The sequence below is a fragment of the Mercenaria mercenaria genome, chromosome 12 (assembly GCF_021730395.1).
Source record: "Mercenaria mercenaria strain notata chromosome 12, MADL_Memer_1, whole genome shotgun sequence".
Classification (NCBI taxonomy): Eukaryota; Metazoa; Mollusca; class Bivalvia; order Venerida; family Veneridae; genus Mercenaria; species Mercenaria mercenaria.
Genome location: NC_069372.1, coordinates 46,733,823 through 46,873,017, shown reverse-complemented (window position 1 = coordinate 46,873,017; position 139,195 = coordinate 46,733,823). Strand labels below are relative to the sequence as shown.

Below are 139,195 nucleotides of genomic sequence, written 5' to 3'. Positions count from 1 at the left end.
TATCTTCATGAAACTTGGTCAGAATGTTAATCATGATGATCTCAAAGTCCAGTTTGAATCTTGGTAATATAGGGTCAAAAACTAGGTCACCAGGTCAAATCAAAGGAAAAGCTAGTTAACACTCTAGAGGCCACCTGTATGACCATATCTTAATGAAACTTGGTCAGAATGTTAATCTTGATGATCTATAGGTCAAGCTCAAATCTGGGTCAGATGGAGTGAAAAACTAGGTCACCAGGTCAAATCAAAGGAAAAGCTTTTTAACACTCTGGAGGCCACATTTAAGACTGTATCTTCATGAAACTTAATCAGAATGTTAATCTTGATGATCTTTAGGTCAAGTTTGAATCTGGGTCATGTGGGGTCAAAAACTAGGTCACCGGGTCAAATCAAAGAAAAAGTTAGTTAACACTTCAGAGGCCACATTTATGACCATATCTTAATGAAACTATCTTGATGATCTTTAGGTGAATAGGTCAGGTGAGCGATACAGGGCCTTCATGGCCCTCTTGTTTGTCTGTAGATTACCATAAAAATATTTGTACATATTAAGTACTGGGTGAAATACTGTGAAATTGTTAAATTTCATGGGCATGAAATTTTGTGATTTTGGTTGAAATTGCTATTTGATAGGGATATGCATAAATAGATTTCAACATTAGAACATAAATTGAATGGAAATTTGACTTGGTCATTGGGATTGAATTTCATTGATTGAATAACCCAAGTCTATGAAAATTAGTCCCACTCAAACATGAATGATTTCACAGTAATTTAGAAAATAACTATGTATTTGTTTATTGTAGGAAAAGACTCAATCTCCCAAATCAAGATGATTGTTGGAATTATTGGGACACCAGACGATGATTTACTAAAACTGTGTCATTCACCGATCATCAAAACCTTCTTTCAAGGTTTGCAGGCTTGTTTTAGAAATTTTATGAATTTTTAAAAAAAAAATGATACTTCTTCCTCAGTCCTGTGAAACCACCTGCTTTGTGCTGTCACCAGCCTTAGATCATACTGTTAAATAATTTCTTTGTTGAGCCCGTAAGGGAGCGAAGACATAGTGGTCCAAGTGGCTGTTCGGTGTATGTGCGTGTGTGCGTGCGTGTGTCAGTGCCTCAGTTCATCTGTCCGGATTTCTTTGTCCGGATCTTAAGTTTGTCATTGTTTGTGGGATTTTAAAATAACTTTGCACAATTGTTAACCACCATGAGAGGGTGTGTTGCGCGCAACACCCATGTCAATATGTTAAAGGTCAAGGTCACACTTGGAGTTTAAATGTCAAATATGGCTAAATTTGACCTTGTCCAGACAATAACTTCCTCATTGAATATGGGATTATAAAATAACCTGGCACAGTTGTTTACCACCATGAGATGGTGTGTCGCGTGCAAACCGGGGTCAATATCTTAAAGGTCAAGGTCACACTTGGAGTTTAAAGGTCAAATATGGCTATAATTGACCTTGTCTGGACAATTACTTTGTCATTGATTGTGGGATTTTAAAATAACTTGGCACAATTGTTTACCACCATGAGACGGTGTGTTGAGCACAAAACCCTTGTCAATATCTTAAAGGTTAAGGTCACGGTCGGAGTTTAAAGGTCAAATATGGGTATAATTGACCTTGTCCAGACAATAACTTCGTCATTGAATGTGGGATTATAAAATAACCTGGCACAATTGTTTTATTTGGCACAAATGTTTGTCTCAGGGAGACAGAGTTTCGTGTGCAACTTCCAGTCTTTTTGACTGCTGGCGGGCTCGACATGTTGCCCTTGGGCAACTATAGTTTATGATCAGGCAGCCACAAAAGTAATTACGTTTTGGTGGGTTTTTCACGTGTTACTTCCAGTAAGACTCACAGCTTGGTTTGAGACATACAAAACGTTGAATTCTTGCCGATGTTTGAGCCATCTAGCTGGATTGTGGTCGTTATATTCAGGTGCGCACCCTTGTCTGGTAAAGTTCAAGAAGTGGTACCCAATATGGCTTTTTACTTGTTGATTGAACATGAATCCCACCAGAAATGTTGTCATCAGCTAAATTCAATTCATTAAGCTGCCTTTGTTCTGATAAAAATTCTTTATTCTCTTCATTTCATATTTTTTTCAACATTTTGTAGAAATGGGCCATAAAGACCCAGTACCATGGGCAAAGATGTACCCCAAGGCCAGCAAGAAAGCTATAAACTTTCTAAATAGGATGCTTGTACTGAACCCCAAGAATAGGATCACCGTAGGACAAGCCTTAGTTCACCCGTACTTAAACAAATACCATGATCCAGATGATGAGCCTATCTGTATTCCCACATTCAACTTTGATTTTGAAAATGAGGTAAGAGTTGTTTGTTAATGTGTAACTTACATCCTGCTTTGTGCTTGCCAACAACTTACTTCCTGGGTCATGTTTTCCAAAGCCATTTCTTCCAATGTGTCATATTTTGCTTTGAATATTGTAGGCTTTTGTTATGTCAATACGCAATCTGACTAAAGTACATATCCTATTACGCTACGCATAGGATCTGAGAACGACCTATTCATGGCCTCGTTCTGACGACCCTTTCGCTAGCCAATCAGAGCCTAGCTTACAACATTTTGCAAATCTACCTGTAGCCTTGACTTTTAATATTTACAATTCTTATGTCGTATTGTGTCAGATGACCGGTTAGCTCAGTCGGTAGGCCACTTGCTTTGTAAGCGAGAGGTCCCGGGTTCGAACCCTGAAATAACTGCATATTTTTCTTACTCTTTGGCATTCGAACAAGTCGTCTGATTGGTTAAAATAAAAATAGCAATACTGGAAATCCAAAATATACAGAAGACGTATGTGAATGGGTCGTTCTCAGATCTTCGTTTAGAAGATCAAGTACTTCAGTCAGATTGGTCAATACGTTTCTAAAAAAAAAGTGACAGAAGGCAGAGGGATAAAGTTTTGATATTATCCATCTGTCTGTCTTTCCATCCCTCCGTCTGAAACCATATCTATAAACTGGTGTGGAGTATTCATTTAAAACATGGTAGAAATGTTAACTGCTTTATTTTACATTCATGACTTCGCTTCAAGTATTGCATAAGATACAGTACTGAGTGCTTAGACAGCCCTGCCTGGCAGCGTACAGCTAACCTTTTTTTACCAGATAATATTGCGATATTGGTTATATAGAATAATAGACTAGGTAATATATAATGCTTAAATTTTTATCCATCTATTTTTATATTATTATTCTTTCATAATTTTATATCTAAGAACTGTGATTACCTAAGTCTTACTTGTTCTATGACATGTCTGTCAATGTCATACCATATACATGTAGTACACAAGGAACATAATGGAAACAAGAGAATTGAGCCGTGCCATGAGAAAACCAACATAGTGGGTTTGCGACCAGCATGGATCCAGACCAGCCTGCGCATCCGCGAAGTCTGGTCAGGATCCATGCTGTTTGCTTTTAAAGCCTATTGGAATTAGAGAAACTGCTAGCGAACAGCATGGATCCTGACCAGACTGCGCGGGTGCACAGGCTGGTCTGGATCCATGCTGGTCGCAAACCCACTATGTTGGTTTTCTCATGGTGGGGCTCAGATAATTTATATATTTTTTTTGTGTCATTCTTTGTGTTATAATATATATGACATGGCTTTATTTAACATGTATACTTGTTCATTGTTATCTGTGTGTTGTTATTTATATTGCCTTATACATTATACACAGAAATAGATTGATCTGTCTATATAAATTACATTTTAAATTTGTTTTTTAAATTAAACTACCTGCCCACTTAGTGACAAGGGGGCCCCTTTTGTGATCCCCCTTCGTCCGTCGCCCGTGCGTGCGTGCGGCCCGCAACAATTTCTTGTCTGCCGATAGTGGTTTCTTTCATGATTTTATTTTAACCAAACTTGCACACAATTTGGTATCACCTTTAAGACCCTGGGTTCCCTTTTTTGAACGGGGAAATTTCCCTTTAAAGGGTTCCAGAGTTATGGCCCCTAAAAGGCCAAAATTTACTTTTTTGCCCTTTGCCCTCCCACACAACTTGTATAAACTTTTAAGCCCTTTGGGTTTCCCTTTTCTTAAACTGGCTAGATTCCGTTATAGGTTCCAATTTTAGGGCCCCCTAAAAGGGGCCCCAGAATTACTTTTTTTGACCTTGCCCTGCACAAAAAGCACTTCATTAATGTTTTTATTTTTAACCAAACTTGAAAAAAAACACAACTTGTGTTCCCAAATAAGATCTCATTTCCTTTTGTTAAAAAGGGCCCAAAATCCCATAAGGGGGTACCAGAGTTATGGCCCCTAAAAAGGGCCAAAAATACATTTTGACCTTGTCTGCACAAAGAAAACTTCTTTTTTGATTTAAATTTTAACCAAAAAACTTGCACAAAAACTTGTTTTTTCAAAGATCGGGTTTTCCTTTCTTGAAGGGCCCAAAATTCCCCATCATGGGTTCCGGGTTTTTGGGGCCCCTTATAGGCCCAAAATTGGTTTTTTTTGGGTTTTTGCAGCCATATAGAGACTTCATTTAGGGTTTTTTTTGATCCCAAATTTCCCAAAAATTTTTCAACAACAATAAATTTTGGGGTTTCCCAGACAAATCAAACCCAAATTTTGGTGGGTTTCCCCGGTTTTTTTTTATATCTGATTACCCCCTGATTTTTTGTCAAAATGGATTTATATCAGAAAGGAATTTATAGGACTTGTTTAAAAATTTCTTTTTTGTCATTATTTGGACTGACCCAAATTAGGGTAGTTTAACTTTGGACTATTTTATGTAAAATTCCCTTTCCCCTTTATTTAAAATTTAAAAAAAGGGTATATCTCCGAAACTAATGAAGATATGAATCGGAAATTTAAATTTATGTCAACCATTTATTTGGCGGGACCCTTTCTTTGTAAAATTTTTTTTAATTACTTCCCTTTTACTTATTTTAAAAATAGCTTATTTTTAGTAATTTTTTTATTTTGGGCCTGGGGAAAAAAACCAGACCATTTTTTCTATGGTACAACAGGGATGTTTCCCCCAAAATTTTTTGGTGTATTTTGACAAAATCTTACCTTTAAGAATTTTTTTTTCTTTTGGTTTTTAAATTTCTTCCTTTTTTGCCTTTTGTCCTTTGGCTTAGATTTTTTTTTTTGGGGACCTTCTTGTCCTCAAGTGCAGTGAAAAAACGGGTGAGCGAAAAGGGGCCATCAGGGCCCCTCTTGTTCCTTTTTCTGTTCACTAAAAGTCATATCTCAGACACAGTTATAGGATTTCAATAACCCTTTATCATAATGTTAATTGTAATCGGGAAATGTTGCCATGCTAGATTCAGTGAAATAGCTTTAGGAACACAGTGAGTTAGCCCCTTTTATTTCTGTTTTGGGCTTACGTATGGGGCATTTGCAAATATATGTCATTTTAAGGGCCCTTTTTTGGCTATGGGAAATTTTTTTACCATCCCTTAATATATATTTTTTAGCTTTTTTGCAGACTGATGCACATATGCTTTTTTGGTCACTAGGGTAAAGATGCTGACTTCAGATCACTTGCCCCTCATCGATGTGGGTTCAAGCCTCACTCGGGGCATTGAATTCTTCTTGTGGGGAAGCCTTCCAGCTGGCTTCCCGTAAGGTCGGTGGTTCTCCCTAGGGCCCGCCATGATAAAATTAATGACAGGGGGGCCCCCGGGGGGGTTTTCCCCTCCACCAGCAAAAGCGGGAAAAAGTGCCATTTACCTTAATTGTGTCAGTGCTTTTTTAAAACCCAACAAAAAAAAAAAAAAGGTCAAGGTCACTGTTATTTAAAAATAGAAAATTTTTTTCTGCTGAAAAAACACCAGTTAAGGAGTAAATTGCATCCAATTTTGGGATTTTAGGAAGCTTGCAGGGAGGCATAAGGGGGTTTTTTTTTTGGGTTGCTTGGGCCCAAGGCCCAAAACATCTTTAAAGAAAAAATGGGGAAAAAGCGGTTTTCTTAAGAAATTTCAGTTAGGAATTGGGTAAGCAACCAAACCGGGGAAATTTGATGTTTTAATAGAAAACAAATTTTTTTATACATTTTAAAAAGGGTTTAATTACTAAAAAAAAAAAAAAAAGGGTTTTTGGGGTAAATTTATTTTAAAATTGGGAGCTTTCAAAAAGACAAATTAAAATTCCCTTTAAATTGCTTTTTTTGAGGCAGAGAATCTTCTTAAAACCCTTTATCGGGTTTTGGCGGGGATCCCAAAGTTCTCTAAATTTTGTTTTTTTTCATAGAAATACAAAACCTTTAAAAAACCCACATAAAACTCAACCTCTGTTTTTTGGGTTTTTCCCGGGACTTAAAGGTCCCCCTTTTAAAGGGGAAGCCATTCTTTAAAGGAAATTTGGGAATACATGAGCCAAGAACTCCAAAAATTCAGTTTTAATGCTTGTCTTAGCCCAGTCCCAAAATCGGATACCCAAGAAAACTGATTCTAAAACCCCAAAGTCTAAAGAAAAAGGGGAAGTGAACTGCAACCAAAAAATCATCGGGGGAAACTTACTTTTGAAAACCCAACCCGAAGTTGTAGTAACTAGTCGGGGTGAAAGTTGAAAGCCCGAAAAACCCTAAAAGAAATTGTTTTTTTCAAAAAAAATGATGATAAAATTTTTAAAGAACCCCTAAGTGCCAAAAATTCCAGAATCCCGGGCCCCATGTCAAAATTTAAAAAATCTAAACAAAGTGGAACCCACCGACTTTGAAAGTTAAGTCAAAATCAACAGAGGGCCGGGCAACCTTGTCTGCAACAGTGTCAAAAAGAGGTGAAGTTTTTAAAGGAAAATTTTAAAGACCCGGTCCCGGCCAAAAGATGAAAAAAAACAAAAAATTTATCGGGGAAGACCAAAGAATCTCTTTTAAAGCTGCCTTTTGAATGCAATTTTTAAAAAAAAAAAAGGGAAAAAATTTTTTTTTTTTTCATACCTTTTTTGACTTGAGGCTACTTTTTTTTTGCTATTGAAAAAGGTTTAACCCTTGACTAGAAAAATTTTTTTGTCACCCTTTTGTAACTTTCTTGTCAGAGAAGAAATGCTTGTAAGCGGGTTTCTAAAAAAACTAAAAAACCCAAAAATATTTTTCAAACTTTTTTAAAACATTTTAAAGCTTTAAACATTTTTACCACTTTTGGGTTTGGGCTTAGATTTGGGCAAAATGATCCCCCTTTTCCCCACATAAAAATTTTTGGTAAAATTTTTTTGCATAAATTATTTTTCTCAAAAAACAATGTACTACAGGTTTTAAAACGGCAAAATGTTTGTATTTTTAAATTACTTTTCCTAAACCGGGATTCCAAACCTTTGATTTAAAAAATTTACAAAATTATACATTTTTTCAACTTAAAAAATTTTTTGTTGGTAAGCTATAATTTTAGTTTTATATGCAGGGTCTCAGATAGGAAAGGCATGCTGAAATTTTGACAGCATTTGGGTTTTTATGTTCAACATTGAAAAAATACATAGGAAAAGGATTCTGGGCCCCGGGCGTGTTTTAAAATTTCCTAAAACTTAACTTTGTTCCTCATTGGGACCAGAAAAATTTTTTGCAATTACCAGAAATCTAAGCAATTAAACAAAATGCACTATATAGGGTTTTTTTTTGCGACCTGGCAATGATTAAAGGGGGGGGTGGTTTTTCAAATTTTCCTAGTTCGAGCTTTAACCAAGTTTGCCCAAAGTTGAAAGCCTAGGATGGGGCAAGTTTTTGCCAAAGAGTATAACCAAATTTCAGGTAAAAAATTTTGTCTCCGGCTAAACAGTTGTATTTTTCCATTTGCAAAAATGTTAAGTTTTTATGCCCTCGGCATCTACTGATGCTGGAGGCATATAGTGATTGACCTGTCCGTTCATCCGTCCGAGCACAGGTTTGGGTCCCCTTAGGTGGTGGGGGGTGGGGCTAGGAAAACAGAAATCCTTTGTATCTTTTCTGTAACCCTTAATTTTTTTGGCCCTTTAAAGGGGGTAAATTCTGTTTTTTTCTTACCTCAAAAAACCCTGTTTCGGGTTAAAAACATGAATTTTCATCCCGGAAAAAATTTAATTGATTTCTCATTTTGGATAAAGGGAATTTTCTTTAAATTATGTGCCTTTCTTAGTTTCAGTTGAAGATTTTTTTTTTGTCACCTACGAAAAGAAAAATGTGAATATGAAAGAATATAATAGTCAATTCTTTTATATTGTAAAAATTAATTGTTTAATATCAAAGAAAAAAAATTTTTTTGGTTTGCCCAAAAAAGCTACCATTTTGGGAAAGTAATTTTTGAATGGGTTTGAAAAATTTTTAACATACAAAGAATTTAAAATTTGTTTGTTGAGATTTTTTTTGTAGGGAAATTAACCCGGGGGTTTAGGAAAAAAAAAGTCCCCTTTGAAATTTAAAAAAATTTTACAAAAATTGGGTAATACTGCTGGGAAAAAAAAGGCGTTTAAAAATTTAAAATTTTAAAGTTTTCATTTTTTTTTATCAAAATTAATTTTTAAAAAATTTTTACTTTAACCTTTAAAAAGAAAATATTTAAAGTAAAAAAACATTTCGTTTGTGGTTATCACTGTTAACGGCTGTACTTCCTATAAAAATCAAAAACCCCCCAAAACCCCCGAGGCTTTTAAAGGGAAAACTTTAAAAAAAAAAGGGGTTGAAAGGGAAAACGGGTTTATTGAAAAAAAAAGTTACCTGTGTTTTTAAACCCTTTTTTTGGAAAAAATGAAACTTTTGCCAGGGCGGATGTTTTCCTGTGGTTTTTTGAGGAATTTTTTAGAATTTTGGGGAAGGGTGGGGTAGGGGAAATTCATCATGAAATACAGTTCCTAAAAAAGGCCTTCTGGGAAAGCCCTTTTAATTTTTTTTTAAATTTGTGCTTTGTTGCAATTTGGGTATGGGTTTTTAAAACTAAACTATAAAAATTATTTTCTCAAATTTTGTCAAAGGGGAATACTTAAAGTGCCAGTGGAAGGTTAAAATTAAAGTTTAATTTTGTTGGGGGGGAATTTGTTTTAAAAAAAACAATTTTTTTTTTTACTCAAATATGCACCTTCCCTTTTGAAAAATTGGAAAAAATACCTTTTAGATTTAATTTTAAAAAAGAAGTGAACTAGATTTTATTTAGTGGTTTAAAGTAGAAAAGGGAAAATTTCAAATAAATTTTTTTGTTACGTTGTTTAATTTAAATTTTAGCCTTTTCATGAGAAAAAACCCAAAATATGGGTTTTTCCACCGCCTGGGGCCAGACCACCTGCCTCTTTCGGGAGTCTGGTTTAGGACCATGCTGTTTTTCTTTCCAAACCTTTGCAATTAAAAAAAGAACCGTTTGTGAACATTTTGGATTCTGGGCCGAAGCGCGGAAAAGCGGGAGGCTGGTCCGGTTTAATTTCTGGTCCAAACCCCCCCTATGTTGGTTTTTTCCCTGGCCCTGGCTCCTTTTGGTTTTGGGCCCTTAGTTCCTTGTTTGGGAAGTTTCAAAATTTTTTGTAAAAGTAAAATTTGGTTTTTAAAAAAAATTTTCTTCAGAAAAAAGGGAAAAAACATTAAACTTGGTACATACCTACTTTAGGGCCCAAAAAACAAAAAAAAAGCATGAAAACCCACTCCGAAAAATCCCAAAATGGCCGAAAAAAACCAAAATGGCCCCCAAAAAATTTTTTTAAAATTTTTTTAAAAAAACGGGAATATTATATATAAAATTTTTTTTTGGGCACTTAAAGTCATCAGTATAATAACTAAAACCCCCCTGCCTGAATTTAAAAACCAAAAAATTTTTTATTTAAACCAAAAACCGGGTTTTTTCCAAAAAAAAATGAAAAAAAATTTCTCCCTTTTATAAATTGCCCAATTTAAACGGAAAAAAAAGGCCCTTAAAGCATTTTTATGAATCAAAATTTTTAATAAAAGGTAAATGGGGGATATCAAGAATGTTTTTAAAAAGGAAAAAAGGCCTGTTTCCCAACTTTTTCAACAATTTGGGAAATTAATTTTTAATAAAACATTTGAAATTTGGGAAAATGGAAACCCCTCAGGAAACCCACTAAATTTTTTCGAAAAAATCGGGATAGAGTATCGAAAAAAAAAATTATAAAAAGGGAAAAAATTTTGGGGCTTTTGGGTAGATTAATTGAAGAAGGGGTTCGAATTATCCGAGGGTTTTTGGGGCAAACGAAAGTTTTTGCTGTAAAGGTATTAGTGAATAATGCATGTGTTTCACTTTTTCATTAGGGTTTTTGTGGGCTTAGAATTTGTAAGTATTGCTGATTCATTTTTAATTTTATTTACACTAAGAAAAACTAATGACAAATTTAAAAAAAACTATTTAAATTTTTTAATTAGTTTGTGTGATTTGAACCATGTGAACATCCCTTTTCCTGTCAGATCATCGATTTTTTTTGGAAAAAGTCTTTTCCGGTTGAAAAAAACGTAAACAAATTTTTCATTTTCATGTCCCTGTAAAAATTCGGGTTTTTTTCAAATTTTGGGGGGGGAGACATTTGGGGCCATAACAATGGTTTTTTTAGTTTAATGGTGTAAGCATATAATGTACAGTCCCCTAATGCCCTGATCAATCCCCACAAAAAAAAAAACCAAGGGAAAATCTTTCGGGTTCCCGAAAATTTTTTCGGTGGGGCGGGATCAAACTCGAAAAAAAGTCATTCTAAAATTCATACTGCGCGCTTTTTTAACCCTCCTTGCAGGTTCTCAGGTTCAGTAAATTGCACCTCTCGCTTACCATGCTTTTTAAACCCAAAGCTTTCAAATTTTTCATTTATTCCCGCTACTTTTAAATCAACGCCCGGGACCTCTTTTTTTTTTTTATTTCCTTTTGCAAGTTATATTGACAAAAAATTTTTGTCCGCATCCCACAACCTACAACCATAAATTACAAAAACGGCCGGGCCCCCCACCCCACCCAAAAAAAAAAGCTCCCCAATTTTTAAAAAAAAAAGCATCTTTATAAGAGACTGGGGGGGGAATAAGAAAAAACGGGGTGAAGGGTTTCAGGGCCAAAAAGCCACTACAACGGGCCAAATGCTGCGGGGTCCATTTATTTTTGGGGGCAATTCCCCGATGATGTTTGATACCATTGCTGACTGAAAAGAAGTGTTGGGGGAAATTTGGGTCCAGTTTTCTACTTTTTAATTTTCAGAATTAACCCCATGGGAGATCCTCTGCAACGTGACAAGATGTGTTAAGAACTGAAAAAAAAGGGATTTAAAAAACCTTATGCGGTTTTACTTTCAATGGGACATGCCGTAGCATTCTTTGCACACAACGTTGGGTAAATTTGGGCAAGAACTCCCCTTTACGTAGCAAGAACCAATGAAAAACCCTTGACAGGCAGTGAGCACCCCTGCAGCCTTTCCCCTCCGCACCCATTTTGGGGTATGTCCTACTAGGTTTTTGGGAATCATTAATTTCATCCTTTCCCGCTTCCTGGTTTTGACCGCGTTTTTCACTTTTCAATTGTTTTTAACATGTCCAAAATTCGAAACCCCCGTTCTCACACTCATGGGGACCATAATTTTTAATTACTTGGGTTTTTTATCGGAGTCTACTGTTTTCTTCTACATTTTACAAGTTCTTAAATGCGTCCTGCAAATTTTACGAAGGGAAAGTGGCTTAGGGGTAACGGGGGAAAATTTAAAAGCAAAAATCTATCATTTTTACAAGGAAAAAAAAGTGCTTTAAATTTTGTTTCTGGGGCATTTTAAATGAAATTTTAAATTTAAAAAAATTGAGTACTTGAGGATTTTTTTAATAACCAGGTTTCATTCGAAACACAATTTTTTTACCAATTTAAAAATTTTGTTTTAAGACGACAAAAATTAAACTATTTACCTTTTTTACTTTCCCGTTAAGCATCTTTAAGTAAAATAACACGTCTTGTCAAACAAAATAACCCCGTACAGCTTGGTTTCGGTGAATTAAGCTTTTTTTAAAAGCATTTTTTTCCCTCATCCCCACAAAAAAATTGTTCGATTTATTTTGGGGGGGGAAAAAGGAGGCTTTTGATACTCTTTTTTACAGCAAAAAAAGGGCAAGTAGCTTTTAAAAACCCCCGTTCACAATAAATTAGGGTTAATGGCATTTTCCCGCATCGTTTTGCTAACCTCTTGAAATACTAAAAAAGGGCGCCCAAATTTGGGGCCATATGGGGGTCGGGTTTTCTATCACTTTCCTAAAATTTCCCAGTCAAGATAAATAAGGCGGGGCCAAAGATCTTTGATATTTGGGAAACCCTTTTCCCAAAAGTTTTTTTTCTCGAGTAAAAGAGTTCCCCGTACCAATAGGGTCCTCCCAAATGTATTTGCAACCTCGTAAATCTGTCGAGGAAGAAGTAATTTTTTCAAACGGGCTGAAATTTCTCTGCACTGCCTTTTGCAAATTTTTTAAAATTGTTTGACAATCCCCGTGCTTTTGTGTACGACAAGATATCTTAAAAAGTACCTTTTTTCAGTTTCAGCTCACTGTTTAGGTAATATATTTAAAAAATTTACAATGTTGTCCCCCTGGGAAAACAACTTTTATATTTTCAGGGCCCTTTCCTTTTTGTTACACAATTTGAAAATTTTTTACGCAGACATTTTTGAATGCGGGTGCTAAAAAGGAACTTGGGGTTTTTTTTTTTATTTTTACTAGCCCGTCGCTAAAAAACATTCTTGCATTTCGAAGTCCCCCAAACCCGAAAAAGGGGGGGTTGCCCTAATTGGTGTCCCCCAAAAAACTTCAATTTTATAGGGGCAACAATTAATTTTACCTTCACATTCTTTCCCTATTACTTACCAAATTTTAAAACAAGGTTTCCCTAAAAAAGTCCCCTTTTGAATTTGCAATTTTGAAATTTTTGAAGAAACCGCCATTTTTTTAAAAGATTGGGCCGACATACAGACGGACAAAAGATGTACAAAGAAAAAGGGGGGGGGAAAATAAAAAGCAAGTTTTTTCAATTTGTCCCTTTCTATTTAAAAAACCCCAAGAAACAATTCTCCTTTTTTTGAAGAAATGCCCGGATGACACTTTGTGCATATTCGTCACTATTTTTGCCATAGCAACAACATTTGTTGCCATTGGAAAAAAAATTTTAAAGCTTTTGGGATTCTCCCGCATTGGGCCCTCTACCATTACCTTGTACATGAAAAATTCTGCTGTAGTTTTTTAAGTTATTGCAGTATCCCCCCTGCTTTGGTGACGTATTGACATTGGGATAAGGGGGAAACCCAAAAGGGCCCCCTTTTGGTAAATACGGGTTTAAAGGGAAAAAAAAACACAATGTTTCAATATGCTGGGTGTGGAGGGGAATTTTAAGTGAAATAATATAAAATTTTCATAAATTTTAAAAAAAAATTTTCTTAAAATAGGAAAAATACACAATGATAAAATTTTAAAATAAATTTTAAAGGGTTAAATTTTTGCCGTTTTCCCCTGGAAACAGAAAAGGGAAATAACACATTTGAAATTTTTATTTTTTCCCTTTGATGCAAATTTTGGGTTATTTTATTTTTAAACATTTTATTTATTGGGTTTTTGGGGGGGGAAAGTAAAATTTTTAAAGACCTTTTCATTAGGGAAACTTCGAAGGTAAATTTTTTTGATTTTTGGGCGGGGCCCTTTTGGGAAAAAGGCCCCATTTCGACCCCTCTTTTACAAATATCAAAAGGGGGCCCTTTACAAAAGTTTTTAATGCTTTTAAAAAATAGCTGTGCCAAATTTTTTTGGGGCTTTTCCAAATTTTTTGAAGTATTTTGGAATTTTTTGTTACGAAATTTATCGAAATAATTTTAAATTTTCAGAAAAGGGGAGACATACAGTTAAAGTTTTATTGAAAAAAAATTTAAAGGAATTTTAGAGTCCACTTAAAATATTTTGATAAGAGATTCTTTAAAACTTCATAGGTTTTTTTGCCCCGGGCTTAAAAAACGAAAATATATGGGGAGCTATCCCACTCACCCCAGAGTCGGCGTTGGGATCTTTCTGCGTCCCCCCCTTGGTTTAAAATTTTTTTTTCACCTTCTCTTTTTTTGCCCCCCCCCCCCCCCCCCATTTTGTGGGGGGGGCCCTATAGCTTTGGGCTTTTCCGTGCGTCTGTCCCTTTTGCCGAAGTTCAGATGCGCCTTGCTCGAAAAAAATATTTGTTTTTAAATTGATGAAACCCTTTCATAGTCTTTTTCAGGACATGAACTTGCGCACCCCCTATTTTTCGTGGCTTTGCCCCCTATTTTCAGAGTTTTGGCCCCTAAATAGTCAAAAATGCACATTTTTTACCTTGTGACCCGCCTAGCCCAAAAAGTTTTGATATAGATTTATGAAACCCTTCTTAGTCTTAAAACATGAAGAACTTGCCCACCCCTATTTTTCAAAATTACTCTGGCCCCCCATTTTTAGAGTTTTTGGCCCCCCAAATAGTCCCAAAAAAGCACATTTTCACCTTGTGACATGCCTACTCAAAAAGTATTTGATATAGATTAATAAAACCTTTAAAGATCTTTTAAACATGAAAATGAACTTGGGGCAAACCCCCTAGTTTTTTTTTGGGGCAGCTCCCTATTTTCGAGTTATGGCCCCCGAAATAGTTCCCAAAATGAAAATTTTTCCCCTTGTGACAGGGCCCAGCCCAAAAAAAAATTTGATATAGATTTTTTTAAACCTGCTTTATCTAATCATGATTGAAAATTGCGTTTCCTTTCCCTTTTTTGTTTGAACATTTAAAGAAAAGTCCCCAGCTATTCTAACCCCCCTGGCGCGGCGTCCCCACCTGGTTAAATTTTTTCATGCAAAATAATTTCAGCCATCAATTTAAAAGGGTTTTACTTTTAAAAATTTTTTATCCTTTTTTTTTGGTCAAATTTTCCAACCCCCTCTGGTCAAGTCCTAAAACTCTACAAATTTTTTTGAGCAAATTATGCCCCCTTTTTTGGGCCCTTTGAAAATTTTGGTTAAAGTTTTAAAATGCAAGTTACTATCTCCAAAAAATAATGAAAATATTTATTTGAAATTTTACATTGTCTTCGGGGTTATAAAACTAGTTTAGCAGCAAGTCCCATAACTCTGACCTTCATTTTGGCCAAATTATGCCCCCTTTTGGACTTAGAAAATTCTGGTTAAAGTTTTGCGTGCAAGTACATACAGCAATTACTAAAAGGCATATAGATTTGAAACTTTTTTATTCTTTTTCTAGATCAATTACCAACCTCACTGGGTCAAGTCCCATAACTCTGACATGTATTTTGGGAAAATTATGCCCCCTTTTAGACTTAGAAAATTTTGGTTAAAGTTTTACATGCAAGTTACTATCTCTAAAACTAATGCAGATATTGATTTGAAACTTCACATGTGTCTTTGTGGTTATAAAACTAGTTGATAGCAGCAAGTCCCATAACTCTGACCTTCATTTTGGCCAAATTATGCCCCCTTTTGGACTTAGCAAATTCTGGTTAAAGTTTTGCGTGCAAGTACATACAGCTATTACTAAAAGGCATATAGATTTGAAACTTATTTTTTTCTTTTTCTAGATCAATTACTAACCTCACTGGATCAAGTCCCATAACTCTTACATGTATTTTGAGCAAATTTTTCCCCTTTTTGGACTTAGAAAATCCTGGTTAAAGTTTTGCGTGCAAGTACATATAGCAATCATTTAAAGGCATATAGATTTGAAACTTTTTTATTCTTTTTCTAGATCAATTACCAACCTCACTGGGTCAAGTCCCATAACTCTGGCATGTATTTTGGGCAAATTATGCCCCCTTTTGGACTTTGAAAATTCTGGTTAAAGTTTTACATGCGAGTTTCTATCTCCAAAACTAATGCAGATATTGAATTAAAACTTCACATGTGCCTTCAGGGTTATAAAACTAGTTGATAGCAGCAAGTCCCATAACTGGTATGCATTTTGGTCAAATTATGCCCCCTTTTGAACTTAAAACTCTTTTAATATTTAACCTTTTTGGGTAATAAAACTCTTTTAATATTTAACCTTTTTGGGTAATATTTTCCTGCTTCTGGGACAATATTTCGAATAGTCGAGCTTGGCTGTCTTACGGACAGCTCTTGTTCATTTGGGTCCTCCCCCTATTATTAGAGTTATGGCCCCTGAAATAGTCAAAAATGTACATTTTCACCTTGTGATGCACCTAGCTCAAAATGTATTTAATATAAATGCAAAACTTGCATAAGTCTTAATCATGATATAAACTTGCACACCTCTAATTTTTTGGCTGGCTCCACCCCCTATTTTTAAAGTTATTGTCCCTGAAATAGTAAAAAAATGCACTTTTTCACCTAATTATGTGCCTAGCTCAAAATGTATTAGATGTAAATTCAGGAAACCTTGCTGGAGTCTTTAACGTGATGTGACCTTGCACACTGAGCATTCTTCTTGAGAATCTTAGGTCTTATTTCAGAGTTATGGCCCTTGAAATAGCCAAAATAGTGGATTTTTTGTTTGTGATGCTCATAGCTCAAAAAGTATAGGGCCTAGAATAATGAATCCTTTTTATAAAATGTTTGTTGAGGCTATACGCCATTAAGACTGCAAACATTTGAATTATTGCCCCTTATTTGTGACAAATGTACCATTGGGGGGCACACCCTGTGTCCTACAGACACATTCTAGTTTCTCCTTATCTCTGTAATTACTTGATGAATTTGCTTTAAACTTAAAACAGTTATTCCTCATCATCACCCACATCACAGTGTACGAAATTCAGATTTGAATCCAATAGCCCGTTCGGGCTACCAGAATAAAAAATCTCCAAGCCCGACACCAATTTCACTAGCCCGAACTTTTAACACCTTAAAATACATAATTTTTGCACCATATAACATTTTGTTTTACAGACATCTCTATGCATGTTTGAAGTAATAAAAAAGACATACAGAGATTACAGTACATGTTTGTCATGTTTTTGAAACATTTTAACTTGAAATACTCCAGTCCAGATCAGCATCGTCAGAGTCCAAAAGCATCGGACATGACACTCCTTGCCAAAACGAAATCTAAACTGTTATGCCCGATTTTTTAGGATCCGCACTCGCCAATTACTGCAACTCGGACTGTTGACAATTTGTAAGATGTAATACTGAGTGCTGAATACACATTTACACACACGCTGATAGCATAATTTAAGCTCCGCCTACTGCAGGTACTTGTGAGATTTTCGCGGGAAGTGTGAAAGCTAATCAAATTATCCGTTACGCTAGGGGTGTTTGTATTCAGCCAATTAGCGCTGCTGTTACGTCTTTGACACTGTGTTTGATTGTCAACACGTAAGAGTGCAAAAACCAATAATTCCATAAGCGTTTCTCACTCTGGAAAATCACGATGCAGTACTCGTTTAATTAGCATGTTTTTTTTTAAACAAATGAGGAAAATTCGGTAGCCCAGTCGGGCTTGTACCTGTGGAAAATCGGTAGCCCGAGCTGAAATTTGGTAGCCACGGGCTGTCGGACTACCGTGAATTTCGAACACTGACATCATATGGCACAAGGGCCATAACTAACACCAATATTTCATGAATTATCCCCCGATTAATTTTACTTAGAATTTTAGGTTAAAGTTTTGATGCACTTTCACTCTATCTCAGTTATTCCTAAAAGAATTTGATTTAAACTGAAAGTATTGTTCCACGTTAACTCCCACATCATATGACACAAGGCCCATAACTCTGGTAAAAAATATTTAATGAATATAGCCCCTCTTTTACGCTACATATGGTTTTCATATCACTGAAGATGCTCTAAAGAAAAATGAGGTTTTATATGAAATAAAAAAAAGAAGGAACTGAATTAATGTAAGGTAACCATGAGCAAAATTAGAATGTGGCAAGCAGATGGTGGTGATTTGAAAAAAAAGGCAAGATGACAGACAAACGAGATACATAAATATCTGCAAAGATGATTCAAACATCGTATTTTACACTGTTTTACTCTGGATTTTCAGTGAAACATATTGCTTCAGTAATTTTCTTTTACCGAGGTACATCCAATAAGTTTGGACGGTACAGTACTTTAAATGTTTGCAGTGTTCATTTGGTAAACCAGTGTTAAATGTGGTAAACCTATGACTACAAAAAGAGATTAAACTGTGAAAGTAACTACCAATTTCCCAAACTTTTCAACTTTCTGTGGTAAATACTAATAAAATATATAATTCGACTAATTTATAATATTTCATATTTTTCAATATCAAATATCAACATGACTCAGTCTGTCACTTAAATGTCTGGATCTTGTACAACTTGAGATATTTTGACTCAAACAAGTATATAAAATACATAAAACATTATGAAATGTCATTTTAATTGTCTGGATCTTGTACAAGTTGAGAAATTTTGACACAAACAAGTTTAAAACATACATAAAACATTTTCAACATAATATAGTGAATAAAGCAAAGAATGAACACAACTGGCCGGTTATACAGTCAAATATTTGCGAAAGACTCCCACACCACTCCACATCCCAAGTAGAGGCCACTACTATAAAACCTGCTTATAAAGGCCACTATTTCCTCAACCCATTTACTGGTACTGTCAATTTACCTGTGATGAGTAACCAACTGTCAACAAAGACCACTTTTACTTCATTTCCTAGTTGTGGTCTGTACAGATGGGTTTGACCGTAGTTAAGGTGTCCAGCCCTCAATGATACTGGTACTGGCAATCTCGGTACTTAGAGAAGTGCATAGAAATTTTAAGAGAATGTAAAACTCATAAACAGATGCATGAACCTAGCTAGCATCATGCAGTTCAAGACATGGTGTGTAAATAAAAACTTTTTTTAGTACTTGTTACTGCTCACTTGCATTGTTTACAAAAACTGAAAGAAAACAAAACAAAACATGCCCTTGCAAAAAATGTCTGGACCCTAATTATAGAGCTGACAAACAAAATTTAACACTAGATGCTAGACCATCAAATTATACACTAAAGTGAATGAGGTAATAGAACACTAAATATCTTATAAAACTAACCAAAAGAAACAGACATCTTCAAGCACTGAAAGAATTTTGGCACTATTCATGTTCCGTACACACAGCTTTTACACTTGTTCCAACATGTCTGCTTTTCTTAACTGATAAATGCTTCCTTCTTTCCTGATACTTTCTTTTTTTCAGAGGATTCTTATTTCTTTCATTCTTTCCCAATAAAACCTTCTTTGTATCCATGAACATAATGAAACAAATTCATGCCTGTTCTTAAAAATATTTTGACATCTGCTACATTTTCCAAAATACAAAGGTCATTATGTCCCTTGAATTCGCATCTCAGTGAACTGCTTCAGGATGTTTTTTCATGACCCGAATTTGAGCCCTGTTTCCCTGTAACAAAAAAGGTACTATGAAATTATCAATATTTGTACAAAACTACTATGAATAACTTTGAAATCCGGCTAACAGTTTCTGACAAGAAGATTTTCAAAGTTTTTCCAGAGTTCTACATGGAATTAAATTCTTTGAGCAAATTTGAAAGGCCACCGAAGGATCATTCCTGTGAAGTTTGGTGTAAATCTGCCCAGTGGTTCTGAAGAAGATTTTTTTTACAAATTGTTGACACATGACGCACATTGAGCAGTCACAAAAGCTCACCTCGAGCCTTTGGCTCAGGTGAGCTAAGAAGGTGGAAAAAAACAGCAAACGGAATATCATTTGCAATCAGAAATCTAACCAGAGTAATTAGCATTGTGGTCCAACCTTCTTACTACTGAACCATTGACTCCATTATGTTCCAACATGATCTACTTAGGAACAATTATATAATAAATAAGTACCAGTATGTACTGGTACTCAAAAGACAGTATTTAATCTCAGAAAAAGTTTCTTATCCTTGGCCTTGCCAGCATTTGAGTCCCAAGTCAAAGTGCCTAATTTTCTTGTCCGATGACAAAAAAGGGCAGAAGTTATAAAACTGAGTTATTGTCTCAAAATTCTATAAAATTTAAAGTATGAGAACAGAATCAACAAATCTGACATTGGAGATTTGAGACGGGTCTCCAAACTCAGTTTCAAAACCTTGAATCCAAAGGTTTCATCTTAACCATGGTTCATACAGAATATCAGAGACAAAATTCAAGTACTTTTCAAGGACTTTTTACAATTTTTCAAGCATTATTTTTTTTCAAAACCACGACCTAATCTGAACAACTTTTATTATGTAATACAAAAATAAAACAACCATCACTTGTCACACCTTTGAAAATGACGTAATTCGATTATTAGATTGATGTGATTCACTATTTTGCTGAGGTTTATCGCTTTTCTTGTGATATTTTAGCGCACTCCTACTATAATCAGGTCTAGGAAAGTGGAGTATTTACAGATTATCTGTAAATTTACAGATAATCTATAAATTTACAGATTTTTCAATCTGTAAATTTACAGATTGTGTGTATGAAAACTGATGAAATTACATTTATCCTCAAAACCGCAGCTTGGAATTAATTGGTTTATTTACAGCATGCATAAATTAAGGTCATTTGTGGGTTTCAGCCATTTTTGTTGACTTTGAGTTTTTGGCATTTTAAGAAAAATCAAAGTCAACAGAAATGACTGAAAGTTACAACTGACCTTTATTTATACATACCATAAGTAAATCAATTAATTTCAAGCTGCGATTTTGTGTCTAAATATAATTTGAGCAGTTTTCAAACACTTGATCTGTAAATTTACAGATTGAAAAATCTGTAAATTTATAGATTATCTGTAAATTTACAGATAATCTGTAAATACTCCACTTTCCTAGACCTGATAATGATACCTCAAAATTTTGTCACACGACGTGCAAATACACTTCGTTCTGTCTGCTCTGTAGAGCTTCAGCCACTGTTTATATTCGTCTTTTGTCTCCCGCTTACTTGAGTAAACATATTTATTTTTCTTACTCATTTTAAATCACTGGAAACACTCGCAAATAGCTAAAAATTGCGAGTTATTATCCCCCGTACTTTTTTAAACGGAAACGGAAACATGCAAACGGTGATATAGTAGAAATAGCACTCTGTAAATATCGATAAAGTGTGGCCGTAGACCACTATAATAGCATACGAGTGACACGATCCTGCAATTTCACGAATTTATTTTCATTTTCTCCGATTTATTTTAAGCCTTAAATTCTTTTTGCAAAGCAAAGTTACGGGAAGAATATTTTCAAGGAGTGAAAGGTCAAATTCAAGGAGTTTTTGTCAAAATTCAAGTACTTTTCCAGGTTTTTTAGGGTTTTTGTCATTTTCAAGGAGTTTTCAAGGACTACCATCGAATTCAAGGACTTTTCAAGGCCTGTGCGAACCCTGTTAACCCTTAGCCTGCTGGCGGCGATTGGTTTTGCCTTTGCGACCAGTGCAGGCCAAGATCAGCCTGCACATCCGTGCAGTCTGATCATGGTCTGCACTGTTTGCTATTCAGTCAGTAAATTTTTAGTAAACACCCCTTCAAATGATAAATGGTACTGCCCATATTGGAAGATGGACCAGTCCATTATAGAAATTTAGCATGGTAAGGGTTAATTAATTACCTCTCCTCTAACTTTAGCTTCCAGATCCAAACTTTCTGCTGTTTCCATGATACAATCTATCTCTCCTACACTGAACTGGAAACTTGGCATTGGTATCTCCATCAGATCTTCATCTTCCCTGAATGCTCTGAAAATATAGCCAATAATAAACACGTTTTCTGTGTTATACAGTAAACTGAGCTGAAAAAGTGGTCCAGTGGTTACTTTGTCTGACAAGGAAACCTGGGAAAGTGAAACTGATCCCCGCAGGCTCCTCTGACTGAAATTATTAAACTGGGATTACAGTCCTGTGGATGGGTGCTAAGCACCTGGCATGCTAAAGAACCAAGGATGCTTCTGGTACTGGAATATCTTTTGTATACTGCATTATGCACAAACTAAAAAGAACTAACAGTCTTCAGGAGGAGTCACATATACCTGCTTCAGGTGTTGACTATACAAATCTTACATACTCGATACAATTAATTTTGGAGACCAGTATAATTATTTTTAAATTGGACAAATATCCCTGTTTCTCATATTCTCAGGGTTTCTCATATTCTCACTTTTTGCCTTGAAGTTGCCAAATGATCCAATTGTATTTTGTATACAAATCTGACACACTGGAAATTTCAAGTGATTTGAACGCAAATATATGAAAATACTGGCATTTTACTGAATTTTTAAAAAATCCTTTTTTTCCCCGTCAAAAATCCTTTTTTTTCTGGCTGGGTAAGCAAAATTGCAATAAATTATTCATTATGCTATCAATTATCATATTTCTTAATGCCTTTACTACAGGATATATCTCTTTATTGCACCATGGTTATTTAAATGTTTTAAATTCTACAAGTTGTTTGTGCTGAAGAGTCAAATCTAAATCTATGGGAAAATGAGAAACTCTTGGTCAATTTCTGAAGTTGTGGGTGGTATCAAATACTGCATCAAAACAATTAATACAGATAATTTCCGTAACTTCTCATGGCTTCATCTGAAAGACAAGTGAATTTTCTACAAAATTACACCAAAATACTGTTTATGAAATGGTTATTCTGTTATTGGAAATAAAACAACCCCTTAAGCCCCTGAGAATATGAGAAAACAGCATAATTTAGGAGAAAATGTTTTCTGGAGAATTTAAGCCCTGGCAGCACTGTTTTTTTGTTTTAACAAAACAGAAAAATTTAACCACTTTAAGAAAGTTATTCACCAGTTTCTGGCAAGAAGACTTAAATTTCTATTATATACAAATAGGTAAAAGTGGCCATATTTTTGATGAATCTGAGAACTTTAAACAATCTTGGTAGAAAGTCACCAAATGATCAGTATTGTGAAGTAATTTTAAATTGAGCCAGCAGTTTCTAACAAAAAGATCTTGAAAATGTCTCCTATATTCAAACAGACATTTTGGTCAAGTATATTTTACCATGAACCATTAACTTCTAAAACCTTTGACTTTGTATACCATTCTACCTTCAATGACTGAAAAAAACTTTCTTTAACAGTCAGACAAATTACATGTCTATATCAACACAAGCTCAACATACAGTAATTTAAGCAACACATCATTTAAGCATAGGGGTGTCTTAAGAACTTACTGCAGTTTTTCCATTACAAGTTGTCTGAATTCTGGTGTAACATCTATCGACCTTGACCTGGCTTTTTCAATTTTTGTATCCTCTGCTTCCTTTTCTGAAAAACATAATTTATGCACTTACAATTAACTGACAGATGTACACAACATGATGGTACATGTATATTGGTGATACAGCCAATGTTTGGTTCACAAAATCTGTAATAAGTTTTTTTCACAAAGTACTTATTTATTTTGGGAGAGGAACCGGTAAGTTAAACATCATTTGTTAAAATCACAGGAAGCATTCATCAAATACACTTTCCATGATAAGCATACTCTAGGTAATTGCACATATCTTATGTAATGTATATAAACATTCTGTTATTCATCAACCTTGCTGTGCTATTTCACAAGTGAATGTATGGAAAGACAACTGTATCAAAGATACTGCCTTCATACAAGGGGCTCTCTATCTGAATCACATGAGCAGACCATGGCAAAACACATTCAAATACTATGTTTTTATTTTTGTTGGGTTTCATGACTCAATGACTGACGGTCATATGGGGACTTTTCAGATTTTTGTGGTGGAAGAAGACTGCAAGTGCCCTGAGCAGAGCATTATTAAGGCACAGGCTGGCATCTAGGTAGAACCATCAACCTTCTGCAAGCCAAATGGCTGGCTTTGCCACATGACAGAATTTTACACCCCAAGGTTTCTAACACATACCCTACATTCAAATACAATTGTTGCAACCAAATGATTTACAAATTCAATCATACAGTTACAGCTAAAATTAAAATCAAATGAACTAGTAGATATACCTTTTGCTGTTTGTCCACGAGGATTTGCAAACATTTTCTTACACATGTCTTTCTCCATTATTCTACATTTAGCCATGTTCCTGAAAAAAATGGAATGGGTTTTAAAGCTTTCAGGAGAGATAGTTATCTTTACAAAGTGGAGGTTGTATATAGTTATATTCAACCGAGTTTTAAAGAGGCCAATGCTATCCCGTTGCGAGCCCCTTCTATTTTCTATGTTTAGTAGAGTGAGTCATTTCCCCTTCAAGAGCCTCTTTGGGTAGCATAACGAAGCCTGCTCCTTATTTGGGCTTATCAGCATTACATTGAGCCTCGTTCCGATAAGCGGGGAATATTTCTTTGTTTCAAGGGCTGCTTTTGCCTCGTTCTAAAATACACACCCCAGCATCTTTTTTTGTGCGCTGGATCTCGAACCGAACGGACCTTATCTTTGCTACATGCTCTTTATCAAAACAAAATTTTAGACAATTGAAAATGACCAAAACCAAGGGAGCTGGTGCAAAAGTAATTTCTGGGATTTTATGGCTGCCTATATCAATGAAATTAAATCCAAACAAATAGAATTGCAAATAAAACTTAAAATCTACAAATTCATGTCTCCATGAAACGGCAATAATATTGTGACTAAAGCCAATATATTTATCACATAAAAACCCCCCAAAAACACCAAACAGTAAATACACTGTCACATCTCAGGAGAGAGCACTGTTGGGAAGTCTGAAATATTCTTGCTGAAACGGAAAGGATATTTACTAATAAGAGTTTTGTTCCAAAGGAAAAAAATATATCACCTAGATAACTGCTATTTAGAAAGGTTATTAGGCGCGCCATTACATTCAATTTCACCAAATAAGAATTTGCATAGAAATAATAGTGCTATCCATCCTTAGGCACTGGAGACTGATACATTAAGTTCCTCTCCATTCAAATTTCGTTGTGTCCAATACAGCCATTTAAATAGGCTGCTTCATGATTTGATGGAAGATTTTGGGTCAAACTGCAGCAATTGTTCTTTAATTGTATTAAATTCTGTTAAACAACTAAAAGTTAGCCAATTTACCCACAGTTGATGAAAAACATGAAACAAAAGTAGTTAATCGTGGGTATCCAATCAATGGTGGCTTCTGTGAATTCATTAATATTCATGGGTGTCTAATTTTCGTGGATTTTGCAGTTGTGTAAATGAACAAGATGCTGCGTTCAATAAACGCTTGATGCCCCCAGTGGCATCCTTGTCGATACAAAGCAACCTATGTCCAAGGTCAAACTGAGGTCAGGTGATTTCTGAAGATGAGGAATGGTCACAGGTTACATCTGCATTATTATCAAGTCATTCTAGTAAGGGGTATTGATGCTAGACGAAACGGTCCCATTTGGTTAACCAAGAGATGGCCCATATAAAGCAACCTAAGTCCAAAATGAGGTCAAGGTCAAACTGAGGTTACGTGATGTCTGAAGATGAGGAATGGTCACAGGTTACATCTGCATTAGTATCAAGTCATTCTAGTAAGGGGTACTAATGCTAGACGAAACGTTCACATTTGGTTAACCTCGTACGGACAGACGAACGAATGGATGGACAGGACAATCACTATATGCCTCCCGAATCAGTAGATGCTGGGGGGCATAAAAAGTAAAATTCTCATTATATTCACCTTCTAAAGTTGAAATCCATGAATTCATATTTACACCAAATATAAAATTCTGACCAAAACAATGGTATTTCATTCCCCAAAATTTTAAATGATTTCACAGTAAACAGTGATGATAGAAAATAGAATATATAATCATTAGTAGTCTTACTCCTCCACTTTGATTAGTTCTGCATTGACATCTCGATCCTTTGGTTTCTTTCTTTGGGCTCTTTTCAAAAAGTCTTTTGCTCTTTCAAACTCACCCTGCTGATGTAAAGCCTAAAAATGAAAGCATAATAATGCAAATTTTGTATATTTTTTGTACGCATAACAATTGTTCTTTCACGTTTGTGATACAACTTTTATTAAACATTTTCTAAAAAATTTGTTTATCTGGCAAGTTAGATCCTCTGGCATTGTGCAAGTTCTCCATTAGAATGCGACTAAAGACTGCATCTAAAGAGTTCCATCTTTTAGATCCGATGTATGCAGGGAAGTTGTCAGAACTATGGTTATGTCAACTGAACCCCTTTGCAGAATGGCAATACTGCTGAAAAAACATCATTAAAACCCAAACTGAGCTGCGCCATGAGAAAATCAACATAGTGTGGTCAGGATCCATGCTTTCGCTAATGGTTTCGTTAAATAGTCTTTGAAAGCGAACAGCATGGATCCTGACCTGACTGCGCGGGTTTTCCCATGGCACGGCTCAATTAAAGAAACAAATAAATTTTGATAATATACAGTACCTAACTCAAAAGTTCTTTAGGGATCATTTCCTAGCTCTGGTCATTACAATTGTGAATAATCCTCATACTAATTAAAGCAATACGAGACTCGAGGAATTATTATAAATGAAATAAATTACTATACTGTAAAATCATTAATATTCATGGGGGATTAATTTTCTTAGATGAAGTGTTTGGGTCAGTCTCAAAATTAAGTCCCAATACACAAACAAAATAACTTTTTACTTTATTTTCAAAATCTGAATTCCAAGTATTCAAATCCCCCTTCTGGACAAAACCGCCAAACTTCATCCCCATGAAATTAAATGACGTCACAATACATGGGTTTATCCTGTGAAGCCTCTCCAGGGTAACACTACCGAAAGGAATGGTTTATTGTACAGAGGCTTTTATTCTGTACTAGTTTATTTACAAAGAAACTAAAGCCCCTTGTTCTTAAATTTAAAATCTAACAAGAGCTGTCTCCGTAGGATGACACATGCCCCCGATGGCACTTTGAATGAATAGTTATGGCCGATGTTAGAGTTTAGGACCTTTGACCTACGGACCTGGGTCTTGCGCGCGACACATCGTCTTACTGTGTCACACATTCATGCATAGTTATTTTAAAATCCATGCATGAATGACAAAGATATGGACCGGACATGCCCATCAATGCACTATCATGAAAAATGATCTTTAACGTCTCAGTGTGACCTTGACCTTTGAGCTACGGACCTGGGTCTTGTGTGTGACACGTCGTCTTATTGTGGTACACATTCATGCCAAGTTATTTGAAAATCCATCCATCGATGACAAAGATATGGACCGGACACACCCATCAATGCACTATCCTTTAACGTCTAAGTGTGACCTTGACCTTTGAGCTACGGACCTGGGTCTTGCGCACTGCACGTCGTCTTACTGTGGTACACATTCATGCCAAGTTATTTGAAAATCCATCCATCGATGACAAAGATATGGACCGGACACGCCCATCAATGCACTATCCTTTAACGTCTAAGTGTGACCTTGACCTTTGAGCTACGGACCTGGGTCTTGCGCACTGCACGTCGTCTTACTGTGGTACACATTCATGCCAAGTTATTTGAAAATCCATCCATCGATGACAAAGATATGGACCGGACACGAAAATTGCGGACAGACCGACAGACAGACAGACGGTTCAAAAACTATATGCCTCCCTTCGGGGGCATAAAAATGCTAAAATGTTTGCTCTGTTATTGTTAAATTAGCACAGACAGTACTGCAAAATTTGAACCCTACAGATATGCTATAAAGAAAGTTGTGGTAATTTGAATATTTCTCATTCTTGCCCAAGTTACAGACATTAAACTTTATTGAACAGGAAATATATCTGCCCCTGCAAAGGAGTACTTGTTTCTCAGAGGTTCACAAGGGTTATGCTGATAAGCTAACATAAAATTCCGTGTTCATAGAAAATTCCATGTTAAGCTTATGGAAAATTCCAAATACAAAAGACCCTCAACAAGTAGTGATATGTTTTGAATACAGTTACCTTTCCCTGAAGATAAAGTGCTTTAGCATTTTCCTTGTCGATATCAAGGCATTTTCTAGTGTAACTTATAGCCCTGCCAGAGTGACTCTGTTTGACACAGCATAACGCCATATTGAGATACACACGGACAAGTAACTCTTGCTGTTCTTTCTCCTCTGCTTCGTCCTTTATATGTCGATTTTCAAGTAATGAACATGCCTGAAGAAGAAATTTACAGTTCTAACATGCCTAGATTTTTCTTCAGAAGGAGGTCAAGCATTGTACATTTTACAATAAACAATGACTGACATGTGGACCACTGAGAGAACAATATGTCAAACAGCTGCAGGGCACCCGCATCATTGATGCATTGATGCATTGATGCTCAGAATAAATTTTATCACTGTATTTCAAAAGTTTGTCAGAATGAAAATAAACAATGTCTTCTTGTGGTTTATCACCTGATTTACCACAGTTCATCATTCAGGTGCTTGCATATTTTATAAGTAAACAAAAAATGCCGATATAGGTTTGGGTATTACAAGTTGTAATTGTGGTTTCATACTGTGATGCATCATATTTCCTTGCCAGGTACTGCAATATTTTTTAGATCTAAATCTACAGAACTATATCCTACTTTAAAGTGATGCTTTATAGCAGTGCTGAAAAATGCTATATACTACAAAGTAGACAAGTCATATATTATCTACTGCAGCAAGTTGAAAAGTTTTAGAAATGTGTCTACTAATTGCAAAACAATGGGAAATGTACCTCAGTATTACAAACTGGTCATAGGTATCTAGTTCATATGCAAATTTGTTTGGTTTGTACATTGCACTGCATTTCAGTGCAAATGTGAAGATAAACAAGAGCTGTCTCCATAGGATGACACATGCCCCCGATGGCACTTTGAATGAATAGTTATGGCCAATGTTAGAGTTTAGGACCTTTGACCTACGGAGCTGGGTCTTGCGCGCGACACGTCGTCTTACTGTGTTACACATTCATGCATAGTTATTTTAAAATCCATGCATGAATGACAAAGATATGGACCGGACACGCCCATCAATGCACTATCATGAAAAATGACCTTTAACGTCTAAGTGTGACCTTGACCTTTGAGCTACGGACCTGGGTCTTGTGCATGACACGTCGTCTTACTGTGGTACACATTCATGCCAAGTTATTTGAAAATCCATCCATGGATGACAAAGATATGGACCGGACACGCCCATCAATGCACTATCCTTTAACGTCTAAGTGTGACCTTGACCTTTGAGCTACGGACCTGGGTCTTGCGCGCGACACGTCGTCTTACTGTGGTACACATTCATGCCAAGTTATTTGAAAATCCATCCATGGATGACAAAGATATGGACCGGACACGCCCATCAATGCACTATCCTTTAAAGTCTAAGTGTGACCTTGACCTTTGAGCTACGGACCTGGGTCTTGCGCGCGACACGTCGTCTTACTGTGGTACACATTCATGCCAAGTTATTTGAAAATCCATCCATCGATGACAAAGATATGGACCGGACACGCCCATCAATGCACTATCCTTTAATGTCTAAGTGTGACCTTGACCTTTGAGCTACGGACCTGGGTCTTGCGCGCGACACGTCGTCTTACTGTGGTACACATTCAAGCCAAGTTATTTGAAAATCCATCCATCGATGACAAAGATATGGACCGGACACGAAAATTGCGGACAGACTGACAGACCGACCGACGGACGGACAGACGGTTCAAAAACTATATGCCTTCCTTCGGGGGCATAAAAATTGACTAAAACTAAAGAAAAAAAAAGAGATTTTTTATCAGTCTTACCAAATATAATATTGATAATACCTGCTGCACATACTGATAGTTCAGATACACATTCATATTACACTATTTTGTAGGTTTAATGGCCCATTGTTACCCTCAACTTCACTACTGGTTTATACACCCTTTGATCCTGTGTCAATTGACATGATTGTCAAATAAAATACTTCCACATATCTTCATACTGGCCAACAAGATGTTATGCTGATAAATATTGTGACCAAAACAAAATCAGTCAATGAAGAATAAGAACTGTTTAAGTTAGAGAGTGGAAACTGTAAATTTTTGCAATTTTGAGTAATTCAAGAGCCAAAACTCCACAGCCACTGGGACAATCACTCAGCCTCTGGTTATCAATCTTGGTTGAGACATAATGACCATACACACTGTGACCAAGTTTGGTGAACACTGGATTAAAACTGCTCAAGGTAGAGAGCTGACAACCTTATTGGACCCCAATCCCTGCCTCAAGTGTTTCCATAAAACATCCCTTTCATGGGTATATAAACACAGAAGCAGTAAAATGAAGACTTTACAAAACTTTGCTGTTCTCAAATCATGTGTTTATTATCACATGTTCTAATAAAATGCATGTCTGTTTTCTAATTTTGATGTATTGCCCTCAATTATAGAATTCTGCCAATGAAATGAAGGGATCCATAATGACAGTTGGCAACTTCTGTTTGATTGCATATTTTCTGTATGTGATTTACCAGCTGAAAGCAAAGAATGCCAAAAGTCCATACAATAATGTGTAAACGCACGGGTCTACAAACTTAATTGCACAATTTTCTGGCATTAACAATTTATTATCATATTTGATATTAAGGGTAACATGGTGTAATAGCCATATTTCATATCTTGTAACTGGATGATAATATTTAAATGAAATTTGGTCACATTAAAGACATTCAAAATTAAAAACTTTTCACCGAGAGATTTTTCAAATTTCATCATTTTTTTGGGATATAATTGGTATTGAAGTTAACATTGATGTCTATGAGAAATATATAATTTCTTTGATAATGAGAATCTGAACTTGAGCTTCGAGAAAATTAAAGCTTACACTATCAAGTTGTATGTACGCTTTTGGTGACATTGAGGCCTATTACACCATGTTATCCTTAAGAAAATATTTGTGCCAGTTTTATCAAATTACGCATCGGTTGCCTTAAATTGGCAGCATGACTTGTTTTTCTGTATACCAAACTCAAGCTCTTTTCTATGCCTTCTTGATAAATCGCACCATGACCTCAAGTTTATCAAAAATGCACAACAACTTTGCACACTATTCTGGCAAGTTTTTATCTACTTCTGTCTTGTTACCTTGGCTTGAAAATGCAGCTTTCAGACTTGTCAGTAAGAATTGCTGATTTCATGGTTAAATTATGAAATGCGAATTTCTGAACCTAAACAACACTGCAAAACCTTAGGTTATGAACTCCACCATTAACAATCATACCTTTTTATATTTTGGAAATGCCTGTCTAATTCTGTCTTCCTGGAAGAGATGTTTTGCCTCCTTTGTGATAGAATGGTAAAGTTTCTTTATATCTGAGAATGCCACATTCCGCTTCTCTTCCTACAAATAAAAAAATATTGTTGAAAAACATGTCTTCAAATCTTAAATTAAAGGCTTAAATGATTCAGCAGACTGTCTTACAACAAGCAAATTCAGTGAATTTATATCGCTAAATATTAAAGTTTATTTTGTGAATAAGGGGATTATATTTTGAAAGTTATTTCTTTTCCCAATATACCGGTACACAAATTATTATTTGTATTAAATTTCATGAAAATCTCTGAATGGGTTTCATTGTTTTGTGGGAATTCATGAGTTCTGAAACAATAAAAGGGCAATAACTCTGAAGTTACTGAAGAGATCCTGATGAAAGATACGCATGCTTATAGTATTAAATCTATATTTCTTTTAAAGGTCCAATACTAAGGAAAGTGAACACTTTAATTTCTTTTAAAAAGCACAGAAACTATTTCATTTTATTGGAAAATGAAAGTTGGTATGTAGAAATTCGAAATAAATCGCAGTATATTAACAATTATTTTTCTATGAAGTATGAAGAAAGTTAAAAAACCTGGGGGGTCATTCTGTAGATTCATTGAAATTTCAAAATAATACACATACATTTCTTTGAGTTCCAAAGACCTTCGGTAAATTTTGACCTGCCAATCTTCATTAATTAGTGTCCTGCAGAAGTCTATGCACTGGCTATGAAAACAATTGCCAACTCACTTTCCCTTAGTAATGGACCTTTAAATGTCAGGAAGATCCATCGATGAATTACTTTATTCTTTTGGTGATTTATAACTGTAAAATAATTTAAAGGGCATTAACTCTAGTTAATTAAGTGATCCTGTATGTACCACCTCCCTGTAGTGATCAACATTTGTGTACAGTATCATGAAGATCCATCAATAGGTTACTCAGTTACATTCAAAACTGTCATTTTTTCTTTATCAAATCAAGGGAAAGAGCTTCTGCTTTTACCCGGTCAACGAGCTAATACTACGGTTGAACAAAGGTCATGTGCTAATCAATCATTATGTAAGGTTTGGTGATTCTAAAATACTGAGCGACAGTTTGCCGCAGTTGAATTTTCATTTTTTTCTCACAAAATCAAGGGGGAAAACTCTGCATTTACTGTCAAGGGAGATAATATAATACGTGAGCAAAGGTCATTTGCTAATTAATACTTATGTAAGGTTTGGTGATTCTAGCCGAAATAAGTTTTGAATGATAAACATTTCATTTTTTTTACTAAATCAAGGGGAACAACTCTGTTTTTACTAAATCGAGGCAGATAATACATGTACATCATGTAAGCAAAGCCTAAAAGGTTATGTGCTAATCAGTCATTATGCGAGGTTTGATTCTAATTTATAGCTTTTTGAAATACAATCATTTTCATTTTTTACCAAATAAAGGGGGAATACTCTGTTTTTACTGGGTCAAGGGGGATAACACAATATGTGAGCAAGGTTCATGTGCTTATTTTAAAATTACTGTGTGAGGTTTGGTGATTTTACCTGGAACACTTTTTAATTATAAGCATTTTCAACTTATTTTCTCAAAGAAATAAAGGGGATAAACTCTGCTTTTGCTAGTTCAAGGGAGATAATACTATATGTGAGCAGAGGCCATGCGTTAATTTATAATTATGTGAGGTTTGATGATTCTAGCTTAAATACTTCTTGAATTATAAGCATCTTTAATTTCAGACGGATGGACAGACACACGCACAGACGGACCAACAATGCCAAAACAATATTATTCCACCTTTGATTGGGAATAACAATGTTCTTGGTGTGTACTTAGGACCCAGATAGTAGTTTTCTAAGCCCAATCCTTTTTTCTAAAGCAGAATGACTATAAAGAATACAACACAGTCAACCTGTATTAAGCAGCCAGTCAAAGGGAACAAAACAACCTGGCTGTTTTAGCAGGTTACAGCTTAAGACAAGTTGAAATTAGAACAAAAAGTTTGGGAAGTAAAAGTCAGCTTACTGACTGCTGAAGGTGAGTGGCTGCTAAATGCAGGTGCTCCCTATGGTAGGTCTAACTTTATTATTAACATTTCTATGCTGCAAACAAAATTTTAACTAATGCATAAAAGAAATATAATCTACATACCTCAGCCACAGCAAAGTAGTCATATTAGCCTGCCTGTTCTACAAAGTGGAGAACCTACATACCTCAGCCACAGAAAAGTAGTCATATTAGTAAACCTTATTTACCTACCTCAGCCTGTTCTACAAAGTGGAGAACCTACATACCTCAGCCACAGAAAATTAGTCATATTAGCCTGCCTGTTCTACAAAGTGGAGAATTTACATACCTCAGTCACAGAAAAGTAGTCATCTAGGCCTGCCTGTTCTACAAAGTGGAGAACCTACATATCTAAGCCACATAAAAGTAGTCATACTAGCCTGCCTATTCTACAAACTGGATTATTTACCTACCTCAGTCATAGAAAAGTAGTCATCTAGGCCTGCCTGTTCTACAAAGTGGAGGAGCTCTATTTCAAACAGAACTGAAAAGAAAAAGAAGAAAGCTGGCTCGAACATAGGTATCTTTTTGCAGCCAAAATGAAATGTTAACTTCAGAATTTTTGCGTGTGTTATGTATTTCCTGATTACATTAACTGATTGTTATTGATATGAGGTTAGGTAAAAGTTCTTTGACCTGTTTGCATCAGGCAAAGCAGCTATGCAATTACAAATGTATTGATTACATCCATTTTGCAGGAGCAAAAAGTTAATTATGAGATCTTAATTTCAAGAGGGAAGTTTCAAGTTCGAATATGTGTTGAAAATTGGACAAAATGTTTAAAATGTGGCAGAAAATAATAAAAAAATTGGATTTGATAATTAAATAAGAGCTGTCACTATTAGTGACAAATGCCCCCAAAGCATTTATGCCTAGTAACTTTAAAATCTCTTCATCGATGGCAGAGTTATGGACTGGACAAGAAACAGACCATATTAACCTTTAACCTCTAAGTGTGACCTTGACCTTTGAGCTAAGGCTCTGGATCTTGCGCCTCTTTATGGGGAACATTTACGCCACGTAATTTTTAAATCCCTTGATGAATGGCAGAGTTACGAACCGGACACGAAACAGACCCTGTTAACCTTGGACCTCTAACTGTGACCTGGACCTTAAACCTAGAGGTCTTTGTCTTGCCCATGACACGTCATCTCATTATGGTGAACATTTATGCCAAGTTATTTCAAAATCCCTGGATGGCAGATTTACAGCCCGGACAAAAATTTACAGGGACGCACAGTGTGATTTTAATATGCTCACCTTTGGGGGCATAAAAATAAATTTATTCTTTTATTTTGTTGGGTTTAACGTCACATCGACACAATTATAGGACATATGGCGACTTTCCAGCTTTGATGTTTGAAAATATTTTAAGGCAAACATAGTCTGCGAACAAAACAATGTTGTCTCTGTCATCAACATTTCGCATGCACAAAAACTGAGTAAGTAATTATAATGATATTAATGACTATACACTGGAGGAATATTTTCTTCCTAAATCACAGTTTACATAAAAATACTAGTACACATATTACATGTAATACTAATTTTCTGCCAATTGTGTAATTCGAGAAAAAGCTTATCTTAACGAGTAAAGGAAATTCATTTTGAGTACCTGTCGCATTTGGTGGAATTCTAGGTGGAACACCCATGGAGAGATAAGCATACTCTGGTTTGACTAGAAATCTTGACACTTCTCCTTTCCTCATGGTTGACACGGCAACATCCTGACCATCGATCACCTCTCCATTTCCAAGGCGAAATCGGAGTTCTCTCCCCTGTAACCTGCAATTAAATATACAGAAATGAACAGACACTGCAAAAATCATTAATACTTACACGGGACTAATGCCTGTGGATTTCGTAGTTAACTCATCCGAAAAATGAAATCCTAATGAACAAGTAAAATGTCTATTCATTTTATTTTCTAATGTCAAATTCCATGATTTTAGTATCCCCATATAATTAAATGACATACAGCAGGACCCAGCTGTTCAAAACTTTAAACTAATCGCTGGTTAAATTTGTTTCAAAATACATGTATTAGTCTTGATGATTAGCACTGGTCTAATGTTTTGGTTTCTCTGTAAAGACATTATTTTTAGTGTTAAAAACTCATATATTTGTTTTTTCTTCTAAAATATCGAAAGACATCTTAAAAGTTAACTGATCGTGCTTAATCAACTGTTAAAATTTCGAACAACTGGGTCCATATCTGAAAGTAAGCACTGACAAATCAGCATGTACACTGTAGTAGAACCAATGCAGCAAGCTCTCTTGGTAGAACACAAGTACTATAAATTGAGGGGTGGCAAGTTCGTGCCTCAGGTGCAGCATACATTCACAGAAGCCATGTGTACCTGTAGTCATTAGTCCTCCCAATTGATTAGTGTAGGGAAGTTATCAGTTACTTCTGTAAGAACAGTCAGTACTCGTACAGACTCGTACAGAATCCAGGAACACTTGTTCAAACTAAAGCTGCGTTGTCTCCCACAATACCTAATCACTGAATAGTTATGTATCTGAGTCAACCATACACCAATGACTTAGACTGCGGACACTGGAATCAACCATGCACCAATGACTTTGAGTGTGGATACTGGCAGAGCCATTTCCTGTAATTCAAGGGCCACAATTCCGAAGTGCATGGACTGATTTGGCTAGTTATCGAATCTGGCCGAGGACTTATTGGCAAACACATTTTGTTCAAGTTTGGTGAAGATCAATTTTGGTGAAGATCGGATGAGAACTGTTTGACTTAGAGCGAGGACAAGATCTGTGACAGATGGACGGAAGGACATTGGTGTGGGAGACATAATAATTGATCAGATCTTATCATCTAATACATAAGTTAAATACAATAAAAATATTGAGGGGTGAATGCGAAAGAAGTGTAAGTGGTTCTTTCTCTGAATGCACTTAGACCTTTTTATTTGAGGTTGTCATACCTGCATGGTAAGAATTGAAGTATTAGTTTTATCAATGATTTGTGATGTGCAAATGCTTGCTTTAACTCTTGCTTTTCCATTAATTCATTAATTAATATACCTTGTTGAATCAAATGGCTCATCAGCATACTCCAAGTAACCATTGAAATGAATTCTGACAAGTGACCCTGGAGGTACAACAGGACCTGAACCATGTTTCAACAACTGTTTCAATATGCCACCATCTTTGTCTGGGCAAATGTCTTCCATCTTACGGGCAAGACGTTCAAATGGCGTACTATCATCATCATCATCTTCTTCTTCGGAATCTTCCTCAGGATGGTAGAGGTTTTTACAAACTTCCTCTCCATCAAAATATGTATTCCCTGTTGGTTCTTCTAAAAATGTAAAAAAAAGCAAATTTTCTCTTTTCACCTTTTAGGGAGAAAATCATAATAGGGATAATACAGTTTTTCTTATTAACATCATTCTGCAGAAGCCTGCGGGTTTGCTGGTGACTGCGACCGAAGACTAAATGTATTGGTTTCAAAGGAGATGACTTTACAATTACTGTACAATTCTTAAGAACAATTCTATTTTAAAAGAAATGGTCAACATGTTTCAAATATCCATTACTGGGATGCACAAATTAACACAACACTAATAAAAGCATGTATTCAAGGTTTTTAAATGATCATTTTTATTATTATATATTTGCATATCACTTAGAAATCTGGTAAACTTTACAAAGTTATTTTGAGTCTGACCCATTTCCAATGTGTAGACCTGATTCAAGATATAAATGAATTCTGTGAGGTATCAAATAAAAACATATCTATGATACCTCCCAAAATTGTTCCTAACTAGAATGTGTCTGTAGGACACAGTGTGTGCCCCCAAAGGTACATTTGTCACCAATACTGGGCAATAATTCAACTGTTTGCTGTTTTAAGGTGGTATAGCCTCAACAAACATTTTATATAAAGGATTCATTATTCTATGCCATATACTTTTTGAGCTATGAGCATCACAAACAAACAACTAGAAATGTGTCCATGGGACACAGATGCCCCCACTACATGACATTAGTCAGGGGCCAGAACTCCTACAATACTGAATGAATCCTGATGCGAAACCCCAGGTGCACAACTACACATGCTGACCAACATTCCTGTAAACTTTGGTGATTCTAGGTCAAATACTTTTGGGGCTATGCACGATACATTAAAATGACCAATTTTTTACTAAGTCAGGGGCCATAACTCCTACATGACTGGATGAATCCGGACGCGAAACCCCAGGTGCACAACTACACATGCTGACCAACATGCCTGTAAAGTTTTGTGACTCTAGGTCATATACTTTTGGAGCTAGGCACGACACAACATTAAAATGACCAATTTTTACAAAGTCAGGGGCCATAACTTCTACATGACTGCATGAATCCGGACGTGAAACCCCAGGTGCACAACTACACATGCAGACCAACATTCCTGTAAACTTTGGTGATTCTAGGTCAAATACTTTTGGAGCTATGCGCGACACAACATTAAAATAACCAATTTTTTACTAAGTCAGGGGCCATAACTCCTACATGTCTGGATGAATCCGGACGCGAAACCCCAGGTGCACAACTACACATGCTGACCAACATGCCTGTAAAGTTTTGTGACTCTAGGTCATATACTTTTGGAGCTAGGCACGACACAACATTAAAATGACCAATTTTTACAAAGTCAGGGGCCATAACTTCTACATGACTGAATGAATCTGGACGCGAAACCCCAGGTGCACAACTACACATGCTGACCAACATTCCTGTAAAGTTTTGTGACTCTACGTCAAATACTTTCAGAGCTACGTGCGACACAACATTTTCGGAAGGACGGACGGACGGAAGGACGGACGGACAAGAGCAAATCTATATGCCCCCCCCAAAAGTGGGGGCATAAAAATCCATTATTTTGGCTATTTCAAGGGTAGTTACTCTGTAATTAGCACTAAAATCTGAAGAAGAATGCCAAGAGTGCAAGGTCACAACATGATAAAGAGTCATGAATTTACATCAAATACTTCTCGAGCTAGGCACGTCATTAGGTTAAAATGTGCATTTTTGACTATTCCAGGTTCCATGACTTTGAAAATATGGGATGGAGCTAGACGAAAAATAAATGGTGCACAAGTTTACATCATGATAAAGACTCATGCAAGTTCTCATCAATTTATATCAAATGCTTTCTCAGCTTGGCGCTTCACAAGGTGAAAAGGTGCGTTTTTGACAAAATAGGTGTGCAAGTTCATATCATGATTAAGACTCATGCAAGGTTTCATCCATTTGTATCAAATACTTTTTGAGCTAGGCAGGTCACAGGGTGAAAATGTGCATTTTTGATTATTTCAGGGGCCATAACTCTGGAAATAGGGGGCGGAGCCAGACGAAAAATAGATGGTGTGCAAGTTCATATCATGATAAAGATGCACGCAAGGTTTCATCGATTTATATGAAATACTAGTTGAGCTACGCACGTCACAAACTTTTTCGGACGGACAAAAAAGACCAAATCTACATGCCCCCTCCACTGTGTGGCCAGGGGGCAAAATAATGAACAATCACGTAAATTACATGCAATTCAATACACACACTGTTATTAACCTTTTTCCTAATGCCCAATTTGAAGGAGAATAAACAGCGGTGCAAGAATACGACAGCAGCATCTCTAAGATAAATGAATGCGCTAAATAAGGATAAATTTGTCTGCTTTTTGTAAGGATTTTTATTATACTTTTTATAGTCATTTATTAGTTATTTTTTCTTATAGGTCTTAATGTAATTTTAACCTCATCTTTCTTCCTTAATTCTCCCAGTATTTAAATGTTTATGCTACACTACTAAGTATTGAAAAAAAACTTTGAAAAAATAATACAAACTTTCCAAGTCATTTTCCTCCTGAATTTCAAAGCAGACACCTTCACTCTCTGGCTGACGCAGCACATTTAGGTCTATGCCATCTTTTAAAGTGACTGTTGGATTCTCTTCATCGTTCTGAAAAACAACAACAACTTCAACTAGAACTGTCAGGAGTGACTTATACCCCCACCATATGGTCTTGTCACAGAAGAATGGCAACCATCAACCATAAGAATTTTTAAAAATACCTAGAATAATATAAAAAGTAAAAAAAAAAACTTAATACTTAAAACAAAATTTTACTTGTCTTTGGAGTACTTCATCCTGGGCTTCCTCGGCACATATAAGTAATACTAGTATATGTGCCCTGGATGAGGGATGAGGTAAACATAAAACTCTCTAACATAAGAGATACACTAAAAATGAATATAAACAAGAGCTGTCACTAATGGTGACAAATGCCCCCGCAACACCTTGACCTTTGACCTGGTGACCCAAAAGTCAGTAGGGGTGGTGTACTCAATAAGTAGTATAAAATACTAAATGTAAAGTTTGAAGGTCAGTTAACGTTGGCCCCTGTGACCTTGACCTTTGACCTGGTGACCCAAAAGTCAGTATGAGTGGTGTACTCAATAAGTACTATTAGCATGTGAAGTTTGAAGGTCCTGGGTGCAGTGGTTCATGAGTAAAGTGCCTTCATGCAAAAAGTTAACCTTGGCCCCTGTGACCTTGACCTTTGACCTGGTGACCCAAAAGTCAGTAGGGGTGGTGTACTCAATAAGTATTATCAGCATGTGAAGTTTGAAGGTCCTGGGTGCAGTGGTTCGCGAGTAAAGAGCCTTCATGCAAAAAGTTAACGTTGGCCCTGTGACCTTGACCTTTGACCTGGTGACCCCAAAATCAGTAGGGGTCGTGTATTCAATAAGTACTATCAGCATGTGAAGTTTGAAGGTCCTGGGTGCAGTGGTTTGCGAGTAAAGTGCCTTCATGCAAAAAGTTAATGTTGGCCCCTGTGACCTTGACCTATGACCTGGTGAACCCAATGTCAGTAGGGGTGGTGTACTCAATAAGTGCCATCAGCATGTGAAATTTGAAGGTCCTGGGTGCAGTGGTTCGCGAGTAAAGTGCCTTCATGCAAAAAGTTAACGTTGGCCCCTGTGACCTTGACCTTTGACCTGGTGACCCCAAAGTCAGTAGGGGTGGTGTACACAATACATGTAAGTACTATCAGCATGTGAAGTTTGAAGGTCCTGGGTGCAGTGGTTCGTGAGTAAAGCGCCTTCATGCAAAAAGTTAACGTTGGCCCCTGTGACCTTGACCTTTGACCTGGTGACCCCAAAGTCAGTAGGGGTGGTGTATACAATACATGTAAGTACTATCAGCATGTGAAGTTTGAAGGTCCTGGGTGCAGTGGTTTGCGAGTAAAGTGCCTTCATGCAAAAAGTTAATGTTGGCCCCTGTGACCTTGACCTTTGACCTGGTGAACCCAATGTCAGTAGGGGTGGTGTACTCAATAAGTGCTATCAGCATGTGAAATTTGAAGGTCCTGGGTGCAGTGGTTCGCGAGTAAAGTGCCTTCATGCAAAAAGTTAACGTTGGCCCCTGTGACCTTGACCTTTGACCTGGTGACCCCAAAGTCAGTAGGGGTGGTGTACACAATACATGTAAGTACTATCAGCATGTGAAGTTTGAAGGTCCTGGGTGCAGTGGTTCGCGAGTAAAGTGCCTTCATGCAAAAAGTTAACGTTGGCCCCTGTGACCTTGACCTTTGACCTGGTGACCCCAAAGTCAGTAGGGGTGGTGTATACAATACATGTAAGTACTATCAGCATGTGAAGTTTGAACGTCCTGGGTGCAGTGGTTTGCGAGTAAAGTGCCTTCATGCAAAAAGTTAACGTTGTGACTAATGAACGAACGAACGGACGGAAGTTGAAAACTAATATGCCTCCCTTCTGTTACCACAGATAGATGTTTTTACTTTTTACATAAGACTAATAATAAAGAATGTGTCTGTAGGACACAGGGTGTGCCCCCCCCCACCCCCCACACTGGTACATTTGTCACAAATAAGGGGCAATAATTCAAATGTTTGCAGTCTTAATGGGGTATAGCCTCAACAAACATTTTATGAAAAGGATTCATTATTCTAGGCCTTATACTTTTTAAGCTATGAGCATCAAAACAAAAAATCCATTATTTTGGCTATTTCAAGGGCCATAACTAAGATTCTCAAGAAGAATGCCAAGTGTGCAAGGTCACATGACGATAAAGAGTCCAGCAAGGTTTCCTGAATTTACATCTAATACTTTTTGAGCTAGGCACATAATTAGGTGAAAAAGTGCATTTTTTACTATTTCAGGGGCCATAACTTTAAAAATAGGGGGTGAAGCCAGCCAAAAAATGAGAGGTGTGCAAGTGTATATCATGAGAAAGACTTATGCAAGTTTTCAACCATTTATATTAAATACTTTTTGAGCTAGGTGCGTCACAAGGTGAAAATGTGCATTCTTTACTATTTCAGGGGCCATGACTCTAAAAATTGGGGGCGGACCCAAATAAAAAAATGGAGGTGCGCAAGTTCATATCATGATTAAGACTCATGCAAGGTTTCATGAATCTATATAAAATACTTTTTGAGCTAGGCATGTCACAAGGTGAAAATGTGCATTTTTGACTATTTCAGGGGCCATAACGCTGAAAATAGGGGGCGGAGCCAGATGAAAAATAGGAGGTGCGCAAGTTCATATCATGATTAAGACTCGTGCAAGGTTTCATGAATCTATATCAAATACTTTTTGAGCTAGGTGTGTCACAAGGTGAAAATGTGCATTTTTGACTATTTCAGGGGCCATAACTCTGAAAATAGGGGGCGGAGCCACACGAAAAATAGGAGGTGCGCAAGTTCATATCATGATAAAGACTCATGCAAGATTTCATCAATTTATATCAAATACTTTTTGAGCTAGGCGTGTCATGAACTTCGGACGGACGGACAAGACCAAATCTATATGCCCCCACCACTCATAGCGGGGTGGAGGGGGGGGGGGGGGGGGGGGGGGGGGGGGGGGGCACAAAAATAGAAAAATACCTAAAATATTGAAAATCTAAAAATAGAATTTCCAAAAATACACTAATTCATGGAATTTAAGGGGAAGTAATAGCCTAGGAATCCAGTCTGACAATTTCTAACTTTTTTCTACCTGCAAATTGACAGCCTGGGGAAACCTGTTTTCCGACCGCAGCGCCACAATATGTGGGTGTCTGATAAAGAACGATAACTTCTAAAAGCAATAATCCATGGCTAAAAATAGAAACGGAATTCTCACGGAAAAGACAGATCGGAATGGTATACTTCCAAAGGTTTCCGAACCTTTCTGGCCCATAGATAAATACCAGTTTTTACCTCCCATAGCTTTTCCAGCAAGTTGTAATAACTTTTAGATATGTCAGTAAACTTAAGTTTGCGTCATAGACATCAAGATGTTAAATGCAGACCTAGTGACCATGAAAATTGCTGAATTTTCGACAGAGTTGCCTCGTTTTCGTTTCAAACAAGCGCAAATATGACCACATGTTAATTAGGCTAATTATAAAAAATTGATAATCAGTAGTGACATGGAAACTCCTTCAGATTTCCCCAGGCGTTGATAATATCAGAAGCTCGATGAATGCCAATTAACACTAATATTTTAGAACATATTATGTCGGATCTTTAATGCATAGATATGATGTACTGTAAACCTAGAAATGTTCGCGGATACTATATTTCGCGTTTTCCAAAACATGAACATTTTTGCGGATACAAATCTTTGCGGAATCATATCAATCGCGAATCCCGCGAATATGAAGTCGCAAGTGAACATATTTAGTATTATAAGGTAAGTATCACTGCATAGTTGCATTTATAGTATTCTCGAAAACATTCAGTTTTATTGTATCCTTCAATTATAAATGCACCCTAATCCTTTTCATCCATATCAACGGTTATTCACACCTCCAATTATTGACAGTCAGTAAATTGCTGTTATTACACTGTCATTTGTTTGTCATTTAAATAGGCGATTAATCCACACTTTATAGAAACAGACACAATATTTTACTTACAAATAATATATTGGCTGCCGACTGCAAATTGCATGTTTATGTCGTTCGATAGATGCATATTGTTTTTGTTTTATCCCCTGTTTGTCTTACGGATCGATATTGAAAATGCTGTTGCTTCATAAATAAGTAAATTGTAAATCAATTGAAATAATGTGGATTTATGCACTCATGTTATACAATTACGGTGCTAGAATATGAATGATTAATATCCAGGTATGTGTAAGCACAAAACCATTTTATAGCGATCTATATAAGCTGAAGCTAGAATATTTCGCGTTTTTGTTAGAACAGAGTTTTTCGCGGCTATTTAATTTCACAGAAATATACTACCCGCGAAAGGCGCTAATTTAAAAAGCGCAAAAACAATTCTAGGTTTACAGTATTATTTCTTCTGACAAAGCACAAATATTATCAACGGCTTCCCAGGCTAGGGAAGTAACTCAGTACAAAAGTTAAAAAAAAAAGAGGTTACTTCCCTTTAGCTCTAAGTCAATAAGAATGATATATAGTGAAAATGCATCAAAATTAGTCTTAAATTCTAAGTAAAAGGGGCATAGTTCAGGCAGAATCCTTACTGAACCTCTAGCCACTGCCTACAAGGAAGTGTCTAGCCGTATGATAACTGGACACCTCAGTAGCTTGCATACTAGCTGTCCTATTACTGGATGCCTAGTTTGTCAACTTGGGGTTCTCTAGGTGTCAGATAACCAAGTTTATTTATAAATTATGTATTTTCTATGAAACTATTGTACTATTTTTCATTAAAAGCCTTCCAATGTCATTGTTGCTGTTGCGCTGAGACAAAGTTTGATGAATAGAAGTTTCAAAAAAAAAAAAAAAAAACTCAGGGTCACATGCTGGATAATATTCCTACATGATTTCATGACTCTTTAAGTGAAATAGCTTTTAGGATATGGCCTAGAGCAAAATCAAATGTGACATTTTGTCAAAAAAAAATGTTGATCTGTTCAAACTGAGCTTCTGTTCAGTTTGTGCAGTTTACTTTGTACTTTCAAAAATGTAAGGGTTTTGATAGATACGTCTGTTACTTTTGGAAAGAACTTGTGATAAAGTGTTAGAAAATCAATGAAAATATCACACATATCAGTTTTACTTACATTCTAACATTTACTCCTGTGAAAATAAATACAAACATACAGTCCTATTTCGAGTCGTAACTATTTCTTGATAATATGACACAGTTTTAGTATGATTTTGAAAAACTTAAAGAAAATATCAAAATCCAGCTAAGTATCACCTTAAAATTGGGCATAATAGCAACCAAAAGTTTTGTTTTGTTTTGAAAACTTGGTAATTTTAAATAGGGACTGAAAAGTTTTATTAGGCTAAGCCTTTACATCTATGCTACATGCTCGCAGAATTGCTTCTCTGACATAGGTCTATTAACTATAGCAGTGATTTATTATAGATAACCATTATGATTGGGGCAAACCCCCTAATTACATAAGTCATTGCGGTCATTCTTTTCCAAATAGTGTTAAACCATGATGAGTTTCAACAGTTTAACCCTTAGCCTGCTTAATTTCTATAATGGACTGGTCCATCATTCAATCTGGGCAATACCATTTATTATTCGAAGGGGTGTTTACTGAAAATTTACTGACTGAATAGCGAACAGTGCAGACCATGATCAGACTGCACGGATGTGCAGGCTGATCATGGTCTGCACTGGTCGCAAAGGCAGAATTACTGCCGCCAGCAGGCAAAGGGTTAAGTACCTAAATACTTATATATAGGTCTATATTTGATGTGTTTTGGGGTGATTCTATAGGTCATGCTTTCATTTCTAGTATTTCATGAAAATAATACCCCCCCAAAAACTGCTTTTTAAGTCCAATGGTAATGAAAAATACACATTTTTGTCCAAACCATATATAAAGCAATATGACACAATATAGATTCAAACATGCTAGAAATATGTTATTGCAACAATGGAAGTTAAACAGCTTAAAATGAAAGGAGAGTTTACCATTATAGTTGGAACAAATGCATATTTTGCTAATTTTTTATCACAAGTCAATATTCACCTTACATTATATCAAATTTTACTGTCTAAATGATATAAAAGAATGGTTGCACAATGTATGGTCCACTTTTTTGTCTGAAAATAAAATTTTAACATGAAAATATTTCATCTAGTTGCCTGCCTGAATTTATAGGCATCATTATAACTTTTGTGCAAGTCCCTGTCTGTAGAAGTAAAATAATTGATAGAATATGCTTGAATGTATCAAACAGAAGCAACAGTAGCTTTAATTAAATTCAAGCAGACATTCTGTGGGCTAAACGATCATGACCGTTATGGTTGGGACAAGAACCATTATGGTTGCGACATTTGTTTGAGATCACCTCAAGACCATAATTCACCAAACAGCTATGCTCTGGTGAATTACAAAATGACTACCAACATCATAGGGAAATGATCCTGGTCAAGAGTACATTTTATGCATCTCTGTTCGGCATAAAAACGCTTATAGGACAAGTAAGGCATGCCACCGTTATGGTTTGGAAAAAATGTTAGGATGTTAAAAATACACATGGCAACATAACATGCAAAGAGCAAGGTAACTGATAAAATTACTATTCAAAATCAATGTTTGCACTATTTGAAAACCACTTTTGTTGAGTCTTAAACACCTTTGTTTTAAAAAGATGCCCTTTAAGACCAAAAATGGCATCTTTTGTATTTTTGGCTTCATTTCACCTAGACTGCAGTAAAACGGGGACTAAAACAAGAGCTGTCAGTGGACAGCGGCTCGACTATTCTCAGTGCTTGATAGTATAATATAAGCAATGAGTAAAACTTTAACATTACAATAAGCATATTTCTAAGTCGAAAAGGGGCCATAATTCAGTCAAAATGCTTGATACAGTTGCCTCCTCCTTTTTACAGACTGGGGTCATGATGGTAAATAAGTATGCAAAATATGAAAGCAATATCTCAATGGACTTTGAAAATATTTGGGGTGGTACGCAAACTTGAACATTTATTCTAAGTCGAAAAGGGGCCATAATTCAGTCAAAATGCTTGATAGAGTTGCCTCCTCCATTTTACAGACTGGGGTCATGATAGTCAACAAGTATGCAAAATATGAAAGCAATATCTCAATGGACTTTGAAAATATTTGGGGTGGTACGCAAACTTGAACATTTATTCTAAGTCGAGAAGGGGCCATAATTCAGTCAAAATGCTTGATAGAGTTGCCTCCTCCATTTTACAGACTGGGGTCATGATGGTAAACAAGCATGCAAAATATGAAAGCAATATCTCAATGGACTTTGAAAATATTTGGGGTGGTACGCAAACATTTTGTGTGATGCTAACGCTCACGCTCACACTCACGCCGACGCCGGGGCGAGTAGGATAGCTCCCCTATTCTTCGAATAGTCGAGCTAATAAAACTGTTTGGAATAGCTGATTGTGGTTTTCATTTACCTTCCAGAGAATGAGTACATTTTCAGCTGTTACCTTTTATTTTCAGTAAAAATGTTGTTAAAATATAGACAAGAGGGCCCTGAAGGCCCTGTATCGCTCATCTGACGTAATTCTTACCCCTGATAAGTTAGAATCTAAGTTGGCCTTGATTTCATAGTGACAAACATTTTCAGTGTTCATTCCAGAAATTTTTTAAGTGGGAGTCAAAGGGCCCCATGGCGGCAAAAAGTTGGGGACATCTGAAAAAAAACAGGGGCCATGAAAGAAAAACTTGATTTACTTGAAATGAAAGGCTGTATATTTAACACTTTTCTTACATGGAGTTCAAAGTATTACGTTCACTGTTCTTAAAACGTAATTGCAAGTCATAATATTTTTATCGTTATTGAAACCTAACCACGGAAAGTCCGACAGCCATTTACTACGAAATGAATGTTTGTCGCCTGATTCTGGCTTAGTGGTTATGCTTTTGAGCAATCTAGCGGTCTCGGACATGGCATCTTTCCTTGGAAATTTGTTCTCCGTCGTCTGCTGTTTTTGGACCTTTAGAGAAAAACATAGAATTGTATTTCTTTTTTCTTCGAATTGCAACTGTGTTTTTGTCCGCCATTGCATAGCAACATTGAAAGCTGTCTGTTGTTAGGTGACCGGAGACTTGCTACTATTCTAACACCAACCAATGCGTTACATCATTGGAAGAGTCGTATTTGATTCACAACTTCTGGAAGTTGGCGCATATGGCTATTCGTAAACGGATTGAATATTTTGTTTTCTGAAAAAGTGTGCGCATAATGGGCGCTATAGGGAAAACATTTATGCGCCAATATGGTAAAATACGCGCCAATGCGCAGCCTAAAATGAACACTGCATTTTAAAAAAGTTTTATGAAGATTAAGTAGAAAATGTTGACCCCACATGACCCAGATTCCAAACTGACCTAAAGATCATCAAGATTAACTTTCTGACCAAGTTTCAAAGATAGTCATAAATGTGACCTCCAGAGTGTTAACAAGATTTTCCTTTTATTTGACCTGGTAATCTAGTTTTTGACCCCACATGACCAAGATTCAAACTTGAGCTAGAGGTCAAGACAAACATTCTGATCAATTCTCATGAGTTTCAAGGTTAAAAATAAGGTCTCTAGAGTGTTAACAAGTGACCTGATGACCTAGTTTTTGACCCCACCTGACCAAGATTGGAACTTGACCTAAAAATCCTCAAGATTAACATTCTGACCAAGTTTCATTAAGATATGGTCATAAATGTGGCCTCTAGAGTGTTAACTAGCTTTTCCTTTGATTTGACCTGTTGACCTTGTTTTTGACCCAACATGACCAAGATAAGAACTTGACCTAAAGATCATCAAGATTAACATTCTGACCAAGTGTCATGAAGATACAGTCATAAATGTGGCCTCTTGAGTGTTAACTAGCTTTTCCTTTGATTTGACCTGGTGACCTTGATTTTGACCCCACATGACCCAGATTTGAACTTGACTTAAAGATCTTCAAGACTAACATTCTGACCAAGTTTCATAGAGATACGATCATAAATGTGGCCTCTAGAGTGTTAACAAGCTTTTCCTTTGATTTGACCTGGTGACCTAGTTTTTGATCCCACTTGAACCAGATTTATTCTTGATCTAAAGATCATCAAGATTAACATTCTGACCAAGTTTCATTAAGATATGGTCATAAATGTGGCCTCTAGAGTGTTAACTAGCTTTTCCTTTGATTTAACCTGGTGACCTAGTTTTTGACCCAACATGATCCATATTTAAACTTGGCTTAAAGATCATCAAGATTAACATTTTGACCAAGTTTCATGAAGATTGGGTCATAAATGTGGCCTCTCTAGTGTTAACTAGCTTTTCCTTAGATTTGACCTGGTGACCTAGTTTTTGACCCAACATGACCCATATTTGAACCTGGCTTAAAGATCTTCAAGATTAACATTCTGACCAAGTTTAATAAAGATATGGTCATAAATGTGGCTTCTAGAGTGTTAACTAGCTTTTCCTTTGATTTGACCTGGTGACCTAGTTTTTGACCCCATATGACCTAGATTTGTACTTGCCCTAAAGACCATCAAGATTAACATTCTGACCAAGTTCAATAGAGATACTGTCATAAATGTGGCCTCTAGAATGTTAACTAGCTTTTCCTTTGATTTGACCTGGTGACCTAGTTTTTGACCCCACATGACCCAACCTGACCTAAAGATCATCAAAATTAACATTCTGACCAAGTGTCATGAAGATACAGTCATAAATGTAGCCCCTAGAGTGTTAACAAGCTTTTCCTTTGATCTGACCTGGTGGCCTAGTTTTTTACCCCAGATGACCCAATATCAAATGCATCCAAGATTTTATTGAGGGTAACATTTTGACAAAGTTTCATTAAGACTGGGCCAAAATTGTGACCTCTAGAGTGTTAACAGTCAAATTGTTGATGATGGAAGACGAATGTCGGACACAGCGTTCACAAAAGCTCACCTTGTGCACTTCATGCTCAGGTGAGCTTAAAACTAAAGTTAAGTATTAAAACAAAAATTCATGTCACACTTATTTAAAAATGACCATTTTTTGGCTAATTTCTGAACTTGGTGGGACCATAAATTTTGAATGGAAATTTGGAAGAGATTCAAAGTAATACGGTTTGAACATAAAAAGCATGTTAATTTATAATTATCTATTTAAGTTTGTCTTTTGGAAATGTGAGAGTGGTGGCTTCAAAAAAATAACCACTTTTTTGGTCTAGGCCCCATATGTGACCGTCGGTTCGGCAGCTCCAGGTGGTTGCGGGGAAATTATGCTCAAGTGGTAACTGACCACCGAAGACCGATCAGTCAACAGATATTTTGGAGTGGGGTCATTGCCCCTGTATGGTTGCACAAATGATAAACTCCATGTTTCAGTTCAGTAATTAATTCTTTTATTTTGTGATGGACACCAATGTGTAGTTTATGTAATGTATTCCAAGATTCTAGTATAGTCCAGTATTCCAAATGTTATCAAAGTTCTATGTTCAAAATAAGTTAAAGATAAACACATCCAAGACAAGCACCGAAATTGTATTCTATACTGTCAATTTAGTTTAGCGATGTTGCTTGTTCGAAATTACAAAGAAGACTGATTTTTAGTTGGAAAACAAATTATATGTTTCCAAGGACAATCTCCAGGGTAACCATATTAGCCAATAAAAATTTAAAAGTAATTTTATATTTAAACCAATGAAAATTATTGTAACAAAAAGGTGAAATCATTTACTTAAGAATTTAGAAGTTTACTTAAGAACATGCCTGGGCTTCACACTTAATCAGCCAAGGAAGCCAAGGTGTTTGTTAACAAAAGCACCTAATGCAAAGTGCTAAAAGCAAAATCTGTTTTATAATCAAAAGTGTTTAGAAAGTGATAAAGTAAAAATTTCTGACATGTTTAAGCAGGAAAATAATAAGTTAAGTAACACATGTCCAAGCAAATAATGTTACAAAATAGAAAAATCAATTTTGAATAATTTTTACTTAAATTCACAAGATTTGAAATTAAAATAATAAAATTTTAATTTATCATTAAAATTTTATGAAAGAATTTGGCTGATTTTATAGCCTGGTTACACATTACCCCTTCTTGAAAAAAAATGATTGTCCTCAATCATAAAACTTACAACATAACAAATGTAACAATAACAAATAGCATGTTATATGCTGTAACAAATTTGCATACAAATATGAATAAAGACAATAATAAACATACAATTCATTTATACAGTGGCAACACACACACGTATCTTCAGGATTTACACAGCGACTGGCCAGTCTTAATTTGCACATTCATTCATCTGTATGTATATTATTTTTATATAAAGTGTTTGTTTTTCTTTGTTTTTTTTTTGTTTTTTAGATTACATGCATTAATATCATAAAATAGAGCTCTTTAATTGAAGGTAAGTATGGTATGCACATGAAGGAAAACAAGTTAACTTCAAATTTTCTATAAAATGACTTGTATCATGGTGATAACTAGTGATATATTATAGAAAATGTTGCAATTGTCAAAAGGACAACAGTAAAATGCAAAAATATTGAAGTTAAAAAGTAAAACAACAATAATGTTTATTGTAGCCTCCATATACACAGAATTGTCTATAGATAGTGGCTTTATCGCAAATATGGCATAAAACTTGACACTGAATAGCCATGTGATTTTGGAATCACTAAAGTAACATTGTAACATTAATTCAGTTACGTTGTATGATTGCTTTTGCAACTTGTCTAGTTGTGGATAGATTCTAAGTATAATATAAAACATTAATAATAATCTACCACTGAAGTATGGTTATCTGCTCATTGGCAGTCATATATAATGTTTCAATTTTGTGTAGTATGCACATTGGCATTATAATGTTGGTTTTGTAACTTCATGTTGTGGACTGATGCAAGTATGTCATGGAACAGTAATTGTTCAGCCACAGTTAGTATAGATGAGTGAATCTTTTAGTTCACTATGTAATATCTTATAAATTCATGACTGCATAATTATACAATTTCAGTATTGAACATTTTGATTTGTGAGAGACAGCAAGTATGACATAAAACTTAAAGTTGTCTTCACAATAAGTATAGTGTAATTACATTTTGTTATTTTTGCTTCAAATAACATAATTATAATAGTTTGAAATATTTGTAGTGTATTGGCAGTGAGTGACTTCCAGTATCCATTTGTAACATAATTTTGGTCCTCCTGCACTAACTGAAGATGAAGATTCAAGTATTGTTCACTGTTCTTCAGCTTTATATATTTTCACTTGTGTTCATTGACACTTTAATATTTGGAAGCCCATGGTATAGTGTTCTTTGTCCATATTAATAATATCTATCTTGGTAAAGTGAAATTAGAACATTTAGTGGGACATTGCCTCATGCACATTGAAACAGTTGCACTTCATTTTAACTGCAGAGAAACCTATTTATTCTATCAGAACAGCATTGCTCATTTACCTTTTGGTAGATGGTAAAATTAGACATTGTAAAAATTTAAATTTATTAAGATGTTTACATATCTTGGAGAAAATATCATTAACTTTTCTAAAAAACATCTGCCCTTATCATAAAATAGTACTGTTATTGTCAAAAATTAGACGTAGTTTACTTTGTGTTGGAAACAACTATCAAACTATACCTTGACAGTAGAGTACAGTTCAACTTGCAAAAATATACATTATTTACTATGCATAAAACCTGAATTATTATTTAGAACCTTTGTTTGATTTGAAAATTTTACCAGGCTGCTTGATCTTGGCTGCCATTCTAAACAAAAACTGTCTAACACACTTGATGGGGGCTTGAGAAAATGGAAGCCATACTGGCTCACGAGAGTCAGAGAGATAGACCTTGAAGTATGTTGAATCAAGGGATCTGATTCATCATTCGTCATGACAGCTCTGATCATTTTGGCTTCGGCTGTTTTTCCATCATCCAACAAAGCTGTTTTGCTCTGCCACAATTCATGGTCTGTTTCTTGTAGGCCGTCAAACAGTGAGTTTAGATATGGCTGAAGTAATTCTTTTCGTTCTGATATTCTGAAAGGTACACCTCTACGAGCAAGCTGATTGTTGCCATAGATAGAATAGATTTCTTGGTTGGATAAGTCATAGGTTTCACAGTATCCTACAACAGTGTTCTTTACAGGTTTAATAAGGTGTATTGGAGTGGGCAGTCTGTCAAAGAATCTGTGTTGCTTCAACAGAGGACGTTTTCGTTTCTTTCCACTCATAGTTTTGTTGATGTGGTACTCTCTAATGTAGACATCAGGGATGGAAGATGCATATTCCCAGGTGCTGGGTTTGTTTGGAGCCTTCCATTTGATTCTGTAGTAGAGAGTATCCTTGCTGCGTTTTGATGTAATGATTTTTTCTATGTCCTCTGCTGAAAATTTGTGTGTTGGTGTTTGTGCTGTTGTGGATGTTTGTGCTGTTTGTGGTGTTGTAGTAGTTGCATGTTTGATGTTGTTTGCTGAGGATCTTCTTGTGTATGACTGGAATCATGAGGTTGCGATAGTGTTTCCTGTTGTTGTGACTGTTGCTGTGTTTGTGCAAGTTGTTGCTGATTGTGATTAGTGTCGTTTGTGACTTGACTGTTTGATGATTTTGACCGTTTGACCTTTGCTTTTGATTTAGGATTTGCTGGTCGTTTACCTTTGTCCTGTGCATTAGATGTGTTGGTGTCTGTGTGTGTGTGATCATCAGTAGGTAGTTCTTCAGCATTCAAAGGTTCTTCCAGATGTTCATACCCTTCAGGTGGATTTGTTGGCCTGGACTCAGGGTCATGGTAGGACTTGAGGCGAGTGGCGTTAACAAGCACTTTGACTTCCTTGTTATCACTACAGCGCCTCAGCTTGTATGTATTGTGTGGACCATTAAACACAATGTAATATGGTCCAACCCATTTCTTATGCAATGTAGGGGCCATACCTGGAGGAACCTTTGTGCAAAATAACCATACTCTGTCAGCTGGCCTGTATTTGGGTTCTTGAGACCTTTTGTCATATTGTTCCTTATACTTGTCCTGTGCAAGTTTAATGTTTTCTGCAGCTATTTTCCTGGCAATGTCAAGGTTATGCAGAATCTGGGAAAGATGAGTCTTGAAAGAAGCAGAAAGAGTAGTTTTGGGAGTGAGGGCTGTGTCTATAGGCAGACGCATCTCACGGCCAAAAAGTAAGAAGAAAGGAGAATGTTGAGTTGACTGGGTAGCAGGAGTCATGCGATATGCCATCATAATCGAAGGAAGAAGTTCTGGCCAATCATCCTGCTGTCCCTTACAGTAAAGGCGAAGAGACTGAAGGATTACACTGTTCATTCGCTCCACAGATCCATTAAGTAATGGTCTGTAAGAACTTGTGTAGAACCGTGTAATTTGGAAAAGTTCACAGAGTGCCTTGACAAGCTGCGAAAGGAACTGCTGACCTCTGTCAGACACAAGGACATTAGGGGCTCCATAGCGGCATATGACCTCTTTGAAGAGAATGGCTGCCACTTCAGTAGCCTCTTGTGTGCGAAGTGGAAAAGCTTCGCACCATTTAGAGTAGCTATCCACTACAAGAAGTACATATTTGTATTTGTCCTTTGTTGTTGGAAGGCCTCCTAAAATGTCAATGTGCCATCTATGAAAAAGGTCAACAAACAGGCATAGGTTGAAGGGGTGGTGGTTTGCCATGTATGTCCCTCTTCACCTGCTGACATTGGTTACATGACTGTATATATTTTTGGCAGTCAGTGAACATGGTGGGCCAATAATATTTTTGTCTGAGTGCAGCATATGTGCGCTCAAACCCCTGGTGCATGCCACCGGCTAGACTGTCGTGATATGATTTCAAAACATCATCACGCAGAATAGATGGGACACACACCTGTGTAATGAGTTTCTGGTCCATAGGAACGCCTTTTGTCCTAGGTGTATATAAGTGTAGTAAAACACCATGTTCAGAAAGTTCATACTGTTCTGCCTCAGCTACTACCTGTTTTGCTTTCTTAGGTTCGTCTGGGAGTTCCTGTTTTAATTTATAATTGAAAATGTTTCTGTAAAATTCATCATCCCTTTGTAGAAATATCAGGTCCATGTTTTGTGTAATAGGGTCTTCCATTTTCTGTTGTGTTTGGGAGTCTTCTTTGTTTGGTGCTGTCTCAGTGCAGGCAGTGGCTGGAGCTACAGATGGAGTGGGAACATTGTCGTGACTGTAAACAAGTGTCACAGCTGCCAGTTCTCTAGACTTGGTGTCTGAGACCGTACAGACCAGTTCACTTGGGTCACTTTGTTCCTTGCCACTTTTCTCATTCGCTTCATGGTAGAGGCGACGCGAGAGTCCATCTGCATTTCCATTAGCACTAGAAGCCTTGTGAACGATCTCGAAGTTGTAGCCCTGAAGTGTCAGAGCCCATCTACCGAGACGTCCTTGGCAGTTCTTAATGTGCTTCAACCACTTCACAGAAACGTTATCTGTGTACACTGTAAAGAAGTTGTTGGCAAGGTAGGGTCTGAAATGTTTCACAGCTTCTACCAGTGCCAACCCCTCCTTATCTGTGATGTGCCATCTTAACTCATGGCCATGTAGTGTTCTTCCGCCGTATGAAATAGGATGTTCAAGACCATTATCATCCAATTGTGACAATACGTAACCAATGGAATGATCAGAACTGTCTGTTGCTAGAATAAATGGTCTATCAAATCTAGGGAAGGCTAGAATAGGCGGAGAAGAAAGAGCTTTCTTTAAAGTCTTAAATGCATTTTCACATTCAGGTGTCCATTTGAATTTAGAGTCCTTTTTAAGAAGTGCTGATAGGGGATTTGCAATTTTGGCATAAGATTTAATGAATTTCCTGTAGTATGAAGTCATACCGAGAAAAGATTTGACTTGTTTCACATTTTTGGGAGGTGGATACTCATCAATGGCTTTTGTTTTATCTGGGTTGACTTTGATACCATGTTTTGAGATGATATGCCCAAGATATTCAATCTCATGGGTTGCAAATTTGCATTTTGCTGGCTGAAGAGTGAGATTTGCTGAGCTGAGATTAGAAAAGACTTGAGATAAGTGATCGAGGTGTTCTTCAAAGTTGTGAGAAAAGACAAGAATGTCGTCGATGTAAACAAGAGCAATTTTTCCCGTTAAGATGTTTCAGAACTTTGCACATTAGATTTTGAAAGGTGATAGGAGAGTTCATTAAGCCAAAAGGTAAACGAGTCCAAGTGTAAACAGATTGATGAGTGACAAAAGCGGCCTTGTGAGCAGTTTCTGGATCAAGTGGTACTTGCCAAAAACCACTCTTAAGGTCAAGAACAGAGAAAATTTCAGCCTTAGCATCAGCAATGGTATCAAAGACGTCAGATATATGGGAATTGGAAAAGACAATGGTTCCGTGGTCTTATTCAAATCGCGGTAATCTATAGTAAAGCGATATTCGCCATTCTTTTTCTTAACAAGCACCACAGGGCTATTCCATGGCGAATCAGACTCTTCAATGAAACCATGGTCAAGCATTTCTTTGACCTGCCGCTCAGTTTCACGGCGCATATCAGGACTTTGTCTGTAGGGAGCTTTCTTAATGGGCTTAGCATTTCCGGTTTCAATTCTGTGGGAGAATAGATTTGTGAGACCTAATTCAGAGAAGTCCTTTGCAAAAGACTTTCTGTTTTTACCAATGAATATTAAGAGTCTTCTCTTCTGGTCAGAGGTGAGATCAGAGTCATTAAGGCTGATTCCAAGATCTTCTGCAATTTCAATATAGTGCTCATCAGTTAGTGTGTCGGTATGAATAGAATTAACAGATGCAGGAGCTTCAGAATTTTCAGAAGTAGGAAGATCAGTAACTTGCGTGACATTAGCACAGTTAATTTCAGAAAGAACAGAAACTCTAGCATTAGATTTTAAAAAGACGGGAAGAGCAGTTGGATTCATGAGACGGTACTGTATTTTTCCATCCACAACTGTAGAAAGACATTTGCCTCCTGCCAGTTCATCTTTTATTAGATTCTTTGGCGGCTCACACAGCACAGTCTCACCATCCTTAAATTTGTTAGTTTTTAAGGGAAGGATAAATTCTGAGTGTGAAGGTATGACATGTGACGTAAGTGTTTTACCAAAATCAGTTTTAGCAAGATCTGGTGAAATTAAAGAGATAGTGATTTGGTTAGTGTTTTCCTTGTTAATTGTTATAAAGTTAGATTGGAAATTCAGCTGGAATCCTTCTTTCTTCATAAAATCTCTTCCAAGAATGACTGGTTCATGGAGTGTTGAGAAGACATGGAAAGTGTGTTGAAAAGGGAAACCATCAATAAGGAAAGAAAGAGTGATGGTTCCTAGCACTGAATGGATCTCACCACATACACCATAAATATGAGCAATTTGGGCAGGGTCATACTGAGGGTCTTTAGAAAATTTCTTAACAATGTGCTCACTTATACAAGAAATACCAGCACCAGAATCAAAGAGTGTTTGGTACTGTTTTGAATCAATTTGAATATACGCCCTACAGTTTTGATCTAGAGAAGAAACTAAAGAAATAGTGGGTTTGACCTCACAATCATTGGTAATGTTAGCACAGGTTTGTTTAGAGCACTGCCAAGGAGCCTTATAAGAAGCCATTTTATCTAGAGCACTTAAAGTCTAAATACTAATACAATGGAAAAAATATATATCTTTACAAAAATTTACTTAGTCTAGTGAAATAAGTTATAATTGTTGAACTAGTTGAAATAATGGTAAGTGAAAATACTCAACTTTAGGTTAAGTTTGCTTTAAACATTTAAGTTTAATTGTAAAACTTGTAATCAAGTTCGAAACTGTACAAAATATAGAATTTTTCCAGCACTTGCAAAAATGTGTACTCAAAGTAGAGATTATTAAATAAATTTTACTGAAAATTTGTGAATATAGCTTGGAAACAACAATTTAATGAAAAACTTTGATTAAATGTGTTCAAATTTTCTACTATCTACCATGAAAATACAACAAAAGTAGATGAAATTGTGCAAAAGCTGTTCTGAATAGAATAAAGTAACAAATCAATTGGTTAACAACAACTGTTTCAAATACACGAGAAACAATATAGCACTAAATGTTGAAATTTCACTTACCAAAATATAGCACTTTAAGAATTTTCAATTGTCTTGATGTTTATCACATCATATCTGTTGTTTTCTGGCTTCTTCTGGTCTTCTTCTGGATGACGGCTCTTCTCTTCAAGTAACAGCTCAAATGCGGTCAGTCCCTGACTTCAGTAGGTTCCTAATTTTAGGTTATGGTGGTTTGTTTTTAGTGTTTATGAAATATCTGCTTTAATTAGCTCTGATCCCTCAATTACATTAACAATTCTAGGATTGTCTGTTGCAGTTTATTTTATTAGCATTTTGATCCCCGAGTTTACTTTCAGCACTTTTTGTTTTCTTCTGATTTTGACATTCAAGTCCACAATAGCACTTTCACAAGTTGTTGTAATTCTTCTTCAAAGTTTAGTCCATTTCTCATATGTAATGATCGTACTTCGGATTCTCTCACCACAAATCTGTGACCGTCGGTTCGGCAGCTCCAAATAGTTGTGGGGGGAAATTATGCTCAAGTGGTAACTGACCACCGAAGACCGATCAGTCAACAGATATTTTGGAGTGGGGTCATTGCCCCTGTATGGTTGCACAAATGATAAACTCCATGTTTCAGTTCAGTAATTAATTCTTTTATTTTGTGATGGACACCAATGTGTAGTTTATGTAATGTATTCCAAGATTCTAGTATAGTCCAGTATTCCAAATGTTATCAAAGTTCTATGTTCAAAATAAGTTAAAGATAAACACATCCAAGACAAGCACCGAAATTGTATTCTATACTGTCAATTTAGTTTAGCGATGTTGCTTGTTCGAAATTACAAAGAAGACTGATTTTTAGTTGGAAAACAAATTATATGTTTCCAAGGACAATCCCAGGGTAACCATATTAGCCAATAAAAATTTAAAAGTAATTTTATATTTAAACCAATGAAAATTATTGTAACAAAAAGGTGAAATCATTTACTTAAGAATTTAGAAGTTTACTTAAGAACATGCCTGGGCTTCACACTTAATCAGCCAAGGAAGCCAAGGTGTTTGTTAACAAAAGCACCTAATGCAAAGTGCTAAAAGCAAAATCTGTTTTATAATCAAAAGTGTTTAGAAAGTGATAAAGTAAAAATTTCTGACATGTTTAAGCAGGAAAATAATAAGTTAAGTAACACATGTCCAAGCAAATAATGTTACAAAATAGAAAAATCAATTTTGAATAATTTTTACTTAAATTCACAAGATTTGAAATTAAAATAATAAAATTTTAATTTATCATTAAAATTTTATGAAAGAATTTGGCTGATTTTATAGCCTGGTTACACATACGTGCAATACAAACTTTTATGCACTTTATGTGTATTTTTCACCAAGTCAAGAATCATAACTCCAGTCTGGTTGAGTGATAGTCCTAAATATAAGACCTGACATAACTCATATCACTTTATAAGTGCATTTTAATTGATATTTTACATTTTTTACTTTCTATGTTATGTCAGTCGAAAAAGGCTTTGATAGTAAAAATGTAAAATGTCAGAATATTGACTGTTGAACGTCAAATGACAACTTTTTCACGTCTAATTATTTGGACTAGTTGAGTGAAATCCCAAACAACACAAGGTGCGCAACTTCACATGCTATATTACAATCCTCTGTTTTAGGAAGTGGCTATTCCTACGGTCTCGTAAGAATAGCCTCACAGGCTATTCCTATGGCTCTCCTGTAAGAATAGTGAAATAGCCCGCAGGTGGCTATTCCTATGGCTCTAAAGACAGTTTTGTATGTCCATCTTGAATTGCATTGTACTGAATTAATTCAAATGGTATATTTTCGGACAAATTGCTTCCTTTTCAGTATCACATGGAGAGAACAGGAAGGGATTTCGAATAATGGAAAAGGCTAATTTATGTCTATGTGTAATATTGTTGTCATCAAAATGATATATATGTATAGATATATTTAGCAACAAATCAATGAATTCAATGAATGTAATGATAATAGTGTGAGTAATAAATATGTCATTATTTTAAGTTTACATCATGTTTTGAATATCATTTGGATAGAGTTGAAAACTGTTATTCAACTATAACGAATTTCAAACACTTTCTGTAACTAATACACTCTATGTGATGACAACCATATTGCCCATTAGACATAAATTAGCCTTTTCCTATATTCGAACTCACTTCCTCTGGATGTGATACTGAAAAGTAAACAATTTGTTGGAAAATATACCAGTTGAATTAATACAGCACAATGCATTACAAGATGGACTTACAAAACTGTCTTTAGAGCCGTAGGAATAGCCACCTGCAGGCTATTTCACTATTCTTACGGGACAGCCGTAGGAATAGCCTGTCAGGCTGTTCTTAAGGGACCGTAGGAATAGCCACTTCCAATGTTTTATGACTCTAAGTCAAATGTTTTTGAGATACTTACGACACAAACTTGTATCCCATTTATGCATATTTTTGACAATTAAGGGCCATAATTCTGGTCTGACTGAAAGAAACCCAGAACTAAATCCAAGGTCAGGGCTTCCAGTAGGATTCAATTTCATGGAGTCAGGACTGCCTAACATTCAGATTTTGGAGTCCCTCTTAAATGTTCTTGGAGTCCGACGTAGTATCACTTTGTTCAATGACCTTCAATATCATCATCATCATTACTATCATCGTCATATCTATTTGGTTCACAACAATGTGTAAAGTAATAGAATTTAGAGAAAAGGACCACTAGACTGATTAGAAAATATTTTATTTTACAAAAAAAAATATTTTCTTGTTTCATTACACATATAGCATCAGTCAGCATTTTTATTAAAATCAACAGACTTACTGTTGTTCAGCTACATAATGAAAATCCACTTTAAAAAATCTCAAGTACATTTTACTTGGAGTAGAATTATGTCAAATTAAGTCATTCACCTGGCAATACCCAACCAGTTAACCTCCATCCTACATCAAAGAAAATTTTGCTGACGTTCAGCTGCCATGTGCTTGGTTTGTTTCAAGCTATTCATCAAAATGTGTCAGAGATATCAGTTCTTAATAGAAAACAAATTGAATGGGTTTTTTTTTGTTTTTGTTTTTTTTCTCTAAAAAATACAGTGAAAGTAGGATTTATCATTTACGAAAATCCAAAGTAAGTAGCAAATTTATTACCAATCGGAAAAAAATGTTTTAATTTAAACTGGATGTGAAATGTCATTTGCTAGAAGAATATAATTACTTGCTGAGGTTTTTTTGGTGCTGAAATTATCGATAAATTTTCCACGATTAGTTACTTTGTCTTCCGACTTCGGAGCTTGTTTCATCAACTTAATCCGAGCCAAATGCACGTAATGTTTTATTGTCGGCAATTAGCGCCTTCTAAACATGTCAACTGATCTGGATTTATAACGGTTTACATTTACAGAGGGTCTGTATCAAACACGATGCTTCAGTGATTTTTTTTGCCCTTTTGGGAAAAGGTCCGGTACCGGATAAATTGGGAAAAATAGCGGGGTTTTTACCCAGATTGGGAATTTTTATAGTTAATTAATAACATCATTTAGAATGCTTCTTCCTTTAATTCCATGTAAATATCATCAAACAAACTGTTTGAATGGTTAAATCATGGTGAATGTCAATGTAACTAAGTTTTCCTTCAGCAATCATCAAAATGTAAACTTAATTTGGTCATTTGGGAAATTTTTGGATGATAATTGGGAAAAAAGATTGCATTTTTCAATTGGGAAAAGGTCCTTTTAGGGGTACTTTATAAAGAAGGAAAAAAAATCCCTGCTGCTTTCACACTAGTCTCACACTTCAAACAATGCCGGCAGTTTTTACGAGGCTGTCAATCAAGAGTTAAACCGCTTTGATTAGTTACGGGGCAGAGCTAATCACATCATTCGAGTGAAGTTACGTCATAGTATATTGATTTTGTCGTCCTTTGAAAATATTGGAAGTCCTTTGTACGCCTCTGACATTGTGTATTGGCGTATGGATCATATTTTTTGGCGTATTTTACGCCGGGATGCCGCTTATCGGAAGCCCTGCAAGGTGCACAACTTCACATGCTGAACAATATTCCCATGATGATTCATTACCTTAGGCTGATATGTGCCACACAACTTTTATGCCTTTATATGCATATTTTTGACTTAGTCAAGGACCATAACTCTGCCAAGGCTGAGTGATATCTCTAGCAAACCCCAGGTGCAAAACTTCACATGCTGAATAATATTCATGTAATGTTCAATAATACTGGGTCAAGTATTTTTTAGATACATGCATCACAAACTTTGGCCCTTTTCATGCATATTTTGACCAAGTCAAGGGCTATAACTCTGGTCTGGCTGTATGAGATCTAAATTAATTAAGATTCCTGGTGCACAACTACATACACTGAACAACAATCCTGTGACGTTTGATGACTTGGTCCTATACTTTTTGAGATATGAATGACACAATTTCAGAAAGACAAACAGATCAAACCCCTAGCCACTTCCTTTAAGAAAGCAGAATGTAGAATTTGCCATGTTAAAGAGTGACACAAGCTATTTAAATGGGCTGTGTTTTATAAGAGCTCTGGTGAGTACTAAATATCTCACATTAAGACAGTGCACAATATCTATTCAAAGACTGTGTTTGTTAGTTTCTTTTTCGCTGTGATTCGGATATGAATTATCCGAATACAATGCCACGAAAAATCATGATTTGTTTATTCCAGCGCTCTGGTCAATATCATAAGACAGGAATGTCCCAGGTTATTTTTTCTTGATAATTCTTGCCTCTGGCGCTTCGATTCGCATAAAATGTTTCCTAAATTTTTACAAAAATACAATAAAATTACCAGAAATGTTTTCTCCATCGCGGCTTCTGTTTATAAATCATCGACGAATATATTTCTAACTGCGTTGTCATCTTCACAGGGACATCCCTATTCTGCGGCCGTGCGGCCAAATTTGCGGCCATTTCTGCGGCCAACTGCGGCGCTTTTTATTATGTTTATTGCAGTCATTGATGATAAGATCTTTACCCCCTAATGTTTTATACTGATAATAATCAGTGATAAGCGTAAAAGAATTGTTCTATCATTGAGGTAGAAAATCAGTAATCTCTTTATACAATATTTTAATTTGACAACTTCAATAAAATTTGTTCTTTTAATTAAGATTAGTGAATGAATAATCATTGTACTTGTTAGCTATATTTGTCTTAATTAAGCTTTTTGGAGAAAACTCATAAACGGTACTTTTTTCATATAACAGTTGGTGGATAAAAGTATCATTGACAAGTACGTCGGATTACGTTGGAGTAGTCAGTAAATGATATAAAATATCAATGATTAGGCATCAAGCGGATGGAGAAATCAGGGTGCGACACCTTATGTACCAGACACTTTATGTACCACTTTGACACTTAGTGTACCACCTATATATTATATAGTAATTGTATCTCATTGTGTAAGCACTGTCAATATGTGATAATTACCTGTGAAAACAACTTTGATTTAATTAGCTTAAGTCCATAGAATGTTGTTAACATTTCTATGTGCATTTAATTTTACCTTATTAATTATGACAATTAACATGTAATTTTAGTAAAAAAGCATTTAAAGTAACATAAAATATAACATTTTCATCAGATCAAAACAAAAATGATCATCCAATATATATCATATATGTGGTACACAAGGTGTCCAAAGTGGTACATAAAGTGCTGGTACATAAAGTGTGTGGTACATAAAAATGACACATTCGAAATATAGAATAACAGCGAAAATTTTGCGCTGCGGCCAACCGAAGCGTCTATACCTAACTTTAGTGCTTAGTGCAGAAAGATGAGAAACTTTATACCTCACTTAAAGTTTAAGTTTTACATTTGAGTTGAGACCTTACTTAAGGTTTACTTTTAGATTTGAGGCAAAAAAGGCCTAGTTGCACGCCTGATATCACTATTACAATGATCTTAATATGTTCTATAATTCTATAGCATGCATTTGTTGCAAGAACGGTATCTTGTAATAATTTACATGTACTCAGATGAATCTAGATTGATGCGTGCCTTTTTACCGACTTTTGATCAATACCTTAGGTAAGTTTTAGACCCGACCGTCTCTAAGGAGCTAGAATATTCAATTATATTGTACTTTTTCTCGGAAATCCTTAGTTTAATAATCATCATAAATAACCAATGGAATATATATGCGTTTAAAATACAACTGCATGATTTATTTAGAAAACGTACCCGGGCCAAATACGAAACTCCCCCACAACTCTAAAATGGGGCATAACTTTTTAGATGATGTATGTTACATTCTACCAATTCAATTCCTTTTTTATTTCATATTAATAACAAAACATTCAGACCTCATTTTCAGCACTTTAGAGCATTTCAATGATATGAAAACCATATATGGTCATTTAGTATAACATGTCTTCTTATCAAAAATAGAAAAATATTGATATGTTATGTTGAATGTAAGAAAAATAATCTGTTCTGAGAAACATCACCCTCTAAAAATGCCCCCATGAAAACAGCCGTTCAGCAGTTACGCGTAGGTAGACATTTTTCGCAAAGAATAAAACTTATTCCAAGAAATTTACAATGAAAATGGTCTAGATCAATTCTCAATACTATAAGCAATAAACATAAGCCAAAAATTTAACTGTCACCTCCTCATGTCACTCATTATACCAGATTTCATCCATAGCATGGAACTACATTTTGGACTACTTCACATGTAACACTGAGTAGTCACTTCCGGTTTGGTGTAATCCGTCCTTAAAGAAACATTTTTCATACTCAAAATGTGTTATTTTCACTTAAATTGTACCAGTAACCTAAATGCATGAAAAAAATACCAGTTTCAGTTTGATACAATCAATTTTCAAGGTTTTATGGCTTTTTCAGTAACGTATGCTAGCGCGCCAAATTTCCTGGAAAAAAGCTGTCGCGACATCATTTTTGACCACTTTTCCTTGCTTGAACTTATTTTTGCCATATTTTATCACGTTTTACCAATGAAAATGGTCTAGATCTATTCTCAATACTATAAGCAATAAACATAAGCCAAAAATTTAACTGTCACCTCCTCATGTCACTCATTATACCAGATTTCATCCATAGCATGGAACTACATTTTGGACTACTTCACATGTAACACTGAGTAGTCACTTCCGGTTTGGTGTAATCCGTCCTTAAAGAAACATTTTTCATACTCAAAATGTGTTATTTTCACTTAAATTGTACCAGTAACCTAAATGCATGAAAAAAATACCAGTTTCAGTTTGATACAATCAATTTTCAAGGTTTTATGGCTTTTTCAGTAACGTATGCTAGCGCGCCAAATTTCCTGGAAAAAAGCTGTCGCGACATCATTTTTGACCACTTTTCCTTGCTTGAGCTTTTTTTTTGCCATATTTGATCACGTTTTACCATAAACTGCTCTCAAATCACACACTGTTACTGTAAAATATACCCAAACTCACCCCTGACACCTAAAACATACCAATATTTAGTCAATAAATATGCATTTTTTGAAAAAAAATACACCCAAAACAGTGATTTTGAAATATTTTTAGTTTTTCTTCTTTTTCTCTGCTAAATTGCACTGAAATTGTCATCTTCTATCATAATCTGGCCAAACTAGCCTATTTACAGCCACATCTAAACAAGTTTAAATTTTTACCCCTGCACAACTTATAGGTTACATTCTACCAATTCAATTCCTTATTTATTTCATATTAATAACAAAACATTCAGACCTCATTTTCAGCACTTTAGAGCATTTCAATGATATGAAAACCATATATGGTCATTTAGTATAACATGTCTTCTTATCAAAAATAGAAAAATATTGACATGTTATGTTGAATATAAGAAAAATAATCTGTTCTGAGAAACATCACCCTCTAAAAATGCCCCCATGAAAACAGCCGTTTAGCAGTTACGCGTAGGTAGACATTTTTCGCAAAGAACAAAACTTATTCCAAGAAATTTACAATGAAAATGGTCTAGATCAATTCTCAATACTATAAGCAATAAACATATGCCAAAAATTTAACTGTCACCTCCTCATGTCACTCATTATACCAGATTTCATCCATAGCATGGAACTACATTTTGGACTACTTCACATGTAACACTGAGTAGTCACTTCCGGTTTGGTGTAATCCGTCCTGTAACATGTTCATTCAATTGTCAGATCAACACACTGAACGATATTTGTCGGGTTTAACGTCACACATGCTCGTGGTAAACTAGTTCATGATAGAGGAAGACTCCAGATGCCCCTCAGTCCTAGCATTATTTCAGGGTCGGGTGATTAAACCTGGATAGAGCCGCCGATCTTCCACAAGCAAGAACGATAGCTTCTTCACTTTGATAACATTTTATGCTTTTTCCATATGGAAATACTAGTTATAAGACGTGAATGCAAATGGCAAATGCAAATGATTGCAAATGGCGGAGAAAATGCAAGGCTTTTTTAAATGCATCGGTTTAAAAATTACATACAAAAGGAAAAGAAAGGTAATTCATGAAGTACAGTTTTCATAGTTATGTTCCATGTTAGATATGATACTGATTACTTGTAACAGGAAGGTCTAATACGTATCAGTTGTTCCAGCTTATAATGACAAGAAATAACTACTTTTAATTACAACCATATTCCTCAAGTTGTAAAAGAGATGATGTGAATGTGCATCGACATTTCAATCTGAAATTCTGGCATAATTCATGGAAATTGATTTCTGATATCACGCAATAAAGTATTGACGGTCAAACGAAGTGTATAATATTCTATGACTTTGTTCTAATCACTTTTCAGACTAGCCATTGTTAAAATATCACCTAATTTATGTACTTGTTTTGTTATCACATAACTTTATACCTGTATATGAAAAGAAAACAGAAAAGAAAATATGTGGAACTGCGACTCACAACTGAAATTTACATCTTGTCAAAACGGTTTATACAACAATACAGGCACTAGAGCGCTAAAAAGAATTAAAGATACATTAACCACTGAATGAATTACAGTCCAGTACATGAAAAAATAACTTGACCGTTTGCCATAATGTAAGGGCCTGTACTTTGTGTTACGAAAGATTTATCAGCTCAGTGTGATTTACATAGAGGATATTACATAAGTGTCTTTTCATACTGAATCTGTTAACAAAGCGGAATAAAAGTATAAAATGCGAATCTCTGTTGAGCATTTTATCTGTTTTATTCGACGAGTGTAATAAATTCAATGTGGAAAGGCAAAAAATATTATTATTATTATCATCATCATCATTATTATCATCTTCTATTATTACCAGATTTATATAGCGCTCTTTTCATGATTAACACGTTCAAATGCGCTTTACATTCATAGCAAACGCAGCCACACAGGGCGCCAAATTCATCCTCTACAAGTACAGACAAAGAGCGATCTGACTAGAGGTACAGAGTGAGATAAAGCCACAAGAACAGATGGGGAGAAATCATTTTTAGATACAGGCCTGTCCGGCTAACTTGCCCTAGCTATTTGCGAATAGACATTCTGGTTCTTTAAGGTAGTTCTGCACGTTTGGACCGAAACTTTTTCTACAATGTAGAATTTGATTAAACTCTGATTTTCCAAAACTTCTGAATATTCCTAGAAAATTCAGCAAATAAAAAGGATAGGGTCGTGTACTTGATTTTTTGCTAGACTGATTTGAAAAATTTGGACCTCACGCAATTTTTCATAATGGAGTCTATGGGAAAATAGCAACTTTCTTAACATTTTCGCAAATAGAAAAATTTCCACAATGTAGATTTTAATGAAACTTCTCACAGTCGTAAATAAACATAAGGCCTATAATACAGTGAAATAAAATGTATAGGTTCGTTGTGCTTATTTCTGAGATATTTGGCCATGATTAAAGTGAACTGACTATTTGAAGCTAATTTTAAGACATTTGATATCATATCTTTGCTTTAGAAAGATAGCGACTGTTACAAATTGATAACTTTATTCACAGGTTGCTTTTAATTCATAAACTGATTTTCATTTCCGTACGCCGAATCCAGGTTTTATTTTACTTTTTCCGGATAAATGACGTTACGCCATCACTTCCGGTTTATGTAACGTGCTGAACTACCTTAACGTGCCTGATGTATAGCACAGATACACGCGAAGACATCTTTCCTGGGAAGAACCAGTACAGGCCTCTTAGTTAGTTGGAAGACACTCAAGAGCATCTCAAAAATTTCCAGTGCCTGAACCGGAATTCGAAACCCTGACCTCTGGATTGACAGACAAGCGTGTTACCACAAGATCACCGGTCCACTGTAAAATGTATTATTCTTTTTATCACATGTTAGCTTTTCCTGCTGCTAAAACATCAACAATTTTTCTTTCTTTACCTGTTTTAGATCAGGTCAATTCGACCAACGTATCACCTTATTTTTTTACAATAGTGTAAAACGAAAATTATGAAATACATGTAGCTTTATTTCACTCCCTCGATGCCAAACATTTAATAAAACCTATTATTTAAATTATTTCAACTTACATGCTCTCCTCGGCACGTGCGAGTTTTTTATCTTCACTAGACCTTTTATCTATCAATCTAAAGGCAAAGTTCAGTACTGTCTGCAGTTGGATCAGGCATAGTTCAGTTGAAGGCATAGTTCAGTACTGTCTGCAGTTGATTCAGGCTGCAATAACACAATACAACAGATTAGTTATCCGTCGTTGCACATTGATGCGCAATATTAAATCACATATTTCTTAGATACAATAGTCATCAACATTGTTCACCGCACATTTTCAACTTTTATTTACTTTTCGAATTCCATGACAAAATTTTAATGGTATAGTTTTTTAAAGTCAAACTTAAAGCAATTGGCATTGCATAGACTTTTCGTGTGCAACCCACATTTACTGGTGTTCTTTCGCAGTACTCTATTGCAGGTCCAGTAGAAGAGTGTAAATTATACTCCTAGCCCGGAAGTCCAGGGTTTCAACTTTGTAAGGAGCTTGATTTTACCGTGATAACATCAATCTCCCACCTACGTACAAATACCAAACTATCCAGAGCTCTGATATGAACGTGTCACAAATCGTGTTTGCAATTCAGTTTAGTACAAGATGTTTCAAATCAATGACTGACTTGGACAAGAACACAGCTGATTAACGTGTTGTATAATAAGGTTCAATGTAAACATCACAAAGTACATTTTGTACGTTTTGGTGTGCAAAATATAACAATAGAAAACAATACGGCTCACTTTGTGAAACAGAACTATAGGATATCTAAATTATCAGTTACATGTTTTGTACTGTTATTTTTTATGTAATACTCGTAAATACAGAATAAAATGCAAGAAGCTAGGTCCCATCAACAATTCACTGTATGAGTTACGCAAGACACGCTTTACAGACAACTTATGCTAATAATTTGAAGTATTTCTAAATTTAATATGATCAGGTGTGTGTGCCAACGTTCGTCACTAAGTGCTTGACGTAAGTCAATACACAAGATAAGGGTTATGGTAATTGACATTCTTACTTACCTAATGATGATAAAAATGTTTAATGTTTCAAAGCTACAGTATTTAAAAAAGTGAACCTAAATCGAGTGATTTCAATTTTCTTCATTAACAAGAGCTGTCACTGGACAGCGTGCTCGACTATTCTCAGTGCTTGATAGTATAATATAAGCTATAAGTAAAACTTTAACATTACAATAAGCATATTCTAAGTCGAAAAGGGGCCATAATTCAGGCAAAATGCTTGATAGAGTTGCCTCCTCCTTTTTACAGACTGGGGTCATGATAGTAAACAAGTATGCAAAATATGAAAGCAATATCTCAATGGACTTTGAAAATATTTGGGGTGGTACGCAAACTTTAACAATTGTGTGACGCTCACGCCGACGCGATTTGACAGTAAAATGAATATATGTCTCAATAAGAGACCTCTACTTTAAAAGGAAGATACACCAAGATATAAAAAGACCCTACTACTTAGAGGGGTTAAAGGTCAGGTATGGAAGGGGTACTGACATTCTTTATTTTGATGGAATTAAATTATATTTTTATCTTTAAAAGTACCAAAGATATGTCTATAAATGAAGCTTTCGAAAAACTTTAACATGAAAATAATTCAAAGTATAATAACTTGGTGTCCTTGACCTTGAGTATAATGGGCCAAGCCCCTACACACACACACTTTATTTGTATGTTGGACAATGTTTATGTGGAGTTACAGTAAGATATAAGCAATAGTAACAAAGATATGATAGAAAAACAAAGCTTGCCGAAAAATTTTAACCTTAAAAATAACCTAAGTATAACATCTTGGTGCCCTTGACCTTGGGTATAATGGACCCGGCCCCTGTACATACTTTGTTTGTATGCTGGACAATGTTTTTGTGAACTTACAGTAAGATATAAGCAATAGTAACAAAGAAAAACAAAGGTTGCCGACAACCTTTAACCTTAGAAATAACCCGAGTATAACACCTTGGTGACCTTGACCTTGGGTATAATGGGCCCAGCCCCTGCAATACTTTGTTTACATGGTGAACAATGTTAATGTGAACTTACAGTAAGATATAAGCAATAGTAACAAAGCAAAATAAAGGCTGCCGAAAAACTTTAACCAAGAAAGCTCACGCCGACGCCGACGCCGGGGCTAATAGAATAGCATCCCTGTTCTCCAAATAGTGGAGATAAAGATTTAACCAAAAATAATTCAGTCTTCTATGTACTAAAAGGGCCATAATTCTGACAAATGCAATGTCAGAGTTATGGTTCTTGGTCAACGCACTCACCTAATGACGATAAATAGCTGCAAAGTTCCAAAGCTATTTCTCTCATAGTATCCGAGAAATGTGAACTTAACAAGTATTTTAACAACAAAAAAAAAACAACATTTTTTTAAGTACAAAAAGGGACATAATTCTGTCAGACTGCATACGAGAGTTAGTTCATGGCCTACTTGCTCATTTTATTATGATAAACAAGTGCGCACAGTTTCAAAACTAAAGCTCATACAAATTATGAGAAAAAGTGAACCTAAGCAAAAATCTGAACCGACATCGACGATCAAATAACGAGATATTTTTAAACCCAGACGAGCTAAAACACGAATAATATCTCTACGAAAGATAACATTTTCCCACGAATGAATGAAGGATGATAAAAGAACAGGAATCGGGCGAGAATCTGAGCCTTTTTAATTCAAATATGTTCCACAATTTAGTGTACTGTTTTTAGGGTTAAGGAAAGAAATATCTAAAAACAATGTTTGATGGCATGTGTTTTTGCACACATTTTAGTTGAAAAAGATTGTATTTATATTAAAATCAACCAAAATCAACCAAGGATCATCTCCTCGGTTACTAGAAGGTATCAGTGAAATACATATGGTTGTCAATTAGCTTGATAGTTATTTGCACGCAAAACTTTAATCAAATCCTTTAAGTCGAAAAAGGCCTATAATTGACTTTGAATTTAGACAAGAGTGAGCTAACTTGATAATTGACTGTGAAATGTTTCAAGAGCACTGCCTGTTGGTGCCATCGCTCGTCTGCAAGTGCTGGTCAGTATGTAAGAAATGTGTTATAGTTCAGAACAAAAGGGGCCGCAATTCTAACAAAATGCAGGTTAGAGTTATGGTTCTTGGCCTACATAGTCACCTAACTATTGATTAACAAGTGTGCAAAGTTTCAAAGCTGTAGCTCTTATAATTTTTGAGAAAACTTTGACCTAAACAAAAAAATAACGAAGGGACTCAAATTTTCTAAGTATAATAAGGGCCATAATTTTGACAAAATGCACATCAGAGCTTTGGTTCTTGGCCTACTATGTTATCTAATGATGACGAACACGTGTGCAAAGTTTCAAAGCTGTAGCTTTTATGGTTTTGACCTAAACAAAAAATTTAAACGACGCCGACACCGACGCCGACGATCAAATGATGCTGAACAATTATCTTAAGTTTGAATCAAATCCCTTTTGTAATAACAGAGATATGGTGAACATGCATCAAAACTAACATAAAATTCTATGTGAAAAGGGGGCATATTTCATAAATGATTCTTTTAGTAATAAACGAGATAGAGCGAAAGTGCACCAAAACTTTAACCTGGAATTCTAAGTAAAAAGGGGAGATAATTCATGAAATATTGGTGTGAGAGATATGACCCTTGCGCCATATGATGTGGGTGATGATGTGGAATAACTATTTTAAGTTTGAAGTAAATTTATTGAGCAATAACAGAGATAAATGTACCAAAACGTTAAGAAAGGTGCAGACGCCGAAGGACACCGGGGTCGAGTATAGTCGAGCTAAAAAAGCCGAAGAGTAGTGTTTGGTATTGCTGTGACATATTTTCATAAGAAACGGTTTAAAGCTAACTTACCTCCGCCATTATAAATACATGTGGTATTTGCACCATTCAGTCGGAATTGGTACGCGTTGCTAGTCCTTTCCTAACTCGATCTGTCGTTGACTCGATACTGGTTATAACCGGTGACGCCACCTGAAAGTCATAGGTTCAAATTAGTCTACATAAATGACTATTACATGACATTTTATATAATTCAGCGGACTGTAGTATACATATATAGGAATGTCTTGCCGGTCAATAGTATAACTATTGCCCGAGGTTCGACAGAAGACCAGTTTTTTTTCAAATTTTGACTGTAACCCAACAAAATATGGCGTTGAACTTGAACCGATCATGTAGCATTAACTGTGGACCGTTGATTTATAAGAGCCTTATAATCATACACAGTTATTAAATCTTTTTGCGATCAGTAATTGTTTTAGTCTACGGATCGCGGGAGTATGTTCTCCGTGATGTTTTTTGGGGAAAATATGTCGTATCTGAATGGAGAATTTGGCTGTTACTTGTGCTGGTACAGGTTCCATGAGCATTAGTTATGCTAATTGTGTGCCATTACTTAACTGAATCTGAATGCTTCGACTTTACACCAGTAAAACCTGTGTCGAAGTGAAGACTAAAGAGTTTTAGACCACCCCTCAGGTAAATTTCCATTTTGGAAATTATACCTGGCAGACCCGTAATATTCATAGCATGTTCAGAAGAAGTAGAAAATACTTTCTATATAAGTCATCTTGCTCGGTAATATGTTTTTTGTCTTATAATACATGTACTTCAACTGTTCAAATTCTATTTTGTAAAAGGTATGTACATGTATATTTGATAATGCATACACAGACGGTTATTGACTGAACACTATTTTCCTAGTCCGAAGGCCGAGGGTTCGAATTTTGTCAGTAGAAGCATTTCAAGCAGAGTCTGCACAGTCCTTCAATTCGACAAGACTTCGTATCAGAATCACACCTAGTTTTTACCAAGTTTTAAAGAAATTAAGCTATAACGTACCTGCTTCCGTGAAACATGCTACTATCAGGGCGTCGTCGGCTTTTCTTCTGCATCATTTTCTATTCTTTATGACTGTTTTCAGTTCTACCCGTCAAACTAATGTCCGAACTTTTGACTTGTTCATCAGATCTCACATATAGCTCGTGCGGCTTTGAGTGGTTTATGCACAAAGGTTGTAATGGGACAATTCAATGGATTTATTTAAGCCCCTGGGGCTTTTCTTTATTTTGCAATCAAGGTCGTAATAAAGTGCGCATTCACGTCAACACAACACAAAATCCTATGCCCCAATGATAACGTGATGTTTACAAACATAATTATAAATAGATTGAAATGAAGCATAGAGAATTCAACATTTTTTTTATTTTTGTAATTGGTCAAAAATGTAAATATTTCTTTTAGTTTAATAGTATTTTTTTTGTATTTGTTTTTAAGGCATTTAAACAATAATATGAACGCATATATGAATATATAATTCTTGCTTTCATACCACTTACAAATTAGCTTACTGATTATGTTCTTCAGATCTTTTGCCGTATAGGTTCGAAACTCGACGGCAGTTAGTTTTTATTTCTTGTTGCTTAAAAAACTGATTCCTTGATTTTCATTACGACACAACGATAGAGAAATATCTGACGCCGATATGGCAGATGAGAAAAGTTATTTGATATTAATTAAATGCCATTTAGCCTACTAATTTAATAGAAAAAATGGAAACTCCACAGGTCGCTCAACACGACGAAAACTTTGCAGACTTGCTTTAATTGAGCCTGCTCATGGAACATACTTATAGAAAGTTTAGGAAGAGCTGTGCTACAAATTTCCACATTTCGTTAGAGAGGCCGTGTTCAAGCCAGACATGTAAAATGCAATAGTGTTACTTACCCCTGCATCGCCGATGTTCTGATTAAGTAAATGAAGGGTATGCTTTTATGTCTGGATATAAAATATTTAGGGCTGTTTAAAATGTGTAGAGGCTTACAGACTGAAATACTGAAAACGTAGGTGGTTTCGGTGTCTAAATGAAATCACATATTATTTGTGATTTCTGCGGATCGCGACGGCCAGAATCTCATTCGAGTCGAACAGTTCATTGCCATAGAGACAGATGTGATATGGTCAAAATATTTGACTTTTATTGACGTCATACTTGCATTTAGTTCGAAAATTGCATAAAAGTATTTATTGTCAGCTGCAGACTTTGATATAGAAAACAGAAAGACAGAATGTGTAAGAAATAGTATGTTATTTGTACAGGCTTGTCTGCAACTCTCATGATAAAAAATAGTAACACGGATCAAGCCAATATTACATGGTTTATTTAATTTATATATAAATTGCTGTTTTGTTTACATATCCTAACTTGATCAGTCTTATATTGTTGGGTTTTACGTAGTCCAACTCGTGACGTAATTACCACTTTCATTTAATTTCAGTCTGATATTTCTGTGAACGGACCGTCAGGAGAGGTAACTGGAGTCACGGACTAGGTCTAGGTTTTACGTCACACCGACAAAAATGTTCGTCACATGGCGACTTTTCAGCTTTTCGTGGTGGAGGAAGACCACAAGTGCCCCATTAGGTATTAGCTAAAAATGGGCTTCTTGGTAGAACGTCTGACCTTCCGTAAGGCAGCTAGAAGGCTGCCTCACTTCAATGACTAATACTTTCCAAGCGACTTTCGAACCGACAGTGGTAAAGGGCAAGTGACTCTTTAGAAAGTCGGGGACGTTAACCACGCGGATATCATCTAAATGCAGTTTCCATTCGAGTTAAAAGGCAACGCAGATTGGAGTAGTACTGATATGCAGATGATATTCATTTAAAAAAAAATCATTTTTAGACATTAATGGGTTTATTTTTTAAGAAAAAAAAAACAAAACAAAAAACAACAACAAAATATACTCCACTCTCCAATGTTTGCGTCATTTCTCTTACCTCCGTCACACATGTCTAAAAAAGAAGTGTCCACGTGTCGTCATGACTAGGAGTAACTATTTGCTAAGAAGGACTAACTAGTCTAAGTCGTAACTAGAAGAAACGTAGTCCTAATTAGGACTGAGTTAGGCGGTTGATCTAGTAACTTCTGACTCGAAAATACTATTGTCCTAATTAGGACTCACTAAATATTAATGAGTAGGCCTAGTTATACAAGACCTAATTCTAAAAAAATATACTAGATCTAATTCAGTTCTTACGACGCTTATTTAATATAGATCTAGATTTTTTTCTAAATATATATTTTATGACTGTAGATCTAAATATTTACCTTAAAACTGCTATGTGACGTGGCCTGGTTTGAGGTCTTCAGCAACTACCTCTGTTTAAAATTTGCTGGTTCCTGGACTAGCAATAAACTAGCGCGTAGTGTACATGTATTTTCACGAGCTGTAATTTACATTTGTCATGAAGCGCCTACCTTTAGAAATGGACATTATTACGTCACACTCATTACGTAGTGTTAGTCAACATAAGTAACATGGGGTAACCAATATCACAGTGAGCAGGTGGTTCCAAGGTTTTTCTTCTTTTTTGCACGGTGAAATTTACTCAGAAAGAAACTGAATGGATATAAATGGCTGCATTTCTACCATTTTACCGAAATGAACGAAAACGATAGACCTTTTTCGTTATGTAGAATAGCTATGTGTTCATTTAATCCTGGTGTTATGCCGTTTGTCCAAACACTCAAGTACAGTAAGTGGGGAAAGGAGACGTTGTTTCGTGTTTTCACCATATCGTGGTTTCGTTTTTTAAAATCGTAGTTTCGACTTTTCATCATCGTAGATCTAGTTTCGTGTTTTCACCATCGTGATTTCGAACTTTTACAATCGTAGTTTCGTCTTTTCGAACTCAATATGCGCCGATTGCCCTTACGTACGCCGGGAGTCCATAGATATCCAATCAATATCATCTTTGAAAATGGGCACTTATTTGATGTACGAAGGTTAATGTAAAACAAAATGTAATAACTTTGACCTTAAAAGGTTTTGTAAGGTGTTCTGTTCGAACCATCGTCATTTTTATTTCTGAACCCCGTATCTCGAAAGTCAAAATCGTGAAACTACGATGATGAAAAGTCGAAAACACGATGGTGAAAGTCAAAATTACGATGGCAAAAACTCGAAACTACGATCATCGGGTGAAAGTCGAAATTACGCAATATCATTTCGCGTTTTCGCCATCGTCGTTTCGTGTTTTCTTCATCATGCTTTCGACTTTTCATCATGTAACTAACTAACACTTATCAAACTTCCGGTTATAAAATCCGAAGTAAATCACATTTGAAAAAACATAAATTCATCATACCTGCAAACATCCTAAGCCGATTATGATTGTGTACTGTCAAAGAAACTTTTTATTTACTTTGGAAAACCCCAACAATTTCAAGAATTGTGACGTATTATTCGTGACGTCATTTCAGCTTTGTTACACCTAAAAACCACAGGTGTTAGACACATAACCAAATGCTTTACTTAATAGACCTATATATGTATATAATAGAGTATTATGATGCAACAGGACTTCGCACTATGTAAGAGAGAAAACTATGTGGATAATGTTACAGTATTTTTCAAGAATTTTTGCAAAAGATTGTCACGTGATCTCCACCGAAATGCAATATTTCTTATTATACTGCTCTATCTCCACTATAATTTAACATTTCTTAGAATTACATTGATCTATAACCAAATAATAATGGACATAAGACATTGTAATACTAATTTCAACTTCAGTTCTAGAAAACAAAGAAGGAATTCCATGCTATTAATTCCATGCTATTATGTCAAGTAGATCAATTAATGGAATAGAGCTGGAGATAGGACTTGAAATCCCGAATCCAACGGTATATCATAGATCTACTCAATTTTCATTAAAATGGAGTTTGAGCATCGTAATAATGACAAGACGTAATGTAGAATCTAGGGATAATCCACCGAGATTGTTTAAAGCACGAAAATGTTGAATTCTGTAAAACGAAGTATAAAAGTAAGGATGACACGTGGGTCCTCACCTAGATAGTTTCTAAAACATCCCACATAGGCCTAAACATAAATGGTGAATTCTGTGCGTGTTTTAGGGGTCTTAGATAAATATTTCCGGCAAAAGAGATTTTTTTCTCTTTAAAGGTAGGGGGTTTCGAGAGTCCACCACAGATGTCTTTGAAACACAACGTAAAAGAATGGTAAAATGTGGACGTGGACTTACTCGAATAATTTTCCAAAAATCTAAACTTTCCGTCGTTAGATTTAGATTTTTATTTTGGTGTGCGAGTGGTATTTTGGGGTCGTCCCCGGACAACGTATGGAAATGGTGGGTTCTGTTTGTTTAGATGGGTAAAAAACATATCATTCACACAGAAATGAAGCTTCTTTCACAATAAGGTAAACGATGTCATGTATCTTATTATTTATCCACATATATAAATGCGGATGATTTTCTCTAAATATTTATCGCAGATTTTGGCTTTTTTTCTTTATTTGTATACGACGTAGGCCTATTATGAGAACACCTGTAGAGGGCGGTAGGCTCCAAACGTTGTTCGCTATCTAACTTGAGCAGTTTTTATCCAATGTTCACCAAACTTGGTCAGAATGTTAACAAATCGGGCAAGTTCGATAATTAGCCGGATCGTTCAAGTAGTTCAGGAGTTACACTCCTTTAATTGCTCAAATTGCAAGTATTGACAGCGTCCGCTCTTTAGCTCAAGCAGTTTTTATCCAATATCCACCAAACTTGGCCAGTATGCTGATTTGCATTATATCTTGGCCAAGATCGATAAGCAGTCAGATCAATCTCAGAAGATCTGGAATTATGCCCCATGAATAACTCAAAATGGCGAATGTTGACAGTTTTCTCTTATATGAGCATTTTTGTCCAATTTTCACAAAACTTAGTCGGAATATTTATGGACATTATATCTCGCGCAAGTTTGATAACCAGCAGCAAAAGTTACTTCCCTTTAGTTTTGGGATAGTTTTAATGTGTATTTGTGATTCTTCCTGCATTACGGGCGTAATTTATGAGAGTTTCGCACTCTTGTTTGATTATATGAAAATTGACAAGCCTGTTTCTCAAAGTAAACTTAAGACAACATCAAAACTAAAACTATGTGAAAGTTGTTTTACGAACTTCCTTTTAAGTAGATTTAAGTAAACTTTTCGGTAAATCCAAGTATCAGCACTGTCAAAAAAAAACAAAAAACAATTGAACCTATCTTTATCTATAAATTACAGGGTATTTAATTAGCTCAGTAGGGAGAGCGTTGGTCTACGGATCGCGGGGTCGCGAGTTCGATCCCCGGGCGGGGCGCATGTTCTCCGTGACTATTTGATAAAAGACATTGTATCGGAAAGAATTCGTCCTCCACCTCTGATAATTCAAGTGGGGAAGTAGTTGGCAGTTACTTAGTTACTTGCGGAGAACAGGTTTGTACTGGTACAGAATCCAGGAACACTGGTTAGGTTAACTGCCCACCGATACATGACTGAAATACTGTCTCTTGCTAAAATGATTAATCAGGTTTTTTTTATTTTTTATTTTTTTTATGTTTTTGCAATTATAACTATCGGAATAAATTTCAAATGTATTAGCTAACGACATGAAACATTGTTTTGTAAACATTTTACTATAGGGATAACGCATTTTTTTCCCGTGTTATACGTTGCTACATTCACCCTAACGGACTCGGGCACCAAATGATCCCTCGGGGGTCTGCAGATGCTATAACACGAAACAAATAATATATTATATATATTGCTATGCTAGCAACAAAACATGTAATAAAGCAACGTGTAAAAAAGCGAGAAAAAAATGATAAAACGTCAACCAGCGTCATCAGACTAGGGCCGTTATATTTTCAAGGTCAAAGGTCAAGGTCGGATGAGCGATTAAGTTCCATCATGACTCTCTTTGAAATAATATTGTCCATTCCTCACACAAATATTCTTTTTGTGAATCATGAGATTATCATTAATACCGTTTTGCGGCTTTGTACATATCTAACGCATTTTGGTACTACATTTTTATAAACTACCAATTTGCGCTGAGTGTAACGCATTTTGGTAGTACCAAAACTCGGCCGAATTTGGTAGTGACTACCAAATTGCGCTGCTAACATTTTGAGGTGCAACACAGCTTGAAGATGAGGAGGTTCTGCTTTGTGGTTTCTAATACACAGTTGATTGATCGTCCGATAATTTTCGACTTTCTGAGCATGCCTCATTTTCAAGATCAGATGCTGAAACTAAAAACTAATTTTGTGGGGTTCCAAATCAAAAGATCTATATAAAATGTATTAAAATCTGCCAAAGTCTAACTGCGACGGGACAGCTTAATATCATAACTAGCATTTCAGTTGTAATGCAGTTTCTGTTAAAAATTGTAATCAGTGAAGCCTATCCTTCATCGTTGGTATATGAACATATACTGACTTAAGAAATAAAGATATCAAATAAGATTTTTGACTGTACATGCCACGGACGATGCTACAAACTATAAAACTTTGAGATTTTACACAGGGAATCTATGATATAGTCCGAGTAAAATGTAATCATTACCCAAGTGAAATTAGCACCATTCCACAATGTCTCAGACATGTTAAAATTATGAATATTCAAGATAAATTCTGCCCTCTTTCATTGTTTTAATAGTGCCATGAAATCGTGTCTGCCTGGTAATTTGTCAGCATTTGTTTCCATATCTGGACAGTTTACAATGCACTCGAGATACAGTCTTCGCACTGAAGCACTATCGAAGTTTTGGCGGGAAAAAAGCGAACGTGCATTGCATGTCCGACACCATGCTTGCCGAACTCTTCAGATTAATAAAAAATCCAAGGAAATCATTCGAAGCAGGGATCAATATATATACCGCAGATTGTTTATTCCGTTCCCACGGAAAATAGTAATACGAAGGGAACCTTTCTCGTACCATCAAACCACCACTAATGAACTGTAAAAGGCCTATGACAGTGAAATATGATGTCATATACTTATATTCAAACTCGCCAAAGATTAAAAATATTTAGAAATAAGTCCGGGACAGGACTAATTTAAAAGTTACCCATTACAAAAACAACAGAAAAAAACAACAGAGGGAGAGAGGGGGAGGGAGAGAGGGAGAGAGAGGGAGAGAGAGAGAGAGAAAGAGAGTTACATCGGTGGTATTGCTACCGTGCCGCGTTATGTCAGAATAACTCCGAATCTTGCGTTACCGACAGTTTACCCAAATGCTATTTGTTATCGCCAACAAATACAGTTATACAGTTAAGTGCGTATAAGTGTGTATGCTCACAGTGTTTATTTTGGCGGGTAAATGGGCGCATTAAAGTTGTGGCATTTTATTAAATGAAAAACAGAAATGAGCCGCGCCATGGGAAAACCAACATAGTGGCTTTGCGACTAGCATGGATCCAGACCAGCCTGCGCATCCGCGCAGTCTGGTCAGGATCCATGCTGTTCGCTTTCAAAGCCTATTGCAATTAGAGAAACTGTTAGCGAACAGCATGGATGCGCAGGCTGGTCTGGATCCATGCTGGTCGCAAATGCAAATTGGTTTTCTCATGGCGCGGCTCAAATGTGCATCCTTCTTCTATAGGAAGCCCGTGTGAAATGATTTCGTACGGAGTGTAAAAAAGGTGTTCAAACTCGGTTTTGTTATAGATTATTTCGATTCTAATATATCTTTATAGCAAAACTTATATAAATTAATATAGAACTGTTTATTGACGCATGTATAGCACCAAAATGGCAGATCGTCACGACCTTTGTTTATACAGCCCAGGACTGGAAATGGTAATGCGTCTTACGGAATAGTTCCACTAGGGCGCAAATGATGGCTACTTATTCTGCAAAGCTAATAACCGACTCCGTGTGTGTATAAATTAATCAAGACAGTTATGTTATAAGGCATTTCGTTCAAACATGTTTTTAATTAAAAACTGTTCATACTTGAAAGCGCTATTTCTCGATGCGTGCATGGCGCTAAATATCACGTCGACGTAACGTACTTTTTCCAAGTTCGTACTTTAGCCGTAACAGAAGCATCATACTCAAAGAATATGATCATACTTTGCCCATATCGTAATTTTTAAGAATTGTCATCAAGGTGCCGCTAGACTGATAAAGAAAAATCGCGTCGGAAAAGTACGATCTCGGAAAAAGTACGATCTCGACTCCGAGCTCATATGACTGCTTCTTGGAAAATGGTTTTCCAAATGGATATTAATTTTGTTTTGTGTGATCGTAAAATTTATCTATCCAGTCATGTTCATGTAAGTATTGAAATATTTTGTTTTAGAATTTCAGAAACACACGCATTTTAGGGAAATATTTATGTGCCCACTAATAAAGTATTTTCTGTTGTAAAGCGGCACTATAAACAAAAAATGAACGGAAATATACAGGCATTTTAAGTAAGATTTTTAGATTTAAACTCATGGAATTTCTAAAAGCTGTCAATTGAATGAACTACACTGTATGGTAGATATAAGAAATATGTCAACTTGATGAATATAAAATTAGCAAACTTATTGTTATCATTAATATCGAATTTTGTCATATTCTACATCATAACTTTTGGATATCAATAATTCGTTTAATTATCTCAGTCTATCAGTATTTTCTAAAATGGCATTTTGTTACTCAGAAAGTTAATAATTTGCTCCACCGTTGTTAAGTATGTATAGCTAATTTGAATAAAAACTAGCAAATATGTAAACATTTCCAGGTATAAGCAAACGCTTACACTTCTTTTTCTGCCAAAGGGTAATAATAGTCTTGTTTCACTCTGATTTTTCAAACTTTCTCTTCGTTATTGTGAAATCCAATTTTTGTATTATTTTTTCCAGTTGCCATTGATAACGTTTTTTCTCTAATTTTTTCTGATGTCACTGATGGCATAATTTTAAATGGCAGATTTTAATGATCAGATTCGGTTATTCGACTACTCTACTCTGCAACTACTCTACTATGTAGGTAATGTTCTACGATCTGCGGTTAAAACAAGTATTAAATACATAGCGGTAGCAACGGAAAGTACACTTAAGCAAAGTTTAAAAGACAGGTGGTCAAACATCGCACTAACTTCTTTCCAACTGACATTGGATTTCATTTTATTTGTTTTGGAGCACTGACTTCTTGCGGCACCCTTTTCCGCAGAATCACAGCAAAAGGAGGTGAATGATCCATCAAATGAACCGGCGTCAGAAACATTCGAAAATGAAACGCCCCTTTTGTCGTCATGTTCTACACTGCTGTCATCTGACATGCATTGCCGTTGTTTTTCTTGACTGTCGCAGCAGTCCATCTCTCGCTCCCCTAAATAAGTTTTATTGCGGTCATGTCTAAAACGTTTTGTAAACATTTTCCACCTAGTGGTCACAGGAAATGACACGTCACGGTGGAAGAGCCACATGCTAAACACGGCGGCTACGGTGGTCAAGGCGCTGATAGTCAATACAGTTAACAAGTAAAAACTTAAAATGGGCATCGGGTTTGAGGTTTTAGGAAGTGTATCTCCTGTTACAGTTAGAAAAACTGCAATAGACAACAACACTGAAATGCTGAAAGAAATTCTTTCCCCACTTTCCGTTGGCATGAGAAATGTTAAGGCATTTAAAAACACTAAGCATATCATCGGTATTAACACGTTTACGATAACAAACTGGGGCTTCCGTTCCAGCAGAAGTAAAACATCCAAGTTCACGGCACCATGAATGGTATATGATATATGAAAGTCTGAATCTACCAAATTCCAAGCTCCATTTTCTGAAAACTGTATTAGATAAACTTTCTCATTCATCTTCGTTAAGAGCACTTCTGACCTCAAAGACGCCCATACCGTAAAGTTTAATGAGCATATGTGTCTGTCGAATGGGTAATATGTTATATCGACTGTACAAGAAGCTAAGAGAACTTCTCCTGGATAAAAGCTCGCAGTGCCGTCATGTTTGAACCGAATTAGTTGCCAGGAGTCGCCAATTTTTTCAATTTTGTTCAGTGTTAACAAGTACCAAATTTGGTGTCCAAAACCAGCTGCTTTCGCGCACAATATTGGAAATGCCGCCATACTGTTCTGGGTTCCATGTCATGAATTCATCAACCCATTCTAGATACAAGAATGAATTGACCGAAATCGACTCTTTCACTTCGTCAAATTCCTTAATTGACATCAGCCCAAGTCCAAATTTCACACCCACGTGCATTGACTGATTTTTAACTGGTCTTATGTTCCTGTCATAATCAGAAAATAACACTTTCAGAAGTGTCATTGTATCGTTAGCTGTGTTACAATATATGTTAGGAAAACCAGCTAAAAGAAATGCACAGGATAGAAAATAGAAGATAAATCTTGCATGTAAATTCATATTTTTCCTGATCAAATTCGCAGTTTCGACTGATTTCGGTGTATATCAATAATCGCCGATAATCGCCGAAGAATAATTCGAGATGTTGCGTAACAGAAAACAATTTCTCTAACACGTTGAATGTCAATAATCTTACTGTCCAGAAATGTCGTGAAACACTTATGTGATATGGAATATCACGTGAACCATCGGTGCGCAATTCCTGAAATAAACAAAAAAGAATTTATAAAAAAAACAAACTTAATCTATGCAACTTACATAAATGTTCCCTGTATGAGCTCGTATACATTCATACATTTTTTTTTGTTGAACGACAGCAATTTTTTGTGTTACAAATAATATTTATAATTGTTTTGATTTGATCAAAAGTGAATATTATCAATGTGGAATACTAAATTAAATAGGTGAACTACATTCAAAGAAAATACCGTTTGTGGTCTAACCAATTTTGCCGTTTATTTTATTTGAATAATAGAAAAATTAAAACATTAACCAGACAAGATATATTTTGTGATGATATATAAAGGTGTATATCTTATATCAATCTACATAAATAAATATCAAATCGTACATAATTTATTCTTATCTTTGTTGATGTATTACGTGAAACTATCTGTTCTTTTTCACTGTCAAATTGTTAAATGCGTAATTTATGCTTTTCGGAGCGTTTCTTTATAATTGAGCCGCACCATGAGAAAACCAACACAATAGTGCATTTGCGACCAGCATGGATCCAGACCAGCCTGCGCATCAGGATCCATGCTGTTCGCTAACGGTATCTCTAATTGCAATAGGCTTTAAAAGCGAACAGCATGGATCCTGACCAGACTGCGCGGATGCGCTAGCTGGTCTGGATCCATGCTGGTCGCAGATGCAAGTTATGTTGGTTTTCTCAAGGTGCGGCTCATACTGTTTTTCAGATTAGATGTTTGTTTATGTCAGATGAACAGATATTATGCCAACATTTTATGTTAAATACTTGAAAATATGAACAACTACTGTACACAGTTTCTATGTTAACATAAAATTGATATGATATGTGTGTAAACCAGGTCTGTGCATAAGTAAACACAGTATGGACATGAACATGTAATACCACCAAGAACACTGGACGTTTTTAATACAAATTTCTGCGACTAATGTAACATTTAGATGTGAAGATGTGATTGCATCTCTGTGTTTTTTTTTAGTATTTAAACAATGTAGATACATTTGTATTTAAATAATGATTTCACATAACTAGGTGGAACGTAGTTTTCAGCAATTATTTATTTTATTTCTTTACAAATGGCATTCATTTTTAAAGCGAGGACAACTTTTTTTAGCATATTTTAAGTATCCATTGCACAGGATAGTACGGCAGAACATGTAATGGTCAGGTATACAGATTGTTGTTATGATGTTACTCGTTTATTGATGATATATCTTTATCCTGCTGCCGGCAAGTGGTTCTGCCTTTGCGACCAGTGCACACCAAGATCAGTCTGCACATGGTCTGCACTGTCCGCTATTCAGTCAGTAAATTTTCAGTAAAATCCCCTTCAAATAATATATGGTACTGCCCAAATTGAAAGATGGACCAGTCCATTTTAGAAATTTAGCAGGCTAAAGGTTAAAGCAATAAAGTAATAGTCAATTTGAAGGAAACTGAAACGTTGTAAATGTGATTGAACTAAACATACGAGTCATATCTGAAAGTAATGTAGCACAACTAAAGTAAACAATGTATAAATAATTGGTATTGTCCGTAAGTATTGACCTGGCACTCATGAATATTCCGTATATTTCCGTAAATTAATTTTCGGTGTCCGAATATAAATAGCGGTATAACTAAATATTACATATATCGTTCTTAATTGATATAATGTCGTATGTGCAGATAGCTGTGCGGATAAAGCATTTACCTGCCAATATCAGGATTGTGGGTTCGAGTCCTACGTCCGACCATATATTTTTTCCCAAATGCAGACTTACTACTCATTTGATCAAACGTATCGTGATATTTATGGTTCATTTATTAACAGTAATCATATTTTCCCGTTGTAAAAAATGGAATAAAATTGTTTTAATAGTATCTTAGATAAAAACTTTAAAAAGACAAATTACCTGTCACCAACGCTCCAGAAAAAATATTACAAGAGAAAACAATCAACATTCATGAAATATGACACATAAAATAATGTAAACGATAACCTTACAATGCATTAAATTGAAGAAAAAAGATATATTCAGTAAGTGATTTCGAAGCCATAGTAACGTGCGTGCTAGTCAGACATTACCTCTACGCCACCGTGTCATCGATTAACTTTACATGTTACTGTAGTAAAGTAGATACTTTCAGGATACTAATATTGCGTAAATTAACGAAAACGCCCGAAAATATTGGCGAATATTAATGAGTGCCAGGTCAATACTTACGGACAATAGCAATAGAATATTGATTTGACAAAAATGTGAAGAAAACTAATATCACAAAAATATGAATGAACCGAGAATTGTAACAATAATTTTAAGGAAAAAATGTGAAAATCATTGAAAGCAATTATTTATTTCTAAACTAGAAATGCGAAGAAAATCCTGAAAGCAATCAAATATGTTTCAACACAAGTTATGGAAAACTGAAATAAATAAAATATAAGTAATTTAAATAGTTCTGAAAAACTGAATTTAAAACCTTAAGATTTGCTTAGAAAAATAAGAAACCACTTACTTCCAATTTTCTACAGGTAGTTTCTCTCTAGATTATTTTTGCACGTATGAAAAAATGTTGATCTCAAGTATATTTAACACTAAATAGTTCTAAATTTACTCCACTTTCCCTCAAAATATCTGCTTATTTACAAGTGCATTTGACGTTATAAGTAGAGTAAAGTCATAGAACTGCCACACAATATCTTATTAACAATTTCGTTTGGGTAATTACCAGATGACCCTTATAAATGCGGGTTTAATGCCCTGTTTGCTAATTGGGAGGTGTTTCGGTCATCTCAATCCACCTGCAGTCATATAACTAGAGTAAATTGGTTGACGGACATCAGGATATCAAAATCTTATTAAGCTATTAGAAAGCTTTATTACATTTACGGAAAAAAAACACTAGGATATAAGAAATATGAGAAACATGTTAAAATGACTTAATGAGTTGCGCAGCATTCCTCTCATGTATATGTTGCGATCAAAGTTTGCTTGGAAATACATCACAGTCTTCTACGATGTATCAGTCTAGTCCCGTGATTATTATTTGTTCGTTTTTAAGTTGCATACACAACTTTAGATGTTGAGACAACCTTCAATCTTCTTATTATGGGGTCGGGGGAGACCCCAAGGTGCTCATCTGGACATAATTTCAGGCACGTTGGGTCATCTTTGTGGAACCGCCCACCTGTAAGCTAGCTGTATGGGTTCTCAATTCCCGTAATTAGCTTTAATTTTGATTTGTTTTAGTGGGGAGACTTCGGGGCGAAAAATGTGTGGGATTTTTTCGGGTGGAGAAATCACTATCGTTTTGTACGCCGTTGCTCGCTCGTGATGCGTAAACGGTTTGGAACTGGGTTTTGAAGTAAGGTTTTTCTGAAAGATTAATCTCTTGCCGAAAAGGCGGCCAATCATTGATAAGGAAATATTGTTTTGAAAAAAAAATACGGACCTGGTAGCAATGCACGTGTGAAACTGTTCATATTTACCTTGTAGATGGCTCATTGTCACAGGAGCAAAATTTTTTTCGAAATGGCTTTTGTCATTTTTTTCCTAAGAAAACATTATAATTGTAATAAATGTAAGTGCATATGGCCCATGGACCTATACTGTATCCTAGGTACGTTACTGCCACCTGTGACGGGGTATTGTATTTGTGAGGTAGTTATTTGCATCAAGCTTAATTTTATGCTCGTCATGTTACGATTGATTTATTCATTAAACAGGTGGTGACTTTTAACTTTACAAAGGTCACGAGTATTTACAATGCGATTTTTTCGTGTTGATTAAAGTACAATCGATAATTAAGACCTGGTCTTATTTCTATTTAGTTATCTTCTTTCCTTCTAAAGCTGGTCTCGTCTCTGAGTCACGTGATATACGTTATAAATCGCACTGTTCAGTGTTACCAAAATTACTGTCTAAATATAAAAAAGAAACATGTTGTTACGGAAATGATGAACAAGACGTAGGACAAATGGAGCGACGGAACTGTCTTAGCACTAGACTGGCATCAGTCATTAAATGTATAGCACCTGGCCATAAAATCAATCCTCTCTGATACCACTTTCTGATTTTGTTTTTACAATATCACTTGTCTCTGTGTTGAGATGAGCCTAGAGAGAAAATGTTTTTCTGAGAAAATATCAGTGTCAGTATGAAGAAATTAATATTATTACAGATTATTTGATCTCAATAGACTTTGTAAGTCTATCTTAGCACATGTGTATAGCATTTCCGTAATGAAAACCGACATTTCTCATGAAAATACATATCATTCGTATGCGATTTTGGCATTATCCGGTGTCATTACTGGCCCATTACCTTTATAGTCGATATGTTGTCTATTTATTTAACCTGAAGTGATTCTGCCTTTAAGACAAGTACATGCCAAGATCAGCCTGCACATCATGGGCAGCACTTTTAGCTAATTAGTCAGTAAATTTTAAACACTCCTTTGAATAATACGTGGTACTGCCTACATTGAAAGCAGGGCAATTCATTAAAGATTTAGCAGGGTAAGGGCTACATGGTATTAATGCCATGTTATGTCAAGTGTTCTCACTATCTTGCTCACTGGTTGCATGGAATACTGTTTTTTTTTTAAGAAAAACGCTGTAATGTGTTCTTGATATCATATAATGCCAAATGTTCGTATCTTCTTCATTGACAAGTTAATTCCTTTGCATAGACTACTGTTTTTTAATCAAATTCTTGATATCATATAATGCCAAATGTTCGTATCTTCTTCATTGACAAGTTAATTCCTTTGCATAAACTACTGTTTTTAATCAAATTCTTGATATCATATCATGCCAAATGTTCGTATCATCTTCTTCATTGACGAGTTAATTCCTTTGCATAGACTACTGTTTTTAATCAAATTCTTGATATCATATCATGCCAAATATTCGTATCATCTTCTTCATTCACGAGTTCATTTCTTTGCATAGACTACTGTTTTTAATCAAATTATTGATATCATATCATGCCAAATGTTCGTAGTATCTTGTTCATTGACACTTATTCATCTTTGGATAGAGTACGTTATTTTTATTAAAACACTACTATATTGTGTAACTAATATTATATCATGTGAAATGGTAGAAAATGACCATATTTTTGAATACCGGCTTTTGTTTTTGCGGACAGAGGTTTAAGAATTAGCTGTTTATGGACTATAGGGTCTTATGAATGGCAGATATTGTTTATGAAATTCAGTAAACCATCAAATACATGTTTCATGTATGGTTTATTTCTTTAGGTCTGTGTGGTTAGGTTATTTCGTAGAAGTCTCTCGCCGGCTTCAAGAGTCCAAAACCCGGCCGGCAAGTGCTAGCTAAGCGGAGTTAATTAGTTTGCTGAGAACCATGTCCCTAATTTTAAATCACATAACCAACAAGTACCATTCAGTGTAGAGCCCACCCGCTTAGCTCAGTAGGGAGAGCGTTGGTCTACGGATCGCGGGGTCACAAGTTCGATCCCTGGGCGGGGCATATGATTTTATAAAAGACATTGTGTCTGAAATCACTCGCCCTCCACATCTGATAATTTATGTGGGGAAGTTGGCAGTTACTTGCGGAGAACAGGTTTGTAGTGGTACAGAATCCAGGAACACTGGTAGGGTTAACTGTCCGCCGTTACATGACTGAAATACTGTTGAAAAACGGTGTTAAACCAAAAACAAACAAACTAAAAACCATTCAGATATTTTCAAATTTCCTCATGATAGTTGACCATAAGAAAAATGGGATAATCTCTTACAGCAATCTCCGGGAGTGCCTATTTAATTCCTAAATATCATCATTTCATATTACATGACTCCTTACATAAGTCGCCTGTCAATAGTATGCGCTTATATATATGACCGGTCTTTATTCAATACATGATAATTGGGCCAAGAAGCAAAAAAAAAAAAAAAAAAGAAAAAATAATAATAATAATAATGATAAAGATAAAACTGTGAAAATCAATTTCTAATAAGTTGTAATAAAAATACTAACAGACATGCCGGCCAATAGACAAAACTTTGGACATCGGGCAGTATTTTTTTGCCTATTTACCAGACCAGCAAGCAATATTCAAAACTATTGACCATCGTGCTTTAGACCTCTGGTAGTGGCGACGACTGTTGACTGGCAAGCCATTCAATAAGTGTATTATACAGATCATCAGTTGTTTTGAAAGGATTTTCTTCTTCAGAACTTATGTGTATATATCTTCAGCAAGCTAAACGGTCCTATGATTATATCTTTAGACATTTAGACTATTATGGTTATAGTATAGCTGCTTGACATAGATCATATATTTATTTGAAAATAAATGCTTTTTAACTAAGAAAACACATTAGTATATGCTGTAAAAAATTCCCATGTACTTGGATTCAGTATTGCTATAATTTTCTGGATCTTTGTGATCAAGTCTGTTCATGAGAGGCAATGAAATGTACAACACTCCTTAAGTCCCTCAACACCGGCTTTGGTAGCATCGGGCGCAACTAAACAAAAGAATAGCAGACTCGATTTCACTATGTTGATTAGAGGTAATGAAATGTTAAAAACCCCTCTCCAGATTTGAAATAAGTCGTATGTATCCTTGGTGCTTCATGTATGCGGACGGTTGTAGAAAAGGTAAGCACATTGTGGCAACGTTAAATGTCGCAACGCCGCTAAATGTCGCAACCACCGTTATATGTCGCAAGGTTGACGTTAAATGTCGCAACCACCGCTAAATGTCGCAAAATCGCCTGCCGCTAAATGTCGCACCTTTAACGTTAAATGTCGCAAAAATTTGCCCATCGTTATATGTCGCAACTCCAACGCTAAATGTCGCACAGCAAAATAAGAGCTAAACAGTCTTTACAACATAGAGATAAGATAAGAGGTAATGCATGCTTGCATGCATCAGTATGCAATGTGTTGATTTGGAAGGGCTGAAATGACCTTTTACTCTAATCTGCACGTTTGCTTTTCAGTGGTCCCGCACCATACATACGTTATATATTCTATATCTTAAGGTTTGAGCACAAACGTAGTACTCGCCACAGTACCAAATTTATTTCAGGTCTGAACTATGTAATTCTATGGAGTCCTTTTTAGCTCATGAGATATTAAGCTCGCGCTCCGTATTGTCGCGCGTTGTATCGCATGTCTTTAGTCGACCTTAATTTCGTTACACAACAGCCCGGGGGCCAGAAATTGTTGATGGAGGAGGGGATGGGGGTGGAGGGGGGTGGGGGACCAGTTTAAAACAAAAGCGTCATCTGCGACGTGCGGTAGGTACGGGGTTCCTCTATTCGTATTTGTGGGAAAGTTTTTTTTATGTACAGGTATGAAATGCTGGCCTGTGGTGCATTTTTGTCTAATTTTTTGAGGTACGTACTAGAGGGGCACTCCCCTTATTTTAGGTGGTTAGGGTCTTTTCCCATTCACAATTTTGAAATACAGGTATGGAATGCTGGACTTTTACTGCATTTTTATTCAAAATTTCGGTGTATGGGAGGGGTTATCCCTGCCATTTTCGAGGGCTTAGTGGCTCTCCCCGGGAACGTTTGAAAAACAGGTATAAAATGGTTGCATCTGGTGCATTTTTTGTCTTAATTTTAAGGTACTGGAGGGGTACTCCCCTCATTTTAAGGGGTCAAGGGTTCTTCCCCCTGGGGAATTTTGAAATATAAGTATAAAATGTTCGCCTCTGGGGCGTTTTGGGTCTACATTTTGAGAAAATATTATTTCCAAAGTAGTCGGGTGCAACTTAGATAAGTATAAGTCACTACTAAGCCAACAAGGATTGGGCTGGGGGTGGGGGATCGGCTCAGGCCGCGATCCGGGCCTGTTACACAACAGGATGTTTAACTACGCGACACGAAGACTTAACTGTGTTTTGTACCACCTGTAGAAAACGAATATTTTCTATTAATCAGCCATGGATTCTGTTTCTTTGTTTGGAGGTTTACATTTCAAATCATAAGGTAACTATCAAGCTTCAATGGCAGAGAAAGATCCTATGTGGCCCTTTGTACATATTTTAGGTAAAGCGGGAATTTTGATATTATTTTACTTTTAGTCTCTTAAAATTGTTTGGTTTAGTCTCATTCCCCTAATTATCCTACTTTTCCGCCTACCCAAACATAACCCCCTCTCTCTCTCCCCTCACCCCCTTCAGAAATGTAAATATTTATATTTTCTATTAATTGTCTTGGTGCTGTGTGTTTGTGTCTTAGATTTCTGTGTCGTTATTCACCCCGTTTCCCACCCATACCCAACCCCCACAAACAAACAGTATCATTACCAAATCGTATTTAGTTAGAAGAAACCTAAGAATATTTCTGTCCTAAAACACTGGTCCTATTACAAAATACAATGTAATAAATATTTTTCTTGCGTGACTGTTCAAACAAGGTGGAACTCAGGTGAGCGATCTAGGGCCAACAAGGCCCGCTTGTTGCTATACGTAACAACACTTATCATTAAATAATTATTTGTATTACATTTAACCCTGTTAATTTTTCTTCCCTCAAAAAAAGTAAATATACACAAGGAATTGATAGTCATAGTGTCATAGTGCGACATTTAGCGTTGGTGTTGCGACATATAACGGTGGGCAAATTTTTGCGACATTTAACGTTAAAGGTGTGACATTTAGCGGCAGACGATTTTGCGCCATTTAGCGGTGGTTGCGACATTAAACGTCAACCTTGCGACATATAACGGTGGTTGCGACATTTAGCGGCGTTGCGACATTTAATGTTGCCACACATGTAAAACATATTTTAATTTTTGTTTCACAGCTATCAATGTTTTTATCATACAGGATGATAACCATGAAGACACAACTATGCATCAAGATTTTTCGTTTATGTTGGGTTTAACGTCGCACCGACAAAATTATAGGTCATATGACAACTTTCTAGCTTTGATGGTGGGGGAAGACTCCAGGTTCCCCTCCGTGCATTATTTCATCATGAGCGGGCACCTGGGTAGAACAAGTCAAAGATTTTTCTTTGTTGTCTGATTCATGCTTGAGTGTTGTAGTCCAGAAGAACAATACATTCTTTGAAATTTTCTGCCACAGCCCTCTTGAGGGCAAGATATGTTCTAAGTAGCACTTGTCTAGGTGGTTTGACGGCTACTCGTGCATGTTACGGCTCTGCCAAGCCCGCCTTGACACAAATCCATTCATGCCCCACGAAAAGCATTTGGTAATGTACATAGGTAGGAAAAGGACAGTAGGTGAGTTTGTTAGTTTGTGTCTGAAACGCTTACTTTTATTTGAAAGTTTATTCTGATTTTACCTTGTGGTAACCTTACCCAGGAGATATGGGAGAATATTGGACTTAAGATATCAGGAAGCAGGTTTAAATTTCATTAAGACTGGAACGCCTTCACTTTTGTAAGAACTGAACGCCTTCACTGTTGTAAGGGCTGAACGCCTTCACTGTTGTAAGAACTGAACGCATTTTTACGTTTCTGCTACTATAGGGAACATTGGAGCTTACTTTTCGAATTTTAAATGTACACACTGGAATTTATGAATCTCTTCGATTTTCCTTGGAAAACAAGCTACATCACAAAAAGGAGAAACATTGACCAAACCAAAGTAATAAAAACAAGTAATACACATATTTAAAATGACTGAAATATATATTTGATTTAGCCAGAGTGCATTCATCTATACTTTCAGATAGTACTTTCAACATCCAATTTCGGGACGTAGCCAGAAGCAACGGGTATGTGTGACTGTGGCAAAAACATCACACAGATTATTCAAAAAATGAAATCCGACAAAAAGCACAAACATGATTACGGAAGTTATTTAAAATTTTCAACTGCGAAAATAAACGTTTCATACCCCGTAATCGCCCTGAATAGCATCGCAGAAATACCGCTGGTATAGTTTTTTCGACTGAAATTAGGCGACGTAATGAAGAAATATATCGTGAAGTCTTCGTTTTTACAACAGAATTCAGGAAAAGCATGAAGGAGGCGTCGAAAGTTTCAAATTTTAAGTGCCTTTTTAAAATTTTGTAATACTATTTTCTGCCAAAATGGCCATACGTGGTAAAACTTAGCCAAACTTTGGGATATTTTTCAGGGCATGAAAATGTTTAACATGACTAAGTTTTGTAATTTACGGACATTTAATGGAGTAATTTAAATCCTGTAAACATGTTTTGTCCTTTTTTATTTTTTTTTTCTTCATTTAATAGCAGAAAAGGGATGGCGATGGGTTATCGGTCAAAGTTAAGATTACTGCTTTTTTTTACTGTTTTTCTCAGTGTAACATAGGGATGTGACTCAGCTTTATAGGCCCCTAGCTATGGCACGCCAATTGTCCAACTATTAAGTGAACCTTAGTTCACGGTTAAAAAAACTAGGATTAACGTTCGATAAAACAGGTTTTTCGAACGTTAAACCAGGTTTTTCGAATAATAACCTATATTTTCCAGCGAAAACATAGGATAACGCCGTGAACCATAGTTCACGCTCGTAAATGTAGGTTCACGATTGTAAACCCAAGTTCACGGTCGTAAACATAGGTTCACGTTGGTAAACTATGGTTTACGAGCGTGAACCGGGGTTTACGAGCGTAAACATAGGATAATGATCGTAAACATAGGATAACGACCGAAACTCATAGTTCAATCGAGAAACCTAGTTTATCAAACGTTAACCATGGTTTACGGTTGATATATTAGGATTATAGAATCAACAATGAATTTCGGGCGTGAACATGGGTTTACGGCCGTGAACCATAGTTTATGGACGTGAACCTATATTTTCGAACGTGAACCTATGTTTACGAACGTGAACTTGGGTATACGAGCGTGAACTTAGGTTTACTTTCGATAAACCAGGTTTTTCGAACGTAAAACCAGGCTTTTCGAATACTAACTTTTTTTTTCGAGCGAAAACATATAACAACGTCGTTAAAAACAGTTCACGCTCGTAAACGAAGGTTCACGTTCGTAAACATAGGATAACGACCGAAACTCATAGTTCAATCGAGAAACCTTGTTTATCAAACGTAAACCATGGTTTACGGTCGATATATTAGGATTATAGAATCAACAATGAATTTCGGACGTGAACCTATGTTTACGACCGTGAACCATAGTTTATGGACGTGAACCTATATTTTCGAACGTGAACCTATGTTTACGAACGTGAACTTGGGTATACGAGCGTGAACTTAGGTTTACTTTCGATAAACCAGGTTTTTCGAATACCAGGCTTTTCGAATACTAACCTATTTTTTCGAGCGAAAACATAGGATAACGTCGTTAACCATAGTTCACGCTCGTAAACGAAGGTTCACGTTCGTAAACCCAAGTTTACGATCCTAAACATAGGATAACGACCGAAATTCATAGTTCAATCGAGAAACCTAGTTTATCGAACGTAAACCATGGTTTACGATTGATATATTAGGATTATCAAATCAACTATCAATTTCGGCCAATTTCGGCCGTAAACCTATGTTTACGGTCGTAAACCTATGTTTACGAGCGTGAACCTAAGTTTAAGGGCGTGACCGTAAACCATAGTTTACGGACATGAACCTATATTTACGTGCCTGAACGTAGGTTTACGGGCATGAGCCTATGTTTACGAGCGTGAAACTAGATTTATCGAACAAAACTATGATTTTCGGTCGTAAATCTAGGTTCACGTTCGTAAACTATGGTTCACGCTCGTGAACCCATGTTCACGCCCGTAAACCTAGATTCACGCTCGTAAACTTAGGATAACGACCGAAATTTATTGTTCAATCGAGAAACCTAGTTTATCGAACGTAAATATGGGCTCAAGAACGTAAACTATGGTTTACGACCGTTACCCTGTGTTTTCGCTCGTAAATATAGGTTAATATTTGAGAATCCTAGTTTTTCGACCAAGAACGCAATTATTGGATAATTGGCTTGCTGTGAACCATAGTTTACGGACGTGAACCTATGTTTACGAGCGAGAACCTATGTTTACGACCGTCAACTTGGGTTTACGAGCGTGAACCATAGTTTACGCTCGTGAACCCAGGTTTACGTTCAATAAACTAGGTTTCTCGATTGAACTATGAATTTCGGTCGTTATCCTATGTTCACGAGCGTGAACCTATATTTACGGTCGTAAACCCATGTTCACGGTCATAAACCCAATTTTACGGTCGTTAACATAGGTTCACGTTCGTAAATCATGGTTCACGCTCGTAAACTTAGGATAACGTCCGAAATTCATAGTTCAATCGAGAAACCTAGTTTATCGAACGTAAACCTGGGTTCACGAGCGTAAACTATGGTTTACGCCCGGTATGTTATGTTTTCGCTCGGAAATATAGGTTAGTATTTGAAAAACCTAGTTTTACGTTCGAAAAACCTAGTTTATCGATCGTTAATCCTAGTTTTTCGGCCGTGAACTGGGGTTCACGTAATTATTGGACAACTGGCTTGCCATATCTGGCTACGTCACTACAATACATACCAAAATGAAATTAAGGTAAATGTAAATAAAATAAAATGTAAATTTAAAAAGTCAGCTGAGGTATCTCAAATTGTCTATCATATTCTATGTTTGTTTCATGTTCTGTTCTCTTTGACACATATAGGTGACTTTCTAGCTCCTTCTTACCATAGATATTTATGAATGTCTGCTTTCATTTCGCAATAAAGTTCAGCTCTTTGTCTCTTTCGTCACCTGGAGTAGAAGGCAGTTGTGTTTGATATTAGTTTTATAAGATATGTTTCGTAACGATTACACGTCTAATACCATTCGTCCTCCACCTCTAATTCATATGGGGAAGTAGGCTGTTACTTGCGGAGAACAGGTTTGTACTGGTACAGAATCCAGGAACACTGGTTAGGTTAACTGAAATACTGTTGAAAAATGGCGTTAAACACAAAACAAACATGACAAAATGTTATCAATATTAGAAATTATGCTTGTCACTAGAACTATATAGTTTACATGAAAATAAATTTGAGCCTTCGTTAGAACAATAAAAAGAAAACACATTAACTGTAGGTCAGTAAGGAAATCAAAAGCAATATAATGCACCAACAAGTATATTTTTTTGGAATGACTAGGGATACTTAAGCGACTGTAAGGAATCTTATTAAGCAATATCATAATAAATAATTATACACAAAGCGATGCCTGTTTTCAACATTTTACTTACTGTGCGATCTTATCGAAAACAGAGTCTCCGAAGAAAATAACCACAGTATAGAAAAACACACAAGGCTGGGCAAAATCCTAAGATTTGCCCAAGAATAAGAGACCACTTTGGGTACACATACTCGCCGTACCACGGTGTTACTCCAAGTAGCATCAACACAGCAAACATACCCTGCAGTTAAACGAAGAATCTCAAATTGGTGATTGTTTAGAGGTTATACGTCCGCGGAATGATTTCACAAGGGCGTAGCCCGAGTGGATTATTCTGGCGGCGTATAGCCGAACAAAAGTATATTCAATTAAGTAATAATTGTAAAACACTATTTTGTACGGTGGCATATTGCTGCCACGAGATACCTAGGTAGCTATCACGATAATTTTGTAAACTTCCAAATAAATTTTGCATATTCCTCAAAATATTTCAGCAAAACATGATATTTTCTAGATATTTTATTTGTTTCCTGAAAAGATTTTAGCGTGAAATCCCGCGTTAGTGCTTTAAACTGCCATAAGATACTTGGTAGTTATCATGATAATATTCTGAACTTTCCAGAAACTTTCTATTTCCAGGAAACTTTAGGCTATTGAGATAAAATTTTCAGAAAGATGTTCGAAATATTGCTGAAGTATCGAGATTGCTATCTTGCTAATAAATGGTCCCTGGGGGCACTTTCGCAAAAATATCGAAATACTAATGTAACTTATCGCTATAATGTTTCCTGGAAACTTTCGACTATTGAGATAATCCTTTCAGAAAACTTCACATTAACAAGATAACTTTTCAAATATGATGCGAATCAAATTAGTTTCCATTTGATCAGCAAAAAGCAGTGTGGCCTGACTGGGATTAACGATATTTTTTGTTAAAAAGTACTTACTATAAGAACAAAAAAAAAAGAGTGATTCGAACCAAACATGATTCATATCAAACACTATTATCGTATAAATATGTTTCAGTTTGATTAGCGAAAATCAAATTTGACCTGATTTCGGAGAACGGCATAATTTATGCTAGAAATTATTTACTATAAGAACAGATATGATTCAAATATGATACAAAGCTTATCTTATAGGCATGTTTCAGTTTGAAAACCAAATTTGACCTGATTGGGAAGAACGACATAATATATGCTTGAAAGTTCAAACTATAAACACAAACATGATGTGAATCAGAGATGATACGAAGCTTATTGTATAGATATGCTTCAGTCTGACTAACGACATAATTTATGCTAGAAAGTACTTACTATAAGATGATACGATTCAGTCTGATTAAGGACATTATCTATGCTAGAAAGTACTTACTATAAGAAAGAACACTTCAACGCTGAAACAGGCCAACGTTACGCACTGTATGAAACGAGACTGGACATTTGTCTGTGCTCTACCTGTAAATACACGACGCGACATGTGTCTGTGCCCTATCTGTAAAAGGTTGTTTACTGCTGTTGATATTGCTCCAAGATGTTTTATTTTGCATGTATCTGATTGAACGAAGGTGGGACAAATAAAAAATAATGAGAGGAGTATAGGGTAGGGGTGATGGGGATGTGGGGCCATGGGTGGGTGCGGCGGTTCAGTCACACCTACACAATTTCATGTCATATGACGATATTCTTTCCTTGGATTATGGAGAGAGACTCTAGGTACCCTTCCAGGCAATATTTCGGGCACTGGTGGGCACCTACTAGTAGGTAGAACCAACGGCCTTCCGTAAGCCAGCTGGGTGGTTTTCTCTCGTAAAAATCATGATCAAGCGAGGTTCCAAACCAACTGCGGTGAATTTAACCACTTGGCTACGATCGCCTCTGAACAGAGCTGATGCCAGACTAATAATATCAGCTGCTTTCGTTTAGGGGCCTTTGTGTATGTCAGGCTAGGGAATAGACGATGAAATAAGAGTCTATAGTTTTGCTGAAAATAAAAGAAGTTATGAAATACTAGTATAACTTATTGATTTATTATCATGTCCAATCATGCCAACTTAAAGTTATATGGAAATATCGGCAAATTATTCCAGTGCATGATCAGGGTGAACAGATGGTGTACAACAAAACAATGCTTTTACAAGAAGAAGATTATATTACATATTTAAAAAAAATATTTAAAAAAAACACATATATTTACGGTATACTCCGACAGCAATCACCTGCAGGACAGCTAGGAGAAAAATCGAAAGTTGACTGCAATATGTATCTAAAAACCTCATCAAGTACACACCACCCTATAAAAGAAAACAAAATAAGTGTAAACTTAAATATACAAAATGTACAACATTTGGTCCAAACTAGTTAAATGTAATTATCGCAGATACAGTCATGTATACACTCCAACACTCAAGCAAAAACAATTACGCGAATTATGATATTACTCTTATAACACACAGTACGAACGCAAGTACAAAGACATGAAAACAAAAGAGATACTATTTAGAATGTAGTGGAAGAACGCGCTGTAACTATTATAAAGTATTATTTAGAATATTGACGAGTTTTAACCTTTACCGTGCTAAGTTTCTAAATTGAAATCATTCAATTTGGGCAGTACCATTTATTATTTGAAGGGGTGTTCACTGAAAATTTACTGACTGAATAGTGAACAGTGCAGACCATGATCAGACTGCACGGATGTGCGGAGGCCTACATTTGATTTGGTAGTGATCAGTCTCTACCACATTACAATAATCTTTAGGTAACTTAAATAGATCAGTTTTAACAAAAAAAGAAAAAGATAAATAGCAACTTACGCATGTTGTTGTTGGAAGAGAACAGATAAATGAGATGACTACAACCGCAAGGGCTACAAGCTTCCTTTTTCTGAGAGATGGCCATTCATCAATAATTGCAGTAACAATACTTTCCAGCAAAAGTAACTGTAGCCGAGGAGAAATAAAAAAAATCTGATTAAAAGAAATAAAAATAGCGATTAACCTATTAAAGGCCATGTAGGCTTATTATTAATTGTTTAGTGTTATTCGTTATCAACAAATTCAACAAAAGCTGACGAATGTCATGACAAGTGGCAAGTGGACTGGAAATTCTATACACATATATGATTCTGTAGTACGTATTTGATAATTTACCTGTCTAAGAAAAGCATTAGTTGACTGAACGTTCTGTGAAATTGCCTATCTATTATTAATCTATTATTCCCCTTTGTATGGATTTGTATACGGGATAATGTTATTGTTTTACTGTAGATGAAAACAATGAATATCTACGCCATATAACCGCTGTGAATACTTCTTCAAACAAACTTGTATTTCTATATTTTAGATTAATATTACCATTGTATCAAACGCCATCAAGGCCAGCATTAAGAAATAGAAGATACTCCACATCGTTGATAACGGCAATGCTAAGAGAGTTTCGGGCACTTCTTTGAACATTATAAACATATCTAAAATATAGAAGCAACATAATATACCCTAAAAATCAAAGTCTTTGTTCGCTGGAAGAAATATTTACAATGGAAAATCAAGTTGTTTTCATAATTTCTGTTTAATTTTCATCGAATTGTATGAAATATATTTTTTTTCAAACCATGAGACGGAAATAAAAAAAAAACTGTTTACTATAATAATGCCCATTGGCTGAAAAAAGTGTCGTTGTTTACAGTATTTTAGAACTACCGACAACAAGGAAAAATTGAGCAGTTGCTGAAATTCTCGTCTCAAATCGTGCATAAAACTGCTCGAGTTTGCCGGAGTTAAATTTCCGAATACATGTTTACATGCTGCATGAAAAGTACTTTTGGCAGATTGCTGCCAAGTTTATTTTAAAAGACAGATAAATAGTTTATTTCGCTATTAGAAAGCTGTCTTTGGCTTTAAATGACAAGGAAATCACTGCCGATAAATACTAAATTGTTAAAGAAAACCAGTGAATATACAAAAAATATTTCATTGGGAAAATAAATACGATGAAAAACCGCATAATATCTCATCAATATTTCGTTAGAAAGTATATAAAAACATACATATAAATAGTTTTTCTTATATTTCGTACAATACTGCAAAAGTACAAACAGAATGCTTCAGGTATTTCAAACAAAATAATTTAAAAATTGGGACTTGTTATTTTAGAGACTGTTTTTTATTTAATTTGAGCATAACAGTGTGTCTTGTAATTCTTTACACTGTCCATAGCTTTCGCAGATGCGGTGGTTCCAACGCCGCGACGGTGGAGGATTCGTCACAGAAGCGGTGGATAAACTTGACCGGGTGAGTGTAATCGGTAAGTTTTCTGAAGAGTTTTATCTTATTTTTTACGTTTAGCTGGAAACAACAAGTGATCCAGGAGCCCGCATATGTACTCGTTCAGTCAGAAACACTTGTTCAGTGCTATTCCTTGTCATTAATGTAAACACGTCTGTACAGTTTTTGACGGCCTGCCGTTTCCTGTAGTTTTTCAATTAAAAACATCGCATTTTGTTAAAAACGACCCCTTATTACCTTTGCATTATAGATATGACACTATCAGACAACACAACCATTTCCTTGTATCAGTGAATTGTCAATACATGCGACCATAATGGTGTGTGTGTGTGTGGTCAGATTTGTTTCTTCAGAGGCCAGGTTTCAAACACATGTTTACAGACAGAAGAAAACTCCCGGCAACCCTCATGGAATCTCATGGTGTGGTATTAAATGAAGTGGTCTGTTACTAATAATTTGTTAAATTACCTACCTATTTGTATTGCTCGCATCAAAGACTCAACTGATACGTCTCGCAACATCGCCAAGTGTCCGATAATAGAAGAAAACATCAGCAGAAATAACAGACTCGACCCCGCTATTGCGGTACAAATTACAACAGCGTCCCTGCAACAAACCAAGGATCTATTTACTATTGTATCATCCGTTGAATGTTGTGATATATTACTACTTCAATAAGAGCTGTCGGGGGACAACAACGCTCGACTTTTCAACAGCCTTGTCACTTGAATGAATATAAAAGTCGAAAAAGGGGCACAATTTTGTAAATTTGCAAGACAGGGTTATGGAACCTGTACAATGCATATCAGCTCATGAAAATGGAAAAGTGTGTGAAGTTTCAATCCATTCCCATAAGCGGGTACTGAGATACCTTCACATTTGTGCAGTCTGCTCATAATCTGTCCGACATTCATTCAATATCCTATTGGTAAGCACCCATTTTAACAGTTAATAGTACTGTCCAAATTGAAAGATGGACCAGTTCATTATAGAATTTTAGCAGGGTAAGGGTTAACTAAAATGTAACACTTACCTGACAACGTTTTCATAGCGTCTGTCTCTATAGCTTGCCAATGTGAGATGTGCACACCAAAACAAGGTTGGATAGTGTAAAACACTTGTGCAGACGCAGCAATCCATATCTAAGGGAATAATGAAATTTTATTAAATTAACACCGTGTTTAACCAGTAGCACAGATTGTCGGCCATAACGGCAATTTTCTGGCAGAATATTATTGGGGAATTGATCCGTCAGTTTTTCTTCGTGATAAATAGCTCATCAAACAAACATTACGAAACCAACCAGACTTATTGCAGACTGGTTCCAAGCACAGTTTCATTACAAACGTCGATATGAATTAAATTGTGCATTATAATTACATTTTATTCTAACATGGCTCGATTTGATTTCCAGTTAAAGAAAGAAGAAAATCAAGCTCTGTATAATTCTGCGATAAACAACGGTTGACGCGCGGACCGGTAAGAGAGCATTATGACGTCAATTATGACGTCAAATTGCCGCATGACGTCCGATACATTACTCCTCACGTAAATGAAGTCCAGTATAATATTTATTAAAATATATCAACGAGCATGTCAGAATGAAAACAATCAAGGCCTTCTTGTGATTTATCGTTTAATTTACCACGGTTCATCGTTCAGATGCTTCAGTATTTAACCACTCGGGCTAACGTCCTCGTGGTTCAATTCCTACGCATCTGAACTCTGAACCGTGGTAAATCAGACGATAAACAAGCCTTGATTATTTGTTAAATAAACGTGTTACTTTTACTAGGTATGATTTTGCATATAATACAATAAATAATGAGCACAAAATATATAGAATGTAAAAGGGAAGCATAAATTTTAAAAATCAATTCTTCCAACTCAGTTGCTAGGTTCTAGGGGATGTAAGCGCTGCATCGAATTGCCATAGTAACGCGAGAAAAAAAAAACCCTCAGTGGTCATAACTGTCTACAGTATGAGAAATGTTGCGGTTCGACAAGGTATGTCGACGCCTATTGACACATAGCCGAGGGCCGGCACGTTTCCGACGGGGATCTAGTGTTATGCAACGGACCTTTTAGCATCTCAGGTAAGTTTCTAACAGCATACATTAAAAAAGACATAGGATGTTGGATCGCCTTTGATATTGGAAAGGTAATAAAATCTATATTAGATCCTTTGGAAGCATAGAGTGCAACCAAGCAAATAATAGCAGACTCGGTTTGACTGGTTCAATATTCTTAATTATATCAACGCATTCGCGTTGCTATTATCCTACATTATGTCAGTGCAGGTGCGTTGCTATATATCCTAAATTATGCCAATACAGCCGCATTGCCATATATCCTAACTTATGTCAGTGCAGCCGCATTGCCTATATCAGTGCAGGTGCATCGCGATGTCAAAAACATAAATGCCGAAGTAGTGTGAATGAAGTACTGGACTGTGGGGATAGGGTTGAGGGGTCTGGCCATACTGAGAATTTTCTTAATAGTAGTGCCATAAATGGGACTATTTCCTGGCCTTTACTTCCTTTATTTTACTGACTAAAGGAGAAAGAATATGACATGTTTATTTTTGTCCCTTCTCAAAATAAGAAGTTAAAAAATACTGACGGAAAGACGTTGATTGGAAAATTTTAATACATAAATTTTAACACTAAACTGACCGAAATATACGCATTCAGCCATGTCCTATTTCTTTTTTGAGAGTGACTTCAAACCCAACATAATATAAGCATTATACTGGAATATATAGGTCTACTGGTACTAGACTTTTGGTACTTCATGGCTAGAATTTAAAGCTCCAATGACGCTTAGGACGAATCACATGTGGTGGAAGGATCTACTTACACCAAGGTATGTCAGACGAATTACACATAACGTAAGGAAGTACTTAGTGGAAAGATGGATTGAGAATCCTGAAGGAACGAATTATCAAAAAACGAACGAAATAGTATGTCAGGAATTACGTATAGAATTCCAATCAAGTTTGTCAGACGAACACGCGTTGTGTCAGGAAGTACGTAGCTGAGGGAATTACTTACATCAAGTTCTGTCAGACGAACCACGCGTTGTGTCAGGAAGCACGTAGCTGAGGGAATTACTTACATCAAGTTCGTGTCAGACGAACCACGCGTTGTGTCAGGAAGCACGTAGCTGAGGGAATTACTTACATCAAGTTCTGTGCGACAACGTGTGTCAGGAAGACGTACTAGGTTTCTCATCAGTCGTAACAAAGCGTGAGGAAGACGTAGCTGAGGGAATTATTTACATCAAGTTCGGTCAGACGAACCACGCGTTGTGTCAGGAAGCACGTAGCTGAGGGAATTACTTACATCAAGTTCGGTCAGACGAACCACGCGTTGTGTCAGGAAGCACGTAGCTGAGGGAATTACTTACATCAAGTTCTGTCAGACGAACCACGCGTTGTGTCAGGAAGCACGTAGCTGAGGGAATTACTTACATCAAGTTCTGTCAGACGAACCACGCGTTGTGTAGGAAGCACTAGCTGAGGGAATTACTTACACCAATTCGACAGACGAACACCGGCAAGCACGACGGTTACTCACAAGTTCGGTCAGACGAACCACCGTTGTGTCAGGAGACGTGCTGAGGGAATTACTTACATCAAGTTCTGTCAGACGAACCACGCGTAGTGTCAGGAAGACGTAGCTGAGGATTACTTACATCAGTTCGTCAGACGAACCACGCGTTGTGTCAGGAAGACGTAGCTGAGGGAATTACTTACATCATTCTGTCAGACGAACCACGCGTTGTGTCAGGAAGACGTAGCTGAGGAATTATTACACATTCCGTCAGACAACCACGCGTTGTGTCAGAAGACGTAGCTGAGGGAATTACTTACATCAAGTTCGTCAGACGAACCACGCGTTGTGTCAGGAAGTCGTAGCTGAGGAATTACTTACACAATTCGTCAACGAACCACCTGTGTCAGGAAGCACGTAGCTGAGGGAATTACTTACATCAAGTTCTGTCAGACGAACCACGCTGTGTCAAGGAAGACGTAGCTGAGGGAATTACTTACATCAAGTTCTGTCAGACGAACCACGCGTTGTGTCAGGAAGTACGTAGCTGAGGGAATTACTTACACCAAATTCTGTCAGACGAACCACGCGTTGTGTCAGGAAGTACGTAGCTGAGGGAATTACTTACACCAAATTCTGTCAGACGAACCACACATAGTGTCAGGAAGTACGTAGCTGAGGGAATTACTTACACCAAATTCTGTCAGACGAACCACGCGTTGTGTCAGGAAGAACGTATCTGAGGGAATTACTTACACCAAATTCTGTCAGACGAACCACGCGTTGTGTCAGGAAGTACGTAGCTGAGGGAATTACTTACATCAAGTTCTGTCAGACGAACCACGCGTTGTGTCAGGAAGTACGTAGCTGAGGGAATTACTTACATCAAGTTCTGTCAGACGAACCACGCGTTGTGTCAGGAAGTACGTAGCTGAGGGAATTACTTACACCAAGTTCTGTCAGACGAACCACGCGTTGTGTCAGGAAGACGTAGCTGAGGGAATTACTTACACAAGTTCGGTCAGACGAACACGGTTGTGTCAGGAAGCACGTACTGAGGAATTACTTACACCAAATTCTGTCAGACGAACCACGCGTTGTGTCAGGAAGCACGTAGCTGAGGGAATTACTTACATCAAGTTCTGTCAGACGAACCACGCGTTGTGTCAGGAAGCACGTAGCTGAGGGAATTACTTACACCAAGTTCTGTCAGACGAACCACGCGTTGTGTAGGAAGACGTACTGAGGGAATACTTACACAAGTTCGTGACGAACCCGCGTTGTGTCAGGAAGACGTGCTGAGGAATTACTTACACATTCGTCAGACGAACCACGCGTGTGCAGGAAGCATGTAGCTGAGGGAATTACTTACACGATTCGTCAGACGAACCACGCGTTGTGTCAGGAAGCACGTAGCTGAGGAATTACTTACACCAAATTCGTCAGACGAACCACGCGTTGTGTAAGGAAGCACGTAGCTGAGGGAATTACTTACATCGTCAGACGAACCACGCGTTGTGTCAGGAAGACGTAGCTGAGGAATTACTTACATCGATTCGTCAGACGAACCACGTGTGTAGGATACGTAGAGGAATTACTACACGATACTGTAGACGAACCACATTAGGAAGCACTACTGAGGGAATTACTTACACCAAATTCTGTCAGACGAACCACGCGTTGTGTCAGGAAGCACGTAGCTGAGGGAATTACTTACACCAAATTCTGTCAGACGAACCACGCGTTGTGTCAGGAAGCACGTAGCTGAGGGAATTACTTACACCAAATTCTGTCAGACGAACCACGCGTTGTGTAAGGAAGCACGTAGCTGAGGGAATTACTTACACCAAATTCTGTCAGACGAACCACACGTTGTGTAAGGAAGCACGTAGCTGAGGGAATTACTTACACCAAATTCTGTCAGACGAACCACACGTTGTGTAAGGAAGCGCGTAGCTGAGGGAATTACTTACACAATTCTGTCAGACGAACCACCGTTGTGTAGAAGCGTAGCTGAGGGAATTACTTACACCAAATTCTGTGAGACGAACCACACGTTGTGTAGGAAGCGGTAGCTGAGGGAATTACTTACACCAAATTCGTCAGACGAACCACCGTTGTGTAGGAAGCGCACACGTTGTGTAAGGAAGCACGTAACAGAGTGAATTACTTACACCAAGGTATGTCAGACGAATTACACGTTGTGTAAGGAAGCACGTAACAGAGAGAATTACTTACACCAAATTCTGTCAGACGAACCACGCATTGTGTAAGGAAGCGCGTAGCTGAGGGAATTACTTACACCAAATTCTGTCCGACGAACAACGCGTTGTGTCAGGAAGCACGTAGCTGAGGGAATTACTTACACCAAATTCTGTCAGACGAACCACGCGTTGTGTAAGGAAGCACGTAGCTGAGGAATTACTTACACCAAATTCTGTCAGACGAATCACGCGTTGTGTAAGGAAGCACGTAGCCGAGGGAATTACTTACACCAAATTCTGTCAGAAGAACCACACGTTGTGTAACGAAGCACATAGCTGAGGGAATTACTTACAACAAATTCTGTCAGACGAACCACAAGTTGTGTAAGAAAGCGCGTAGCTGAGGGAATTACTTACACCAAATTCTGTGAGACGAACCACACGTTGTGTAAGGAAGCGCGTAGCTGAGGGAATTACTTACACCAAATTCTGTCAGACGAACCACACGTTGTGTAAGGAAGCGCACACGTTGTGTAAGGAAGCACGTAACAGAGTGAATTACTTACACCAAATTCTGTCAGACGAACCACACGTTGTGTAAGGAAGCACGTAACGGAGAGAATTACTTACACCAAATTCTGTCAGACGAACCACGCGTTGTGTAAGGAAGCGCGTAGCTGAGGGAATTACTTACACCAAATTCTGTCAGACGAACCACGCGTTGTGTAAGGAAGCGCGTAGCTGAGGGAATTACTTACATCAAATTCTGTCAGACGAACCACGCGTTGTGTAAGGAAGCGCGTAGCTGAGTGAAATACTTACACCAAATTCTGTCAGACGAACCACGCGTTGTGTAAGGAAGCACGTAGCTGAGGGAATTACTTACATCAAATTCTGTCAGACGAACCACGCGTTGTGCGTTGTGTAAGGAAGCGCGTAACTGAGTGAATTACTTACACCAAATTCTGTCAGACGAATCACGCGTTGTGTAAGGAAGCACTTAGCTGAGGGAATCACTTACATCAAATTCTGTCAGACGAACCACCCGTTGTGTAAGGAAGCACGTAGCTGAGGGAATCACTTACATCAAGTTCTGTCAGACGAACCACGCGTTGTGTCAGGAAATACGTAGCTAAGGGAATTACTTACACCAAATTCTGTCAGATGAACCACGCGTTGTGCCAGGAATACGTAGCTGAGGGAATTACTTACACCAAATTCTGTCAGACAAACCACGCGTTGTGTCAGGAAGTACGTAGCTGAGGGAATTACTTACACCAAATTCTGTCAGACGAACCACGCGTTGTGTAAGGAAGCACGTAGCTGAGGGAATTCCTTACACCAAATTCTGTCAGACGAACCACGCGTTGTGTAAGGAAGCACTTAGCTGAGGGAATCACTTACATCAAATTCTGTCAGACGAACCACCCGTTGTGTAAGGAAGCACGTAGCTGAGGAATTACTTACACCAAATTCTGTCAGACGAACCACCCGTTGTGTAAGGAAGCACGTAGCTGAGGGAATTACTTACACCAAATTCTGTCCGACAAACCACGCGTTGTGTAAGGAAGCACGTAGCTGAAGGAATTACTTACACCAAATTCTGTCCGACGAACCACGCGTTGTGTCAGGAAGCACGTAGCTGAGGGAATTACTTACACCAAATTCTGTCCGACAAACCACGCGTTGTGTAAGGAAGCACGTAGCTGAAGGAATTACTTACACCAAATTCTGTCCGAGGAACCACGCGTTGTGTCAGGAAGTACGTAGCTGAGGGAATTACTTACACCAAATTCTGTCAGACGAACCACGCGTTGTGTAAGGAAGCACGTAGCTGAGGGAATTCCTTACACCAAATTCTGTCAGACGAACCACGCGTTGTGTAAGGAAGCACTTAGCTGAGGGAATCACTTACATCAAATTCTGTCAGACGAACTACCCGGTGTGTAAGGAAGCACGTAGCTGAGGGAATCACTTACATCAAGTTCTGTCAGACGAACCACGCGTTGTGTCAGGAAGTACGTAGCTGAGGGAATTACTTACACCAAATTCTGTCAGATGAACCACGCGTTGTGCCAGGAATACGTAGCTGAGGGAATTACTTACACCAAATTCTGTCAGACGAACCACGCGTTGTGTAAGGAAGCACTTAGCTAAGGGAATCACTTACATCAAATTCTGTCAGACGAACTACCCGGTGTGTAAGGAAGCACGTAGCTGAGGGAATCACTTACATCAAGTTCTGTCAGACGAACCACGCGTTGTGTCAGGAAGTACGTAGCTGAGGGAATTACTTACACCAAATTCTGTCAGATGAACCACGCGTTGTGCCAGGAATACGTAGCTGAGGGAATTACTTACACCAAATTCTGTCAGACAAACCACGCGTTGTGTCAGGAAGCACGTAACAGAGAGAATTACTTACACCAAATTCTGTCAGACGAACCACGCGTTGTGTAAGGAAGCGCGTAGCTGAGGGAATTACTTACACCAAATTCTGTCAGACGAACCACGCGTTGTGTAAGGAAGCGCGTAGCTGAGGGAATTACTTACACCAAATTCTGTCAGACGAGCCACGCGTTGTGTAAGGAAGCACGTAGCTGAGGGAATTACTTACATCAAATTCTGTCAGACGAACCACGCGTTGTGCGTTGTGTAAGGAAGCGCGTAGCTGAGTGAATTACTTACATCAAATTCTGTCAGACGACCACGCGTTGTGTAAGGAAGCGCGTAGCTGAGGGAATTACTTACACCAAATTCTGTCAGACGAACCACGCGTTGTGTAATGAAGCGTGTAGCTGAGGGAATTACTTACACCAAATTCTGTCAGACGAACCACGCGTTGTGTAAGGAAGCACGTAGCTGAGGGAATTACTTACACCAAATTCTGTCAGAAGAACCACACGTTGTGTAAGGAAGCGCGTAGCTGAGGGAATTACTTACACCAAATTCTGTCAGAAGAACCACACGTTGTGTAAGGAAGCGCGTAGCAGCTGAGGGAATTACTTACACCAAATTCTGTCAGACGAACCACACGTTGTGTAAGGAAGCGCATAGCTGAGGGAATTACTTACACCAAATTCTGTCAGACGAACCACGCGTTGTGTAAGGAAGCACGTAACAATTCTGTCGGACGAACCACGCATTGTGTAAGGAAGCGCGTAGCTGAGGGAATTACTTACACCAAATTCTGTCAGACGAACCAGGCGTTGTGTAAGGAAGCACGTAGCTGAGTGAATTACTTACATCAGATTCTGTCAGACGAACCACGCTTTGTGTAAGGAAGCACGTAGCTGAGGGAATTACTTACACCAGATTCTGTCAGAAGAACCACACGTTGTGTAAGGAAACGCGTAGCTGAGGGAATTACTTACACCAAATTCTGTCAGACGAACCACACGTTGTGTAAGGAAGCGCGTAGCTGAGGGAATTACTTACACCAAATTCTGTCAGACGAACCACACGTTGTGTAAGGAAGCGCGTAGCTGAGGGAATTTCTTACACCAAATTCTGTCAGACAAACCACACGTTGTGTAAGGAAGCACGTAGCTGAGGAATTACTTACACGAAATTCTGTCAGACGAACCACGTTGTGTAAGAGCGCAACGTGTGTAGGAAGCACGTACAGAGTGAATTACTTACACCAAGTATGTCAGACGAATTACACGTTGTGAAGGAAGCCGACGGAGAGATTACTTACACCAAATTCTGTCAGACGACCACGCGTTGTTAAGAAGCGCGTAGCTGAGGAATTACTTACACAAATTCTGTCAGACGAACCACGCGTTTGTAAGGAAGCGCGTAGCTGAGGGAATTACTTACATCAAATTCTGTCAGACGAACACGCGTTGTGTAAGGAAGCGCGTAGCTGAGTGAAATACTTACACCAAATTCTGTCAGACGAACACACGTTGTGTAAGGAAGCACGTACTGAGGGATTACTTACATCAAATTCTGTCAGACGAACCACGCGTGTGCGTTGTGTAAGGAAGCGCGTAAACTGAGTGATTACTTACACCAAATTCTGTCAGACGAATCACGCGTTGTGTAAGGAAGCACTTAGCTGAGGGAATCACTTACATCAAATTCTGTCAGACGAACCACCCGTTGTGTAAGGAAGCACGTAGCTGAGGGAATCACTTACATCAAGTTCTGTCAGACGAACCACGCGTTGTGTCAGGAAATACGTAGCTAGGGAATTACTACACAAATTCTGTCAGATGAACCACGCGTTGTGCAGGAATACGTAGCTGAGGGAATTACTTACACACAATTCTGTCAGACAAACCACGCGTTGTGTCAGGAAGTACGTAGCTGAGGGCAATTACTTACACCAAATTCTGTCAGACGAACCACGCGTTGTGTAAGGAAGCACGTAGCTGAGGGAATTCCTACACCAAATTCTGTCAGACGAACCACGCGTTGTGTAAGGAAGCACTTAGCTGAGGGAATACTTACATCAAATTCTGTCAGACGAACCACCTGTTGTTAGGAAGCACGTAGCTGAGGAATTACTTACACAATTCTGTCAGACGAACCACCGTTGTGTAAGGAAGCACGTAGCTGAGGGAATTACTTACACCAATTCTGTCCGACAAACCACGCGTTGTTAGGAAGCACGTAGCTGAGGAATTACTACACCAATTCTGTCCGACGAACCACGCGTTGTGTCAGGAAGCACGTAGCTGAGGGAATTACTTACACCAAATTCTGTCCGACAAACCACGCGTTGTGTAAGGAAGCACGTAGCTGAAGGAATTACTTCACACAAATTCTGTCGAGGAACCACGCGTTGTGTCAGGAAGTACGTAGCTGAGGGAATTACTTACACCAATTCTGTCAGACGAACCACGCGTTGTGTAGGAAGCACGTAGCTGAGGGAATTCTTACACCAAATTCTGTCAGACGAACCACGCGTTGTGTAAGGAAGCACTTAGCTGAGGGAATCACTTACATCAAATTCTGTCAGACGAACTACCGTGTGTAGGAAGAAACGTACTGAGGGAATACTTACATCAAGTTCTGTCAGACGAACCACGCGTTGTGTCAGGAAGTACGTAGCTGAGGGAATTACTTACACCAAATTCTGTCAGATGAACCACGCGTTGTGCCAGGAATACGTAGCTGAGGGAATTACTTACACCAAGATTCTGTCAGACGAACCACGCGTTGTGTAAGGAAGCACTAGCTAAGGGAATCACTTACATCAAATTCTGTCGAACGAACTACCGGTGTTGTAGGAAGCACGTAGCTGAGGAGAATCATTACATCAATTCTGTCAGACGAACCACGCGTTGTGTCAGGAAGTACGTAGCTGAGGGAATTACTTACACCAAATTCTGTCAGATGAACCACGCGTTGTGCCAGGAATACGTAGCTGAGGGAATTACTTACACCAAATTCTGTCAGACAAACCACGCGTTGTGTCAGGAAGCACGTAACAGAGAGAATTACTTACACCAAATTCTGTCAGACGAACCACGCGTTGTGTAAGGAAGCGCGTAGCTGAGGGAATTACTTACACCAAATTCTGTCAGACGAACCACGCGTTGTGTAAGGAAGCGCGTAGCTGAGGGAATTACTTACACCAAATTCTGTCAGACGAACCACGCGTTGTGAAGGAGCACGTGGTAGCTAGAGTGAAATACTTACACCAAATTCTGTCAGACGACCACGCGTTGTGTGAGGAAGCACGTACTGAGGGAATTACTTACATCAAATTCTGTCAGACGAACCACGCGTTGTGCGTGTGTAAGGAAGCGCGTAAGCTGAGGAATTACTTACAATCAAATTCTGTCAGACGACCACGCGTTGTGTAAGGAAGCGCGTAGCTGAGGGAATTACTTACACCAAATTCTGTCAGACGAACCACGCGTTGTGTAATGAAGCGTGTAGCTGAGGGAATTACTTACACCAAATTCTGTCAGACGAACCACGCGTTGTGTAAGGAAGCACGTAGCTGAGGGAATTACTTACACCAAATTCTGTCAGAAGAACCACACGTTGTGTAAGGAAGCGCGTAGCTGAGGGAATTACTTACACCAAATTCTGTCAGAAGAACCACACGTTGTGTAAGGAAGCGCGTAGCAGCTGAGGGAATTACTTACACCAAATTCTGTCAGACGAACCACACGTTGTGTAAGGAAAGCGCATAGCTGAGGAATTACTTACACCAAATTCTGTCAGAACGAACCACGCGTTGTGTAAGGAAGCACGTAACAATTCTGTCGACGAACCACGCATTGTGTAAGGAAGCGCGTAGCTGAGGGAATTACTTACACCAAATTCTGTCAGACGAACCAGGCGTTGTGTAAGGAAGCACGTTAGCTGAGTGAATTACTTACATCAATTCTGTCAGACGAACCACGCTTTGTGTAAGGAAGCACGTAGTGAGGAATACTTACACCAAATTCTGTCAGAAGAACCACACGTTGTGTAAGGAAGCACGTAGCTGAGGGAATTACTTACACCAAATTCTGTCAGACGAACCACACGTTGTGTAAGGAAGCGCGTAGCTGAGGGAATTACTTACACCAAATTCTGTCAGACGAACCACACGTTGTGTAAGGAAGCGCGTAGCTGAGGGAATTTCTTACACCAAATTCTGTCAGACAAACCACACGTTGTGTAAGGAAGCACGTAGCTGAGGAATTACTTACACGAAATTCTGTCAGACGAACCACGCGTTGTGTAAGGAAGCACGTAGCTGAGGGAATTACTTACATTAAATTCTGTCAAACGAGCCACGCGTTGTGTAGGAAGCACATAGCTGAGGGAATTACTTACATCAAATTCTGTCAGACGTGCACGTAGCTGAGGGAATTACTTACATCAAATTCTGTCAGACGTGCACGTAACAGAGGGAATTACTTACATCAAATTCTGTCAGACGAACCACACGTAGTGTCAGGAAGCACGTAGCTAAGGGAATTACTTACATCAAATTCTGTCAGACGAATCACACGTAGTGTAAGGAAGCACGTAGCTGAGGGAATTACTTACATCAAATTCTGTCAGACGAATCACACGTAGTGTAAGGAAGTGCGTAACAGAGGGGATTACTTACATCAAATTCTGTCAGACGAATCACACTTGGTAAAAGGAAATACCGTATGCCTTCAAGGGCACCGTCTAAAGTAAGCACCTTCACCAACAGTAGGAGTAGCAGCAAGTATGATGAAGACACGGTACCTATCAATACCTAAAAAAAAAAAGATTTTCTTTTAATATTCCTGCTTTTGTTTCATTTTCTCGATTAAAAGAAATAGAACACAACTCTTTTTTATAACATCTCAGTTTCAAATCTACCAAAAAAAAAAAAAAAAAAAAAAAATTATATGTCAATATGCGATAATCGACAATTTGTGCCCACCACTAAATATTTTAAACGACTTTAATTGTCTGTAAGAAGAGCATGACTTTTCAGTATATACATAGCAAATACGTATTTCTCCATGTGTTACCTTTCCAGTAATGCGAATTCCTTTCCATATAGCGAAGTAAATTAGGGTAAACATCAGGAACAAGCATGCGCACACGTCCCACTTCACTGGTCCTAGATGTTCAAAATTATACATTTTCTCTAGACCTAATACTTTCGTCCTGGAAAAAAACGAAACATATTAATTACGTCATTACATACTGTATACACATATATTTAGTGAATATCTTGCCGGACCGAAGGACCTAGCGCTAATAGTCTTGACTATTGACCGGCGAGCCATTCAGTAGGTGTTTTATTACATGTCATCAAATATATATATATAAATAATACATTATTTACATAATTACAGCAAAATTGAAATTTCCAGAACAATTAATTCGATTGATTTCTAATATATTTTTCGATTTTCGGCTATTCATATAATCTAAAGAACTATCGCAATTCTTACTCCAAAAATTCTTTACTTGGATGCCTCGGTGCAGTATCATTTACACAGAATAATCTTCTCGGCTGGATAGGCGTTATTGTGCAATATGGTGTGTTCCATGTATTGTTGCAAGATGCCCATGGTAACTCTGACGTCATGGACGCAAAGAAGTAGTAGAGAAACAAAGATATGGAAGTCGTGTAACTAATGATAATGAAAAAAGCAATCATGCACACACCATAACCTATGCCTGAAAAAGAATGAAAATGAAGCTTTTAACAAATTTTGTGTTTTGCAAATTTTAGCCATGTCGTCAAGTGCAATGTTTTGGATGTGAAAGGATAAATAAGTATCTTTCTATAACAAATTTACATTTCTATCACTTTTTATACGAATGGACGAACATTTTTATCTTCTTGAAAGGTATTAGATCTTTGTAAATTTGGTCTTCATTTAAGTATATATGTTTATTTTGTATAAAATATCCAAATGTTTATAATCGACATTATTTCGCTTTCAAATGTAGTTTAGTTATGTACCAGTGAAATACAATGGTCTACCTGTGATATTTTCACTTTGAAATTAAATTATCAGATATAATTTATTATTTATTATACAGCTCTAACTTAATATCTCAAGTTCGCTTATCTCAGAATTCTGGCTATCTCGAACACATTTTCAAGTCCCGTCCCGAAATACAGGCACAAAATATCATTTAATGTCGAATTTCGGTTATCTCGAAGTAAAACGCTCGATCCCTTGGAATTCGAGATTATAAGGATCTTACATGCCTGCCTGTGTAAGACGGGGTTTTCCCTACCCGAGGGACAGTGTGGAATGGAAAACCGAGTGTTAGCGAGGTTTTTTATCCATGCTGTCCCGAGGGTAGGGAAAACAGCTGTCTTACACAGGCAGACATGTTAGATCATTTTTCTTGCCTATCATGTTCAAAATAGATCGTGGAGACAAATAGGTTTGGGTATTTCTTGACATTATTTATAAAGTTTATGACGTCACAATGGCACCAGTACTATGTGACGCCACCTTAGTGCATGCTATTTTAGACAAGGTTTTTCCCTAGGGAAACACAGGAATATCTATCCCCGGCGCGTGCTCGGATAAATGTATACTTTCCCCGCTAGGTAGGCAAGAAACCGAGTTTCAACTCTGTTTCAATAATCCACTGAAAAAGACGTAACAAAAGAGCGCTAATAAGCCACACGCTAGAACGACAATTTGCGCGCCAATACGACAAATATTATATAAATATCATATGGCAGCGTGTGTGACATTGATATAGTCAACCCGAGGGCAGAATGTCACCCGAGGCGAAAAGTATCAATGTCACACATGCTGCTATATGATATTAATTTTATTATACCGAACAAAATTAAGTAAATAAAAAGGTTTTTGATTCATTAAATTCCTGTGTACACATTAGATAGTGACGTCACTACTATATGTGTACAAGGGAGGCATTCATTTCATGAATTGAAGCAGTTATTTGACCTCATATGACATTTAAAATATCAGAGCGGTCACATGACCTGACAGTCACTTTCGCTCGGCCACGTGTCAATAAAATTAAAAATATTTTTGATAGTCAAACTATCTCTTTCTCGAGTAATGGGATTTTGTCATTGTAGACAAAAGTTAGGTAACAAGTTAAATCAAAGCAAAAGTTCCTTCTAGGGCACATCTATATAAATATATAATGATCATCTTGTAAAAGTTTTGTTGCAATGCGTAAATTTGTTGCGCATAATAAGAGGGTCGCAATGGGGTTTGTTTTCACATACTGACCGTACATTCGGAGGTAACGACGTATGTTAACCTTTGTGACAAACAAGATGTTTGACATGTTTCAACAAAGCCATTTTTCAATCCTCGGGTTTAGTAATATGTAATCCGTGGCGCGCGTTCAGTCAGAGAGTCCCCTCAATTAGGAAAAGGGAACGGTGGTCTAGTGGATAAGGTATCGGCCGCTCAATCCAGGGGTCGTAGGTTCGAGCCCCACTGGGGTCACGACCATGACTTCTCATATGACACCAGTACTGGTTTTTCCAGAAAGCGGACTCGAGAGTGGTTCCAATAAGCTTGAAGCTTTCATTACAATCGAGCTAAAACAAATTAGTATAAACTAATTAGGAAAGAATGATTTTAACGTCAGAGGTTAATTGTTCCGTAGGTCACGGAGTTTGATTGGCCAGCTTGTAATGACAACGGCTTTCAAAGTCAGTTGCTCAGTCAAGTGTGACTTACCAACGCCAAGAGAAGGAACAATAAACGGTATATGTCATGTTGGCGCTATCTGTCCTTCTCGAAAGGGACAAATTAGCGCGCCAATAAGACAAACACAGTGTCGCGTTGGTGTGTTGACGCTCTTCACGCGATAATGAAATGGCAAAAATCAGCCATCATAATTTCCTACCAAACTTTATTTCTTACAGCGAATGGTGATATGCATTGAAGGATGCGAAAAATCTCACTGATAAAACACAGTATTCATCATTTAGCATAAATGAATTGTCCCATTAATTTTACTATCTATTATCCTGGTACAATATGAAATCGGCTTATTAGTCTACAACTTCATATTATTTTATGACATATTAGCTTCAAATAAATGAACGACACCTCATTTGCATTAATACTTACCAAGGCGGTGACCTACTTATTTTCGACGTTAAATATTCTGATGCACATCGAATCGTATTGCAGGGCTGTTAAGTCAATAATGTTAATCACTGCCCGTATATTATTACATTTAAATACTAATAAAATATATTATTACATGTTTTTCAGCGAATTATCGTAATATCAGAGTGAAATGTATTTTCGCCTTGAACAAGAGCTTTCATTATTAGCGACAAATGCCCCCGAAGCATGCCCAAGAATGTTACAGTTGTCTGCGCAAAATATGCCAGAAAATTTTAGGTATGAATCATTTTTTTGACCTTGACTTTGACTTGAGAGACCTGGGACGACACACTTTCTCAATATGGTTAACATTTGTATCAAATTATTTTCAAATCTCTTGATAAATTGCAGAGTTATGGACCAGACAAGAAAAGACCATGATAACCTTTGACTTTTAAGTGTGACCTTGACCTTGGAGTTAGGGTTCTAGGTCTTGTGCATGACACGTTATCTCATTAAACGGAACATTTATGCCACGTGATTTTAAAATTCCTTCATGGATGGCAGTTATGGACCGGACACGAAACAGACCATGTTAACCCTTGACTTCTAAGTGTGACCTTGACCTTGGAGCTAGGAGTCTGGGTCTTGCGCATGACACGTCGTCTTATTATGGTGAACATTTATGCCAAGTAATTTTACTATCCCTTCATGGATGCCAGATGTCCGGACAAAAATTTACACGGGCGCACGCACAGACACACGAACGAACAGTGCGATTTTAATATGCCCACCTTCGGGGGCATAACAATATCAAATATGCACGCACACACGGACGGACAGTGCGGTTATGATATTTTTATGCCCCACATTCGGGGGCATAAAAAATATAAAATATATTTTTCAAAGTATAGAAACTTAAAATAGGTGCATGTGTTTTACATGAATTATCAAAATATCTTCCACTCATGAACACCGTATCTTATATTTTCACTCGTCACTAGGCCACTCGTGAAAATATTGCGTCTGGTGTTCACTCGTGAAAGTATTTCAATCTTACACTGAAAACATCAACAACAAAAAATCACACACACACACACACACAAAAAACAAAAACAAACAAAACAAAACAAAAAAATAGACCAACAACTATTCTCTATGAGTTATGGTATACCGATGAATTTCGGAGATATTTTACGCCATGCCGAAAAGCAGCCACAACGCAGTTGTTGACCAATATGAAGTTCAATACACAATAGAGGAAATCCAAACAAAGCCATCATGATGAAATATGGCACCAGAAAAACGGCTGAAAATGAACAAAAACATGAAATATTTTATATATGCTAGGAAAAGTTAGCTGCATTTATAAAATAATTTAATTAAATGATCAGTGGAGCCATGCAAAATTAGATGTCGGAACGTTTAGCTATAGCCTATAAATATAAATGTCAGCCGAACTGAACAAATTTTGTCATTTACGGAATGTTGTCTTAGAAATAAAATGAATACGCTGTGATGAGAAAAAAATCACAATTCGTTGAGTTCGATCTCACAACTACGATTAAATTCAATATTGCCAATGGAGAGGTACAGTGTTCGATCTCCAGGACAGACAAATTATCTGCGAGTCAATTTTACAAAAGGTTATTCTTTCTTTGCCACTGATTCATGTTGAGAAAATGTCACTTATTTATTTACGAAGGCCAATGTAGCACAGGGAGTCAGCGGCGCAGTGGGTAGCAGGTTTGACTAAGCGACAACGATCCGGCTTCGAGTTCCGGTCGCAGTCCAGTATTCAGTTTTGGTAATGCATTCAGCAGTATCAGGCTAGACTGGATGCTAAAGAGGTAAATATGACATCTGTCGTGAGAAATATGTTGTTCCATCGATTCAAGATGGAATTGTCTCCAGCTTTGTAGTTGGCTTGGATGTACTTCAGGTTCACCTGTCTTGAAAAAACCGTTAATCTTTGTATCACCTGAATCCTACTGAAAAATGACGTTTCCAAAAAGACAATCTATAAATATATATAGTATAATACAGTGCGACAGTTTTGAGAAGTCCTACCTATATGGAAAGGTAAAACTATCTGAAACTCTGTCCTATGTCTGAATGTCATCCTAAAATTATCGTAAAAGATTCCATACAAAATCTGTGTTTTAGATATATAACTATACGCTAAAGACAGAATATTTATACAAAACTGTAGCTACAGTAGTACCTCCGCCATGCCAGTAGCACGTGACCGGAAATGCATAATGGTTCGTGTCAATTGAAAATGCAAGTGCTGCCAGGAGAAACTCAAATCTGTTGTTCCACGTTTTCCTTAGAATTCTTTTATGTGCATGGTTGTGTAATAACCCATTGTGGCAACGTTAAATGTCGCAACGCCGCTAAATGTCGCAGCCACCGTTATATGTCGCAAGGTTGACGTTAAATGTCGCAACCACCGCTAAATGTCGCAAAATCGTCTGCCGCTAAATGTCGCACCTTTAACGTTAAATGTCGCAAAAATTTGCCCACCGTTATATGTCGCAACACCAACGCTAAATGTCGCACTATGGCACTATGACTATCAATTCCTTGTGTATATTTACTTTTTTTGAAGGAAGAAAAATTAACAGGGTTTTGTAATACAAATAATTATCTTAATGATAAGTGTTGTTACGTATAGCAACAAGCGGGCCTTGTTGGCCCTAGATCGCTCACCTGAGTTCCACCTTGTTTGAACAGTCACGCAAGAAAAATATTTATTATTTTGTAATAGGACCAGTGTTTTAGGACAGAAATATTCTGAGGTTTCTTCTAACTATATAAATACGATTTGGTAATGATACTGTTTGTTTGTGGGGGTTGGGTATGGGTGGGGAACGGGGTGAATAACGACACAGAAATCTAAGACACAAACACACAGCACCAAGACAATTAATAGAAAATATAAATATTTACATTTCTGAAGGGGGTGGGGGGAGAGAGAGAGGGGGTTATGTGTGGGTAGGCGGAAAGGTAGGATAATTAGGGGAATGAGACTAAACCAAACAATTTTAAGAGACTAAAAGTAAAATAATATCAAAATTCCCGCTTTACCTAAACATATGTACAAAGGGCCACATAGGATCTTTCTCCGCCATTGAAGCTTGATAGTTACCGTATGATTTGAAATGTAAACCTCCAAACAAAGAAATCCATGGCTGATTAATAGAAAATATTCGTTTTCTACAGGTGGTACAAAACACAGTTACAGTCTTCGTGTCGCGTAGTTAAACATCCTGTTGTGTAACAGGCCCGGATAGCGGCCCGAGCCGATCCCCCACCCCCAACCCCATCCTTGTTGGCTTAGTAGTGACTTATACTCATCTAAGTTGCACCCGACTACTTTGGAAATAATATTTTCTCAAAATGTAGACCCAAACCGCCCCAGAGGCGAACATTTTATACTTATATTTCAAAATTCCCCAGGGGGAAGAACCCTTGACCCCTTAAAATGAGGGGAGTACCCCTCCAGTACCTTAAAATTAAGACAAAAAATGCACCAGAGGCAACCATTTTATACCTGCTTTTCAAACGTTCCCGGGGAGAGCCGCTTAGCCCTCGAAAATGGCAGGGATAACCCCTCCCATACACCGAAATTTTGAATAAAAAATGCAGTAAAAGTCCAGCATTCTATACCTGTATTTCAAAATTGTGAACGGGAAAAGACCCTAACCACCTAAAATAAGGGGAGTGCCCCTCTAGTACGTACCTCAAAAAAAAATAGACAAAAATGCACCACAGGCCAGCATTTCATACCTGTACATAAAAAAACTTTCCCACAAATACGAATAGAAGGAACCCCGTACCTACCGCACGTCGCCGATGACACTTTTGTTTTAAACTGGTCCCCCACCCCCTCCACCCCCACCCCCTCCTCCATCAACAATTTCTGGCCCCCGGGCTGTTGTGTAACGAAATTAAGGTCGACTAAAGACATGCGATACAACGCGCGACAATACGGAGCGCGAGCTTAATATCTCATGAGCTAAACAGGACTCCATAGAATTACATAGTTCAGACCTGAAATAAATTTGGTACTGTGGCGAGTACTACGTTAGTGCTCAAACCTTTAGATATAGAATATATAACGTATGTATGGTGCGGGACCACTGAAAAGCAAACGTGCAGATTAGAGTAAAAGGTCATTTCAGCCCTTCCAAATCAACACATTGCATACTGATGCATGCAAGCATGCATTACCTCTTATCTTATCTCTAAGTTGTAAAGACTGTTTAACTCTTATTTTGCTGTGCGACATTTAGCGTTGGAGTTGCGACATATAACGATGGGCAAATTTTTGCGACATTTAACGTTAAAGGTGCGACATTTAGCGGCAGGCGATTTTGCGACATTTAGCGGTGGTTGCGACATTTAACGTCAACCTTGCGACATATAACGGTGGTTGCGACATTTAGCGGCGTTGCGACATTTAACGTTGCCACACCCATCTTCAACTGGTTGATCTGCAACGGCGATACTTACTTCATTCTTGAAAGCATCTGCAGTCGGATTTTCGAACTGTCCTCGTGAATCTGTAACACAAGTTCAAATGCATTTTCGATAAAAAAAAAACAAACAACAACAATTCTACAGTGATGGCTTGGTGGGTAACATTTACTCAATATACATTGTACTATGTCATCAAAATTTATGATTTTCCAATAGATTTCCGTTATAAAAAGTTGCCTGAGATCCAGTTTTTTTCTCAAATCAGTCGGTCAAACGCTCGGTCCTATGTTATAACTGGTTGTTTTTGTTTTCTTAGTATATTGTGATATTTGAAAATAAGGATAATACAGAGTTTTTTTGTTTGTTTTAGATTTGAATATATTTCACTGAGTGAACTCCTGATGCAATATATTCACAAGTGGCGTAGTAAGGGGTGAAATATAAGATATAGTGTTGCCGAGTGTAAGATATTTTGATTTTACATGTAAAACAAATGCAGTTTCTTTATGTTTCATATTTCATCTCATTTTATAGTACCTAATTAGTGAAAAACAATATGAGCCGCGCCATGAGAAAACCAACATAGTGGCTTTGCGACCAGCGCAGTCTGGTCAGGATCCATGCTGTTCGCTTTCAAAGCCCATTGTAATTAGAGAAACCGGTAGCGAACAGCATGGATCATGACCAGACTGCGCGGATGCGCAGAATGGTCTGGATCCATGCTGGTCGCAAAGCCACTATGTTGGTTTTCTCATGGCGCGGCTCATTTATATATATACTATTTTTGAGTGTGAAATTACCATAATTTTTTTTTCACTGAAAAAATTTTTATAAGCTATTTCTTCATTGAAGAAAATCTAAAAGTACAAAATGTATGTAGAAAAGACCGTTGGAAGCAACATTCACACACCTTAGTATTAGGATGTGATTTTATACGGAAAGTATAAACTTTGTTTTTGATTTAAAAGAAGCTCATATTTTCTTTTTTGGTTTTGTTCTTACTTTCAGTATTGCTACTTCTCGCCGATGTTAAACACATTTATTATTTTCAAAATATCTTTGTTGCTTACTTTATATATCTTAGTACTAGGTAAAAACTAACCTTTTTCAGAATTTCCAAATTCCGGCGTTTGTACCGTTCTCAGTTCTATCTTTTGTACGATTGACATTCTAACGTTGCTAGAAACGGTTCATTTTGTATAGGCAGTATTTTTGTAAAATGTCAAAATAATTATCGTGTTTTAGTCCTGAACACTCATCATTAAGATAATAAGCATTTATTGGATAAAGATACATAGTATAATTTATTCACGTTGAAATTTCATGTAATTATAAGCATTTTTATCGCGACAAAAATATGGTAATACTTGGCCCGTTTCCACAGAGACTCAGACTTATATATATACACTAGTATATGTACATATACATATACATATAGAATACTAAGGGGTAAGCGCAATTTTTAACAACGGTTGTACTGACTGAAACCTTGTGTAAATATGCGTTCTGTGGCAATAAACTTATCAGCAAAGTTTCATTACAGCGTGTATAAACACTATAAGCAAAATTACGGCAAACGAATTCTTGCTGTTCAAAAGATTTAACGTTGATGAAAAGGGACCATGGTGCAAATGATATGCCTGTTTGAACAAAACTAGTTTAAGAAAGTAACATGCCTTCAACTTTTTCGTAGAATGGCTTATGCTAATACTGTTCCTATTTGTTCACATTGTACGATGTCGTTGTGAAATCACGGAAGATTTTCGCCTCTCGCGTAGATCAAACTCACGACCTTTCGCTTCGTAATGGGGAAGATTTTGGTCTTTCTTCTGAGATAGCCGAAAGGACTTTCATGTTTTTGCATGTCTTTGTTTTTTTGTTTTTTTTTTTTTGCAAATGCACGCAAAATATCTGGGGGATCTGATTTAACGAACGATTACAGTCGCGTGCAGGAAACTGAGTTCAGATCGTTAAACTTATACCCAATTGAAATTAGACTCGTATTTCGTTATTGTATTAGCTGCAAATAAAAAAAAAAGCACTGCCTTTATTTTCAAGGTTAAAGATATTGCTGACTGTCACAAGGTGTTGTGTACGTGATACATATTTTAGATGTGCATGACGTTCAACATTCCATTTTTACGCTTGATTTTCGTTGTAGCAATATATCGTAAATGTATTTACCTATTCTAATTTTTGCGATCATACGGAAAAAGATGTTATGTTGTTTTGAAAAAAAAAAACAACAACAAAAAACACTGAAATAATTTGATACTCTTTCCGTATTAGATTTGATTGAAAACGAAATCCTTTTACTGTTTGGAAAACAGATACGTTTTGATATTGCTTTTTCCTACTTTTAAATATCACTTTTTTGTTTTATACTCTTTCTTTATACTCTGACGTACAGAAAAGCAAATTTTATATCATTGGAAATTTGTTACAGTGTTAACCTATTCAACGTTTGATGGTCAAATGTCTTCTGACATCTGATGAATGTTTTCCAGGTAGCGGAGTTTACATTGATAAACTGTTTAGTTTCTGGTTCTTTTGATTAGCTAGACTAAGTACACACTTATTGAATGACTTGCCGGTCAGTAGTCAAATGTATTGTCCGAGGTCTAAGGACGGAGGACAAATAGCTTTGGCTATTGACCGGCGAGCCAATCATTCAGTATTATATTTCAGAACATCAGAAATTTATCTTTACAGTTTTATACTTATTAGCCCAGTATAAACACATATTGAGTATGGAGTATAGACCATTCATGTAGTTTAAACTATGAATCCGCGTCTTGTATAAGGAGTCATGTAATAGTACGCATTATTCATGGAAATATACGTGAATACCCTTGATGGAAACCACAAAATAAGAAAAATATTACAATATTGGTGAAAAAGAAAACAACAAAAAACAGTTACATAAAAATTTCAGTTGTTATATAAAGTTTCACATGACAACATCGCACGGTCTCATCAACCTTGAAGGTAGCATCTGCACCAATCAGACGTTATTGATTGAACTTGAAGTCTCACAAAATGAATCACAAGTATATGAGCATACACATTATTATTTAATTTATTAATTTTTAGTAGTTAAAACTAATGTTTGCCGCAGTGCAAATCAATAAAAGTTACAATGATCATATGAACACACCTGATATATTTTTGTAGATAAATTATGTGGGTTTGTCCTCTTCTCAGCTTTCAGATAGACTGAATTTTAACGATCAACATAATTTTACTTATATTTATTATCGCTTTATCCTTTTTATGTACTTGTAGTAACATGTAGTGACGTGACAATTAAATCCCCTACTAAGAAGACTTTATGATTTGGAAGAAGTAAAATAGGGTATCTGCAATGTTGTATTTGGCTCGAGCAAATTTTGTCAGGCCGAAACCCTGCAGAGAAAACAATATGCGGAAGATACAAGCCGTTGTACAATCAACCTTGGAAACTGCGAGAAGTATCAGAAATTACAGGATGCTACAACTGTATATCGACTACTTACCAACCATTTATAAATGAACTAACAGCTGTGATGGGCAACTAACCCTAACCACTCGGCAAAGGAAGCTTTTGTCGTCTATAAAAGGGTCAACCTCTTCTTCTTTTGTTTCATGTACTGCATATAATAGTAAAATGAACCGCACCATGAGAAAACCAACACAATGCATTTGCGACCAGCATGAATCCAGACCAGCCTGCGTATCCGCCCAGTCTGGTCAGGATCCATACTGTTCGCTTTCAAACCCTATTGCAATTAGAGAAACCGTTAGCGAAGAGTAGGGATCTTGACTAGACTGCGCGGATGCGCAGGCTGGTCTGGATTCATGCTGGTCGCACTCATAGTGCGGCTCAAATGTGTATAATTTACCTTATCTTCCACTGTGTTCGTCGTGCATGTTCTTTTTAATCGATCACGTGGTAAAGAATAATTCACCACTTTTGATGTAAAATGAAATTTCAGAAACGTGCGCCTAAGCTCAACCTTGACATTATCTTTCGCTTCACTATATGCTGCGTGTCCGCTTTTCTCAATAAATAATACCCTGTTCTAAAAAAATATTATGCAAATAATATCATGTGCTGTCACATTTCATTGAAATCACGAGACTAAGAGGCAGTCTCTGTGTACTTTATGTTGTAAACAGTGATCGTATAAGGTGAGGGGTGTGTGTGTGGTGTGGGGTGGGGGTGGGGAGTTGTAAAGGAAATAAATATTCTGGCCCAAACATTCTAAAACATACTTTGTTATTTGTAAATAAATGACTTTTTTTTTCAATTTTATTACCTCTTATTGTATCATAAGGGGATTATAACCCTGTATTGCTGGACGTTATCGGAAACAAAACAAAAATGAACACCACATACATAAAAATTATGTGGCATGGCTCCTTCTTGCAGAGAATAGTATATAAAATGCATAAAACTTTTCTTTAGGTATATGTTGGAGGTTGCTCTTAGATAATTTTTTTGACATTTTATTACCTTGAGTGACCTATCATTTTTTTTTAAAAAATACTATGAAATTTATTTTTGGCCTTATTCTAATACTAGAACATAGTAGATAAATCGTTTATTACACACTTCTTTAGCTTATGTTTGAAATTTTTATAGGGGTAATGAATAAATATATTAAAAATTAGTATAAAGCCGTAAGTATTGTGCTGCCGTAAGTCTATAATCAAATCAATACTTTAAAACCAAATTATTTCTTACGTGTCATATTTATCAAAATTTGAAATATCTACATTTGTTTTGGGTATCTTGTTACACGCTTGTCAGTAGAGTTTTTGCCTACAAGTAGAGCATAAAATGCAAACTCATTTACCTCTAATTTTGCACACCTGACAATAATTTCGATCACAAGACCAAAATAGTCAATAGTATATAAACGTAATTGCCAAAGCTTGTATTTATCAGACAAGATGTTGATTACTATTGGCGCTTTCCTTTTGCTTGCCGACAAAGTCTTTACAGATTTTGTTTATGAACAAAAGTTCCCAGACAGTGTCTACACATGTTTCGAAAAAGCAAAGGTATGGGCTTATGTTTATGTTGATTATCTGTTGACTGTTTTTAGACTGTGTTCGAATGGATTACATCACTAAATGTTCACAAATGATTATTATTTGGAAATCCATATATAGAACAATGTTTCTACATAATTTTGTTTCATTTGTAAACGATAGTTGAAAGAATTCTACTGTTTTGCACATACAATGTTAACTAAATTGTGCGTAATATCTATTTGATATACAGTATCGACCTGAAGGTACTACATTCGTAATAGATGAAGTAGATGAACTCTTGCCTATATTTTTCTTGGTTACGAAACCGTAAAATAATGGGGACTAACAGAAACTGGCAAACAAATTAAAATGCGCACATAAATGTACGATGAAATAGGGTTCGAAATTGTGAAACAGTTCTTTGTTTATGCATACTTACTGATATTAGATTAACGTTTATTTCAGACCGAGCCTGTTAGTATGGAACGTGCTCGAAGTGCATGTATTGTTAAGTTCTATGCTGAAGTGTTACAACCTCGAAATCTTACGAAAGAAGATAAGGCCTTTTTCCAAAGACGTATTGATTCAAGGTATTCAAAAATTAAACACAAAACAGCTATTCAACAAGCACAAAGTATATTAATTATACTGTGTATTTCTTGCATTGTGAAAGCCGATTTAAATACAAATCTTGACTTTATTAAACTGTGTATTTATTTCTTAGTATAGGTCAATTTCCTTTTTGTTTTATTTAGTAAACGTTGTTAAAATACTTCTCAGAAATAAACGGTCGATGACTGCACTGTTACAGTGTTTAATATGATATGTTTTATTTCTTTGCATTGAAGGTTTGGGCTTGTGCCTCCAAAAACGGGATTCCGTCTTCGTCGTGAAATACGTACATTATCAGGCGAAGAGAGACACCGGCTTTTGTCAGTACTATACACGATGTACAGGGTGGGCTGTATTATTTTAACTACGCTTTTTCAACTACATGAAATTTAGACTATAAACGCGTTTATACATAGTGTTTATTTCTCTCAGAATCACATTTATACAGTTTTATTTTATCTTGCGTTTGAGAATTTGAAATTAGAAATAAAATTTTCATTCGTGTACTGATCGTGCGGCTGTGAACTTGAAAAGGGAGTACGCGCTTTGAAATAAAGGATGAATAGTATTTGTGTTTGAATATATTCATGTTATAATTGACAGGAAGGAACACTTCACAGGTTTGGTAGACTCCATGGCCAGACAAAAAAGAAAGTTCACAAAGGTGCAGCATTTCTGCCTTGGCATCGACTTTTCATACTAGAGTAAGTTTGGAGTTTACATCATTTAATATTTACAAGGATATACCTTTAAAGTTTTTTTTTCTCAAAGCCTCGGTCCATTGCTTTCGATATGTTAGAGTAAAGAGTTGTAGTAAACAATTTTTACAAGATATTGAAAACGAAATGGCAAATAACTCAAACCGATATATTCTCATAATGATTTTTAACTTGCTTTTGAACTAGCTTGATCGGTATTATTGCTAACCGAATGCATAATACTGTATAAAACAACTTGAAAGTGGTCTTTATACGATAGTTTGAAGAAAATAAGAGTGTTCTTTGTTGCATTGGATCGAATCAGTGTTTTAACAAATGATGACAGTTGAACAAAATGCTAATACGTACATGAATGGTAATTAGAAATGTGCAAATAAGTAAGAAGATCTGAAACTCACCAAAATTATGTTTTGGCGTGTCTGTTCAGTTTTGAAGAAGAAATGAGACGTATTGACGACCGTGTATTTCTACCATATTGGGACTATACTACGGACAACAATATCACACGACCATCCGATTCAGTAGTCTGGTCAGAGTGTTTTTTCGGCAACGGTGAGGGAAACATCAATACTGGACCGTTTAGAAATTGGTATGGGGGTCACAGTATCCAAATGAGACGTGACTATGCAAGAGGTGGACAGTGTCCACCAAGACTGATAAATAAACTCGACATAAAAGGAATTTTGAAAAAGTGCCATTTTAAGGTAATATAAAAGTAAATTTAGCACTTCAGCTTTTATTTATGCTGTCATGTCAATTTTTACATTGCACGAAGTTGTCTTAATATCCGGAGAATATCCGTTTTCATCCATGTACTTTATGTATATTCTTGTATATGCATTTTGTTTTATGGATATTTTAAGTGCTATGCCAATTCGAAAGTAAAAGCAGCCGATATGTTATGAATTGGTTGACAGTGTGGACTTTTCTGCATTCTGTTGATCTGATGATACCTGAAGCTCTGCTTTTACACTTATTTTGAAAAGTATTAATCTCTTTTCATTTTTTTTTTTCGAAAAAGGTAATATTTACACATTGCTCTACTTTTTTCTATAGGCAGTTATAATTATGTATTACATTTCCTATGTTATTTATCTTCTCAACATTGTTAAGCTTTTAAAGGAATTCACGGTCAACCAATTCATTAGTATTATGTTATTTTGTTATGTTAAAATAACAGGATGTTACAACAGGCGATGGTCCTTATTTCCAAAACGTCCATAACATTGAAATGCTGCATGATGGTGTTCACGACTGGGTTGGTGGAGACATGGACGAACTGCCCTTCTCCGCCTTTGATCCGGTCTTCTATATGCACCATGCATTCATTGATTATATATGGGAAACATTTAGAAAGCATCAGCAGAAAAGGTGAGGACATACGATTTTTCAAAAATGTAATCTGCTCTGTAATGTAAGTCCTCTATTTTTAAGAAATGTTCGCAACATGTTTTCAGTTACATGTAATTATATTTGATATTGATCAAAAACAATACAGATTATTCTATTGGACTTTTAATAACAGTACTTTGGCCGAAAATTTTTTTTCTGATGAAATTCTTTGGAATTTTTAGTGTTCAAATAAATGACTGAAACAAGAAAATCATTTACTATGTGATTTGAAAAGATACGTTGCCGGTGCAATGTGAATAACAGTTTTAAAAGTTTATCGGAAGGATTTGTCTTTATCTAATAATATTTGCTCTCAGTTGAGACAGTTTTATGTATATATCCTAGCTGCAATATTAACCCTGAAACAGACTGGAGACCAGAAAATGACCTATGCCAAAAGGATCGTGAAGATCATGGACCAAACGACGTAATGTATGGTTATACCCATCTCCGTAACATTGATGGCTGTTGGAATAACTTGACAAAAGTATTTTATGACTACGAAGAGCAACCAAAATGTCCAAATTGTGGACATTCGGAGTACCTTTACTGCGAAACGGCATCTGATCCCAGTTTCCCCGAAGGAATATGCCTCACAAAAACAAAGGAAGCATGTACAATGAATGACAATTCTTTAACCTACGGGAATAACTTTGAAGTACAGAGCGTTTTGTCGCATTTTCCGACAGTTCCTAATGTTGACTTGCTTAAAGGCATGGCTGGCGACGGGAGAAGCAGGGATATGTCCTTGATAGAAAGCAACAAAATCTTACAGGCAGAAATAGGTAACACATTCTAAGAATTCATTTTATAGTTGTAATGGATACATGTATTTCAAAGTGCACCTCTTTACAGAGTCTGCTATAGTTTTATTTTGTTGTGTTCTATGCTTAGAAATGCTTCTTACCTATTAACATATCACCAAAATTTGACAAAGGCTTGTAAGGGTAAAAATTGCAATTCTGGTTCTCTGAAGCAGTGATCATTGTATATAATGCTATATAGGGTAAAAGAATCGAGTCTAGCCATAACCGTCATATAGTGATAATGGGTAAAATATTTTATTCACCGCAATGACCTATACGTTTTTTAGTCATAAAGAAATATATCAGTGACTTTTATATGTGCTGAGATTCCATAGACATTTTCAAACAATGTGTTGTTTAATATTCTTTTTTAATATGATAAATGAGGTTTTAGCGAATATAATTATACGTTACCGTACGCCTGTGCTATAGGACGTGAGAGGTTTTGCCTCATGAATGTACATGTTCAGCCAAGCATAATCTTGCCACTCATTTATAATCAGTACCGACTCATCGATCTTCATAAAGAATTGACATTAGTGATAATTTTTTATGATATGAGAAAACTTTTAGTTATATAGGGTTTTTAACTTTCATTAGTAATTTTTCAGCAAAGGGTGTATCGAACAACTGGAGCAAAACTGTAATTGTAAAAGTAAATAACTCGTTTCTCTCTCGCTACAGCATTAAGGACCCAGGTAAGCACTCATTGTCATTTTTTTCAGTTGTAAACCCCGTCTAAAATACCAGACGCATTAATTTTAGCAATTACCTTTTCTCAGTACCGTGCTAGTGTTGAAACGTGTATTGTCCATTTTACATTAAATGTTTAACAATTTTAGCATTAGTTAGATGACTTGTTTTCACCGCATCTCTGCGTTGCATATACATTTCTGTTTATGCCAAGCTTTCTTTTTTGGTGTTTGGTGAGTAATTCATTGTCAGAACACTATACTGCTTAATAAACATTAAATACAATCGTCTAAGCAGTCAGCACATTATAAATTATTGGTTTCTTTAGTGACCGTCCACCGAAATATGTGTTGGCAGCGAGGCGGAAGCCGCGTCCCCATATTTAGCTTATTTAACCCCATATATTTCTGTGGAGGTTAACTAACAAACCCTATAACTGATTTGTTTTATCGATCACTTGTTTATAGCCTAGATCGACATGTATATCTGCTGTACAGGGTGGTGGTGGTGTGTGTGTGTGTGTGTGGGGGGGGGGGGGGGGGGGGGGCCTATGTGACCATCTTTTAACCAATGAAAATGCTAGAATCTTAAGGATCTTAAGGGAGGTAAAACAAAATTTATTATTTCCCTTTGTAATTATAATAAATATATTATCGTACTTTACAGACGGAAAACCAGACAGTCAAGAATACACATTGTCTCTGCAGGAATGCACGAGCGGATGTGTCGGGCTGACAGTGATTGGACTGGCTGCCATAGCGCTGCTTATGTTTACAATCATAGGACTTTGCTTTGTTAACAGATAAAAGGAGTTTAAGCGGTTATTGTTTATGGAAATATACATTACCATTTGTAACACCAAATATTGTTTTTTTTTTTTTTTACATTTGTATTTCTGTCAAATACTGATATATTTTATCGAGTTTAAGATTATTTTTTACATATACATTTCTGTCAAATATTGATATATTTCAGCGATTTTTAGATTCATTATTTAATAATCATTTTATCATTGATGAAACACGACGAAGGAAAAAAATGAAACTGTATTCATTTAGCCTTGACAGTAACAAAGCATTAACATCAAACGTCACGTAACGGGTACATTTTGCTGCTGGACGCTTTGAACTTATAGTGCCATCTGCAAACCATTACCTTCCGCAGGTGGAAAATATGAAATATGACCATAACATCGGAGTTGATGCACTTATTACGAAACTGGATTTTAGTTTTTGTGTAGTTATTACTGATTGTTTTTCCTTACCATATTTCATAGAAACAAAGTAATCATTCTACAGTATGATCTATTTTCACTGAAAGAAAATATCAAAATTAGAAAGAAACACAAACAACTGTGGTATTAGAAGTTATTTTCCTAAGTATTACCAGTTGTGAAACTGTTTCAAAACATGTACACTTTCATTTACATAATACTGCTATATGATACAGGTTTTCTTTCAATGTATATGAACCAAGGTAAGTTCTTATGACACAACATATTGTTAAAAAAGATGTTTTATGTTCTCCACGAACTACACCATCGGCAGGCAAGTGTATATTTGTTAGGCAAGCTTTATATTTCCATACACAATAATCTTAATAATTGTGTAAAATTTGATACCTGCGAAATGAAAATTCACTTAAAGAGATGTAACAAAATGTTTATGATTTAGCTATATTCACAAAACTAATAAATATTTTACATTTGATAATTTTATTTAGATACTAAAATTACACTCGCATGCATAAATTCACACCGATGTGTGACATTTAATTTGAAATCACTCTTATGTTATGAACTTGTTGTGGTTTATCTCTTTCAACAGACCACCCATGCCTAAAAACCACCAAGTTTTTCCACCCTTTGTACATTTTATGATTTATGCTTTCATTTATATATATTATATGTACGTTTTATTTCACTAATATGTTGGAAAAGGCAGATTCTTTATGACAACAGAGTTAAGAGATATTTCGTTACACACCTATAATGCAATTTTGCAGCCTAATGATCCATAAGAACATATCTATGATGGGTGTGAAGAAAGCTCTTTCCTGTTTAGCAAACAGCTATATAATCGTAACCAAATTTCTGTTGTTTTGCATCATTTTACATCAGTCATAAACTATTGTATCTACATATATTAGTTTTTTCCCGGTATTTAGACTCAATTCTATTATTTCATTATCATTTTGGTCCAACAAGTCCATCTAATGTTTAAGGTAATTTTAACAGATTCATTCTATTCGTCATGTCGGCTACACTGGTTTACTTTCCCATTAGATAAGAACTTTCTTTTACACCATTATGTAACCATATTAGGAAATTACCTCATATTATCAAGTAACATGATCACTTTCAGATTGGAAGCACAGTGCTCAGTGAGTAACATGACGAAAATGGCCATGTTACTTTTCCGACTGTTTATTAAAGGATTTTGCCTCAATATTTACCTTTAGCCTACAGACAGCTAGTTTTAAAAATTGTTATAAAAGTTTTGTTAATAAATGCATTATCATTTCTTTGACGTCTTGTTTTAATTCACATAGAAAAGTGTTTGCCTTATAAATCATTTTAACCCTTAGCCTGCTGGCGGCAGGTTATTCTGCCTTTGCGACCAGTGCAGACCAAGATTAGCCTGCACATCCGTTCAGGCTAATCATGGTCTGCACTGTTCGCTATTCAGTCAGTAAGTTTTCAGTGAACACCCCTTTGAATAATAAATGGTACTGCCCATATTGAATTATGGACAAGTCCATTTAAGAAACATAGCAGGGTAAGCGTTAACATAGTAAAAGGGTGTTCTCTTGGTGTTCTGCCTTCTGCCTTCTGTAAAAGCACTGAGTACATTCGTTTTTCTTGTTCTTGAGGTTTCCTTGTAACTTAACTAAAAAAAAACAACAACAACATTTTATAGTTTACTTACCAAATCGCCTGTGTTAGGAATTCAGCCGGTGAGGATAACTGTTTTATACCAGAAACCGGTTTAAGCTCCCCAGTGGTGGTTTTGCCACTGACTGTTACAAGAAGGTGCCCTACTGTGTTTCTTCATTTGTCTTTTGTGTGCTTGCTTTGTCTGTGTGTGAGTGGATGTGTGCGGTCTTTGTGTGCCTGTCCATATGCTGTGAGTTGTAGTTTCGGGAGGCTGCGGTTTTTATTTTGGGATTTGGCTTTTCCTTTTGTGTTTTTATCCTTGTTTTTACTTAAACACGTAAGGTATTTTCTCAAAAATCTCAACAACCTTTAGACACGCCTACGTATTTGTTATCTGAAAAAAAAGCAACCAATGATGGAAATTACAAAATTACTGAAGTACTTCAAAATTTGCTCAAACGCAAATGAAATGGCCCATAAAATTGCTAACGCAGCATTACGCTGCATATTATTTGGCAAATAAAATTCAAAAAGAGCAAAATGGTATAAATTAGAAACCTCAGTTACTTTTGTTAACCAAACAGCTAAATTAGAGCAATAAATCAAATTGAAATCTATATTTTATTTTGTATTTGCTTTTCGCCTGCACGTAGTTTTATTCTCGAAGTCAATATATCAGTTACAGCGTTTAATTTGAAGAATAATTTGATCCGAAAGCATGCCGTAACATTTTTTTCCTGTTAAAATGTTTTAAGAATAACATCCAACTGAGCTGAACGACACTAATAAATAAAGTTGTGATGTTATATTACGCCGAGTTTGATTGCAATTACAACTTCATATCATTATACAGTGGGGATATTACCATTAGTCTCTTTTAATGCTAGGCACATATTGTTATATATTGCAATGTGTTATCATAATTATTTCTGTCAAAATGTTTTTATTGTTATATTCTAAATTAATTGAACAAAAAATAGACAGCTGTAATATGGATGCATTTTTCCTAAAACGACACGGAATAAGGGTTCAGTCGCACTTTTCTAGATACATCAAAAATACTACCCTTTTCTTTAATATTATAAAATATCAGCTGCTTTTAAGAAGATTGGTTAACTTGTCAAAGTACTGTATAGACCGCATAACATTGTGAACAAAACAGCTAACCTGCCATTTGTTGTTTAACATAACACAAGTACTGAATTGTCTCGAATTTAAAAATTAGAAGAAACCGTTATAAGGAAAAAATGGAATATTTGTGCGATTTTAAGAATGTGTAAGTGAAAGAAATTGTCTGATGAATCTTCCTTACTTCATTTGTTTTATTTTTCTTCTAAAAATACAGCTTTTAAGTGCATTTTTTATGGATTCATCTATGCGTGATTCGGTATTTTTGAAATGTTTATACTACATGTAGGTCGAACTGAATGCTTAATTTCAAAAACATAATTTCAGTAATATCTTTAAGGTAATTGCAAATGGCGGGTTAACTCTGTTGATCAGCATAGTTGCTATGGTTCGACTTGTGTTAAATTCTCGATAAAGTTCAAATTCATGAAAATTGCCAGGTTATGATTAAACATCAACTATAATCTCCATAAAAGAAAAAAACACAGTACTTAGTACGGGCAGTTTTCTGCGAGGTTACTCGACTAAATGTAGGACAATATAGGACCTGCTCAATTTGACCAAGGGCGAAACCCCCATCCCACCCACCCCGGCACCTGTTACTTAAACACTCTTTAATTAAACAAAAGTAAAAGAAATAAGAATTTAGGATTTTTAAGATGAAAACTATCAAGTTTAAAATGGAATAAAGTGAAAATTTGGATATAATTGAAAAGGTTAGATTTTGCCCGTCTTTGTCAAACTGAACTGCAGATCGATGAAGAGATTGTGATTTTTACATGAATTAATTTTACATATATTGCGCTCTCGTCCATATGTCATCCTTTGGGTGTACTAAGTAAATAAGATCTCTTAAAATATGTTAACGTTAACTGAAGCAAAGCGCACGACGTCTCATTTTTCATTTCATCATTACAAAAGTATTTTACTTTATGTTGCAGAACTTAAAAATGTATTTATCTGTATCAAATACAAATAACATATAAATAACTTGTCGAAATAAACACACACACAAAAAAAAAAAAAAAAGAAAATGACATCCCGTGATGTAAATATGTTACTTTAATATTCGTTGATGGTGCACATTAAGAATGTTATTCAATTTTTTCCAGCCGTAACAATTCATAGTTTTGACTAATAAATCTTTGAGTGTATTTGTAGTTATTTCATAAAGTTCTTCACGAACTTGGGTTTCGCCATAGTGATTGGTCATTATTAGGTCAAACGTTGTTATTAGATAGCGGTTTTGGATTGGCTGAAACAATAAATAATCAAACCAGCAAGATTTAATTAGACATCAGTTTAGTGGTGAAAAGTGCCCTTGATCATGAAAATATTTTTAAAGTCATGACATGTAATTGTTTTTGTACATTTCGAAGTATCTATATCTGCTATACTACATATTTTTAGTTAAGTAATGTAAGAATTTCATCACTAAATACCATAACAAATTGAGTAGAAATAGAAAAAATACTATGCCCATAAAAAGGATATTTTTATGTCTGAAAGGCTATTTGACAGGGGAGATTACACCTCATGGGCCAACGAATAGTTTGTGGGTCCTACTGAGTCATTTCCTATGGAAAAATCAACAGCAGAGTGGAGACAATGACCCTTTCAGAATATTTACTTAAAGCAGTGTTTTTCATTTGACTTTAATTTTTGGAAACTCACGTGTTTTCGCACTTAGTTTTTGAAATATGATTTAAACGCTTAAATATTGTTCCTTAAAACGCCAGTTTCAAAGCCGTTTGAATTTTAACAAGGGAATAATATATTTAACAGTTCAAACCACCTACTTCATCTGAAAATGGCCGTGACAATTGATTTACTTTCGACCCACCTATCTTCCCAATAAGATCGGTTACCAACAACCATTTTCCTACATTTCCTATGACATTTTAATAACAGCATTTGAAAACTGAAAAAATGGGAAATTATTCAAAATGGAAAAAGCCCGCCCGCTTAGCTCAATAGGGAGAGCACAGATCTACGGATCGCGGGGTCATGTATTCGATCGTTGGGCGGAGCGCATGTTCACCATCACGATTCGATAAAAGGTATTGTTTCTGAAATCATTCGTCCTTCACCTCTGATTCATGTGGGAAGGTTGGCAGTTACTAGCGGAGAACATATTTGTATTGGTACAGAATCCATGAATACTGATTAACTTAACTGCCCTCCGTTACAAAACTGAAATACTGTTGAAAAAACGGCGTTAAACCCAAAAACAATAAGAAAAAACAATCAAAATGGAAAAATCGTGGGAAGAATTCAGCAAATTATGGAAATTTATAAAGACTCTATCCGCCCCATGTCCCGAGGCTACATTTCCTTGGAATCAATAAAAGGCTGAAAATGTTTACTTTAATTTAAAAGCTGTTTAAAAGCTTGTCTAAGTGTCCGTTTCTATAGTAACAGAGCTGTTATTGGCTACATACAAACACAGTGATTCTGAAAAAAATCTGAGTCTTCGGCGTCCATCATAGTGCTTTATAGCTATACTCAGATACTGACATGTCTTTCTCATATACCGTATATATTTAACAGCCCATTACATAGGAAGTATTTTGTCAAAGCTTTCTGGTTTGCAGGTTAGTCTTTTTATCCGATTTTAAATACGTTACCATAAAAATTACATAACGGTCGCAAAAAATGTAATCAAACAAATAATTATATAAGCTATGTCGTACGAAAATGTATAACGAACATTTAAATCATTGTGGAATTAATATGTAACAAGCACTGCAAATGTTACGTTATCATTCTAATAAACCTTCTTATGGCCATTCATTTAGATTATATCTTAGAAAGTAACTGCTACCAAGTTAATGTGTACGCAACAATCAAATATGAACATCTATTTGTCAAGCAGCAAGTGTTTCCTTTATAGTATATGTTCATGCAACTTTTCAAGAATTGTGCGTAAGGTAATCGTTTGGAAACCGTTTTCAGTTTCTATGTCTTTTTGACATTGACCTTTGAACAACTGACCCAAAAAAATATTGTGGGTCATCTGTTGATCAACGACATAAATTCTGTAAATTTCAAAAAGCTGTAGACATAATGATTATTTAGTTATTAATTATTATACGGAAATTGTTTTTAACCGCGTGGTGAACGTAACCTTTACCTTTGACCAATTTAACCAGAAAGTAAAAGATTCATCATAAAAACAACCACAGAAAATCATTCTATTAAGTTTGAAAACATTAAGCAAAATTGCTTTTTAGATATTGAGCTGAAACCATTTTCAGTCTAGTGGTCACTGTGACCTGGGACTTTGACATAATGACCGCAACACCAATGGGTCATTTACTGGCCACAGGCAATCATACAATGAAGTTTGGCGGCTGTAGTCCAAACCCCTTTTGTAGTTTTTAAGCGCAAACTATTTTCAGTTATACTTTATGTTGCCCACATGCATATATTTTTGGAGGGAGGGTAATAACTTTAATACATTAACTTGATTTTTAATCCACCACTCTACGCGAATTGAATTACAGCGCTAATGCTATAACATTATAATATAACTATAACATAAAATTGTTGACAGTTCACAACCTACCGTTCATAAAATCAAAAATACACCATGTATTTATTTAGTGAATCAGAACTTAAACCTGCAATTTTGCATAATAAGTACACGATAAATTTCTTTTGGACATTAGAACTAAAACAAAGATTTTCGTCACATAAACGTAGCAATATATATGTAGGAAAAACAATTATGGTCACAATGAAATTTCCCGCTATGTTTAGTTAGAGTCAGAAATAGAGAAAATCCCAGGGACATGTACCGACCAGCCCTAGCATGCGCTTTTGCCAGCTAGCCTCTATCCTAAAGTTTAACAAAATTAAGCTCTAATTTTCTCAAGTTAGCGAATATACAAGATAAACTTCCCTGACCAAAAATAATATTTTTCCCTTTCAAGGATTAGCACCATGGTCAAAGATGAAAATAATTGTTGATTATCACAATAAGCGCGATTACAAATAAACTGAATTAGCTTCCCCGCAACTAGATACCTAACCAATCGGGATGCAGCCTATGATGAAGGGGGATGATAAATGCTGGTAATTGCGATGGACTAAACCCAGATTACACTATCTTGCTTGGTTACCCCATAATTAAAATCTAAGAACCAGTACAGATCGGTAGCCAGTGTTTAAATTATCCACGTGATATTGTTCTTATTTTCTATGTTTCTTCTTATAATTTTTTTATTAAGTGCAAATAAATATTTAGTAAACTGTGTTAAAAGGGAGATCATTTGTGTAAAATAGTCCGACATTGATGTAATGATTATTGCGCATAGAAGTTTGATGACAGACTGTTCTATTTGTGACCCGGTGCCCCAAAGCAGGGAAAAAAGTGTGGGGTTATGTATATTTTATATACACGTTTACACCTTTGGTCACTTATATATCATTTCATAATCGTAAGCGTTACTGAGACAAGATGTCACTGAAATTCCGAGTTCATTCCTCAACGGAAGCAATATTGTTTTGTATTTACCATTGTCATCTTGTTACTAAATTGCAGTCCTTCCTTCCTCTTTTAGTATGGCTAAGCATGTGAACCTCATTTGTGACATATCATTTACGACGTGTCATGACGTGTCATGAGCGACATTTTTGGAAAATATCATTTTAATACAAGCTTCAATCCATTTCAATGCTTATTAATACTCTGGTATTTACATATGTTTAGGTTTTTGTTATAATTC

General features: G+C 36.4%; 3 protein-coding genes and 1 pseudogene across 6 annotated transcripts; 1 reads left to right on the top strand and 3 right to left on the bottom strand.

Moving 5' to 3' along the window:
• Positions 1-17,702: 17,702 nt before the first annotated feature.
• Positions 17,703-71,819, bottom strand: LOC123533696 (inactive peptidyl-prolyl cis-trans isomerase FKBP6-like). Of its 2 annotated transcripts, XM_045315478.2 has the most exons (13): positions 71,529-71,819; positions 67,671-67,815; positions 39,009-39,123; positions 36,202-36,478; positions 34,769-34,938; positions 33,567-33,637; positions 31,051-31,170; positions 27,783-27,980; positions 25,684-25,793; positions 23,881-23,960; positions 23,078-23,171; positions 21,501-21,627; positions 17,703-19,312 (listed from the first exon to the last, which is right to left on the bottom strand). In XM_045315478.2, the coding sequence occupies exons 4-13, from the start codon at positions 36,348-36,350 to the stop codon at positions 19,259-19,261; spliced, it is 1,173 nt and encodes a 390-aa protein (XP_045171413.2). In that variant the 5' UTR covers positions 36,351-36,478; positions 39,009-39,123; positions 67,671-67,815; positions 71,529-71,819; the 3' UTR covers positions 17,703-19,258. The 2 variants fall into 2 exon arrangements, with proteins under 2 accessions (XP_045171413.2, XP_045171412.2); XM_045315477.2 differs by lacking the exons at positions 67,671-67,815; positions 71,529-71,819 and adding an exon at positions 61,973-62,049.
• A 9,311-nt stretch (positions 71,820-81,130) lies between these two features.
• On the bottom strand, positions 81,131-83,078 carry LOC123535272 (neuronal acetylcholine receptor subunit non-alpha-2-like; annotated as a pseudogene).
• Positions 83,079-95,481: 12,403 nt separating this feature from the next.
• On the bottom strand, positions 95,482-114,332 carry LOC123535287 (sodium- and chloride-dependent glycine transporter 2-like). Of its 3 annotated transcripts, XM_053518856.1 has the most exons (11): positions 114,118-114,332; positions 113,689-113,827; positions 113,292-113,426; positions 101,501-101,609; positions 100,940-101,073; positions 99,538-99,650; positions 98,998-99,123; positions 98,379-98,475; positions 97,557-97,639; positions 96,253-96,423; positions 95,482-95,771 (listed from the first exon to the last, which is right to left on the bottom strand). In XM_053518856.1, the coding sequence occupies exons 4-10, from the start codon at positions 101,605-101,607 to the stop codon at positions 96,262-96,264; spliced, it is 822 nt and encodes a 273-aa protein (XP_053374831.1). In that variant the 5' UTR covers positions 101,608-101,609; positions 113,292-113,426; positions 113,689-113,827; positions 114,118-114,332; the 3' UTR covers positions 95,482-95,771; positions 96,253-96,261. The 3 variants fall into 3 exon arrangements, with proteins under 3 accessions (XP_053374831.1, XP_053374830.1, XP_053374832.1); XM_053518855.1 differs by having other exon boundaries at positions 113,292-113,827; XM_053518857.1 differs by lacking the exons at positions 113,292-113,426; positions 113,689-113,827; positions 114,118-114,332 and having other exon boundaries at positions 101,501-102,131.
• A 14,381-nt stretch (positions 114,333-128,713) lies between these two features.
• Positions 128,714-132,985, top strand: LOC123535209 (putative tyrosinase-like protein tyr-1). Its single transcript, XM_045317772.2, has 4 exons — positions 128,714-128,942; positions 129,309-129,748; positions 130,381-130,467; positions 131,129-132,985. Exons 1-4 carry the CDS (start codon positions 128,803-128,805, stop codon positions 131,266-131,268), a joined length of 807 nt encoding a protein of 268 aa, XP_045173707.2. The 5' UTR covers positions 128,714-128,802; the 3' UTR covers positions 131,269-132,985.
• Positions 132,986-139,195: the final 6,210 nt, after the last annotated feature.

Coding starts and splice junctions, on each gene's coding strand:
- LOC123533696 (XM_045315477.2), bottom strand. Junction 34,939..36,201: donor GAGCCATTTGATTCAACAAG/GTATATTAATTA, acceptor ATTTAATTGCAG/GTTACAGGGGAGAGAACTCC. Junction 21,628..23,077: donor CTTGTAATGGAAAAACTGCA/GTAAGTTCTTAA, acceptor CTATATTTTCAG/AGCATTCAGGGAAGATGAAG.
- LOC123535287 (XM_053518855.1), bottom strand. CDS start 101,607: ATGGATTGCTGCGTCTGCACAAGTGTTTTACACTATCCAACCTTGTTT. Junction 99,124..99,537: donor TGATGGCGTTTGATACAATG/GTAATATTAATC, acceptor CCTCGGCTACAG/TTACTTTTGCTGGAAAGTAT. Junction 97,640..98,378: donor GATTGCTGTCGGAGTATACC/GTAAATATATGT, acceptor GTGTATTTACAG/GTAGAGCACAGACAAATGTC.
- LOC123535209 (XM_045317772.2), top strand. CDS start 128,803: ATGCTGCATGATGGTGTTCACGACTGGGTTGGTGGAGACATGGACGAA. Junction 128,943..129,308: donor AGAAAGCATCAGCAGAAAAG/GTGAGGACATAC, acceptor TATATATCCTAG/CTGCAATATTAACCCTGAAA. Junction 129,749..130,380: donor AATCTTACAGGCAGAAATAG/GTAACACATTCT, acceptor GTAATTTTTCAG/CAAAGGGTGTATCGAACAAC.